Here is a 141,747-nt window from a genome sequence, read left to right as displayed (position 1 = left end):
AATATGTGTAAAGGTTGACAGCTTCAAATTAAAGCTCTCAAGAGGGTCAGGAGCAGCTTTTGCACGGCCTCACCTGAATGGCTCACTGCCCAACAAGAGAACAATAAAACAAACAACAGAAACAATGCCCCAAGCCACAAAAACAATCACAACTACTACACTTCAGGACCAGTAGAATTAAAAGTTTATAAGAGCTCCAATACTACAGTAACTAAACCACATTGCACCATCTGTATGTATGCATTGCATGCTTAGACTTCTAGGTTCTAATTATTTATTAATATTATTTTGGCCAACAGTTTTATTGTTTATGAGCTACTTACCATCTTTTACACAGGCAATCAGAAGATGAAGATAGTTTTGAGTTAATGTGACAAGGTCCCATGACTAGTGCAAAAGAGAAACAAATTCAAATTGGTACTACGAAAACATTGCAGTATAGCTATTGAACTAAATGCAGGAATAATAAAAATAATATCCCATTTTGATCAGTTTATATGCTGTAGTGAGAGTTGTAGCTATGTTACATTTCTTGCCATAGTTTTAGGGAACATGCAGGCAATGCAGTCACTTAAAGTTTGCGTATCTTGGCCCAAACTCAATTGACAGTTCAGGCAAAGTTTAAAAGTCTTTGCATTTTAAACTGTCACCTGCAACTATAAGCCTGAATCATGGATGTCTTTAAATAAGAATAATTATAAAAATAAATGAAACCTGACCTGATAATTGTTCCATTCTATTCCTTTGTGATTCAGTAATAAATCAGGAACACTGAATTTGGTGTCAACATAATCCTACAAAATGAAGAAAATGTTTTAAGAGGACGGGATGGTTCAATATAAATTAACTAATAAATGAATAAATGTAAATTACATTAGTTTACCTGTTGCCAGTTAAAATGTAAACCATCTGCATTGTACTCATTGTCTTTAAAATCTCTAAAAAATTCACAACCTAATGTATTTGAAAAAAAAATACTGGAATTAGGATAAATTTAGCAATCATAAATCTATATTGCACTACACATTTCAACTGACTTAATGGTTGAAATGCAGAATTCATTCTCCATAAAATGTGGATTTTTTGTCCTATAACCCGTTCTTATATATCAGTGTACCAGTGCACTGTCATCCCCCTTTCACATGAAGTGGAGGGGGACAGGGGGCAGGAGCCTGGGAGAACAGGGGGAAGGAGCCTGGGGGGACAGGGGGAAGGAGGGGTAGAGGAATTAGAATTCCCAAGGTGGTAGGAACCAGGAAAAAATTAGGAAAATTTATTGCAACATTGCACAACATTTTGTAATAGAAATGGCACAAAGAGGTCGGAACCACTAAGGAAGGGACAGAAACCTGGAGTACCCGGTAATTTAATGTACAGAAAGCAGGAAGTTCAGACCCCCCTGTCTACCCCTTGTTTACCATTCTGGAACTTGTAGGTACTAAGTATTATGTTGGACAGATTACAACAAATATCAGATACCTGGATAGGGAACAGAACACAGACAGAAGTCTGAGTAGCGCTGTATCTTGTCCACTTTCTCTGATGACGACACTCTAAGGATAGAAAGGATAATCCATTAAGTTGCAATCTCATTTATCTTTGTCATTGAATTACAGAGAGAATACTGATCACAAAATAATAAAGCCAGAGTGGCTTGCTTAAAACACTTTATCATCTAAAGGAGATATCTGAGAGCGGAATTGATTAAAAAATGTAATAGATGGTCATCCTGTAATTTTAAACGAACTCATAAAAGATACCAAAATCTTGTTTAATTTGTAGGTGTCCTCCCCCCCCCCTCAATAAGTGTCTTACAGGGAGTTTTCCCATGTGCACCTTTTCTTAGCTATTATAAATACTGTCACATTAATGATAACAATGTGAATACATTATGTACTACAGTTGTTATAGTGCATACCTCATCCCAAACTTGACTTTCTTTTTCTCCACCATCAAGTCACAAATATACTTGACTCTCAGTGTCTTGAGCAATCGGATGTCCTGCCCTCTGATGCGGTCAAACAAGTCATAGTCTCCACTACAAAATAGTAAATTATAATAACATTAAACTTTGCAAGGAAGAATCCCAAAGAAAGGCTATAATTTCATTTGATTCAACTCAACTACGTGTATGAGGAAAAGTGTAGGGCATTGCTTGACTGACTCTCTCCTTCAATCAAAGAACCGATGGCCCATCAGATAAATAAAAAAAATATAAATTTATATGTAATTGACCACTCCCCGAATGGGGCTTTTCAGGGCCAGTATAAATTAACTCAGTCTGAAACAAATATTGTAAATGAACGTAAAATGATTAAGAATCCCAACTAGCAGGAGGCAGACCAGTTGGCTATTTACAAGCGAAGCCGAGGAGTTGAATTCGGGGCTACCGAAAATAACACCAGCTAGTGGTCAGAATGGGACTTGAACCCGCGACCTCCGGATTTCAAGTCCGGCGCTCTAACCACTCAGCCACGCTGCCTCCCTGAGATAAAACTCTTTTCATGGTTAACTATTAACATCTAGAATAATATTCACCTTGAGTACAGAGGACCTGTACCATTCACACCATTAAGATCCTCAAGTGGGTCATCAGGGATACTTTCCCCACCTACAACAAACAGAAGATATAAGTAGCCTTTGCTGCCTTCAAAGTGTTATGATACTTTCTATAATGTTATCTAAAACTAGTCCACTCTTATAATTACCAGCAAAAAGGAAGTCATATCCAGATCGACCATAAATTTCCGCTCCTCCTGATAATGTAGCTGATCTACAGATATTCTAAACAATGAAATTAAATATAAAATTAATCATTAACTGTCTTTATACACCTGAGGGGAGAGAGGCCCTACAAGAATGCATCCTGTAGTCAAGAGTGTGTCTTGCTCATGAGCACAATGCAATGTCCCTGGCTAGAGCTCAAAACCAGACCACTTGGTCCAGAGTTCAGCGCACTAACCATTAGGCCATGTCCGCACCTCCTTGTGGAAGGGGTAAAGTTATTTTCTGGAACATTATAGCGGAGCTCCTCAGCGGCCCGAAGGGCCGCAGAGCGGAGCCCCATACCCATAGAAAATCTACAGAACTGGGAAAACCATGAACTTGAGTTTTCATGGTCATCATGGCTAGCGGCATGGCTTGCGGGCCCATACGTTGTACGTACGTACGTTGTGCAGTCTAAAAATAGATTAACCCAGGAGCCTGATTAACCCTAACCTCTTTGATACTGGGCATCCAAGTTATGGTCAATTAACAGTTGTCAATACAAGCTGTCCGCTCACCAGCATCACAAGACCAATCGGGTGCTTAACTCATTGAAGTCACGTATTTTTTAAAGTTGACCGCTGACGGGAAAATGGTTTTTCTATTTGAACGCAGGCTCAAGTCCTAATTTTTTTTTAAGGTCAAGGCAGGGCAAAGTAAATTACCTGTGAGCTCCGCTTTTAGGCTAAGCTAAATCTATTTAATAATAACCAGAAGTAAGACGTTAACTGGCTTACAGGATTGGTTTGGAAAACCTCACCTTTCCTTCAAAGAGAATGACTGGTACCACAAATCTTGATCTACATCGAGCAAATCTGGCCTTCACGAAAAGATCTTTAAGTTTCTTTGCATCATTTGCTTTTTGGCTGTAGATTAAAGAATGTTTACTATCAGTATTTTTTTCATTTTAACATATTTTCTAAAAATACCTACAACTTATTATAATTAAACAATTCTATTTAGGTTCACAATGGATTGTGTAATAATATTTTAAGACTGTGACTCAGTATAACAGATGAGATCTTAGAATATGTTGTGGATACACAGAAAATTTTAATTAATTAATAAAGCTGTAGGACTTCAGCCGGGCGCCACGTGGGAATATTAGAATTACCATCAATTTTAAAACAAAAAGAAATCATAGAGGCCTATAAAATTTTCCGGAAAAACCGTAAAATATTAAATTTTTTATGAACTTTCAATTTAAAATGAAGTTAATTAAAGACATTGAAGGCCGTAAATGTTGCACACAATATTTTAATAACCCGAAAATGTAAGAACTCTTTAGAAATTTACGGTATATAACTTTTCGTCCAATACAAGTACCTGCTATCGGTCTTTTCCGATTCATTGGCATTCAGTTTTGACTCTAAAATTACCAGTTTGAGAGGATAGTGGCCGCAAAGATCGCCATTGTTGTTGGTTATAGTCTGCAAGTAAACAAAACAAGTCAACGTGATGACCCTGAACAATACAAACACACAAAACGTTTACAAAGGCAAACGACGTGGAGAATTCTACAGCCCCGAACAATATCAACATGGGACGTGTGTATACACATCAACCAACCGTAAATTTATAATCCTTCGCGAATAACTGCAAACATTTCTTTTGAATTCCCTCTACCTGATAAGACACAAATAAGAAAAGACAAATAAATCACGAATTATCAGATCGAAAAATGAGTAAAAAAATATAAGCTTAATTTGCTGAAACAAATCCATTTCGTATACAACAAGAAGTCACCTTTGAATTCGTATCGCGCGTTCTAAACGGGTATTTCGAGAAATAATGCACTAATTCCAACAGCTCACTCCGCGATACCTCCTCATCAAAACTCATAAGTGCCCCCTCGTTCTAAAAGAAACTAATTAAACGCAAATGAAGCAACCAGCTTTCCACCCGGAACCATCTTTTCCGCTGTTTTCCGCTATGTGATAGTCGCGTGCTTGTTTACGTTTCCGCGGTAGTACGCATGCAACCTGGCGACAAACTGCTGGCTGTAAACCTCTGACCCAGGTCAAAGCGGTCAAAATAGGTTCACTTTGCGCAAATGTGGCAACTGTTTAGAGGTTGAGGGAGAAAGAAACGACCATTTTTTCGGGCTTAGTACAGAAAATGTTTAACTATTATGTTACTTTGTAAGTTTTACTCGACTAAGCTGAAAAGGTCGATAACTAAAAAAAGGGAGAGTGCTTTCGAAGCCAACAATTTTTTTTAGCATTGAGACAAGTTTCTCAGTACAGCCACAGCTCGTTTCTCTCATGAAAGATAGACAGCAGAACAGGCTGTTTTAATATGAGGACAGAGCACCAAGTGCAATGCACTGCTTAGTCGCACAATAAATCTCTTGCGACTCAGGGCCTCTTCACATTAGCCCGGTTTACGGGCTGTCTCCTTTACCAGGACGGATTTTGACGTCTGTTTATATGGAAAATTTTAGCCCGGTTGACGGGGATAAAATTCAAGAAACGAAACCAAAATGGCAACACATAAAGTTGCATCTTTCGCGACTACCGTAGCTTTATCGACCCTTGTAACTTGACTTATAAAGCAAATTCGCATATTTCATATAAGTGGAAATAGATACAAGGCAAAATTGTGCCATTTTGACCGCCCAGTGACAAAAGGGAAGCTATTTTCCGGCTGGTCCGCCTTCCCATATGAACACATCAAAAATTTTACAAAGAAAATAGGATATGAAGGGGCTCCCAAAATTGTGTAGTACGTATGTATATTTTTACAAATCATGCAGTATTTTGGCAAGCCAAAATACAAATGACGAGTAAAAATGTACGGATCAATTTAGGTTTCTGGGAAACTGCTCACCTACCCCTCCCCAAACCTAACATTAACCCTTACTTATCGCTTTGGGCAAAATGTTAGGTTTGGGGAGGGGTAGGTGAGCAGTTTCCCAGAAACCTAAATTGATCCAAATGTACAGCGATACTATATACTACACACTAAAATGTCTAATGAGATTTATTATCCTACGATTTCTTTCCCCCAAAACGCTAATTTGCTACGTTTTATAACCTTCCGCGCGGTCGGGAGGAATGAGACGAGTACAAATATTTAGTAAATAAACCCCTTCAGGCGGCTGGTATATTGGAGGATAATGCCCGAGGCTGAAAGATTGTCGAAAAATGAACAGTTGGCCGAGATGCGAAGCTTCGATGGCAACTGTGATATTTTGAGGACAATCTCTCAGCCATGGGCATTGTCCTCCAATATACCCACCACCTGAAGGGGTTTATTTATTTTATAACCCTCCGATTAATTTCTACAACGCGCTTTATCGCCAGTAAATGTATAGGAAAAACCCTACGTAATAAACCCGGCGTAACTGTGGTTGAAACAAATGTAAGTTAATTCAGGTTAACGTGATTTTTTAACTCTGTGATTTCATTAAAAGTTAGAATTGAATAAGGCGACTTCATTCGTTTGTTTTGTGCTTGCCTACAAAATCGGGGGACAGATATCAAATCGGACGGGGTATATTCAATGGCCCAATGTCATCTCAAATAAAGATCTCTTTGAACGGTGTAAAACTAAACCAATGGCTACCATCTTGATGAATTCGAAGAGACGCTGGAGGTGGATTGGCCACGTCGCTCGCCAGGAAACTTCCATTGCAAAAACCGCCCTGCACTGGACGCCAGAAGGGAAACGAAAGAGAGGTCGCCCAAAGATCACATGGCGACGGACGGTTGAGAAGGAAATAAAGGAGATGGGGAAGACCTGGGAGGGCATCAAGTTCATGGCAAGGGACCGCCAGATGTGGAGGGAGCACGTTGCTGCCCTACATGCCACTTTGGCGTAATGGGCATGAGTGAGTGATATTCGCTGATACCCGTCGTCCGATTTTGGGCTTTCCTTACTTTTAAGGGACTCGCGCTATATAGGGAAAACAACTGTCTAAATTCTCGCGCAAAATGGCGTAAGTTAATGGCGAATTTATTAAGAATGTAGTCACGTAAAATCAACGGTAAGGGAATTTACTTTTATTTTACAAATTTAGAACGAGTAGAAGAAGGACATTTTTTCAAAATTAACAAATTTAGAACGAGTAAAAGAAGGCAATATCTCGCACTCACAAATCAAGAGTCATCGTAGCGACCTCTGTACATACAAATTTCTTCGTTCGTTACAGAAATCGCGTCGTCTAAATTCGTCATTTACACCATTTTGCGCGAGCATTTAGAAGTCTTTTAGACAGTTGTTTTCCCTAGAAAGCCCGATTTTGTACCACGTGATGCCTTTTGTCCAATGAGCGCGCGCAAAAATTAATGGGTGGGTTATAACGTGAGATATTTGCAGGGCCGTAAGGGCAAGGGCAAGAAGTACGACACTTGCCTCGTCTTGATTTTAAAAAAAATTAAAAACAAAATATGTTTCATTGGGAAAATAATCCCCAGTTGAACAGGATTATTTCATTTCAAGAAACGCCTCACGAAAAATGTTCAAGAAAGAGTTTCAGAGCTTCTAGGAAACCAAATTTCTGGGGGGGGGGGGGGGCATGCCCTCAGAACCTCCAAGCAAGATCTTGACACGTCTATGCAAAAGGTCTGGTTACGGCCCGATTTGTTCTAGTTTCGCGCGTTACTTGTACTCTGCGAAGCAGAGTTGGAATATAATCATATTTACTGTTATTGGTCATAAACCTCAACGAAGAAACGAGACGGCGAAATAACCCGCCCAATAGAATATCTGCCACTTGTTTTGCTCATCACTTCTTTATACACCTAGTCCAGTACAGGTAAGTCTCAGTTCGGTGTACCAAATGCTATTTTCAGTTTTAACAGAGCCAAGGTCAAGAGATTCGGCGAAGAATGCAATACGACAGTACGTCAATTTAAAAGGGCTACGTCACGCAATTTTAGGCAATTTCAGTACTGACCATCAGGCCCCTGTTGCTCAAAGGGTGGATAACACTATCCGATGGATAGCGAAGTATGTTTTGTTAGCATTTATCCAGTGGATAGCGAGTTATCCGGTGGATAGTGTTATGAACAACTGGCCCCTGGTCATAGAATTAACTGAAATATCACAATAACGGCTTAAAACTGTAGAATAACGCAAAAGAAACACTGAAAGGCCAAAAAGGGACATGGATGTGCAAAATTCGAGAAGATTAAAACGGATTGCGTTCGGGTAAACTTGAAAAACGTCGGCCTGCCTTTTTTCAAGTTTATCTCAAGTTGTATGAAAATGTCGTTTACAATGCTCGAAAATCATCCTTGTTTGTTATGTGGCCGTGATTTTGCCAATTAAAGACTTCTGCTCTACCAATTTGAAGTTTACAGCTCTTAATTAACGAAAATAAATGGAATTAATTAAAATACCGTGACCTCGCCCCTTTAATGAATCAATGATTCCATTAGCGTCTGTTGGATATGAGATGACTATCACCAACTCGGCGCCTCGTTAATTAATTGTAACCTCATATCAACGCACCCTCACGGAACAATTGTTTATAAAATTGTTTACATTTGCAAACAAATAAATGAGACGGTATATATTTTTTTACACAAGCGAGTCTCATTTATTTACAAGACAGATGAAGAGACCGTCACGCTCACATTTTCTTACACTCCGTGCCAAGTCAAGAACCCTTAAACGCATTTACATGTAAAAGAAAATGCGTTGAATATGATGCTTCCAAGAGCGTATCTAATATAAAACAGTTTAGTGCATGAAAAAAATACAAATATATTACATATTTTTCAAGGTTCGCGTATCTGTTGCGGGCATAAATGCAGACATGCGCGAGACTGGATATCATTTTGTTACTAAACTAGGAATTAATACATCTCATTTAAAGTAAGGGGGAAGTGGTCTCTCGCTCCTCCTTCCTTGTTCTCAGGTCCCTCAGTTTAAGTCCACACTAGTGGCACTTGAAGAGTTTCAAAGTCTTGCTATCCAATCAAATATGTTGGTAACATTCACGTGCAATCCTAACGTTGCTACGTCAACCACTCCGACGAAAACTGCGAGCTTAGTCTTTCTCGGGAACTTGATGACTGAAAAAAAGAGAACATTTCTCTCCACTGTGACGTCATCCCTCGTTGTAGTTCAGCTGACAGGTCAGCGACAACCATGGGCTCAGAAAATTTTGACTTCATGTACGCAACCAGCAAGCAGGCAAGTTTAGAAACTGTTCAGTACCGGTACTCGAAATTGAAAATAAAAATCAGTCATGACTTTTGCTCTATGCGTCCAAATGTTGGCCCAATACTAATGTAATTGGACTCCATATTAGGGCAGTGTCACGTTCAAAGGAGGTTCCCTGGGGCCCAGGACTTCGCGTGCTATATCACACGAGTGGTGCTGGAGAAAATGTACATGTTAATTTATTAATTCTATTTCCACACAGGTTTGTTGCTGCGGCTTGTGGCTGTGCTGGCGGCAGTTGATGCTCGGCTCGCCGATGACACTCCTGACCGACTGGACATACGGGAACTTTGACGACCTGCAAAATAACAACATTATTAATAGAGAGCTTGTCGGAGACTGGGCCTGAGTTGTTTTGATTGACAGTTTGATATGTAATGAGACTAGTAATGTTCAATAGGCTTCTTTTGATATATTAAAATTCACTTGGTAGCGAGGCCTAAAGGACACAAACAAAGGAAATGAATAAACATGCTTGTAAAATTTCTTTTGTTTTGTCCTCCGGCCTCCTACATCAACGCAGACGCATTTCCGGCTGTCGCTTGTCTCCACCGAGACAAGCGTTCGCAGGCTACTCGCTACCAAGCCAAATTTTAATATATCGAAAGAAGCCTATTGCCATGTAATTTGCGCTTAGTGGTGTTTTGTTTTCTCGAATGAGAGCCGTGATGGAATTCAAAATGTGAGAGATTAAAATCCTTAAACGTCATTTATTCAATTTTGTTGCGGAAATTGGAGGCTTCCCGACAAGCTCAAGCACAGACGTTTTAAGAGCCACTGGCTTTTATAATTCTTTTTTTTTTTTTTTTGTCCGTGCTTTTCAGGGTTCCTTCGAGGAGGTGGAAATGCGCAGTAGCCTTCCACGGTTAACCGCCACACAAAAAGGCCAATAGGTCACTGCGCCGCCAAACATTTATTAAATTCTGTACAATGTAATACATTTTTTTAAAATATTTTTGTTGCGTTGTGCCAAAACTTACTGTCCTGACTCAGAAGTTCATCGTCGAGTTTTCCTTCAAGTTTCATCAGATCTGAATCCATGTCAAAGAGAGAACGTAACACAAACATCTGTTATCAACTAGAATAAGCAAACTGAACGTCACTACAGTCAGCTGAATTGAGTGAGCCCACGATTTACAGCAAAAGCGTTATAGCGTTGCTAAGCAATACAAAACCCCACTGACATAAGGACTTTGGGCGCGCATGCAAGCGTCTTTAGATACCTCATTCAAATACCTCATTCCCTGTTGTCCTTAACTAAAATTATTGATTATAAAAAATATATATATGATATAATACTGACTTCTCTCGGCCGCTAATGGCATCAGTTGCAAGTTTTTGATTCAAATATTCTTGACCTATTTTTCGCAGGCTTTCCACTGAAATTCACTAGATTTAATTTTATATCTTACAGTACAGTAATAAAGTCACTCAAACGTTTATGTAAATAGCCTTGACATTCTGTTTATCGATATTCAACGGTCAATAATTTGCCTATTTACAAACAGTTCTTGGCAAAGGATACCCTCTGGATAGAACCATTTCTGATCAGCGGCACCGGCAGGTGGAGGCCTGGGTCGATTTGCACTGTCTGCTTTCCCGGATGACTTTCGTGAGGGGGGAGGGGTGGGCCAGCAAGATTGTGGCACTTGGCCTGTAAGTAGACCTTCAGGGAACTTCTTGCACAGCACTTTGAGACCTGCAAAAAAGTTGTTTCTCAGAAAACTAGGCAAACAGACAGGCTTAAAAAGAGGTCTTCTTAGGACTTGCGCGCTTTCGCACGAGAAACGTTTTCGTATATATCGTATATATCTTGACGGAGAGTGTATTAAGTTTATGAGTTCGAGTTTGAGTTTGAGCATAGTTGAGCTGGAATTTCGCATTCGAGTTAGAGAATAAATAAAGAGTAAGAGTCAAAACGTTTTTATTTTTTTTAAAAAAGTTCTGTTTTAAGTTCAATGACGATAAATCTTAAATAGTGTTACTCTTACCTACATACGAAAGTTATCTCTAACTTAACAACCCTAACCCTAAAGAGGCTAACGGACTGCTAATGAGTTGACCAAAGTGTTAATTAGGCTAACCTGAAAGCTTTTGACGTTTAGTGTTTTTCAGGCTAGAAATAGTACCTTGACGTTTTAACTCCAACTCGATTTTTAACTCAAACTCACAATTTCCAACAAGAACCTCGTGAAATAGATAGACCCTTTGTTGGAGTACAAAATACTCATCTTACCTCCCGATAACATGAACACATTATCGACTTCTCTCTGCACAAATGTTGTTGCTGCGGCTGGCGCTAGTCTCTCGTCCTCATCGTAAAGAACAATTATCTTCCCTAGTTTATTTTTCTGTTGATTTGTTTTTTGAAAGTTAAGAAGTATACGCTAAAACTACAAAAGGTAAATAGATATACGGTAACATTTAAATCTACTACAGGCCCGCTAAACGAGTAGACATGTTTCCATATTAAATTGTTTCCTCGTTTTGCCATGGTTCCATGTCACGCGGAAGCAGGGAATGTTTCTGCGGTGTAGCAGAAGCAGATTTTGCTTGTTGGAGACAAAAATTGTCGCTGGAAACATTGCTTCCCAAAACATTGGGGAAATTAAACATGTGCGCTACGATTTCCGAAACCGTTTCCTCGTTTTGCAAGTCTTATACATCTACCTTATTCTTATTAATTTTCGCGAGTACTTTTTTCGCGATTTCAAAATAATCGCGAACATTAATACGCGCAAAAAAAAACCGAAATTTAAACACGCGAAAAATAATACCATATTTTGTATCAAAACAAAACAAATTTTAGTAAATGTTTGAAACGGCAACTATCCCTCCTTGTAAAATATCCCCTTCCTCTGATTTCCACTTTCTTCAGCTTGTAAATCGGCCAAAACCTTTTTAGTATACAGTCACCAAAGTTTCCGTTTGCAGGCTCCTTGTAGTTACATTGAACCAGACCTTTGTATATTTCCAGTAGTTCCTTAGTCTTTGACGACTGATCTAAAAAACACTGACAAAATAGCAAAATTTAATACACTTTTGCTCTAAGTTTTCTTGCAATCGCGAAAATTAATACTCGCGAAATTTGGCTCCCGAATTTTCGCGAAATTGAGTTCGCGCGAAAATTAGTAAGAATAAGGTAAATGTACTACATCAGGTTCAAATTTAAATCAACAAGATGTTTCCTCACGAGAGACAAAAAAAAATTATACATTTGGTCATGGATATGGGAAACGATTTTTCTATTGGAATCATTCTTTCTTTTCCTAAAGATTTCGAAGACTACAAGTATTTTTCAATCTTACTGACTTAATCTAGGAAAGTTTTTTCTTTACATACAGACAACGAAGTTGCCCAGTTCTGACATTTTCAGTTCATTATCTGCTATGTCCCTGTTACGTGTATACCTGGAATATAATAAACAAACAGTTCATCATTAAACAAAAGAAAATTCACGGGAATGAAGATGTAATATTTCCTGCTGACGGAAATTTAAGCGAATGGCACAAAGAAAACACTTTTGGTAATGACAAAAGAACAAACTTTGGAATAAAGCAAACAAAACATGATATAGATTATTAAAGTTACTTCAGAGAGGAACTTGAAATCTTGTGAAACATCGATTTAAACGACAAAATATAGAAAACTGTTGATAAGTTTTTCGATTTCTTCTAGGTTAGGACAGAAGGTTTTTTCAAAAAAAGTGTAAATTAGTGTTGTGGAAATTAAGGCACCACTATTTAAAAAGCATTAAAAAACGCCACATAAATTAACGCACATTTTGAAAATTCGCGTTAATTTCTCCAAAAGCTCATCAAGAAAGTACATGATGAGAACAATGTTATTGTTTCTTTCAAGAAACAAAGTAATTTTGGAGAAACGCCCTTTAAAGGCTTTTTGTCTGCTATTGCATACATCCAATTTTCACCAGGTCTGTTTGAAGTCCAGTGTGTTAAACCAGGGTAACAACTAACACGTACAAGATATAATCCATGGGGAGTGTATAACGTTGAAGGATACAAATGTAAGTATTTCCTTGGTAAAATAGTTGTATGACCTTGACAGCATTGCAGATGGATAACTTAGTGCTGTAAATAAAATGAAACAAAAAATTGGTCAGTCATGACTAATATGCTTACTATTGGCTGAAGCTCGGTTTGTTTTGAAACAGGAGATCAGATGCCAGAAATAAACTCTTGTTAACTCTTGACAGAAATGCTTAACAACTCAATTAACCCATTGACGCCTGAAGGTTTTACGCATGCACCCACCCCTAAATACCTGGCTATTTTACGGCATTGAACGCAAACGCACGAGTGGAAAAAATAAACCATATGCGCAGCAAATTCAGACAAACAATTAGTTTCTGAAGTAAACTTATATTTTAAACTAGACATGTTGAAATACCAATTTATGACTAAAAGAGATTCTCAGCCATATAAATTGATCCCAAACCAAATTACAAGACAGCGATAAATTTTTATTCACCTCCGCGCATCATTTTGGAGCTCGCAAAAACACATAGACTTTGTACAAATTCTTAAGAAAATCGTAAAGGGCAGGCGACACAGGCGCCAATGGGTTAAGGGGGGGGGGGAAGGGCAAAATAAACATGGAAGGGGGGAGGGGGGCAAAATGCATGGTACTTCAAACCTTATAACTTCCAACATCGGGGAAAGGGAGGGGTGGGATGCATAGGGGTGCATAATAATAATAATAAATAATAATAATAATAAACGAATATTTTTAACAGGATTAACCCATCAGTTCTTGAGAGTACTGTTATCTTAGGTCTTGTAAGATTTTAAAAATTTAAAAAGGTAAAAATAGTAAGTTTAAAAATGTTAAAACTACAATGGTCAAAAACATATAAAAGCTTATGCATAAAAATTACAAATAAAAATGTTCTTTAACTTTTTGTTTAAATAGAAGCCTAGAGTTCAGATTTCTCATGTCCGACGATAAACTGTTAAAAACGGAGGCTCCTAAAAACAAAAAAATACGACAGCCAAACTCTAGCATCATTTTCAGCAGTTCGATAGAGGAAAATCTGTTCCTAGTATTGACACTGTGATTAACTCTTTTAAAATAGTTCTTCAAAGGAGTACATGCATTTCCATAGATATATCAATGCATGTAAGAGTAAAGTACCTGAAGAATACTCACCCCCTATTATATGACATTGTTTGTATGCATCCTCCTCTCTGACGTCAAGCAAAAGGTAAGGTAGCGACTCGACTTCTGGAACCAATGACTGCTCTTCGTTGTAACTGGTGTCTCTACCATCTTTTTCATCCTTGTCTTGGATGTCAACCTCTCCAACACCATGTATTAGACTAAAGAACAATTAGAACCAGTATTTAAAATGCTCAGGGTAATGAGAAAAATATTTGGTGAATATTAAAATGGCAAAGGTAAAGTCTATTTTCAAGCCTAAGTGGCTAAGCAGCCTGGGACTTCCTACCATGGACAAAACCTGGAGGCCCCCCAGGGGGGGGGGAGGCCATCCCTTAAAGGGACACTGTCACGAGCCCCACTTCAAAAACTCAATAGCTTAAAGACGTATGGAAACCTATGAATCGTGGTCCAGTTTTTAAAAAAAAAAAAACAACATGCAAGTGTACTGAAGCTAAAAACAAGTGATATTATTGTGATGGCATCAAGAACTTTAGATCTCAACTTGAAAAGGTTAGGCTGACTTTTTTAAGTTCTGCCCTTGTGACCTGGAAAAACAGCTAAAAACTAATAACGGCTCCCCACCTCCTTCAACAACAATTTACTTTACATCTTCATCTTGATGTTCTAGGCACATTTTGTGTACAAGCGAGATTTTTTCGTCAATTTTAGTACCTTTTACTGAAAAGCAGAAAAATCCCAGTGACAGTGTCCCTTTAATGTCAAAAAAGGTAAAAGTTAAGTCATCCCTTTAGTTTAAGCACTTACCTGGAGCAAACCTTTACCCAGGGTGGGGGAAGTCCAGCAGTTAACTCTGGTTAGCATGAAGCAAATAGGGACTCAAAGGATTTTGCAAAGCAGCATTCTGTAAAGGAGGTGTTATAAGTGTGTGTGTTATGAACCATGGTGGCCTAATGGTTAGCACACTCGACCTCAGGTCCGGGGTCGAGCCTAAGCCACGGTCACTGCAACATGTTCTAAGGCAAGAAATCTAACTCTCATAGTGCCCTCTCCACCGCGGAGTATAAATGGGTGCAATGGACTAGCAACCCACCCAGGGAGAAGAAGAAGTACTCCTAATTCCTTGATGCTATGGAAACCAGGATAAGCTCTGGCCTGATTGACCACAGTGGGGCACTAGGCCCTAAGCTAAATTTACACTTGTTACCTCTCTAGTGTGGATCGTGCAGTACTTCTTGCTGTTGAATCTGGCCGTGCCTCGTCATCTTCAAGATTCAGGGCGGGAACTCCCTCACCCTCTGCAGAGGTGTCCTTGTCTTCAGCTGTGAGTGTTTCATCTGACATCACACTTTCACCTGTAACAAAGAGTAAATTACAGAACATCTTATGAGTGCTAATGCCTTATACAGCAAAACTGTCAAAGCACTCTCCTTTGCAGAGAAGACAAGCATCCTTTGAATCCTTTGTTTATTACGTCAATTGGTGTTTTATCACACGGGCCCACCTACTTTTCAGTTATCCTGGGTGCCCAACACAATACAAGTCAGACACCTAAACACCCTAGGAACTGGGCATATTAGAGATTGGAATGAAAGCCAACCGGTGAACTTCCAAGAAAGTATGAGGCAGTGCCCCCCTAAGTTCCAAGTCCTTTAACTTTTTATATACCAGTACCATTTTTTGACAGCAACCTTAATCATCGATTTACTTTATCAGTAAGGGTTTTTTAAAACACTGAAGAATAAGAATCAACAGTAAAATTGCGCAACGTTTCAACCGCTCTTCGGTCGTTATCAAGCTAAACTGAAGAGTGGTCAAAACGTCGCACAATTTTAACATTGATTCTTAACCTGAAAGATTTACTTTCCATGGGAAAATGGTACCCTTTTATCATACTTACAGTAGAAATACTCTTAATATGAGTCCTTTTCTAGACTTTTTACTATTGCTTATTAACTATTGCTATATTACAGCACTGAAACTGTTTACAAGCGTGTTTGGCTGTGGATGCATGGCTAGGATGGAATTGGATTGCAACTTGAAAAAGTTTGGCTAACGTTTTCAAGTTGTTTCCGCGCATTTTCAAGTAGGGGTGACTATTGGGGTGACACTATTGCGATTGTTATCGATAGTTGAAATTGCAATCGATGCATCGCTATCGGAGCACTCCCAATCGCGATGCATCAATAGTTCGATGTATCATTACACCCCTATTTTCAAGAAAATCAATATTTATGGCCAAAGTTTGACTTCAATCCGCAAATTAAGGTTATATCGTCCTTTAGATGTTCAAAGTTAATGGGTTTAGTTGCCTACCACTTATTTCAGATGTTCAGTTTAGACCAAAATTTTGTGAAATCCTGTGACATAGCTCCTTTAACAGAGTTAACCTCACATGAAAAAAACAACAAAATGGATTAAAGTACAAACCTCCAGCAGTTGATAAACTACTCCTTTCTTGCTCCAAACTAACAGCCTCAGCAACTTGAAGGATCTTTAAAAAAATGAAACACTCTTGCGTAACAAGGAAAAACTAAGGAATCAATAATCAGTTAGCATTTTTATAAATCCGATACAGTGGAATCTCAATTTCTCGTTCCTCTAAGGCAAAAAGACTGCGTTGGAGCCTAGTAGCCCATCAGGTTGGGGCTTATCCCCGTTTCCATGGCGTAGCATTGACTAGGGTATCTGTACTCCCCCTCCCCCTGGATGGGATGCTAGTCCATTGTAGGGTTACTCCCCAGCATTCAATTCCCAGTACCCATTTATACACCAAGGTGAAGAGAGGCTCTGTGAGAGTTAAGTGTCTTGCCACAAAACACAAAATGCAGAGCCAGGGCTGTACCTAGGGTTTTTTGTCTGCAAGCGCAAGTTTTCCTGGCAGGGGCAACTGCCCCCCCCCCCTGACCCCTCTGTCCCCCGCTAGGTACGGCCCTGACTGAGCCCCAGCCAGGGTTTGAACCCCAGACCATTTGATCCAGAGTCCAGTGAACTAACCATTAGGCCACTGCACCTTCCATTTTCAGCCACTTAGCTCAATTAGCCTTAGCTATTTCTAAGTGGCTGTGCTCTTTTTTTATTGTAAATTTTCCCTCTTGCTTGTATTTATTTATTGTTACTTTTCTGGGCACAAATAAAGATTGTTGTTGTTGTTGTTTGTGCCTCCAAGAAAAAGCAAATTGGTTCGTAAGATCAGGAGTTTAAGAAAACGGGAGTTATATTACAGTGTTCAAGTGAGGGAGACAAATCCAAGGGAAGCACTTTTGGTTTTTGTTGTCCAAAGGTTCAAAAACCAATTGTTTGAGAAATCAGGATTACATTGTACAGATACAGTAAAAAACTGAAATTGAACAGGTGACAGAAATTATAAAATTATCGCAAAAAATTACATACCAGTTGGACTAAAGTTGAAACCTTCATCCTCTTGAAGATCTCATCTTTTCTGTATTTGTAATCTGTACAAGTAAGGTATGAAAAAACAAATTACTTAATGTTGCAGTACCATATTGTAGATAACTGTAATATTTTATTATAGTAGCAAATCTTTCTCTTTTTATCAATATTGGCTAAGAGAATTTTATTTGGAGCTTTCAATAACCCACCCACCTTATCCACCTTCCAAAAAACCCAGCTGACCTCAAATTTGGAAAGGAACTAAGAAAACTCACTGACAATAAGCCCCTCTAAATATTTACCACTGGACTTAAAAATGCATTCACTTGTAACTTTTACCAACCATAATAAACATTTGAATTGCACGACTCGAGCACTTCACAGCATTAACAAGGAACCTTTTCCATTTGATATGCATGGAGATCATGGATTGATATAATACATGTAAGTCATGCATAGATCACTTAGGCCCGGTTCAGACGCCATACTTTTCATGAGCCGAACTCAAATCAAATTTAGACTGACCCAAATTGACAAAAGTACGCCTCTTGATTCAGACGCCATACTTTTTGGCCGTTCCAAGGCCGTTCCTAATACAGTTCCAATAATTGAGGTACACTGCTGGCAAAATACATTATAATAATTTATGAATTAGGATTGGCACACGAATTCTCGGCCAAGCCAGGCGGGAAGAACGGGTGAGCCGTTCCAAATTGAAATAGCCGTTCTAATTTGATTCAGACGCCGATCTTTTCATGTACTTAATTCAAGGAATTAGGTTCGGCTCATGAAAAGATCAGCGTCTGAACCGGGCCTTAGACTATTTTAATTAAATTTGGGAAACTAAAATGCTTGAGATTAATTTAACTGCAATTTATTTTTAGGACGCCTTGTGATTTGCTCGTCCCAGATGTACCTTTGAATGTTACGTTAAATCATTAATGAAACCACCTAGGGTACTAGGCAACACTGTATATTGTATATTTCATGTGGTCGTTAATCGGATTATAGAAACTTACTTTTCCGTACTTCTTCGATTTTCTGCATATATTTAGAAACGCTGGCTCCTATCAAAAGATTTAAATACAAAAATTGTGAAGTTAATATTTTTGAAAATGAGATTCTGAGAATCGAAAAAATTGACATTTCAATCTTGAATCCTTCACGTACCCGTGTCAACGGTTGCAGCGATATGTTCATACTTTGGATTTTTGTGGATTTTCTTTTCCAAAATCTGCAAAAAATAACAAGAAAAACCAGTCCTCTGCTAGTTTCACATACAAATCACAAACTGATTAAATCGGCTTTGCATTAGGAACAGTAAAATCAAGCTTACATTTGCAGGTTTTTTCACTGATCTACTTGTGGCAGACATTTTGTAGATTTCCGAGCGTCGCCAAGTACGCGGTTACTAAGTCGTTACAAGACGTAGCATGGGAGGGGTGGGTGGATCATATTTCTTGCATGCCTTCTGCTTCCAAGCTTCCAAAATGGCGATCTCCAATTTTCAAGTAGTTTGCGCCGTGGCTGTAGTTGCAATAGCGACTTTTATCAATCTACCAGCTCCGCGATTCTCTCAAAGACTAGAGGAATGGAGAATTATGGGCCAATATTTTAATTACAAGGGGAACGCTATATTTTATCAAGGTAAGCTTGTTGGCGCGAATATCTCATGTTTTGCATGTCTGTCAGTTGCAATGATTTTTTTCCAGATTTATTTCTCTACAAACTAACAGAACGTCTGAAGTATAAAACTATACACACTGTAGATTTAAAAAACTACTGTTCTTTGCATGTGTATGCAATATTAATTTTGCTTTCGCAATACTGCAAGGAAAGGTCTTTCAAAGACCTCTTTGACATCCCTGGAATAAAAGGGCTTTGTTGATCGTGACCTTTCATAGTGTTTGTCTACTGTACCGTTACTTTTAATACAATCACGAAATTGTTTGCAGATTTTAGAGGTTTCAAAGAAGATGAGGGCATTGTAGTTCTTTGCATCCATGGATTTCCTACAAGTAATTATGATTGGTCTAAGGTAATAATTTACCCTTGTTTCTTAATTAATATTTCTAAATCTTAGGGTAAAAGGGTTAGGCTTTGTGAATATAAAATTCATTAGGCTGGCCACACACTACCATTTGCCCAGCAATTTTTTTTATATTTTTTTCTACAACGATGAATCGGTCTCATCAATAAAGAGAAGGGCAATCTCTTCTATGGTTATTCCTGGTGCCATTTCAAACTAGCTTAGCACTTTTCTCACTGTCTGCGGTAAAATGTGCAGTGAGCTCATGGCCGAGCAAACGGGCACGGAAGCCTGTTAACTCAGCTAGATGCTCTAGTGTACTGTACCGTCAGCTTAAAGAGTTATGATACCCAGCTCTGCATAGCCTGCAAATGCAGGCGTATTCCAACAGCCGGAAATGTGTCTGCGTTCACAGGCTAAGCTCTTTATTGCAGTTATTTCTTTCTTTTATAATTTTAGGTCTGGGAACCACTGAAGAGAAGCTTTGGAAGGGTTATTGCAGCAGATATGCTTGGCTTAGGATTTAGTGATAAACCAGTGAGTAGTTCTAGGCCTATGTATTTCGTATAACAATATTGCATGTAGATTTGTATGGCTTAAGCTTATACAAGACAAGGAAAATAGAAAATCTGTGGCTGAAGCTATTTGATCATCAGGTATATAGTGGCCTGATTATGTCATCCCCAGTTCCTCTACACAAACCCAAGATAAAGAAAGGTGTGGAAAGAGGGAAGGAAAGGGGAGGGAGGGAGAGGGAAGGGAGGAGAGAGAGTGAAGGGGGAGATGTAGGGGAGAGGGTGATTGAGAGAAATGGCAAGAGGGAAGGTGGATCGGGAGTGGGAGAGAAAGGGTGAGGGAGGGGCAGGAAAGTGGAAGAGGGGAGGGGACAAGTGGGAAAGAGGAGATAAAGGAAAGAGGAAAATGGGAAGGTGTGGGGAGGGTGAGGAAAGAAGAAGTGGGGGATGGGAAGAGATAGGGAGGGGTTTGAAAGAGGAAGAGAGGGAGGAAGTGGGGAAGAAATGGGGAGGCTGGGGAGGGGAAGGCAGGGAGAGGGAGAGATGAAAGGGAGAAAATGGCAGTCCCCTCAATTCACGTCATGTGTTTATGATTACTGATTCATTGCCCATTTCTTTTATCAAGCGTGGAAGAGAATACACCGTGATGGAGCAAGCTTCGATACAGGAAGAATTTCTACGTTATCTTGGAATTCAGAAGGTTCACATTTTAGCACATGATCTGGGTGATACAGTTGCTCTTGAAATGTTAGCAAGGTAAGTTATCGGTAATGATTACATTGTAAAATAATTTCTTTTTGGTCGAGACACTGAATAGGCATGCAATGCATGCAGAGTGTTATGAAGCTGTGAATGAAGCTTTTTCATGTATTGCAAACCTGTGAGGCTACAATTGTTTACAAACGAGTTGAGTCACTCATGGTTAAAGATGTAATTTAAAAATTAGATTATATTATTTTTCAATTCCTTGTACCCTCCCCCTCCCTGTCTCTCCCTGATCAATGTTATCTAAATTTCAGGATTACAATTTTCAAATCTTTCAACAACATTTTTGAGAAAGAGGAGGGGGACTCAGAATGAAAATGATTGTTTGTTTTTCCAGCCAGGGCATGTTGTTAAAGAAAACTACAATTTCTGGAAGAGTATTTTTACTATTTTGCAAGTGGTTGCACTAAAAAATAAGTATTTTCAGTCAATCACTTCTTTATTTTTAGGACTGCGTCAGTCAGATTTTATAACTAGAATGATGACATTTTCACAGTGATTACAATTATATATAATTGAAATTTTTATCGACTTACAGATATGAAGAAAGAAAAAGTAAACAACAGGATCCAACAGAGTATACTAAAATAGAATCACTGTGCTTAACTAATGGAGGTAATCACTTATTAAACTATGGAAGGTTGATTCTGTAGAAACCATTAGCTAGTCTAAGATGTATGGCATATTATCAGAAGAATTTGTAAAGTGATAAATTATAATTATAATACTTCGCTTTTGCACATGGATCAATATAACGAGGTCAAGGGCCTGGAAAAATATGCTTGCTATACGGAGGTTTCATTTTATTAAGGTTCTTTTCCATTTATTTTGTCAATGGGGCGAAGAATATGATTCGTTACCCCAAGGGCAAATGTTATATATAGGCTCATTAAATCTAGGTTCCACTGAAGTATATTTTACTGCAATATAACTCCATCTTGATCTCAACAAATGCTTGTCCCATTCTATTACTGGGCGCTGAATCCAGAGCATAATGGGGTTTAGCCCTGCCTGGGGTGATTGCGTTTTTAGGCACAGTGCCTTTCTCTACCCAGGGGCCAATAAAAGGGTTAAAAAGGCTTACAAATTACTGGGGTATATACATTCACAATTGTTTTAAACTGTAAGCTTAATAAAGATGAATTTTTTACATTTATTTGTTAGTATTATAAAATATTTATTGTGAAGGCACAGTGGCAGTGTAGTAGCCCACTGGTCAGTTTTGAGTTCTAGATTGAGTATCCATGCCTATAGCTGGGTGCGGACATTGTGTCTTGGGTTCTTGAGCAAGACACTTCACTTTATCTCACAGTGCTTCCAAGTCACTTCATGCCGTTGAAACCTATCAGTGAGTGCTGGTACAAACAGGCATCTGACTTTTCTTTCAGTCCCAAACATTGTATTAATATTATTTCGTTTTTTAGAATTGCAGTGTTATTTTAGGATGGTGTAGATGTGAGCACTGATTTGCATTTTTATAATGTCATACCTTTTTATACTAATCAGTCTGTTTATTTTCTTCTTTACCACAGGTATTTTTCCAGAAACAAACTTCCCAAAAGCAATTCAAAAGGTCTGCATAACAGTGTTTGTATTTAATAAAAACGTTTGTCCCCTTATATAAAACATTGAATTCAGGGTTGTCGTTCAGCTTTGAAGAATCTGCATGGTTGTATAATGAGAATAATTGGGTTATAATTTCAAGATGGCCTTCACTGGGTTTTTTTCTTCTGGCCATTTTCACTTTTTGTGTTTCTGATCATCTTCACCGCAGTGGTTAGAGGTAGGGGGGGGGGGGGAGAGGATCTGAACTTCTCACTTCCTGTACCTTTCTCTCCTGGTTCCTGCCCCTCCTTTAGTGGTTCCGACCTCTTATATATTGCTATTTCTTTTGTAAAATATTATTATTACAAAATGCTGCAAAATGTATTAATTTTCTCCCCCTTCCTGCCACCTTGGGAATTCTCCCGGGGGGATACTCCCTATAATGACCTAGACGGGGAGGCTCTGCCCGAAAGGGGTACCTTTTTCTGGCTTCAGGTATATAAAAGGGTAGGGATTTCACGAGTTTAAGTATATGAAAGGGTATGGAAATCTGTCATTTGGCTATTTAAAAAGGCCTTTAATTAATAAAAATATTTCGAACAGACGCAATTTATGGCTGTATTATTTTAATTTATTAAGCGCTACATAAAAATGACAAGAAAACGTCCTATTTTAAGTCCACGCCATGTCTCTTAGGTATATGAAAGGGGTACCTTTTTTTCAGTTAAAGGTATACGAAAGGGGTACAATTTCTGTCAAAAATGGTATATAAAAGGGTAAGGGGTTAGAACTTGGAGCGGAGCCTCCCCGTAGAAAACTTTTTTGAGTACCCCCCCCCCCTGGGGGAATTCTGCTTCCTTCCCTCTCTTCTCCTACCTCCCATACCCCTCCCACCCCCTGTCCCCCTTCACACCAAAGTAGCTAGTTAAAACAGCCAGTAAAAGACTTTAAACAACACAAAGCCTGTGCGTTTTCCTTATAACTTAATACAGCAACTGTGGAACTACATTTTCTTTTCTTTTTTGATAAAAATTCTGAAAATTGCTTTCTTTATAACAGCTGGTATCTAATGCCTGGATTGGACCACTAGTTACAAGACTGACCAGTTATCCTGTCTTTGCCAGAAGGTAGACATCTGTAAAATCTTTTATCTTATCATATACACTGTAAGAGAATGGTTTTTATTGGAGACTGCTCCAGTAAACATAACTCAAGCCCACACACATTAGCATTGTCAGTCAGATGGCTACTTAAGGGATGAATTTTAATTGAGGTCTCCCATGTACAAACAGTTCAGTGGCAGATCCAGACCTTCAGGCATCGGGGGTAAGTGGGGGCTCAATCATCAGGACTCCAAGAATACAAGGGGGGCTTGCTCGAAAATAATTTTTCTCAGCCCTACAGGCCTTGGTTTGGCCTGAAAGTAAGGTGGGGACCGCCCCCCCCCCCCCTGGGTCCCTCCCCTTGATCCACCACTGCAGTTATGGGCTTAACTCCTGTTGAGAAAACTAAGAAAAAAAATTTCTGGGTATACTGAATAATTTAAGTACTGTGTCGAGGGTACGATTTTACCTACGATTCACATTCACGATTATCGCATGTGGCACACCAACTCACAGCACCATGACAACAGTATAATTGCACCCTGTAGATCAACCTACCACATCCTAACGACAGACGGGCACACGTTTAAATGGTCCAAAGTCATGTCTTAGGCCTGTCATAAGCTTATTGCATGCAAGAAGTTGTACCATGTAAATTGCCCCAAATATATCTTTTCTTTATAAACTTGCACTGCATGGTTTAGATCGAATCTTCAATTCCGACTTGAGAATGTATGGTCAGTGCGAGTAAAATATTATTAAATATACCATGCCTGAATATATAAGTGCGGAACATATAACAGGAAAACATATTTAGTGCCACTCTCAGAATTATTTACAAGTGGGGCATTAAAAAGTAAAAGAAAAATCCAGTTAAAAGTAAATACTCTATGTTGTCCATGGGTATATGTTAATCAAAGACAAAAAAATATAATAAAAATGTATTTACTAGTAATGTCTGGTGACAGTTCTTAAATTTGTTGTGACAACAAAATAATGACATTTATACCCGGCACGTTTTATGAGGTCCGAATAGGCGTAGAGATTTTCGTAGAGCTCTACGCTTCTACTTTTTAAACAGTTCTCACAGATAAGACAGTAGCTCTTGAAAATGCGTATAGCCGTAGATTAGTACAGGCGTTTTCATTCTAAACTTTTCGTTATCAATGCTTTACATTTTCTTTCTAAACTCTTCACTTTAAAGCTCTACGTTTTCATTCTAAACTCTACGGTTCTACAGCTCTACGTTTTCTTTCTAAACTCTACACTTCTACGGCTCTACGTTTTCATTCTAAACTCTACGCTTCTACGACTTAACGTTTTCATTCTAAACTCTACAGCCCAACAGCTCTACGTTTTCATTCTAAACTGTACACTTCTACGGCTCAACGTTTTTATTCTAAACTGTGCACTTCTACGGCTCTACGTTTTCATTCTAAACTCCACGCTTCTACGGCTCTACGTCTTCATTCTAAACTCTACGGCTCTACGGCTCTACGTTTTCCTTCTAAACTCTACGGCTCTACGTTTTCATTCTAAACTCTACGGCTCTACGGCTCTACGTTTCCATTCTAAACTCTACGCTTCTACGGCTCTACGGCTCTACGGCTCTACGGCTCTACGTTTTCATTCTAAACTCTACGGCTCTACGTTTTCATTCTAAACTCTACGGTTCTACGTTTTCTTTTTAAACTCTACGGTTCTACAGCCTAACGTTTTCATTCTAAACTCTACGGTTCTACACCTTAACGTTTTCATTCTAAACTCTACGGCTCTACGGCTCTACGTTTTCATTCTAAACTCTACGGTTCTACAGCCTAACGTTTTCATTCTAAACTCTACGGTTCTACACCTTAACGTTTTCATTCTAAACTCTACGGCTCTACGGCTCTACGTTTTCCTTCTAAACTCTACGGTTCTACGGCTCTACGTTTTCATTCTAAACTCTACGGCTCTACGTTTTCATTCTAAACTCTACGCTTCTACAGCTCTACGTTTTCATTCTAAACTCTACGGCTCTACGGCTCTACGGCTCTACGGCTCTACGGCTCTACGTTTTCATTCTAAACTCTACGGTTCTACGGTTCTACGTTTTCATTCAAAACACCACAGTTCTACGGCTCTACGTTTTCATTCTAAACTCTACGGCTCTACGGCTCTACGTTTCCATTCTAAACTCTACGCTTCTACGGCTCTACGGCTCTACGGCTCTACGGCTCTACGTTTTCATTCTAAACTCTACGGCTCTACGTTTTCATTCTAAACTCTACGGCTCTACGTTTTCTTTTTAAACTCTACGGTTCTACAGCCTAACGTTTTCATTCTAAACTCTACGGTTCTACACCTTAACGTTTTCATTCTAAACTCTACGGCTCTACGGCTCTACGTTTTCATTCTAAACTCTACGGTTCTACAGCCTAACGTTTTCATTCTAAACTCTACGGTTCTACACCTTAACGTTTTCATTCTAAACTCTACGGCTCTACGGCTCTACGTTTTCCTTCTAAACTCTACGGTTCTACGGCTCTACGTTTTCATTCTAAACTCTACGGCTCTACGTTTTCATTCTAAACTCTACGCTTCTACAGCTCTACGTTTTCATTCTAAACTCTACGGCTCTACGGCTCTACGGCTCTACGGCTCTACGGCTCTACGTTTTCATTCTAAACTCTACGCTTCTACACCCTAACGTTTTCATTTTAAACTCTATGGTTATACGGCTCTACGTTTTCATTCTAAACTCTACGGTTCTACGGTTCTACGTTTTCATTCAAAACACCACAGTTCTACGGCTCTACGTTTTTATTCTAAACTCTACGCTTCTACGGCTCTACATTTTCATTCTAAACTGTGCGCTTCTACGGTTCTACGTTTTTATTCTTAACTCGAGGCTTCTACCACTGCTCCATTTTCATTTTAAACTATGCGGTTTTGCAACTTTAAGTTTTCATTGTAAACGCCAGGCGTCTACAGCTCTATAATTGCAAACTTAACGGTACCTTTCCACAGGTCTTCTTTTTTTATTAAAAACTCTACGCTTCTACGGCCCTATGTTCTTATTCCGTACTATTCCAACCTGTATGCTTCTATGGGTCTACATTTTAATTCTTAACTAGAGCTACGCTTCTATAACTCTACGTTTACATTCTATTCTTCCTTGTGTAATACAAATGAAAATTAATTTTGCCCGTTCTCAAACCTTGTGTTTATTAACTGCGCTGCGCAGTTCTTGCTCTGCACAGGGTTTATTATTATTATTTTTCGTTTTGTCGGTTACCTGTCCCAAACCTCCACTCGGTCATGCTTAATGTCACGCGATGTTTAGAAGCTACAAATCAGTGACCAAATTGAGAAATTTTCTTTTTTTTTGTCTTTACAAAAAATGTTTAGTGTGAAATATACAATTTTGAACCGTTTGACTCGTGGAAAATACTAAATTTCCACGATTTTAAAGAGAAATATAATTCAGTGGGCAAAACTCTGTGAATAAATACCATTACGTTGGTGTAAAAGAATGTGCTGACGTGACAAGTTTCACTTTCGATCGGCTAGACCTTGAGTCACGTAATTTTTCAAAGCTATTATCAGCTACGGTTCAAATCTTTGCGAATCCTTTGGTCTTTACTTTAAATATTCGATCAGCGTGAAGTATTTTGAAGCGTTGAATCAAGGAAAATACTAAAATTTCATGCTTTAAAAGAAAAAACGCTTTAGCGGGCAAGAATTTACATTTATTTACATTACGTTTGTGTCCTGGAATGTGCTGGCGTTAGCAAATTTTTACTTTCACAAGGCACTGATCGGCAAGAATCACGCAATGCTCTGAAAGCTTTAAATCTGCTACAAATGGAAACTAAACAAATCTTTCAAACTTTTAACCTAGCATGTTACGTGTGAAATGTTCGATTTTTTAGCGTTATGTATTTTTGGAGCTGTGTCATCTAGAGGATTTCTGAAATCTGAAGGAAAACCACTGAGACAAACATGTCCTGACTTGCAAGATTTACGTCATTGGTAAATTAATTCTCCGGGGAATTCCCATTCAGCAAAAAGCTGCTCCAGTGTTCTTCTCAAATTTGATTTAATTATTTGCTTCAATATTCGGAGCGAGTTATTCAATCTTTAAACGGGAATTTAATACAACACTGGATGTTGATTTAAACGGTTTTTGGTTTCACGGATCAGGATCGTTGGAAGAAAATTTGGCCAGCATTAGCATATAGGAAAAACATTTAATTTCGAATGGAACTAGTCAACCATGAAATGTCACGCAAGGTGTTTTCTTACCATCTTGTTTGTCAGTCGCAACATTGTTCGACGCAGGTAAAGGGGATAACGGGGGGGGGGGGGGTGCATTTTTTTGTTCCCCCCAAATGGCTCCCCTAAAGTGCTCACGAGACCAGCGCAGTTGTAAGCTCTAAGAGCTCTTGTTGCCAAATAACTTCGTTTTATCGTCAATATAAAATGAAGTGCTGTAAAAGCGTACAGTTTAGAATTAAAACATAGACTTGTAGAACAGGGCTCAAAATAACGGCCGGTCAAAGGACAATGTCCGGCCAAAATGACGATTTGTCCGGACAAAATTTTGGTTCGGCGGTCATTTTGACTGGCGAACCAGGACGTAATTTATTCTTTTTACGGACCACTGTTGACATGAAGCCGTTGGTGTTTCCTTTCTTCCTACATGCCGAGCAAAGGCACAGTTATCTCACTTGTAGCATAGGCATATGTCCTTTTACTATTTAGTGTTCGGTAGTAAAGAACAGTAAAGTGCTTACAACCAAGATCGCCTCCACCCGTAAGTCGTTAATTAATGTAAAACTATGCAGAGTAATATAATATATAAATAGTTGCTAAAAATTTTAACGGTCATACTTTTGAAAATGTATGTAGCTTAGCATACGAAACGTCAAGTTTATAAAAATGCGATTTTTCATAATGTTTATCACCGCTGTTTGTGTTATATTTTTAATCAAGTTACGATGGCCTAAAACCAAGAGTCTATATGATAGAGTAATATAACATTACGGCTACTGAGCATTTTGTTTTATGTAGAGTAGAACGCAGAAGAAATGGAAATTCAAAAAGCGAACATAATAAAATGACACATTTAGCGATCAACACATTTAATTTTAAGTCTTATACTCTTTAACAACGAGTGTTTTAGCTTATGAGGCGAAACTTTTGGCAGAATAGGCTATTGCTTCAAAGTAAATACTCAATATTTTGACCGGTCAAAAACGAGACATGACCGAGCAAAAATTGATTTGGCCGGTCAACATGACTGGTCAGTATCCGAAAATTATTTTGAGCCCTGTAGAAGCGTACAATTTAGAATAAAAACGACTTGAACCGCAGAAGCATACCGTTTACAATAAAAAAGTAGACTCGTAGAAGCATATACTTAAGATTAATAAAGTAGAGCCTTAGAAGCGTACAATTAAAAAGTAAAACGTAGGACCGTAAAAGCGTACAGTTTAGAATGAGAACGTAGAGCTGTATAACGTTGTATAATAATATGCGTACCGTTTAGAAAACGTATAGCCGTAGAAGCGTATAGTTTTAAATGAACACGCAGGTTTTTTGAAGTGTCCTTTACGCTGTGTACTTTATACTCTACGCTTCTACAGCTCTACGCTTTCAAGAGTCGTAGACGCGTAGAGAATGAACACTGACGTACAGAAGTAGGCTTGTAGAAGTGTACTATACGCTATGTACTTAACTCTACCCTTCTACGGCTCTACGTTTTCAGTTCATTCTAAACTCTACGGTTCTACGGGTCTACGTTTTCATTCTAAACTCTATGCTTCTACGGCTCTACATTTTCATTCTAAACTCTACGCTTGTACGGCTCTACATTCTCATTTTAAAATCTATGCTTCAACGGCTCTACGTTTCATTTTTAACTCTCATTTTAAACTCGCATAATTTCCAGAGCTACCCACTTATGGATTAGGAATCATGGAATGTGTAGAAGCGTACAGCTCTACAGAAATTTCTACGCCTATTTGGACCTCATAAAACGGGCGCCACTTGATGACATTATGATTGAAGTTAACATTAATAATAATTTCTATTTTTCAGTCTTGCATCTGTGTTTGGTCCTCACACAAGACCACCGAGGGAAGAGTTACAAGACTTTTGGACCATTATGAGACACAAGGATGGTTATTTAGTCACACCTAGGTAAGTTGAAATTTTGTCTTACAACTCACTCACTCACTCATCCTCTTCGCTCCTCTAACTGGAGCATAAGGCCACAAAAATCGTTACTGATGTAGTTTCCGTAGCAATTATTTTTTTTTTATGGGAGAGGGTTGCTGGTCCTTTGCCCAACCTGATTTTCCAGATCAGGAAACTGTTTGGACTGCTTTTGTCAGGACTCTCACCCAAGACCTCTCTGACATGGTTAAACCTGCCAGGGGTATAAACCCCAGTCAGTACAGCCCTTGAAATCATTGAGCCACGCAAGCTTCTACACCCCGACAAGGTCCAGCCCAATTAAGGTAGAAGTTTGTCTTACAACAGTTTAATAATTCTACATGCACAGGGCCGTAACTAGCAGGAGGCAAGACTAGGCACTTGCCTCCTCTAGATTTTAACCCAAAATTAAAAACAAAATAGATGTATTTCTCAAGAAATACCTTCTAAAACAATGTTGAAGAAAGAGTTTCAGAGCTTCTAGATCTCAAAATTTTCTGGAGGGCATGTCCCAGAAACCCCTAGCAAGATCTTGCCTCGTCTATGGCAAAGGTCTGGTTACGGCCCTGAAAATATCGGATCCATACCTACCCCATGGAAGGTCACTAAGAATTCCAAGGGGGTGGGGAATCTCAAAAGCCATGTTTAAAGAAAAGTATGTGGCATAAACTAGAATTTCCAAACAGGTGGGTGGGATTCAAACCAAAAACCCTTCTGTGGGAGGGGTATTATTAATAGATATTTTCTGGAACAACACATTTTGAAACATTGTAAAACACAACAAACTGTACTGTACATGTAAGTGGTGCATTATCATTTCAATCGGTTGTTTTCAGCATTCTTCAGTACATGAATCAGCGGTATGAAAACAGAGGACGATGGGTCGGCATCATGCAAACAACTACAGTGCCAGGTAACAAGATAGTCATATGCATGTCACTGTCAATGGAGGCAGTGTGGCATAGTGGTCAAGGATGCTGTCAGACTTGTAATCTGAAGGTCCCCGGTTCAATTATCCTCCTCCCTGCCTCTTGATGGATTTGTGTTCGGTGGCCCCAAATTCAACTCCTCTGTGCTTTGTAAATAGCCAACTGGCCGGTCAGCCTCCTGCCAGTTGGGATTTTAACAAGTTTCTGTTCGATTTTCAATATTTGGTTAATTTTTTACAGTGTCCCCAATTAGCACAGCAGTGCTAAATAATAATTATTGACACTTAGGGCACTTTCTAGCACTTACACCGAAAGTTCTGTGTTGAATGTGAAATTGACCTTTTCCACTTGATTTTCCAACAAATCCATGGTGACAGTGTATAATATTTATGTATTGACTGATTTGACAGGACAAATCTGAATAACAACAGAATTCTGTTCTTGAATGTACCGGTGTGGCCAGCCAGTTCCGCCAAATGAAAAGCGCCCTTAAATAATTAAAATTTATTTATTTATTTTATTTACTTCTACTTATTTTAATGTTAGTTTTGAAAAAGTGGCATTGAATCAAAATAATATCCCCAGGGGGGGTACTCCGGGATCAAAGTGACGGGGATGATCGAATGGAGGCAAAACTCAGGACCCAAAAAAATCCCTAAGTCTCCCGACATTACCCAAAAAAATCCCTGGACCAAAAAAAACGCCCAAAAAAATCCCTAGTCAAATTACCCCTAAATTGCCAAGGCCGCGCCAAGGCACTTTAGTTTGATTTTAATACCCAAAAAAATCCCCTAAGTCACCCAAAAAAATACCTGCCAAATTCTCCTACCCAAAAAATCCCGGGATCGAAAATTTCGACCCCCAAAAATCCTTCGCACATCCCCGTCACTTGGATCCCGGAGTACCCCCCCTGGGATAATATCCCAGTCCCAGCTGATGACTCAGTCTTTCTTCTCTTCACCTTTCAATTTGACATTGTGCTGGTACTGTTAGAAGAAAACAGATCTTGATTCCTCTTTTCTCTCATTCCAGTGCATTTTATTTATGGGCCTGCAGATCCTATCAACCCTCCACAAACACTTGTCAAATACAGGTGAACTCTTATTTTGTTTTTTATTAAGAGATTGTTTCCAATTTCTTGGTGAGGTTACAATCAATTGAAGGAGGGAGCTGAGGCTGAAAGGGTGACCTTATTAGAGAGGGTGAATAGGTTTGCAGATCGATGGATTCGGCCTTAAAAAGTGCCCGGATAGCAGATTTTTTTTGTGATACATTGAGCGGATTTGTGGATTTTGAAAATACAGTGGATGGCGAATTAGCTCAGAAGAATTTTGGCCTGGATTCCGGTCTCTTCATGTGAGGAAGCTCTGATCATGGATACTTAGTGATTAGTTTGGATCACTATGGTCAGCCTTTGTCGGAAAATTTGTCAAAAAACAAGCAATAAAACGAAACTTCTTAAAAGAATTAGCATAGAAAACAGCATCTACCGTCCATTTATTATAATTGTTAACCTATACCACACAAAGTTTTCAAGTAATGCAGATTCAGATTTGAACAAAAATAGTGGTGGATGGGTGTATTTGGCTAAAAAAGAGCACACAGTGGTGGATTTGCGTACCCCTTTCCCCCCTCCCCCCTTCTTAATAGCTGGATGCATTATACCGGTAGTTTATTAGAGAATATTCTTCTGAGGAACAGTTGTTCAAGACAGGTCATGAAGTGCAAGAGGTTAAAAATTAAAATAAACTATAAAATTGTATTCTTCAGCAGTGTATCCAATGTTTTTTTGTTAATTATTATTTTATCAATAAATGAACAGACAGTCCCTCAGTTGGTCTAAAAACTGTTCTGTAAAACCAGATGGGAGCAAGACAGGAGTAAAATGAATTAAAATGGACCTAATTTATAAATTTTTCAATTTTATCAACAGGGAATTAGTTGTGAAAGGCACCTACACACAATTATCAGAAGACATTGGACATTACCCGCACTGGGAAGATCCAGAAGGATTCATTGCCGCCTATCAACACTTTCTCAGCACAATAATGCCAGAAAAGTAATTTAGTTAAGTATCAAAATAATATCAAGCAATTTAATAATTATTTTATACAGTCAAAGCTCTCTTAACGGACACTCTCGTAAGCAGACAGCTCTACTTACGGCCGCCTTGTTGAAACCCCGTTTTAACTCCCATACAAACTTTGTATTTTTACATTCTCGTATTATAAAGCAGACATTCCCGTAAGCGGCCGCAGACACTTTCAGAGATTAAGACTTTGACTTAATTTTCTTTGTTTTGGAGCTCCCGTTAGCGGACACCCCACAGAAAATGCTATTAAGAAACTCTGCATCTTGTGTTTATCAATCAACTTCACATCGCCATTCGTCACAATGATTTTAAAGTAATTACAGTACCACATTTTGGTGCTTGTTTTGTCGTCATCCACGTTTGTCTGGTTATTGTTAGCAGGGCAAGCTCCCTTAAGCCGCCATTTATCCCCTACACCTCAAGTGGCCGCTTACGAGAAACATTCTCGTAAGCGGCCAGCTCCAGTTACAGATATTTTTTTCGCATCCCGAAGGTGTCCGCTTACGAGAGCTTCGACTGTATAAGGATGTCTCAACCATCAGAGTAAGAAATTTGGAAAGTACCGATATATATTTTTAATCAAGGAAAAGTGTATTTTTTATGATGATTGTCTGGAAATATGTGACTTTTTGTATACCACACACAGCTGAAAAATTAATTGACATAATACAATTTAAGTCAGTGGTAGTATTAATGACTTTGCAAAAACAAAGTAAATAAATGGTTTAAAGAAGTTCACGGAAGTTAAAGTTATTGAGTGTGATGTCAAATATGGAACATTGTTTCTGCATGCTCCAGCACAGGAAATTTCACCACCCACTTAATTCTGGGCGTGGTAGCTTAACCAAGTGATCAATATTATGAACTTTACTGAACACTACAGACTTTTTTTACAGATCCCTCCCCAACCTTTATCGTACAAATATTGAAAATTACATGGCTTGAAGGAAGAACATGCTAAGTGACTTTTGGGGGTGAATTTTTTCCTTTCAAAAGTGCCTGTCTTTGAGCAAGTACATTCCACCCCCCTCCCCCCACAAAAAAAAATGAAGACTGCATGCAAAAAATTCAGACACTTTTGAATGGAAAAAATCACCCCAAAAAGTCACTCATCATCTTCTTGCACCTTGTGCGCACCGTATTTACTCGAATAAGCCCCGCCCTCGAATAAGCACCGCATTCTGGACAAAAAAGTTAATAAGCGCCGCCCCCAAATAAGCGCCGCAGTCCCGGCGATGCGTCGTTTATTCGAGGAATTTCGTTTAACTAAAAACAACACTACAAGTCCTACAAAGCCACTTTAATAGAAACTTGGACATTTCTTTCCATCGAAAGTGATTGTTCAGAATCGCTCTCCCATTAGTTTTTCTATCCAACATTCTTACAATATGTTGTTCTGCAAATGTTGTGAAGGCCGCATACTTTGCCAGGACAGCTAGCACTTCAGCAAGAGACGAATACTGACAATTAAAAGACGCTTTTTTCAGTTACTGTAAAAGATAAGATTCTTTGTCGTGTCCAAATTCTAAATAAGCACCGCCCTCAAATAAGTGTCGCCCTCAGATAAGCGCCCCATTTGAAGTGCGAAAAATTTAATAAGCGCCGCGGCACTTATTCGAGTAAATAAGGTATGCCAGATGTAAACAATTTAAAACAACACACAACAGGAAATTCAAACAATGGAGTTTATTCCATGGACAGGTTCGCTTTGAATTGCAACAATGATGAACAATATTATGAAGAATCTTCTAACATTTTTGTATGAATCTTTATCTCTATTGCCGAGTCAAATACTTTCTAACAAATCTAAAGATGTTACATTTGTGTAAATGTCAATAAATTCTAACATCTTGATCAACTTTAAACTGCATAACTTGCCAAGCAATTTGATAAGCTGCAACACAGACAACACCTTTAGAATTTACCGCTATACTTATGATTCAGATATTAAACTGAACAAAATAGAGTTCTACTGGAGTCGTAGCCCTACTTGCTTTACATTGTGGTTATGAACAAATGGATAACCTCTTTGCATAGATTTTAGTACAAAAATGTTCTGATTTGTAGTAGAAAAATTCTAGTGGTTCTCTGTACAGTTTTTAAACAGCTAAGACAGTAAAGATTCACTTGGTCCAAGTGTTAAGAAAAGAAAAATACACGCAATGTAGTACTCAGATAAAGAATTTGTAAACAGTTAACTTTAGTTCCATTGATAACAGTTTTAACATATTTTACATTTTAAGACTTTCAAAGAAGTTTTGTAACAATATGGTAATAACATTCAGCAAATAAATAATTAATTCATAGTATAGGAGGAGTTCTGCACTGGGCTCTTGTTAAGAATAAGGAGAAAAAGAAGTGTTTTGATGTCAATATCTTTGATTGTTAGGGGGGTTGAATGGTAAATGCGAGACTTTGCGAGACGACGAGACTGATATCTTTTCTGTAAGCCCGAGACCTTTTTAGCCTTGCAAAAGAAATCGAAACTCCGAGAAGGCGTCAAAGAAAAATTCGAGACGACGAGACCCCTGAAATTTGGCTAAAATTTTGCCATTCACCACCCCTATTGTTTATGTATGGTTTTGTTGCGTAAAGTTGAGCTGTAATTTACATCAATTAGCAAAAAATTCATGGCCTTGAACATAATTATTTTGATACAGATATTTTAGACATAGAAAACAGCACAAATATATATTAAATTTGAATCAGAAATGAATGGCGTTTTTATTTGCAACATACACAAAAAGCCGTTGCATTTTCTCGTTGGAATTTTATATTGTTTTTAAGCTAAAAAACAATAAAAATCCCAACGGGCAAATGTGACGACTATACGTGTATGTGGCAAATAAATCCACCGAAGTATTGCTTTAAGTTCTTTCAAATTTATAATAATAATAATATAAACTAAATATTAATTTTTGTCCATTCTTCAAAGTCATCAAATTAATTCCACCTATAAAATCAACTCTTTCAATTTTTCATGATCAAACACTCAAACAAGCGAAATGTATCTTGTCCAGAAGCTGGACATTATAAAATTTAACAGCCATGTTCTGAACTAAACACGACTATGGACAACCGTACCCTCACAACCTTAACGCAACATATGTACATTATCATAGAGCAACAACTAGTAATACGTGACTCGCAGGGCCTCGCGAAGCTCTGGGTTGGGGAGGGGGGGGGGGGGTGTTATAATTATAAATAAGGAGTGGATTATTTGAAGTTGAACATTAATTGAATTGTACATATTCAATTTTCCACAGTAGACAGGAAGATATATTTGTTAGAAATTTTATTTCAACGGGCACGGCCGCGACACCCTCGTTCCCAGGGTCTACTCCGCTTTAAAGATGGTGGCTTTTTCTGGTTCGTAAAGAGGTATGAAGCGTTGGGAAGCGCAGGCTATTTTCAAAATCATCGACAAATTATTGGATAGTCGCATTTTGGACATTTATTTGAGGGCATTAAAAAAAGAAGAACGAACGGCAGGAGGATTCGAAGCCTCCGCCCGCGCGCCCTTGATGGCGATGAAAGGTTTATAGCCTGAATAGGCGTTGAGGGAGTATTATGTGGAAATCAGTGTTATTTTAATCCGAAAAGAAAAACGATAAAAATGAAAGGCTCAGGATTCGAACCCACAAAAAAAATAAGGAAAAAAAAAAAAAAAAAAAAAAAAGCCTAGCCGGATTCGAACCCGCGCCCTCAGTCCCGAAGATCTGATTTCAAGTTCGACGCCTTACCATTAGGCCACCAGCACGCGGCGGCCGTGTGACGTCATTTCCGCCACACACCAAGCTCACAAATAAATAAATATATATATATATATATATGACCGTAAACTCCACACGAGATTTCATCCCGCCTGATCCCTTTGAGGGACAAAATTATACACCCCGCTACGCTCGGCCTTCGGCCTCGCTTCGCGAGGAATAATACAATTGTAAAATAATTCTATATCCCATTATCACAAATTGCGTTGTTCCAGAAAATATCCATACCCCTCCCACAGAAAGGTTTTTTGGTTTGAATACCCCTCTGGAAATTCCAGTTAAGCCCCATACTTTCCTTAAAAAATTTTGGCTTTTGAGACCCCCCATCGCCTTGGAATTTCCAATGACTTTATTAATTTCCATGGGGTGGGTATGGATATTTTTTGGAAATGCACATTGAGAAATTTATATTAGTTTGCTCTGCAAAAAAAAACTTTGTGGACATTTTAGAATCCACAGCTAAATGCATCTAGCCATTTCTATTCAGCAAAAGTCTAAAATCAGCTTCAAACTGATCTATCATTCAAAGTTAACTAATGCTTTCACGAATCTCTGCTATTCCTTTGGTTGTCTCCCTTTTGTCCATTATTTGGTCTGATTTAATTAGTGTTTATTTTTTTCCAATTCCAACCTAACACCTCAGGGAGTGGTATGAAACGTGTTTACTCCCTACACGAAGTCTACAAATTTGCGACACAGTATCAACTGTGCCCTTTTTGTAATTTACATCTACTTGTATATCTTCAAGCTTAAAGATGTCACGTTAACCAATCAAACCATTTCTAACCTAAACATCAAAATGGTATCCAACCCATTCATACAAAATTATTTAGTGCTTATGGTACATTCTAAAGCATCTTGGTTTGAGTGTGAATCTCTCTTTTCAGTCTAATCAGAGAGGATACTGCTTCAGGTGTCGTCAGCTTGTATCCAAATAGCGATGTTGTTGTTCCACTACAAAGGGCAAATTAAAAATAATGTTAAATTTACAATTTTGCATGTGTGGTGAGATTTGCTGAAGAGACATGTGTACTATAAAAGTGATAAACATCGCGATCCTTGCTTGGCCTTCAGGGCCACGGTCGCCACCTCCCCCGTCCTCTCCCTGGCTTGCCACACAGGGGCAGGTCAGTGGTCTCCCTGGGGTGAAGATGTTGGATCATTGATCATCACACACGTGTACTGTTAAATATAACATTTTCTCTAGAATTTTTGTTAACATTAATTTCCGTGGTGTCAATTAAGCGGAGCGTTAATTTCCGCGACCTTTTTTTCCATTATTTTGGCTCCAATTTCTCAATACAGTCCAGTTGTTCTAATATCCAAGGAAAAAGCAATATTTTATTAGGGTGAAAATCTACCGATATCACTAAAACTGTGAAGAATGCTCAAAGTGGTCAAATTCCTCCGCTTAACCCATACGTTTGGCTAGAGTATCACAAACATTATTTCTGTCTTGGATTATAAGCCTGGTGTTGAAATAAACTTGTTCTTGTTGTCTCAACAAGTGTTTTTCTTTGTGTACATTGCGTTAATTTCCTTTATTTTGAAATGTTACCCTCTCTTTTGCATTTATAATATTTCCTTTATTGGGAAGTAATTTTTTCTTTTATCCGCTTTAATTAAGCACATTAATTTCAAATACCTTTAGTTAATAAACACAAGCGTTAATTTTCTAAATAATAGTTACCTGACTGGTAATCATTGTCTAATGTTGGAACTTACCAGTTGACGTACTCATGCGCTGGGGACCACTGTCGGTTTGTACTTGGTCCACATTCTGAGAAAGACTTAATGTGCAAACTTTTCACTAAACTGTTTCTCCTTGATTGTCTTAGTGCATTTATATCTACAAATCAAACAAAGGTTTAAAAGTCATTTTCACATAATATACATGTAGCTTTCTGTTGATTATGGGGATTTTGTGTAACTTCAAAAGTTAAAAAACATTTCACAGGGTTCATACGGGTCATGGAAAACCTTGAAAGTCATAGAATTTTAAATTTTCATTTTCCAGGCCTGGAAAGTCATGGAATTTAAGTGTGGGTCATGGAAAGTCATGGAAAATGGTATTGATTGTACAAAATTAATTAGGTAGGTTATTTTTTCTGAGGAAAAGGGTAAAAAACGTACCTGTACCCCATATGAAAAATATTTTTTTATAAAATTTCCAAGAAAAATCTCAGTAAACAAATTAAGGCCATGAAAAGTCTTTGAAAAGGTCATGGAAAGTCATGGAATTTCAAAAGCTCAAAAAAGTATCGAACCCTGTTTCAGTGTCAACAGAAATTTTAAAATAATAGTCCAGGATCGTTATAAATATAACCACCTAGTGTACTAAAACTGTCAATGCGAGTGTTTCTGGCTATGGGTTGCTCTGGCTCTGATTGGGTAATAACATTATTTAGGGTCTACTATTTGCCCGTGGGTTCACGCTGACAAATATCTTCAACTTGAGCGGGAATGCTGACGTGATGCCACATGGCACAAGCAGTCAACGCAGGAAAAAGGAAGTGTAACAATTTTGCACAAGCTTTTTTCTACTTTTCTTCTTATTTTCTTCCAGTGAATTTGAGACTCAGAACTCCTTCAACATACATGAATTGTTTTTATAACCTCCTGCAGGCATTACACAAAAAACAAAGAAGGTAGCTGCATGATGTATCTATAGCTGATGTATCGGAATCCCACATGGCAATCATCAAAGCTTTTCTTTCATTTTCTTCCAATGAATTTGAAAGTTTAAAGCTGCATATCAACAAAGTCTCGTACATAGCAACCTCCTGCATGCATCCATAACACAACAGTGTACGCTGTGGCATTTACCATTAAATTTTGTGAACTAACCAGGTTTACGGTTGCATTCAGCATAGATCCTTGCACATCTCTGAGCCGCGGAGGACTTCTGCTCCTCTTCTAAACCTTCAATCACTGCTATTCTGTCAGCAACTTCAGTGGCTGAACAAGCGATGATGTTATCACCGTGAACCTGTCAATACATGTAAAAAAATGTTAAGCTCCAGTATCCACATACAAATTCTCCCAACTGATCCCCATACATTTTCTTTTAGCATTTTTGGGAGCACTTGTTAAAAGTTCAAAGCTATTTCCTTAGGTGACCATTTCATTAATTCTCATAACCTCTTCTCTTGATTTAGTATTGATATCCTGAGGAGAAATTTGACATTGGTCACTCTTTTCTTAAAGGGTCTTAAAGGGGCTTTGTCATGGATTTTACCAAATTTTTGCACAGCCAAACTATAGTATTGTGTCATAGAAACCATAAAAATAATGGTCCATTTTAAAATGAGAAAATTCCAAGTTGTAGTGAAGATGGCCAATTTCACTCCTTCCCTCCCTCACTTGCTTAATAATTCCTGATAGTCATTTTAATTAATTAAATAACTAATATCAACTGGAATTAATTAATCAATCGAAGGGGGCTAGGGGGTGGGTGCAACTGAGTGTGTCCACTGGGTAAAAGTGTGAGGTATGCCCATGTTACTTAATAGGGAGCTTAAGCAAACTGCGAGGACAACAGCGATGAGAATGTCACCAAACAAAAGTATGAGCAGTATAATAACTGCAGGTACATTTTGAACCTAGCAGTTCTCTGCAGAACAACAACATGAAATAACTAAATTCTGCGTATTTTGGACAACGTCAGCCACAACAGCTAATTTTTGTTTTTTTCTATTTGGGGTTGAATGCTCTCTCTGAACAATATTCAACGGGAGCTAGTTCTCAAAGACTATGGCACTGATTTTCGATTTCCACTTTCCGCCTTGTCCATTTGTGCGCACTACTTAATGGCATCTTGGCTGCGTGGCTGGGGACGATTCGCGGGCAGTCGTCCCCTCTCTCTTGACTCTCTTTCTTGAGTTCAAGGTAAGTCGGCCTCACAACAGTCTCGTCCTGTGACATAGTTCCTTTAAAAAATAAAATAAGCAGGAATAGGTCTGGAAAATTGCAAGATTCTTAAGTAAAATATAAAATTCATTTTTCACCAAACGTTGCCGTCATTGATGCTTAAGCTCTCTAATAATAATAACAAGTACCCGGTATTATAAGTAGAGAGCTTTTCTTACCACTACAGAGCTTTCAACAAAGTCATCCATCAACAACTGGCCCTCGAGTTTCAGCTTGTCGAATGGTGGATAAAATCCCTTCTTTTCCAACTCGGCCAGTACTTCTGCATATCTTGAGTCCCACCCATGCGCCTTTGCTAAAATCACCCTGGCGACATCCTTGGCGTTACGCAGACGACACTTGTTTCCATCACTGTCCAGTACAGCCACGCCCTTGTAGATGAAGTCTTGTGCATAGTTACAGTTCATGGCATCTTTTTGTCCTGTTTGGATGAGAAAAAATTCAATGGTTTTCTAAGGGTCAGTTCGAGCCTGGGAACAGGCTTCCTTAAGGAAAACTGGGATAGGGTAGGGATTTCAGTGTCTAGTCTAGGGTTGCAAATATTTCAGCTGAACATGGTCTGGTATAGGGTAAGGCTTTCAGATCCAAGTGGCACACCTGGTCCAGACAATCTGCGAGCCAGCGAGCCATGCAAGTCATTTTGGTTACCTTGTTGTTACTTATTTTTGTGGGAACTTAATTTCAAGAAAATGGAACAGGCATATTTTCGCGTGACTCAATTTTTGCGATTTGGCCAAAAACCATAATTTACATAAAAAAAAATACAATAAAAAATGATGAAAATAAATTTTCGCGAAAATAAGTAACAATAAGGTAGCCTAAATAACACGTTGGTTTTGCTAAAATAGCACTGCAGTTAGCCAACAGTAATAGCTTAGGTCACTTGTGGTTAGCCTCTATATTGGGATAAGGGATTTCTGGCTTGCATGCCTCACTGGCTCACACTGTGTCCTGACTCGGCACACCCCCACCCAAAAATAAAGAGTACCCCCTGTCCCCGTTTTTCCCCTTTCACATATACTGTATGTAGACTTCACATTATTATAGATGCTTCATTGCACATTCACATGTGGGAGGCGCGTGGCCTCGGTTGCTCCCCTCCGCCTCTGGGTTCGCCCTGGCCGGGTCCTGTGTTGTTCTGCCCCTTCTTCCTCTCTCCACCCGTGTTTGTCCGCTTGCTGGGGGGTTCCCTGCTGGACTGCTCCCATCCGGGGGGTGTTCTCCTGCTGCTTTGCTGGCCGGGATGCTCCGGCGCTGCGCCACTTGGCTCGCTCCTTTTCAAGCACATACCATTAGTAAGAATGGAAGGCCACTCTGCTTTCTTGGCTTGCAGTTCCTCCATCAATTTTGTTCTTCTCTCATTTCTCAAGAAGAGCTCTTGCGCTGAGCGATGTTCCATGTCGTACACGCCAGTCTCCATCGACAGCTGTCCGTGGCGAGTGTAATGAACAATGTCATGGTGAAAATTATCCTTGATTTTTCCCATCAACTGTGAGGCATTCTCTTCTAGAACGTGTGTGCACTTTGTTGCTGAGGGCAGCCTGGAGAGAGATCTACAGTTATAACAATTACTTTAGACCAATATCCACATACAAATTCTCCTGACTGAGCTTCATACATTTACTTATAGCATTGTTGGGAGAATTTTTTAAATGTTCAAAGCAACATCCCATTGGTGACCATTTTAATATTAATTCTCATAACCTCTTCTCTTGATTTAGTATTGATACTGTGAGGAGAAAATTGCTGTTGGTCACTACTGGGTCTTAAGGGGACTTTGTCTGGGTTTTACCAGATTTTCGCCGCCTTTTTTGTGTCGCTGCCCTATGTCACGGCTTGAGCACTATCGCTGCCGGCGCGGGTGCCGGTGGACAGATTGCATTTTTTTTGCCTGCTGATTCTCCGTTGTCCGTGTGGATATGTTTGGTGTTGCCTCCACTTTTTCGCGCATGGTCCCCTGACATAGTCCCTTAAAGGATTAAAGAAATAGAAAAATTAAAGCTTCATCTCAAGTTTTACTTGTAGAAGACTTGATAAATAAAAAGTTGGGTTTTAGCCAATCAGAGTGTGCTTACTCTAGGCTATATTCTAAACATTCCCAAATTAGGATTTGACAATCAGTATTTTACATGTAGTTTATTTTTCTGCTAAAAGCAAAGTCAGGATGATCTTATCAGTTAAATGAGCAATCCAGCTTTTTTTTTAAAAATGCTCACACGATCATCCATTCACAAGTTTGTCAATATTGTAGTAGCCTTTTTCAATGTCGAAAAAATTGCTTTAATTTTTTGAATGTGGTGGGTCCTCACAAGTGCGGGCGCGAGGCATGCAATCCATCTTTTGCCTTCACTCTGTTGCCTCACATGTCAAGTTAGCTAGGTACTGCAGTTGCCTTTTCCGAGTGGGTTCTGCCTCCTCGCACGCCCTGCCTCGCATTTTTAGTCTCAATGTGTCCAGTCTTTTTTTCTTAGTGGACCTTGATTTCATCTCAGTCCATATGAACACAAAATGGTCAATATTTCTACATACGGACCACTCACTTGGTCAATAACAACAGTACATACTGACCGGTAATCATAGCGTGCTCTACAGCCTTTGCATCGTGACGACCTTGCCTCAATCTCTGCCACAAGCAGCTTTTGTCGCGTCTCTTGCCTGTTCTTCCACCCAATAAGCCATTTAGCCGCATCCTCCGCTGACTGCTGTGGAGCATACTGGTAGCTTGCTGGCGTGCTAACATAAGGCATGCAACGTGCGTCAACAGTTTCTATATCACTGTATGAGCTATTCAAGCTTTCTAGCGCTCTTAAAACTTCCCTCTCCCTTTGAACTAAAGCACATTGCTTCTCGGCCTCTCTCATGTTCTTCTGCCGTTGTTTGTGGTTAAGTCTTTCTTGTAATGCTTCTCGGCTGCCATATTTCCTTCTTGCAATAGTCATAAGATCAGATACTAAGAATTCATAAGAGTCATTGTCTATAGTCCTGAGGTCTCTCTCTGTCAAACTGAATTGCTCCTACCAAAAAGAAAACAGGAAATTAATTCTCTTAATACATTAGATTGCCTTTAAAGTTTGCTTTTACCCAATTTAATGGCAGGGAAGGTCGCTAAGGGCCGGCTGCCAGCTAATTTCACCCGCTGAAAGAGGACTTAAATCTGGATAAAATTTCACATGAAAAAAAAGAATAAGGTATACTGGATCCCTGGATGGGATGCTAGTCCATCTATGGGTTACCCCCTAGCAGTAAATTTGCCGATAGGCACTATGAGAGTTAAGTGTCTTGCTCAAGAATGCAATGCAGTGCCGGCTGGCCAGGGCTCGAACCCTGAATGCTCAATCTGGAGTCCAGCGCACTAACCATTAGGCCACCACCCCTCCCACACCCCTTCGTAAGTCTTAAGTGGTTATTACCTTAAATTTTCTGCCTTTTTTCTTGCAAAATATTACTCACTGCTGCACAAGTTTATGGTATCTCTCCCGATTTACACTACCTTGGGAAATAAACCACTACCTACCCTCCCTGGCTCCTGCTAAACCCTGCAAATTCTCCACCCCGGGGGGGGGGGTCTCGTTTGTGACGGGGATGATCAGGTTTTTGGGTTCTTTTTTGATTCCGGGTTTTTGGGGTGGGGCGTTTTTTGGGGAGTTTTGGTTTCATCTCATTCTGGGTGCTGCCGTCTGTGTCCACATGTTTTGGTTGTGGGTTTGTCTGGTTTTGGTTTGTTGGGCCCTTGGTTTTTGGGTCTTGTTTGCCCCCTTCGTCTCCCGTCTTTGTCCCTCCCCCCTGGGTTCTCCACCCCCTCGACTCAAGGTTACCTTTCCCCCCTCTCCCCCCACTACAAATGGGTAGGAGTACAATGTAATACTAGGAGCATTCTGACAAATAAAGCTGGGAGCAGGGTCACCTGTAGCTATGATTTCACCAAGGGCTCTTACATACAGTATGTATGTTGTGGTGCAATTTTACCCTTCGTAAAATTTGGTATTTTCCAATGTTAAATATTCACTATCATATATTACCATACATGACCCAGAACAAAGGAAAATACCAGAATTGTACCAAGGGTAAAATTGAACCACAAACATACATGTATACACATCTTATGAGACTTCTGAATAATCAACCTTGAGAGATCTAATGCTCTACATACCTTAGCATGACATTTGCGTCTATAAAACAGAGGATGACAGCTATCGCAGAGTGTCACATCAAAATGAACATCCACTCGGTGGGAGCAGTTACGATAGCACACCACACACCTCCACTTTGAATACAACCAATTCCTCTTTGCCATAATCTCCCAGCGCTTCTCGCCTCTGCAAAGTTCAACTGCTTTATCGTATGAAAATGCTGATGCTTCACTTAAAGGATTTGCGACACTTAATACTGTGGGTTTGTGGACAAGTCCTAGCCTTGTACATAGCGGTTTCCACATGCGCTTAGCATAAGAGTCCAGAACTCGGCAAGTCGCTCCTAAGGATGATAACCCTGGTGCATCCAGGTATGAAAACAGAAGGTTTAACATCTCCGGAGGAAGGCTTCCAAAGTATGGTCCAATGCTTTCAATCCCACTGGCTCTGCGCTCCCTGAGGAAAAGTCTTGTGACATAACGTGGACTGCCACCTATAAAACTCCCATCGCAAGAATCCTCGGTCTTTCTTCTCTTTGTTCCTGGAGGCATTTTCTCTTCTCAGGATGAAGAAGAAGATCGTCCGGAACTACTAAGGAGGCAAGGGGGTAGGGGTTAAGCACTTTTAAGAGTTATTAGCAGAGATTTATATTTTACTATTGAAGTACTATATTACAATCTAAACAATTTCTCAAGCATTTGTATTAAAATATTTAATCCTCTGATAGGTAGCTGCCTAGAATTTTCTATCAAATTAATCACATAATTTGCATTAATTCCCTAATTTGCAAGCCAAGAATTAAAAAAAACGGTATCCAGAAATATTGCAGATATTGTTAACTTACAATAAAACTATATTCAAAATTTGGCTCTTTTTTTTCACGTTTTATTGAGTGATGGCCCTCTGAGGGATTAAGCAGTTCTAGTGACATTTGACCCAAGAAAATGTAAGTGTATGAACTAAAATCCCTTCCTAAGGGCATAATAGTGTCATTTGAGATCTCTATAAGCATGCGAGACTAATTGGCTGAGAGAAAAACTATATGAGCCATTCCACAAATGCCAGAGGCTACGCTAACTGCTTCACTAGACCGCAAACTATCAAATGCAGGGATAAAACATCAGAGAATTTAACATTATTTCGCCATGTTTGACATTTGTAGAGAGCTCTTGAGGCTGCAAAACGTACAAAATTATAAGATGAATAACTTGGTACATGTATTAATCCGGATAGTTCTGTTAAATCTTCTAAAAAGCGGGTATAGGGTGCAAGAGTCGCCCATCATTTGGAGTAAAACCTTGCAAAAATGTTTGTTTAAATTCAGAGAAAGCGATTCCTTATTGATATGTTAATGTGGTAAACTCCTACAGGCTTGGCCAATTTAGAAGCGATATTTTAAAATTCATGGTTTATTTTATTGTTTGAACCCTACAGAATAAAAATTTGTTTTGATCTCGGAGATATCCGATATGCACGAAACCTCGAAAAAGGCTTCAAAAGACATTTTGGGCTCGAATTACTTCTCGTGAAGAACGATGTAGTCTTTGCAGAAATACTACAGCTATTTCTCATCTTGAACTGAAGTAAAATGTTCATAAAAAGAATCAGAGTTCCACAATTTACCCAAAAGCCGCCTGCAAGACCTACACAATATTTTCCAACATCAAATTTCACAGCTAGCCTATTCCTTCCTCAATGCTCGCAGCTAAAGCTGCCCGAAATGTTATCCCTTCGGCGCTTTCCTAAATAGAGCTTACATCTACAAGTTGGGCAGCAAGATTTGTAGAAGCTCCGTGGCTGATTTTTACTGAATTTTCAATGCTTTGTATTTTACATGTAAGATTAAAAATTGATACCAAATTTGCAATGACATGTGGCATTTCAGAATTATGCATGAAGATCTAAGTTAGAACTTTTGCTCGGGTTTTACCCTTCAATTTTACAGCACTTTTTAATCAGATACTTGCCAGGCAGATTTTTTATGATCATGCTATCTAAACACACTACGAAAACGGATCGAGCAAAAACAAATGTGCAGTAATTCCTACAACAACTCGATTCTTCTCACCTCAACGCCTGAAAGATTTTCTTACAATAACAAAGAACGCTCGATGGATTTCTGTGAGCAAGAAGCAGTTCTGCGTAGCTTTTTTGTTGTATTTGGCGGTATTTTCCACTGTTGTAGTCTGTGAGCGAGGTTTTTCACCAAAATTTCCTCCAGAAAGGCTTAAAAATCGAGCAAACTGGTCCTTAATGTGCCAGCTTTGTTGAGAAAAGTTGTGAATATGCATTAGATCGCCCACAAAGAACTTAAACCATATCGAGGAATTATTTGAATTTTTCTTTGATTATCGAGTAGAATGGATTCTCGGTCGAGAAACTTGAAGCTTGGTTAATGACAGCATCGAAAATACCAATATAACAATCAGATAAGATGTTTTAAGAACAAGAAGCATCTTGCTAGAAATGCCAGAGATGAACTATAAAACGAAACGCTAAGAGGAAAACACACCGCCGTGTATTTATGATATTCCATGCGGTTTATTCACGCGATCAGATGCGAGCCAAAAAGAGAATATTTCAAGCTATATCTACTGAAAGCCTTTGCCTAAAAGATCGCTTTTTAGTTGCAATCATTTCCTTGGAGAAACGAGCTGCCCCCTAAGCTAACTACAAGCCGTATCTACGGGCTTGTGTTACCATTTTCGAAGTTAACAAATTCGATGCTGTTAGTACGCTAAAATCGAATGATTAGCGATTTAAAAACTTACCACTTCTTGTAGTCGATGTTAGAGGACGAAAAGCAGCCAAAACCTGCTTTGTTGCGGCAAGAAAATCGACGACAGAGCGCTGAGAGCTCGCAAACCCCTCTTAGCAGAAAAAATTCGCTGTCACTAAACTCTGACTTTCATCAACCGCGAATATTTAAATACCCCTTACGTCTCATGTGTCCTATTAACAAACAGCCAATCACAGAGCAGAAAATTCACATCTGGACCAATAAGAAGGTGCGAAATATATTTGAAACAGAGGTGCTAACATGTATGCTCACGTGCACGGAACAAAAGAAATCTCTCAAAGGGTCTGAATACAAAAGGATCTATGATCTCTCACAGTAAACCTGATTGTATTAGCATATTAGCATAACCAATTCGGGCATGTAAATCAATTCAAATACGCTGAAAGTAAATTCAGGTCTATTGTTGCGCTTATTAATTCCACACTGTCATTTTTTACGCTTGATGAATAAGGCGTATTGTTTCTTTTGATTCTTTTTTGCTTGTTTTGCTTTAGGGCCAATGACCGCCAATCGTTTGCGGTTTCGTTGCTTCGCCACAAAAATGAACAGACCTAAGAACCGATTAACAAACTGAATATTTACTTTCAAAATTAACATTTGCATGTGAAGCGACTTCACCGATTTTCTAATCGTAGCCGAAGCCAACATTTTGTCTCAGTCTAGTATGCTGCTAACTTTAGACAAGTACGAGGCCAGTTAGTTTTACTATGAGAGAGAAAATATCCAAGTACACGTAAATTAGCCTAAGGGCGCTTAGAGAAATAGAAGATTCTTACCGGTATTCATGTAAAGCTTCAGGATATAATCTTTTTGTTTCATATTCTATCACCTTTTCTGTGCTAAATCAGAATTTCAAATCTCGTCCGCTCTTTGTAAGATGTCCCGCCACAAAACAGCCTCCCCTTTCTTTAATGGCGTTTTGTCAACCGATCTCTCAAAAGTTTTAATTCTGCGGGTTTACTGTTTAATAGATTCTGATCTTCACTCTGTTTGCTCTCTAAATATTGTTTAACAATAATCTGCATCAAAGGCAAGTTTCCGAAACTTTTTGTTGAGTTAGTTTACATTTCCATGGCATTGTTAGTCAAACACGCTTGTTCTTAATAGCTTGTCTTCTTGTCGCCAATTTTGGTGACAACTATTCGTCAGTATTTTTAAGCAAAAAGAACGGTGATTTTGATCCGACCATGCATTAAATTTTCCTTAACTGACAAGTTTAAACAGCGGAAATGCTGTTGAATTGATGTTGTTTTTCTATGCTCAGCAAATGGTTTTCACATCGCCCTTAGGAAGCCGTTTAAAAACGCGGAAACTACATGTTTTTAAGTGGTTTCAATTGCGTAAGAATGCACAAAACCGAATGTTTGTTTACTTGAATCAACGCAAAAAAAAAAAAAACAATTGGATTATGATAACATTTTATTCCCTTACGTCGTATGAATGAATATAAATATGAATTGAAAATGACAAAAGGCACGTATAGTGCGAAGACGTTTACACTGAAGTTGTCCTTTTTTTTTCCAGTTCACTCAAAAAATACGAAGGTTTTTAAATCTATTGCTAATTTCAATTCACCCCCACAGACGGTATACTAGTAAAAACTTTGACAACGAATTAAATTTGCATGGAAACAAAATTGCTTCAAGCGTGCGATGTTTTATACTTCCTAATTTACCGCCCACGATAGATTTCCATATTAATGTATTAAAATTAATTGGCTTACAAACAAGAACTTTGATTTTCATTTGGAATGTTGTGAATTTTGCGCCTAGTAGTTTTTTTTCTGTTTAGTTGATCTATTTATTATTGTACTACAATCTTAAAATTTCGCCTAAAGAAAACGCCCGATTTTTTCAAAATCTTTCGTTTTCGCTCAAAACTTTCGATTTCTCTATTTTTGTCCACGTGGTCTAATCTATACTAATGTTTAAATGACGTAATGATTTCAAAATGCAGTAATTGACTATCTAATATATTCTAGTCAGGTTTCCTTTTTTATTTGTAACAGAATCTACGAATTTTTAGCAGGTATCTTCTTTTATAACTATTGTAATTTCCGTTCCAATTAAATGCGGGGACGTTACATTACAAAAACTCAAACAGAACAAAAGATGAAATCATTCCTAAAAAATGTCCTGCATGAATAATGGAATGTCTTTGATAGATGGAAATTTAACCACAAAAAGAACTTTACATTTTTCCTGGAAAGGATGCAGGCGTGAATTAGTATAGTGAAAGCTTTAACCGGGGAAATTTGCACCAAATTTTTGAGATTGAAATGAATTCCAATAGTTCTTATTTTCAGATAAGAATTACTGAATACCTAGCTCTTTTGAGTTTACACTTCTATCATGTAGATAATCTAAAGGTATTAAAAAGTCAAAACAACTTTAAGCTTATTTAGTAAGCTTCTAATTCAGATACGTGGTTTGAGTTTAGAAGTCTTGCAACCTGTGGGGCCTTGAACATGAAGCAAACATTTCAAATGAACAGAGAATCAATTTGTTGAAGAAACGAAAGTGCCTGGTATAAGGCCATCCCGTTGACTTCTTCATCAGTGCAAAGCAAACTTTTTCCGGTGCCGAAAGAACAAATTGGACTATTACATAAATGATTTGAACCCGACCTCGTTCTCCAGATTACAACGCCAGTCAGCCATTTTGACTCCAGATTTAATTCAAGCAAGGGCTTTTATAGATTCAATAGGCGATAAAAAAGGAGTTTTCCCTCAAGAAACCCGCCCGCTTTTTGGCCGGCTGAACCTCGTGTCGTTGAAGGCACTCCGCTGCGAAATTCACAATTACCAAGCTTATATACCCGGCTTCAAAAATGTCAAAATCGAAAATGAACATATTTAGTTGTGTGTTTAGAATTGAAAGTGCCCGGTATAAAGCCAACAATTGCTTTTTTTAGACAAAGCTGAGCTAAAGTTCAGAGAACTACATAAGCTTACAAGCACTTGAATTCGACCTCGAGCGGGCTCCAGATTACAAGGCAAGCACCTAAACCACTCAGCCATTCTGACTCCTAGGGCGGTTTGAAGCTACAGTGCTCACCTTTATCTCTGATCCAAGGCGATAAAAAAGGAAGTTTTACTTCTGAATAACCCTCACAAAGCTTGCCTTTCGCAGCCTGCTCGCTCTGTCGCCTTGCCGTGGCTGGTCCTCGTGTGTGAAAGACACTTCTCCACAAAACTCGCGGTCAGAACGGTGTCAAAGTTGTCAAAAATGACATGAATTTTATTTTCTGATTGGTTAGTTGTTGTTGCAAAGTTTTTCGCTTCAACTTTCCGGTGACAAAATGGCGCCGCATTGGTGCTGTGTTTATATCCGGGATTTGTTTTTACAATCGAAACTTGACATTTTGCACTTCAATCGCTTAAATCATAAAAATGACCCAAGCATTTTCCTTGTTATGTTTGGCAAACTACTTTTAGTGACTTGACTTTATAATTACTCAAGGTCAATCACTTTGAAATTGTCTAGCTTTCATTAATTCAGGTTGTCGAAAAGTCGCTCACAACAATATTCACAGTGAATCGCAGAACATCGAAGCATAGTGCAAATAAGAGCTTGTATGAATTTGAAATTTGATCGAAAAATATCGTTGTTTCCTTTGAAAAGCTACAGTAAAGATTTTAATCCTTAAAAGCCTTTTTGGTGACCTTTCTATAAAATTCCCTCTTCAAAGGCTTTCAAGAGGGTGAAAGGCTTACAAAGGCGCTTGAAGACAAAACTGGATAAATACTAGGTTTCCAAAACTCTCTTGCAGCTTTTCAAGGGAAAAGAAATCGGAGACAAATCAAATCTACGACGTTTTGCTAAATCATAAAATGTATCATACGTGATCGGAATTCAGTTTAAACAAGTACTATTGCATAACAAATTAATAAAAATAACAACTGTGTCATATTTCCGGAACCAAGAGAAGTGTCAAGTGTTTACTTTTGAAATGATGACGGTCTGAACAATGTAATGTGGCATACCGTAAAATTCCGGTTATAAGCCCCGGCTTTTACAACTTCGTAAGGGGTTTTGGATGGGATAAAAGGGAGGGCTCTTATCTGGGGGGGGGGGGGGGGTGGCTTACAAGAGGAATAAAAAAAAACGTTTCCAAACGAGCCTCGATCGACTAGTGTTTGTTGATCAACTGAATACGTTTTTATCCAGTTGAAAAGTCATAAAAAAAAAAAAAATTTAGCCTTGTTCAGTACTGTTATCCAGCAGAGAGGAGGCTAATATCCAGGGGGCTTATAGCCGGATGTATTTTTTTGTTTTAAAGTAGTTGTCCCTATAACCAGTGAGCTTATTAGAGGGGGGGGGGGGTAATATAATAATCGGAACTTTACGGTACGCGGGCAAGGGGCTAGGGGAAGTTCGTAGTCCGATATAAGTGACGGAAGAGGATTTTCTTGTCAGAAGTTTTAATTGAAATGAATCCCTAAAAGCATCCATACTTTTGTTTTGTTCATGTAGCTCACACTTATTTTTAGCCCTAAGGGTACCAAGCCCTGTGGACCTGTACTTCTTGTAGATATTAATTTCGCCATTTTCGTACTTAGACTCTATTTACGTATCTTTGGTTCCTTTTAAAGTTAATTTGCCTTCTAAAATTAGCTTAGTCCAAACTATTAAACAAGAAGCATGGTATCTGAAGGTGCTGTGAACACCAACTAACATGGAAATTTTAATAAATCGACTTCTTTAACGGGGGCAGCACTAAACAGTTTTTCGACTGAAAAACATGTGGCCCTCGGATTCCGGATTGAAAAAAAAAATTCGAAAAAAAAAAAACAAAGGAAAACAAATTGAAAATTTAGAAAAGTTGTTTTATGTGAAGGAAGGAAAATCGGTGAACCCGGAGAAAACCCTCGGAGCAAAAAGACGAGAGACAGACAACAAAGTCAACCCACATATGACGCCAGGTCTGGGTATCAAACCGGGGCCACATTGTTGGGAAGCGAGTGCTCTTACTACTGCGCCATCCCTGCTCCCCAGGTAAAATTTATTAACAGTCAGACTGATACCAAAATACGCTTTCGTCGTCCCCTTTGCCCCTTTCGCCTAGGCCTTTCTCGATTACATGCTAGCATTTTTTTCGGCATTTTTTGGGAAAACGAGCATTTTTTTCGTTTTTTCTTCAAAAAAGAAGTGCTAGCATTTTCTGTCACTTTTCATGACTGTGATCCAGATTTTTAACACTCAGAAGGATAAATAATTCTAAAGTTTCACAATTTTGATTACATAATTTGATTGTTTTCTGTTTGTTTCGACTGTTTGTGCGTTGTGTTACTTGTGTGTGTGTGTTTTTATTTTTATTTTTTTTAAATATATTTTTTATTATGAACAAAAAATTATTAAGTATCACCTGTTGTTGATATGAGCATATAATGTGAGAGTTTGTACGTTTTGTTTGAAATAAAACAAAGCATTTTTTGGAATTCAAGTGGCATTTTTTAAGGAAATCAATCATTATTTTAGCATTTTTGGGGCTTTATGCGAGAATTTCTAGTAGCATTAAATGCCAGTTTTACTAGCATAATCGAGAAAGGCCTACTTTCGCCCCACATAGAGCCCCCCACCACCACCCCGAGCCGTATGTAATTATGCTATTGAATTTATGTTTGGGTGTGTGCATTGTTCACTCCCAAACTATCCGGTAACGCCTACAAAAGCAAACAACATTACCAATAGACACTACTAGTACGCCATAATGACATTTTAATGTTGTTTGTTTATTTGATTTTTTTGTGGGCTGCGATTAGTTTCTTTTCCGTGATTTTGAGAGGATACTAGACGCTCGTATAATGTCACTGTGTGGTGTGACCGCGTACAGGGTACAGAGTCCAGAGTCACTGAAGTGTTTCTAATTACATCTCAGCAAAGAAAACATTAGCCTGCGTCGCAGACGAACAAAACCCCGGTTATATTCGTCTGCGAATTAGAGCACAAAAGCTTGTTCCGCCCCCCGCGTGTTACCAGTCTTTTGAACCGCGAGGGCCAAAATTTGGCTGGCCAACAGGGACAACTTTCTCAAATAAAAGCCTAGAATTGATGGCTCCGGGGAGAGGATAACCCTCCTACAAGGGACAACTCTTCTCCATATAAACAGGCCCTAAGGTTTTCACTTAATGGGTGTCGAAAGCAAATTTGCGCTTGCTTTCACGGCTTTGCATTGCTACGCTTAGTGATTGGTTAAAAATCTCGCGCTACTTTCTCAGCCAATCAAAGCTGAAAACAAAACCAATCGTCTCTCGCTTGCGCACGTTTTCCCGCGCTTCGTGCAGGCTACATGTATTTGCTTCGCGTTTTGATTGGTTTACTGGATTGTCTATGTCCTTTGTGATTGGCCAGAGTAATAACTTTGCTCTTGGTTTTACGATACTCAATTGAAAACGCTCTAAAAGGGATACTTCAACATGCACAACACAAATGTTTCACCACTGTTTTATTTTATTTATTTTTACCATTCGTCTTTCAATCTTAAGAGTGTGCAAGCTAAAATCAGTTCTTTTCTTCATTAAATAACCTTAAAAACGGACCCGAACTCTTCGAGCCCATAGAGGCTCTGGTTCAGGGACTCGCAATTTAGGTACCTTTTAACTTATCACTAAATGTGACTGAAAAACTTATATTTTCTCTCAAATTAAACTTCGTAGAGTTTCGTAGTAGAAGCAGGCACATTTCATTCGAATGGTTTAACTTTTTGATCTAATTAATTTTATGTAAGTAGTCCCCAGTCATCTCACGTTTTTTGAAAACCCACAGCATATAATTCAGCCCAAATAAAATTTATTTCTCTACGAAGTAATACTTCTAATCTATGTTTAAGTGAAGTTTAAATTGTCTTTCTTCAACTGTATTCTTCATCGCTTTTAGAACGGCATCTGTACAAAAAAAAAAAAAGAAACCAGTAAATCCCGATTACACGTTAGGTAAAAAATAGGTAATATACACAATTATAACCAAATTGGCTTCCAAAGTCGAATCTTAGAGGTCTCGCTTGAGCGGAAACATCCTCGCACCCCACACAGCGGTCAAACGCAGCGCGCGTGCGCAGTTCATGTGTAATTGCCGCCAAATTTTCCATACAAAGTCTTAAATTTTCCGTAAACTTTCGCTTTAAAGCCAAAAGTTAACGCCGTCCCTGGAAAGTAAAGGTTTATACGCCGCTTATGGATTGGAAATTTGATAATTCATCTCCACTGAGTGTCCCAGCTTGAACTGTTCTTTCACCGTATAGTACTATTTCTTTAACAATTTCTTGCAAAAGTTTGCCCACTTTCGAGTCAAAAGTTTGAGGCGGCAAAGACCGTATGTGACGTCAATTTTTGCGTTTGACCGCTGTGAACTCGTACCCAGGGTTTCATTTCCTTTGATCAGCGGTCGCTCGTAAGTTATTGAATGTAGTCCACCCCAGTTGTAAGCCTTCAGCAACACTGTTGCACAAAGTTGAACTCGAGTCTTCTTAGCGCAGCTTGAGACACGTGATAAAGCGAAACAACAATGCAGCAATTTTACACGACAAGTTCCCAAAAAATGCATGTAACCAAGATCACTCGAACTTTACTTGGTGTAAATCGTACGCACTGCAATGCTTTTTTTAAGATCCGCGCAATTTGAGAACTTATTAAAGATGATTTCCAGTCCGTACTGCGCAGACTCAGGGTTTGTTTTCATTTTTGTTTTGAATTCGTTGAAACGTTACACTTCGGTGATAGCGTACATGAAGTTTTTTAGTTCGCCATTACGGATCGTTTCGTTCGAGAATTCACGATGAGCTAAAACGTCCGTTTGAAATACCGTCGAGCTTCTTTTACTCGTTATTATTGTTTTGCAAGGATATCTGGCGTTAATAATGAAGAAAAAGGTAAGTTTTGTCCCGGAATTTTTATTTTTGCTAGTAAACATTCTTCTGTTTGTGAGGCTCACAAACATTGCAGGCGGAGATTGCGCAGTACGGGCTGGAAATCATCTTTAAAGACAGTTGCGCATTTTGGTTTTTCTTTTTCATTTACCGATACCGCCCAAGTTTTGACCGTTCTACATTAGGGAACATACTTGTAATTATCTACTAACCTTATATCTTCAGCACTGTAATTCTATGGTTCTCTCTCTCAGCAATGGCCACTTTACCATCGGGCATCAGAGCCAGGCCGTACGGGAACCAACACTCGTTCAATGCAGTGCCATATTTCCCATGCCCTCTGAGTAACTCGCCAGCCATGGTGTACACTTTGATCTTATGATTCCCGTAATCAGAACCGTACACCTCCCCTCTAGCAGAATCAAACAACATGTAGCGGAGATGGGTACCGCTAGGGCCAAACACGGATTGGAAATTCCCCTCAGCATCAAAAACTTGGATTCTTTTGAGCGTTGAATCCGAGACGTAGATTTTCCCGGCGTCATCACAGGCCACGTTGCTGATGGACTGGAACTCGCCTTCTCCCCTGCCAAGCTTTCCAAACTTGCAGACGGTCTTCCCTTCGGGGGAAAAGATTTGGATACACATACCCGCGATATCACCGGCAATGATTTTTCCGTCGGGGTCAACAGCAACGCTTGTGAAACGAGGAGTGATCTCCGGGGCTTTGACTTCTGGGGCGATCTGCAAAATCTGGTTTCCTTCGTAGTCGAAAATCTGTATCCTGCCCGCTCCACTTTCCCCTTCGTCCGCGACGAGAATGTTGCCATCTTTGGTGAGGCAGAAATCAGCCATGCCGTTGACTTTTCCCTCTCCTCGTTTTAGCAGGCATCTTAAAAATTTCCCTTTGCTGCTGAAGAGTTGAATCCGCTGAATAGTCACTATGCCACCCATTCCGATCGTGTGCTCCTCTAGCACAAGGAAGTGGCCCTCTTTGTCAATGGCCACTTTCTCAGGGTAGCTCAACTGCCCATCGGCCTGTCCATAGTCACCGAAGCACCAAATCTCCGGGGGATTATAATCGGTGACGGTGGGTAGTGCCTCGGCAGGGATCGGAAATTCCGGCCAATCGCCGAGCTCTTGACCCAGACTCAATACGTACTCCTTGGCTGCATCGTTAATGATCTTTACTTGAGCTAAAATGCTGGGGTTGTCTTTTGCTTCAAGCGCAGAATCCACTCCGCCCACACCGCGTAACTTCGTCAGTAAAAAGCGAAAGCAGTTAGCTACCACTTGTGGCTCATCGAAGTAGATGAAGGAAGCCTCGAGCAGCGCAATCTTGCATGCGGTCACTCTCTCCTCGGTTGAATTATCGCTGTCTTGCAGGACATGTTGCCCTGTCTGCTGCTTCAACCAAAACTTGACCTTATTGAAGGCGTCTTCGTCGGGATTCACATATTTCAGCGAGATTAACCGATCCCGGATATTCAAAGCTGCCGAACCGAGAAAACTTCGAAAAGCTTTCTCTTCGATGCTGCGAACCTCGCGCAGAATTTGCTCCTTTAACCATCTGTAAGTTGCGTCATTGTCTTCGACGATTTCCTTGACCTTTTCCCATTGTTCGGTGACGAACATATGAAAAGCGAGCTTAAACCAATCTTTTAGTGATCGCTCAGGCATATTTAGTGGCCGAATAACAAAATTAATAGGCGAAAATGAAAACAAAACTGCTGGACGCACGCCTATTTATAAACAGCTGACGAATCGAATGCGTTTCAGTTTTCTTGTCAGGTCGCTTTGAATAATTATGTAATAGAAAGTCAAATATTAAATGCTAATCGCTGGAGACAGCTGGTCACACTAAAAACGACAAATGAACAACCAGTTAAAATTCAGTTGAATATTAATAACAAGATAAACTTTTCTTTTTTCAATCATCATTGGTAATTTTTGTCGCCATGAAAAAACATCGGGCCTTTTTATTAACATTTTAATTTTTCAGAAAAATTGAAAACGTGACAATAATAAAATTTTATAATAGTGGATTTGGTTGACTAACCATCCGATTCTGTCACGCATTATCGTCATATAAACGTAGACTAAAACAGGTAACAAAAATCAGCTGGGGTTTTTCGTATGATTGTTTTTATATATTGGAGGAATAGAAGTTTGTCTTTGTACGGGGCTCTGTGAATCACTAACGCCCATAGCATTGGGTTTGGGCGAATCACACCTGTTACACGCGTGTTAAACACGCGCGTGGCCACAAGTATCCCAATCTCGACGGTTTTTTGGTGGACAGTAAAATTACATTGCGAGGGGGCGAGATGGAATTGACCGTCATCTAATTTCTCATTACATACATTTTGGTAAAGTCAGGTGTGTCCGTTATGAGAATAATGGAATTGTTCACACTAATATTCTCTCAGCTATTGTACAAAAATTGTATGAGGGGCCGTTTGGAAAATTTGTTTGTTGGTAAAGCGCTTGGGAAACGATAGGATGGGTGGGGGGGGGGGGGGGGGGAAGCAAGTTAACGTTTCTGAACCAAGTTTATGCGTAAAGCTCAGCAATGTTTTCATGTTCCAAAAGGTGTCCAAGAAACTTTCAGCAACTTGATTCCACAGTTCTTTGTCACTGAGTCCAGTCCAAACTATTACTCCTAAAGAACACCTTTCTACCATGGATCTCGGGCCTTCAGTGACACTTGCTTCTGAGCAGAGTCTAAAATAAGATTGTGTTGAATAAAAATAGATTTACTTAATATTTTATTACTTTCAGTGCACATCGTACGATTTTGCTTATAAACTCACACTATCACGAAAACAACAACAACAGAAAAACTAAAGGCTAAAGTCTTTAACACGTAATCTTTTCTTGACTGCTAAGCTTAAAGATATTTTATAAAAAAGACACAAGGAAGTCTCATAATAATACAAGAGGTTCATTCCATCAGTAAGGCCTGTGGGCTCCTGACTTATTCTATTTTTTTAATGATCTGAAATTTAGATTTAGTGACCTTCTCTGTTTTCAAAACTACTATGTCAAACTAGGGTTTGACATGGCAATTAATCACAAATTAGACCATGCGGTTGGAAGAAACTGCCGAATCAGTCAAGTGTCCTCATTTAGCTTAGGAGACCATTTCTGCCATTTTTGGTCAGGTAGTAGTTTTGACAAGACAATAATAAAATTATTGGTTGGTTTATTGGTGAATCCTTTTCAGTACCTTGAAGTTTCCCAAAGACCCCCTCCCCCTCCCCCCGGGGCTAGTCCCTATAGTGGACTGTTCGGGAAGGCCTCACCTGAGAAAACTTTAATTTAGGTATTTAACTGCAGACAGTACTGTTTCGGCCTTCTGGGCCTCATCAGTGCAGTGCTGATGCTAAAGGCGTTTAAAAAAAGAGATGTAGTATCCCTTTAGTAGGTATGTGAAAGGGGTACCACTTTCTATCGAAGGAACATGAAAAGGTTACCTTTTCTGTCGAAAATGGAATACGAAAGGGTAGTGGGTTAGAACACGGAACGGGGCATCCCCGTATAAAAAAACCTTCAAGTACCGCTTCATCCTCCCCCCCCCCCCCCCCCGCCCTTCAAGAAACACGCCCTTAGTAACCGCAGTAACCACTAACCTTGATATTCTTACTCTTCTCGTGAATAATGTGATACGTGTAATCTTTTCTGTATATTGGTAGACCCACATCGTTACTTAGCAACTGACAAGTCTTCAGCGATTGACCAATAGCGTGATGGTAATTGTATGCTTTACAGTCTTTTTGACGTATGCAATAGTCCCAGCACTGAAGTTCAGAGATAACCTTCAGCTCAAGTGTGACATCGCTTTCCAGGAACTGATCGAGTACTGATTTACGTCTTAGAATGGGAGCGTCACGGCAGCTACCTTAAAAAGAAGTCACAATAATGGTCATATCAATGTCATGTCGTGACAGTGTCACCCCATATCATGTTATGTTTTGTTGGATGTCCAGGGTAAAAGGGTCAAATTATAGCCTCCTATACAGATGCTATTTGGGATCGTAACGCAATCTTTTTGAACGCGTGACGATCGCAAAGGACGTTTACGTTGGAGGCTAGCTCAGTAGCGCGCATGCCTTTCCTTCTTTGACATATGACGTCACGTCATTCCTTGTCATGCCCTATCATATATTGTTACGTCACGTCAAGCCTTGTCACGCTATGCTGAAGTAAACCAACAGTCTTATTTTAAAGTTCATTACTTATAAAAACTTACTTCTGTTTAAAATTAGCCCCGAAACTTTGTCCCTTACTAAATTTACTAGTTCAAGTCTCCCAGCTTTTCACTATCCTGCGCGCAGGCTCACCTAGCTTGGAGCACGCGCGACTGGCGAACGAAGCGATACGGCGGGGAGGCGTGCCCCAAGGTGAGCCTGCTCGCAGGCTAGCTTTCACACACAGCGGACTAGTTCTGTTTTATTCTCCGAGTTCTTTAATTTGCTTTTGCTTTTGTTTCAAAATGACTTCTTCAAACGAAGAAGAGACTCAGTTGATTTGTTTGAAAACCAAAACAAACCAAAAAATGTTTAAGACGAACCTCATTTTGGTACAGAGACAACTGAAATGGCTTACTTGCCATTACGTCATTACGGTTACCTGAATCGGGTTGTTGTTTCTTGGTTCTGAAACATTTTGATAGGAGATTGCCAGCACTTTTGAAAACGCAGCACTCGTCACTGCGTTGTCTACATTGCTCTTCCGTGATACTTGAGCCGGATCCAAGGCAGGGTTTAGAGGCTACAACTGCAGCAAACGAGCATTCTAAAACAAGAAGTAGGGAAGTGCATTTTAAAATACAATGGCACAACCAATACTTAACGAAGCAACTCTTGCTGTTACTACAGGCCGATTAAGGTCAATTAACCTAGGAGGCCGAAGGACTAACGTTTAAAACTGTTCTAAACGCCCGCTTTCTAAATTCGCAACGGCAGTTAATTTATCTTTAGTATCAATTGCAACTTCAAGTTGACAATTAGAAGTTTAGTTTATCATTTGCCCGTCCGGGGGGAATTTCGAAGGGTTGCTTCAAGGCCTCTGGATTTTTAGATCCTTTTATATCCCTGGGTAGGGAAAATGTACATAGGAAGTCTTAAAACGCGTTTTCATTAGAAAGTAGTAAAATAAGTAAAACCAGAAAAACAAATAAAACAAGAAAAGCTGTTGCTTGTTGCTTACCAGTTGTCACGACGTATCTCAGAGTTAACATAAAGCACAACAAGCTAAATTCAGTTTGTGAATTGTAGACCAGAAATGACAGTTTCTTATCTGCAGATTTAACAGACACAGAAACAAAGTAAATAATCCGAAAAAGAACAGAAAGGGGTTAAAATTGATTCAGCTTCATTGAGTTTTCGTAATGTCATTGACGTCGTAGGTCATTTCGGATATAGAATCGGAGAGGATTTCATTGTCTGTCGGAGAGAATCGTAATGTCATCGAAGTCGTAAAATCGTCGGATACAATCGGAGAGAATTTTGGTGTCTCTCGGAGAAAATTGTAATGGTATCAAAGTCGTAAATCCTTTCGGATAAAATCGTAGTCTTTTGGAGAGAATCGTAATGTCATCGGAGTCGCAAATCTTTTCGGATTACTTCGTCAACAGTCGTGGGAAAATGACAGTTTACACCTGTAGCACTTTGTTGACAAACTAACTAAAGTCAAAACAACAAAATATAAATGCAAATTTAACGAAGATAATTTTTCCAATATTATCGCACATGTAAAGGAAACTGCAAAATACAAATTATTTTTATAATAACCAGGGCGTCCATTTGTTTTGCGTCTTTGCCGTGTACAAGATGGGGCTAACTTTGACAGTCTGGGTAAACTCCAGTTTGTGACCATTTAAAAGGAAGCTATTGAGCAATATTTGCCAACGATTCTCAAGTTTGTTTTGCACTATTTTGCGAAATAAAAGTTTGAAGTTTTCTTTCCATTTTAAACTAAAGAGATTTCTCTGTTTCAGAAAATTATTTGAAGAACAAGCTTTTTTAATCAGTTGGCGATACACGATAAAGAATCGTTTTAACTAGACTTTTATCTGCAGTATTATTTTTATAACGACAGCACAAAGTTTTCCCAAAAAATGCCGAAAAAAATGCTAGCATAATCGAGAAAGGCCTACTCACAGGTCTCCAAACGTTTCTTATCGTTCTAGTTTTAAAAAAAAATCTGTTCGTTTATCAAAGCAATTGCCTTTCGGTGATCGTTGCGTTAATTCTCTATTCCTTAAGCTTGCTTATGTATTGATATCACAAAGAGAAATCGAATTTTGGTCAATCGCAAGGTTGAAAAAATTAAGAACGAATTAAACGCAAATGACTTACCTAAACGCATTATAACCATAAAAACCAGGCTTGTCTTCAGCTAACGTTAAATTTTAAATTGATGTTTAGCTAGCTGATATTTTAGGCTTTAAAACGAAAAAAACTTGTCTTTATTTGGTGAATTTTGATTGGTTAAATGAACATTTAGTAAAATGCAATAATTTTTTGCAAACAGCTGATGAAATAGTTGTCTTGCAAAGTGTTTATCTTCGTGTCAATATCGAATTGAAAAAGGTGCCTGTATGCTATAGAAAACGATGAAAACAAATCAAAACAGCAACGACTACAAGAGGGTACAATTAGATGGGCAAACAATTATTTCAAAACACCACATATTCTTTTTGTAAAATTTAATATTTGCTCTTTTTGTTTAATAAAATTATTGCGCAAAATGACAAGTTCAGCCAGTAGCCACTGCTCGTATCTGAGACTGTGAAAAATTGACATGAAAAGAAATTAAAATAGAGTAGAAACGCTTTACTTTCAATCACTGTGCCTTCTAAATTAAATTAACCGTTGACTATAAATCGCGGAAGCTTCCAAACGTCGTTTAGCGTCAAGTTTGGAACCGCACTCGATTGCCGTTTTCGATGGCTTCATGTAAGGATGCTTCAATTGTCTTTGCGCAAGGGTAGTAAGTGTTACGGTAATGGCGAAGTTTCTACTGAGATTTTAAAGCATACAATCCTGGCTTAAGTACCCGACTGCTCTTTAAAAAGATTTACACGGCAAATTTAACAAGTATATCAAATTTGCCTCGAAACAGCAACCGCATGTCAACCTTTCCGAGAATCGAAAAAGTCGGAAAAGTGCCAACATATACATATAAAAAAATCAGCTGAAATTAACCCATTGACTTCTAAACCTCTTAAAAAGCGCGCTAGAGATCACGGTCTAGTAAAGTTGTACTACTTTTGACGTGTTCCCTTTTCACAAATACAGACTGCTTTGATACATTTGATGATGAAAATGGTTCTTGTACAGCGCCTTTACAAAGCTAAACACGCTTCATAATTAGAGTTACGGGACGAGATCGGACATCAGCATATCAGGCGCTTTTGGCAGCCGCTATCCGTCCATGTATATGATCTCGTCCCACCACCCATCCCATGGATGCATGTGAATAGGCCAGACCACAACACCGGGAACTCAGTGCCCTACTCTTTGCGATAAGGGTGTGTGTTTTCTAACGTCCCCTGCTGAACATATCACTTAAGATGTAGGAGACAGGGCCTACGGTTTATCGTCCTAATCCGAAAAGACCCTGAAAATTTGAAGCGTACAATCTTGGTATAAAGTATCGGGTTGCGCTTTAAAAAGATTTCCGTGAAAAGTTGAACAAATTCGCTTTGAAACAGTGTTAAGCAAAAGTACCCAAGATTGCTTTTTACGCCAGTTTTTGCTTGCTTCACATTGCTTTTGCTCCATTAATCGGATTTATATGGAAAGAAGCACAATTAAAAGGAAATTTTCCTTTTCAATTAAACCCGCATGCTACTTTCTGCGCTAAACGAATACGGAAAATACAACAATGAATTGGTAACTTTCGGCTTTCCCCAGCACCTTGTGTTAAATCTGCGAGCTCCACAGGGCCCGTCAAACTTTTACTTATTTCCAGCGGTTTTCAGTGAAATGCGAACTCTGATATTCAAAATCCAACTAACGATTGCGTTTTTCGCTGCCGTCAATCATAATTATGGCGACAGCCAACGAGCCATGAAAAACGGAAACAAACAAAATGGATCGAAATCAACCAATCACAACTGACAGACGTCACCTTTTGACCAAGTTGAAGTGAGCTCTTGTTTCCCGAGAGGTCCGCTAAGATGATTGACGGCAGCAAAAAGCGTAAACCGTTGATTGAGGATTGAATTTCAGAGTTCGCATTTCACTGAAAACCGCAATAAAAAAAAATAAAAACCATGTTACGAGTTTTAGCTTTTATTAATTTCAGTTGCATATACAATGAGCGCACAAATTTAAAACATTTTTATCCCTAGATTTTGCAAGCCTAAAGATTTAACTATTTCATATCTTATATATGTAGACCTCCATCACTGTCCAAAAAATTAAATGGTAGAAAGCCCAGAACTCGAGAGAGGACTGGATTGGACTAATCAGCTTGAAAATACTACTTTAATCTTTGAAATTTTTTTTAAATACTGAAACCTTTCGAAAAAAAAAAAAAAACAGTTTAGTTTGTAGACAGATCACACGAGTAAGCGACCTGATCACGAACACGTCTAAAACACTGGCTGCGGTCACATCTAGACTGCTAACTATAGTTAAGACGGCGTTAACTATAGTTAGCTATTTCGGTAATGTGACCGCTTCTCTCTTCACCCTAGCTATAGTTAGAAAATTTACGCCTCGCTGATCCAAAACAATACAAACTAACTATAGTTATACCCAAGCAGGATTCATGGGTTAGTCTTAAGTTTACAAACGAAAAACCAATCAGAATGCGACAATTCTTTTCGCACGTGCGAGAGGAACATAAATATGCAAAACAAAGCGTGAAGGGAAGGAAAAAAAGAAAAACAACATGCCAAGAAATTACATATCACCAATGTTAACAAAAATAAAGCTTGAATCCTTCGGCTTCTAGCATCCTTACTTCATTTTATTTTCTTCAACGCCTAGATGCCGTGCAAAAATGGAAAAAAATAGAGGAACGCCTAGACACAGATCAACAACAAGGGCTTTCATGAACTAATTTAAATTCGAAATTATTCAAAAGCTAATCAGAACTAACTATAGTTAGCTGCATTGGTGTGACGGCAAAGACGACCGAAAGCACTAACTATAGTTAGGTATGACGTCACGTAACTTGAGACTAACTATAGTTAAACTTTAGTTACGTCGTAGATGTGACCACAGCCACTGTTTAGGCTTACAAATATTAACCTAGTAATAGGAATTCAAAGCGGCACGGTAAGAGTTTGATGCTGACTTCGGTACTTGTAATGAAATTATATTAAAATTGACACAGGCAATCAACTAACCAAAATAATGAAATCTTTTTTGTAGTAAATAATAAAGATGGTAAATTTTAAGCTCGGTAATAAATAATGAAGATGAAGTATTCAACATGACACGAGCACATGTCGAATTCATCAAGTTTGTAGTAAATAATAAAGATGGTAAATTTTAAGCTCGGTAATAAATAATGAAGATGAAGTATTCAACATGACACGAGCATGGGACAAAGAAAAATTCTGAGTCCCCGACGGGAATCGAACCCATGGCCTCCCAGAATTCGACATTGCTGATCCTAGCAGTATGCAGGACGCGTGTCACTTATCAACCTAGTAAAATGGCCCAGCTCACAACGAGTCTCTCGTAGCTCAGTTGGTTAGAGCGCCCAACCGGTATCTGGGAGGCCATGGGTTCGATTCCCATCGGGGACTCAGAATTTTTCTTTGTCCCATGCTCGTGTCATGGGACAAAGAAAAATTATACCCCAAAGAAAAACTATACCCCTTTTTCTGATTTTTCTTTCTTTTTTCTTCTTTATTGAAAATATTTTTATCTTTTATCTTTTTAATTTCTGTATGGCGGAAGAGCCCCCAAGGGGGAGCTATGCAATTTAAAAAAAAAAATACTTCATCTTCATGAAATCTTTTCTTCTCTATTTTAAACTAAGTTTTATTTTCCAAAGTCAAATGTCACGTTATCCCCAATCAGCATAAACGGTGCCCACTCAGAAACCTTGATAACTTCGTTACCTCTCATCCAATTCTTTTCTCTCATAAACTTCATGGCCTTGTGAAGAGATTCACTGGCACTCTCCTCACAAACAAGGTGCTCGTAGAAACAACTCATGAACTGCTTTGTTGCACTGTCTTCTAGGGCCCACAGTGCCGCCAACACTGAGCGTGCTCCGGATCCTAAGAACGCGCGAGCGATTCCAACAACTCCCTCGGCCCTAATTTGTCCACGGCCACTGTGACAACAGCTTAGTACTGCCAGTTTAGCTCGCAGTTGAACTTGTGAAATGTCAGACATTTGCAAAAGGTAGTCGTCTTCTTGTGGAATCCCAGTAGTAGAGCTTAGAGGGGAAAGCGCAATTTCTCCTCTTTCAGCATTACCATGTGCAGCAAAATGTATCAGACTCACTGATCCTATCCTTTGAAGTACCGCCTGCTTCGTTGCGTGCTGTCCTAACAAAGGCTGAACGCCCAGAAGTCGTCCAATCATCTCTGCCTCCTTTCTTGCACCAGGCAATGGCACAAACTTTCTATTGAGACTTCCGCAGTAAATCACCTCACCAACATCAGGATCGCCCACTATCAGAGCACCAGTCTGACTGTGATAGTCCGCAGGACTGCCCTGAATGAGCTTGAGAGTCGTCAATGAAGGAATGATGCGGATCCTGAAAGTCTCTGATAAATACTTTCCATTTCTATCAAGTAAAGCAGCAAATGGAACACGGTACAAGTTGCGATCAGGAACAATGATGATTTCAGGCTCTTGGAGTAAGTCGGACACAGGATTGATAAGCATTTCGTGGAACAAAGTTAAACTCGGTTCGGGACCTTTTTCATCCTTTCCATGTCGCAAAGCTGCCAGCCTCTCTTCCTGAGAAGAATCAGATTCAGCCGGCTCAATGTCCTTTAGAGATCGATCTTCGCAAACCTCCTCGGGCAAAATACCAAAGCTGCGGAAACTTTTAGCCATGATAGCAAAAAATTCATCCAAATCTTCAGCTGGCTGTGCTAATCTTTTGTAGAGAGTGTTTTCATCCACTGTCATTTTTCGGAAAGAAATGACTCCGTTTGTCTTGAGAATCCAGAAAAACACTCTTTGAGCATGGTAAGAAATGTACAGACAAGTGCAGTTGCTTTCTTTCGTCATTACATTTTCAATGCCAATCCATGATTGCTGGTTAGCTGATTTGTTTGTTTCAGCAGAGTACTGAGTTGCCATCAAGTCTGCTAGGGCTCTAGCCCGCCCCAGCTCTACAACATAAAGGGCATTGTTGGGATTTCCAGTGTCACATAACAATCTACTGAGCACCTTGTATGGAAAAACATGAATGTCTGCAACGCATACCTTAATTTGATCATTGTCCGCATTAAGACCTTGCATTTCTTCGCATTTTTCAATACTTCGAGAAAAGTAGAGAAAAGCTTCCTGGAACTTTTTTTGCGATAACTTCGTCAGTGCAAGATTACAATAACACTGGAACTCAGTTTCACTGTTTCCAATCTCTTGTTCTAATGGAAGGGCCTTCCCAAGATATTGTTCGGCCATGTTATATTCACCGAGCGAGTGAGACACAATTCCTAGGTTTACGCAAGTTGATGCCTCTATTTCTCTGTCACCAATTTGAATTGCGACCGCAAGTGCTTGCTCTAGATATTCTCTAGCCTTGACATAGTCACCAAGAAATTGAAACACAGTTCCTAGGTTTACGAAAGCTGACGCTTCTCCTGCTCTGTTACCAATTTCCTTTGTGATCTCAAGTGCTTTCTCGACATATTCTTTACTCTTTCTATATTTTCTCGTATGTAAATACACAGCTCCCAGGTTTCCGTAATCTACTGCTTCTCCTGCTCTGTTTCCAATTTCCATTTTGATCGCAAGTGATTTCTCGTGATATTCTTTAGCCTTGACATAGTCACCGAGAGTTCGAAACACAGTTCCCAGGTTTCCATAATTTACTGCTTCTTCTGCTCTGTTACCAATTTCCATGTTGAACGCAAGTGCTTTCTCGTGATATTCTTTAGCCTTGACATAATCACCGAGAGATTTAAACACAGTTCCCAGGTTTCCGTAATTTGCTGCTTCTCCTGCTCTGTAACCTATTTCCATGTTGATCGCAAGTGATTTCTCGTAATATTCTTTAGCCTTGACATAGTCACCGAGAGATTTAAACACAGTTCCCAGGTTTCCGTAATTTGTTGCTTCTCCTGCTCTGTCACCAATTTCCATTTTGATCGCAAGTGATTTCTCGTAATATTCTTTAGCCTTGACAAGGTCACCGAGAGAATTAAACACAGTTCCCAGGTTTCCATAATTTGTTGCTTCTCCTGCTCTGTCACCAATTTCCATGTTGATCGCAAGTGCTTTCTCGTGATATTCTTTAGCCTTGACATAGTCACCGAGAGATTCAAACACAGTTCCCAGGTTTGTGTTACATGCTGCTCCTCCTGCTCTGTTACCAATTTCCATTGTGATCGCAAGTGCTTTCTCGTGATATTCTTTAGCCTTGACATAGTCACCGAGAGAATTAAACAAAGTTCCCAGGTTTCCGTAATTTGTTGCTTCTCCTGTTCTGTCACCAATTTCTATGGTGATTGCAAGTGCTTTCTCGTGATATTCTTTAGCCTTGACATATTCACCGAGAGAATTAAACAAAGTTCCCAGGCTTCCGTAATTTGCTGCTTCTCCTGCTCTGTTACCAATTTCCATTGTGATCGCAAGTGCTTTCTCGAGATATTCTTTAGCCTTGACATAGTCACCGAGAGATTCAAACACAGTTCCCAGGTTTCCGCAACATCCAGCTTCTCCTGCTCTGTCACCAATTTCCATCCTGATCGCAAGTGATTTCTCGAGATATTCTGTAGCCTTGACATAGTTACCGAGAGATCGAAACACATTTCCCAGGTTTCCGTAATTTACTGCTTTTCCTGCTGTCACCAATTTTCAAATAGATCGCAAGTGATTTCTCGTGATACTCTTTAGCCTTGACATAGTCACCGAGAGAATTAAACAAAGTTCCCAGGTTTCCGTAATTTGCTGCTTTTCCTGCTTTGTCACCAATTTTCAAATAGATCGCAAGTGATTTCTCGTGATATTCTTTAGCCTTGCAATAGTCGCCGAGAGATTGAAACACAGCTCCCAGATTTCCACATGCCATCGCTTCTCCGTTTTTGTTCCCAATTTCTTTCATGATAGTGATTGCTCTCTCATTAAGTTCTTTTGCATCAACATACTTACTTTGTCCCTGATATATCCGTGCCAGTATTATGCTGAGATATCCTTCACTGACTGTTTCACCACACTCGCAGTAAATGACGAGAAGTTTCCTTCCATATGTTATCGCATTTTTGTCATCGTGAATACGACAGAACGCTTTGAACATTGTTTTATAGATTCGTTTGCAAATCAATGTGCCAAATTGCTGTTTTACGCTCAGCACCTTGTTATTTAGCAAAACCAAGCTTTCCTTGCATAACTCGATAGCTTTCAGAACACGACCCGTGTTTAGCAGGAAAGTGGCGACAACTAAGGCTACAGCTATATCGACGGTTACTATGATTTCTTCTCTGCTGTCCATGACGACTTCTTCAATCTGTTGGTATTGTACCTGAAAAATAGATCCAGTAAGGTTGTTGAACATGATAATTTTGTAACATTATGTGAATGAGCGCAGAGGCTCGAAAAAGGCTAAGTTCCAAATCTGCGCATTATCTCTTTTCATCTTGTGCACAAAAAAGAAAGTGAAGACCAAGACGGACTATAAAGAGAGTTGCTATAAAACAATTGCTATAAAATTGCTATAAAACAGAGGAGGCGGAGCATTTTAGAACGTGGAGGGGGGGGGGGGGGGGTGCTGAGGCTGTCCCAAAAATGCTCGGCAGGTTTTCATAATTGGAGCAACTTTTTTCGTTTTTAGCAACTTTTTGTTTTCTGAGCAGTTTCTAGACCGAAGATTTCTGAAGATTCCCCGATTATTGTTCGAAGACCATACGAACGTTTTCGAACTTTTCCGAAGTTAAACGAAGATGTTTGAACTCATTCACGAGACGGAATATGTGGACAAACCAATTTTACGCTGCGTTCGCGATATTCTCGGCACCAAAACGTGGGGGGACAGAGCCCCCCAAATTTTCGTTTTGCCCCCCCCCCCCCTGCTTCCCCGCCTATGATTTGTAAAATATGTGTTTTACGAGCACACACTAGGGCACGTGGCGCTACAACCTGCCCCTGGGACATGTCCCCGCTACATTGTTCTGTGTATGTTGTATTTTGTCTGCTAATTGTCCCTGCTACATGTACCCGTGTGGGAACAGTACATGATATTGTCGTTGCTACATGTTGCTGAGACATATCCCTGCAAATTGCTCCTCGAGTACAGGCACCTTAATAACAAGAACTTAAATCTAGAAGCACTTGTTTATCTGTGAAGTACTAAGAAATTTAAAACTTCTGAATTCATTATAACTCGGGCGAACAAGTTGATTTTTTCTCTTTGTAGTCGCATTTCACAATCGCCCAATTCACAAAATGCTGAAAAGTACGAATAACATAAGGCTGTAAGAAACTTTTTATGACTAAATTGGAACCTCGTTAAAGACATAACGTCACAAAAGGGGCTACATCTGCAAAACATGGCCAATTTTTATAAAGTTTGTCGTTCGTGATCCATCTTGTAAGAATAAAACTTTCTCAGTCGAGACCATCCTTGTTTACTTTCGGTTCATTATTATGATGCTTTTCTGCCTTAGAATTAAAAATATATTTCTTTGAGGTTTTCTTCAACTTGAAAGTAATTTTTAGATCAGAAAAATGACGTAAAATACGGTTATATAGCTCCTTTTTGTCTTGTGACGTCATGACGTAGTCATGACGACACAAGATAATACTACAGGGGACAAGGTGCATTCCATGCGTATTTGCTTTCTGAGGCCGCGGAATTTTCCCGCCATGTCAATATTTTTCCCGCCATGTCAAAATTTTCTTTTTTTAGTAAATGCCGAAAAATGCGATCATCAGATTTAAACAAAACAGATGCAGACTTCTCAACCTCAAAGCACTGGAAATCTAGAGATTGAGGTAAAAAAAATCTGGAGATTTCAGTAAAAACCGGGAGATTGATCAACTGACGGACAAAAATAAATAAGAGTCCTTAAACCAGGCGCTAATCAAATGACTTGTTACTCTGTTTTTTCGTGAGATTTCTGTTTCTCGTCGTGAGATTGAAGTGAAAACTGTGAGTCTCAAGACAAAATCGTGAGACTTGAGAGATCTGCAGATGCTGTTTACACTGACAGTTGCGTTTATTTTTAAGCTTTTTGTTTGTTTTTCTTAGTGATAAAAGCAATCACACGAGATTCCCACCATTCTAGTCATATTAGTCAATCTGATAATAGCTACCGTTTCGTGAGAACAATGTGTTTTATGATTTTGGTACAGCAATAGGGGAAAAGCATGTCTTAAATCGAGGATTGCGCCTTACAGAACTGTAGGTATGTCGACCGACAATATGTCAGGAAAACCTTTTTTTGCCGTTTCCATTTTTGATAAGATCCTATTTATTAGATACTTATATAAGTACAAACATTATCCGCCTGACAGAAATAGCAACGATCAATTAGTATGAATCAAAATGGACGCTTAATTACCGTGATTGTGATCGGAATGGATACTATTAAGGCATCGATTTCAAAACTTTAAGCATGTAATCTTATACAATAATTAAAGATAGAAACTTCATGGACAGTTACTCAGAGTTTCACGCACGAAGCGATCATCAGACTGTGTCGTTAGATGTGGTGAAATACAATTTAAACTACGTTCATGGAGGACGGTTGGAACGATCCTGTCTCTGATTGGCCGTGTAGTACTTGTTTTCGTGCCTGCACTTGGTAACAAGCTCAGATCTTTTGTTCAAGAAGGTGAATCTGTCAGCTGATAGTATGCAGAGCTTCTCCGTCAGACACAAATTGCAGCGTGACGGGTTTCCCCTGTAAGCGCTTGCTCTCGTGACAATGGACCACTTGATCGAAAATTCGGTGTTGTTGTCTTTCAGGTCCCAAATCTTATATATATTTTTTAGTTGGATTTTAAGCCTTTCGCGTGAGAACCTTTTGTAGTTGGAATAAACCTTTGTTTTTATCTTTAGCTGTGAAATCGTGAAGTTCAGCGCAAGCATTCACGACAAAGGTTTCTGAATTGACAAGTGAATCAAGAGTTTCGTATATCGTGTTGTGAATGTCACAACTTTTATCGAGCGACAAAAGTAGCTTTAGTTTTAGTTTAAATTTTAGGGGTGAGGAGTCTAAATGTTTCTTTATGTTTAATTGTTAGATGCACGCTTTTTAATTTTCGATATCTTTACAAGCAACAAATAGACGTGAAAAGCAGTCTATTTTCAAATGAATTAAACTCTGAAAAGAGTCACAAGACACTAAGCCCAGAGGGCTTTTGATTGGAGTGAGTGACTATTCATTAAGCTTTAAGGCCAAACATTAAAGCGCAGTTAATGGAGCGAGACGCTCGTGGCCCCTGCGGGGTCGTTAATGTTTATTTTGATTGTGTAATGTAACGCAATGAAACTGTACGCTTTTCTTGTCTCGAAAGGACAATGATTACAATGGCCGTTTAGATATAAATGTTGCAACACTGTCTAGCACAATTATATCATGCATTTTGTATGGCTAGTCTTTTAAATATCTCCATTCATGTCTCATTTAAGCCTGCATGTGATCCTTGCTTTCTATGGTACACTATTTGCCATTGGCCTAAATCCAGACAACTGTCTGGCTTTAAAAGTTTATAGAATGAACTTTAGCATCATTCGCTAGTTGTACCGCTTGTGTTACTGTAACCTAGTTCGAAATTTGTAAATTGGTAATCGCAATGGCTCGTCCACGTGGCGCAAAACCAAATGGTCGTCGTCCTCGCCATGCTGAGAACGAGAACTTGGCTCAACTCACCTCCGAAGTACTTCGCCTTCATCTTCAGGCTTTGAACCTCCCTATTACAGGGAGCAAAGCGCAAATGGTCAAGCGTTTGAAAGCCGCTTAACAACCACAGCAAGCTCAGGTGGAGAATCCTGGCCGTGTTCGCAAACGGTCCAAACGCAAAGCTAACACTCGTGTGGTTCGTGAACGGCGTGACAAACAGCCGAATCCTACTAATCAACCAGACGAACGCGATCCTACAAGGGCTGGCGCCGTCGACGAGGTGGACGACGATTTTTCCTCAGTTAGCTCGGTGGAGGACAATGCAGATCCGCTGGATATCGACGACCCTTTGGCGGAGGTAACTTTGGAAGAAACTCAGCCTGTGCCTTTTACGGCATCGCAGTTGGCCACTATCCGCGAGACGGTGCAACGATCCATCGCAGAAGCGCTGCAACAATCGCCTCCCCAGCCGCTCCATGGCCTTGCCGTATCGCCATCACTTGCCACACCAGACTCGTACCCAGTCGTTACTCGTTTTTGGCTACGTTCGAAGAGGATGATGGGAAGGACGTAGAAAAAGTAACGACTGGCAGAAAACGAATCCAAGATGGCGGCCGATTTTCCCGCAAAAAAACAATGCACTTGAAGAAAGGCCATTTCAGCGCTGTTTTTTAGCTCGTAATCTTCCTTGTCCGCACGCTAATTGCTCCGAGAGTGTTTCCTGTTATTCTCGTGATGGAATCGACCACCATTATCGGGTTAGTCACAATTGCCATATAAACCAAGACGATATTCTAAACGCAGGAGTCCTTCTGAAAAATAATCACTCAGAAGAAACCCTAACATGTATAAAGAGTCTTTCAAATGAGTACAAGTCAAAGGTAGTTAAGTTTATTGCTATGGCCGAATGTAGTTACGAAAGGAACCTTGTTGAAACCAAGAGCGAAGGACACGAATTCCAGATTCAACACGATTCCACTAAAATATGATCATATAATTGCAAAATTATGCAGCTCAGCAACTCAAGCAGCTAAACTCTTTGGCACATACCTGTAACAAAAGGGTTATTACAAGCTTACGAAAAAGGTAGTAGGCCACAGATAATTATCGTTGACTCGTCAGAGTTGTGAAGTTCAAATAAATATATAGACCAATGTATGGTTCCACAAGTCTAGCAGTACTGTTGAAATTGTTGTGAAATCTTTTTACGCGCGAAGTTGGTATGTTTTGTTATTAAAAGATGTAGTTCTGTATACTGGTTTCTATGCTTTTGTTTGTATATACATATGCTATGAAAACAGGGTTTCAACTTGTGAAGATTTCAAGCTATCAGCACACAAATTCCACAATATAAAGGTCTTTCATAGGCTTATTTATATATATTTATCAAAACCACATAGCAGAACTGTAGGTGTGCACTACCAGGCCTACCTATTCAATTCTTGTTGGTGAAGATTACAGCACACTTGATGATTTTTTTTTCAAGAAGCTTGGGTTCAATTCCCAAACAAGTACATTATGGTTCTGTGCACCTATTTCTGCTCTTAATTATTATTACTAGAGCTCATAATTAAACTATATTGTGGAAACATGTGTTCTTGTAATCCATGTTCCATAATATTATAGCCAATCGATTTTTTATGAAGAGGATGAGTTTATTGTTTAGCAAGTATCTATTGTGAAGTTCTATAAATCTTCCACAATATTTATTATTTTTGTTTTTAGCTTCCATTGATAATGATAACATGCATGCTAACAAACAACAATTGTCTCTGAAATTTATTAGAGTTATTTTAATTCATTATGTCACATTAATTCAAGTTAATTCATTACAAGCAATTTCTGTAGAAAAATCAAATTCTGTATCTTGCAATATTATACATTATCATAGTAATTTCCCTTCCCCAAATGAACCCCACTCCACAGAATTGAAGTGTAAATATTTTAACCTAAATGTAGCTTAGTAGATTTTAATGTAAATAGTGTCCCCAATTAGTTTTTTAAAGCTAAATACCTTGACACTATAATAAAGTATCCATTCATTCATTTCATTCATTCACACCAACTATAGTAACTTTTTTACTTTGTCAACATGTTCTAATTCAGTAACAATTATACATGTACTGTAATGTGTACCACAAAAGCCTTTAGCGTGCGTGGGAATTGACAAAAAATGTGAGATTTGTCATCCATCTCACTATCCCTGAATCTATGAAGGATAACTTCCAGGAAGCAGGTTGAGATGGTATGCCCTCAACATGCATTCTATAGGTTTGAGGACAGATCAAAGATTCTAAACTCAATTTATAAGCAGAACAATAGACTTGGACCAAAAATGTCTTCAGAAGATGTTAGATAGTATTGTGAAATACTGCATGCTGAGCCATTGCCTTAGATCGTTTAAACTGTCATACTTTGATGAGGACAGTGACACATCACAACCATGTGGCAATTTGTGTGATAATTGCCAGAATCCAAATCAATTCAAACTTAATTAACTGTTGAACAAGCTGCATTTACCTTCAAAGGATGAAAATGTAAAAATAGATGTACTAAACAAAAAATTTCCAACGCAATATGGGCTGGGAAAGGCCAGGTTAAAATCTGAAGGGCCAGCCACACTATTTTTTCAATAACTGATTGTCAATGAATTTATGCAAGAGAACTTGATAGATCAGACAGAACACATCTGCATCATTTTGAACACTGACCGAAAAAGCATACCAAGTCAAAAATGGAATAGGCACAGTTGCTTCAAGTCTATAATAAATAAGGAAGAAAATACTAATATATACCTGTAAAATAGAGAGCAAACAATACACCTGTGAAATAATAAGCTAACAAGATATGCTAAAGTTTGCCGATTCTTTGTTTCCTGTTGTCTACTGTGTAGTAGTAATTAAGACTAACTATTTCTCAGGTATATTGTTTGTTCTCAGCCATAACATTAGGAAACTTGACAACAGGTATGAGATTGACATGATTCTCTCATGCGATTTGATTTTATTGTTCAAGCCATACAACACTGGTGATGCTGAGAACCTCTACTATAATATGCAAATTCACTACTAAAATGGTATCACTTTCTGTCATATTAAAAGTATCCAAAAAATGCAAAATTTTGTCTGTGATGACTGTCCATATAATAATAAAAACAGATAATTTGTGACAAATCTGCAATAGTGCATTTACCTTTGTCTAAATACCACTACTATCTAACTAACATTAATTGCATTGAATCGTTAACCAAAAAATTTTTCTAAGTTCTAGAAAGGACTTGTTGTGCAGAATTTCACAGAATTTAGGAGAATGGAATGAAGAATAAAAAACTTTCACAAGGTATCTACATAACATACAGGGAGAATTTTCAGCTCATTCTAAGACCTTTCACAAGACTTTTACAACTAATGAAAACATATGAAAACCATGCAGGCTTAATGCTTTGACAAATCATTTTGAAATTTTTGAAAGTATACGTACCTTAAGTCTTATATGCAAAGAAAATTTTGGTTCCAATATAAATAGCTATGACTAGTCGTAAAGAGCACAAAATAATTATTATGAGACAGTCTTAAATGGTCACATACAAAATGATGTACAATTACAAATTAGTAGGCTTGGTGTACTTGAAGCCATCGTATTGCGAGCTGTATATGCGTACTTGTAAGAGAGTTCTACTTGATTTTGAGTGTTCGTCAGGTCTATCATCGTCTGAAAATATCAATATAGGCTGGAATTTACACAATGATCGTACTAAAAACATAAACTATTTCAAAATAGATGTAAAAACATTCCCACTTACCCTCGTAATTCAGCTCGTGGAAAGATATATCCAAACTCTCGACCTCAGCTGAAGCTGCATCGATCCGCCATCTTGAATGGCAACAGACTTTGAAAATATTGTTATAATTCAACAAATACGAACTGTATAACGTCCAAACTTAATATTTAGTCTTGAATATACTACTCAAGAAGAAAGAAGTCTAAAAAGTTCCATAAATCGGCTGTATATTGATGCTTGCAAGAAATGTCGAATTTGTGCAAGAAAATTTTGGTTTTCTGCCAGTCGCTTCGCAAAATAAGTTCGTCCTTCCCTTGATGCCTTGCGCGCCGCTTAAAAAGAAAGAGAAGCGACTGGGTACGAGTCTGCTCCAACATCCAGTGGATAAAAGCACGAAGCCGACGGAGGACAAAATCTTGCGGGGTGAGTACCTCGATTTTACTGTTTTACTCCCCGACTCGCTAAACCAGTCCCAGGTCCCCGAGCTTCAGGTCAGATTTGATGACTCGGGTCCAGGCTCCTCCAACATGACTATGGTCCGTAAGCGGAAACCAGTGATCGACACCTTTCACAAGTGGTTAGACGCTTACACCACATACATGATAGTTCTTGTCACAGCCTACCCTCGCCGTTCACTGGAACTCTTAAAGTACCAACAGACTATTAGCTGTGCGGCTACCAAATTTAAAGGTCTGTCCTGGCTCACCTACGACAAACAATTTCGTAAACGAGCCGCACAAGACTTAACTATCAACTGGGGCCAGGTAGACCTTGAACTTTGGACATTGACATTTTCGGGCTTAGCTAAGCCACACTGTCCTATCTGCTCTAGCCCGCACCACAACCAGAGCGACTGCCCGAGTGCCGACCCTTCCCGCCAGCAGACAAACAGTGGACCAGTGTGCTTCCGATTTAACCGCGCCTCTAGGTGTACCACCAGCTCCTGCCAGTTCCCGCATGTCTGCCGTCGCTGCTATTCCAACAGCCACTCTATCCTCACCTGTCCAAGAAGCATCAGCAGGAAGGACCACAGCAGCCAGCGATACCAGGGCTCCAGCCATGGCGGAAGCAGCAAAAGATAAAGTACACCTCCTGGCCAAGCAGAAGACACCTAATGTATCCACCCCGATTAATGTTAATGTTTTAGAAAGGGAATTATCCCTACATCCTGACCGTAATTTTGTTACTAGTTTAATTAATGGTTTACGCTATGGCACACATGTCGGCTATACCGGTCCTGAAAAATCCCGGGTATCCCGTAATCTCATTTCCGCTAACCAGCACCCTGAGGTGGTTTCTTCAAATCTTTCTAAGGAGATTAACCTTGGGCGGGTAGCGGGCCCTTTCAACTCCCCACCCCTCCCTAACCTCCAATGTCACCCGGTGGGTGTGGTGCCTAAAAAACATTCCTCTGAATGGCGTACTACCTACCACCTTTCTTATCCCGAGGGCGACAGCATTAACGACCATATCCCCAAGGATCCCTACAGCCTCCAATATGTTCGGGTAGACGATGCTATTCGCATCCTTAAGTCCCTGGGCCCGGGTTCTTTCATGGCAAAAACCGATCTAAAATCAGCATTTCGCCTGATCCCTGTCCACCCCGATCATTGGCACCTGTTAGGCATTCATTGGCAGAGCCAATACTACATCGACTTATACCTCCCCTTTGGGCTTCGCAGTGCTCCGTTTCTCTTTATCCAATTGTCTGAGGGTCTGGAGTGGATTTTAAAACACAACTATGGTTTAAAAAACGTCATTCACATTTTAGATGACTTTTTTATTGCCGAGCCATCCCGGGTACAATGTTTGTCCAGCTTCGCTACCCTACTACGCCTTTTCATGTCGGTCCAAGCTCCCGCTGTCGCGTCCAAGACCCTGGGCCACTCCCAAGTTCTAGAATTCATGGGTATTGAGCTTGACAGCACTCTTATGGAGGCCCGTCTCCCCGAAGATAAGCTTCTCCGCGCCCGGGAATTGTTAAATTCTTTTGATAGTCGCCGCTCTGTGCGCTTGATTGAGCTCCAATCACTCATTGGAACCCTTCAATTCGCCTGCAAAGCGGTTGTCCCAGGGAGAACTTTCTTGCAACGTATAATAGACCTTACTAGGGGTGCACACAGCCGTTTTCATCATATTCGTCTAAACAAGAAATTCTTCAAGGACCTTATTATGTGGAAAGCCTTCCTTGCGGGATGGAATGGTCGCTCTTTTTTCTTAGACTCCACAGTCACCCCGTCCCCAGACATGAACTTATATACCGATGCTTCGGGTACTGTTGGCTTTGGGGGATATTTCAATGGGAAATGGTTCCAAGGAAAGTGGCTCCCCCATATGCAACTTAACAAAGACCGGGGCATAAGCATCGAGTGGCAGGAACTTTTCCCGATAGTCGTGGCATGCGCGATATGGTTCCCAAATTTTTCCGGGAAGCGGATTCAGTTCTGGTGCGACAACGAATCAGTCGTTGCCATTTTGAACTCGGGTCGCTCCAAAGCCCCCCGGGTCATGGACCTTCTTCGGTTCCTTGTCCTTATATCTATGAAGCATAACTTCTATGTCAGGGCCCGGCATGTCCCAGGGGTCTTCAATGAGATTGCTGATGCTCTCTCACGTTTTCAGGTTTCTCGTTTCCGGGCAGCAGCTCCAACAGCCGAGCACACCCCCTGCACCATCCCGCCTTCGCTCATGACCCTCTAAAAGACGAAGTCATGTTGTATGCGAACTGGGGCCTGGCATGGACTACTAACCGTACGTACGCCTCTGGGGAAAGACACTTTCTTCAATTTTGTCTCATGAACAGATTAGTCTCTAGTGAGGGGGACATTCTTCTAGCATCTGAGGGCACCCTTAGGGACGGACCATTAGAAAAGTGATAGGGGGGGTGGGGAAAAAACCAAAAAAAAATTCATGCAAGGCGAAATGCCAAGAAAAAAAATTCGTGCAAAGGGGAAGGCAAAGAAAAAAATTCATGCAGAAGGAAAGATCGATTTTTCGACGAAATATATCAGGGAAAATGCTGAAAATAGCATTTCCGAGCCTAGAAATTTCAAAATTTTCTGGGGGAGCATGCCCCCAGACCCCCCTACAGACAAGCGTTTCCAGCGTTCAACTTCTAGTTTCTTTAAAGCAAATTACATTCAGCCTGGCTCCCCGACAAGCAAAACATTTCATCCCATACGCCGATGGTTATAGAAAATTCACTTTCAAGTCTTGCGTTCTGTTTTATATTGTATTAAAACTTTGACACCATCATTTGTAAGGCATTCGGTATAAATTGCCGTTAAATAACAAGTGCATAGGGTGAAGAAAACAATCATTACATCATGGTATAAAATAACGGTACATGGCATTTGAGTTAGGCCATTCTTAATATTTTTTTAAAAAATATAAAGATCAAAGATGGCCCTTAAGGGACTCGTCAATAAGTGTGTGTGTGTGTGTGTGTGGGGGGGGGGGAATAGAAAGGGGGGTGGGTCATGTTGTTTTGGTCTTTAACATAGGAGGTTAGTCATTTTAGTGACTTTAAACTGTTATAGTTACAAGAAAATCCCCAGTGGTTTTCATCAACGTGAGCAGTTTTAGATGTATTTCTAGCGATTTCAGAAGGCCCAAATATAAAAATTTCCCAGGGGAGCATGCCCCGGCCCCCCTAGATGGTTTGTGATCATAGCATCGCTTTGGGTGGGCTCTCTCAAGCTGCCACTTTTCCAATTGCTCCGACCCACCCCCCAGTACTTTAATATTGACCAGTCTCTAAAGGATTAAATCAATGAATAACTACATTTTAGAAATTTAGGAAACATTTAGGAAATGATCAACAAAGCAACCTCTGTCAAAATCATGGTATAAAACATCAATACATGCCATCCGGTCTCAAAAACTATTTATCTAAAAAAGACATTTGTCTAAAAAAAATTCGAGCAAAGGGTTACACCCGCAAAAAAAATTCCTGCACAAGCAATGGACGTAAAAAAAAAATTCGTGCAAGTCGAAAATCCCCCACCCCCCCCATCACTTTTCTAATGGTCTGTCCCTTATATATTTTTCCTCTTATCTGGCGAGAAAAGTTAAACACACCACCATAAGGCTTTATTTGGCGGCGGTACGGAATCTTCACATTTCCTGCGGGTATGGCGACCCCCTCCAGGGGAAATTATTATTAAAAAAGTTCTTAGGGGTATCCTTCGCTTCTAGGGCCGCTCCCGTATCCTCCGCCAGCCGGTTACCCCAGGGGTTTTACTCGCTATACGTCCCATTTTGCGTTCTTGGTTAGGGGAACGGGATTTTTCTATGATATGGGCAGCTTTTACACTTGCATTCTTTTGTTTCCTTCGTTGTAGCGAGTTTACCTGTCAAGGGGACTGTGTGTCATTCTCCCCCTCTCTGGCCAGCCCGCAGCGGATGTCTATTCTTCTTAAGTCATCCAAGACCGACAATTTTCGGGAAGGTCACCGGCTTTTACTTGCATGCTCACCATCACCGTTGTGCGCGGTGTCCGCCATGCGTTCCTATTTTCTATCTGCGCGCCCTCAGGGTCCACTATTCTCATCCATAATTATGACGCGGAATTCACAAGTGCGTGGATTACATAACCCTGTTTGTTTATAGATAGTTGTATTATGTAATGCCTAATCAGCATGTGCACAATCGCGGTATTTAAAGATCTCTTTGCTTAGTTTTGGGACATTTCGAAAGAGATACGCAAGCCGGGAAGTCCGGACGAATTTTCTTATACTCTCTCCGTACGTCGCCGAAGCCCAAGCAAGTTAATGGCTGTACCTACCCTGCCGCTGCTGTTAAACTACAGGACCTACGCTGTATTTCAGCTTATATCCAGTCTCTGCCGCTTTTCCAGTTCCACAGCTTTCCGGAGAAGCGGGACAACGTATACAACAATTACTCGGTATTTTAAAACATTTATGTGCTTTCTTTTTCGTTTGCTATCTCGTTTGTTTATCGCGTAGAGTGCTTTATATCTAGTTCTGTTTATGGCAATTTATTAGCAGACGCCGTTTACTATGGCTGTAGTAGCTTAATTACGTTCGCTCGTGTGTCGAGCAGAGATTGGCAGACGCCGTGTGTTGGCTGTAGTAGCTTACGTTCGCTCGTGTGTCGAGCAGAAATTGGCAGATGCCGTGTGTCGGCTGTAATAGCTAAAACGTTCCGTCGCTCGTGTGTCGAGCAAAGATTGGCAGACGCCGTGTGTCGGCTGTAATAGCTAAAACGTTCCGTCGCTCGTGTGTCGAGCAAAGATTGGCAGACGCCGTGTGTCGGCTGTAATAGCTAAAACGTTCCGTCGCTCGTGTGTCGAGCAGAGATTGGCAGACGCCGTGTGTCGGCTGTAATAGCTAAAACGTTCCGTCGCTCGTGTGTCGAGCAAAGATTGGCAGACGCCGTGTGTCGGCTGTTATAGCTAAAACGTTCGCTCATATGTCGAGCAGAAATTGGCAGATGCCGTGTGTCGGTTGTAGCTAAAACGTTCGCTCGTGTGTCGACTAGAAATTGGAACATGCCGTGTGTCGGCTATAGCTATGTTCGCTCCTTTGTTGAGCACAATTTGTTTCACGACGTGTTACGGTTTTGGTCTCAAGTGTGCTCATGTGTCGAGCTAAGTTGGCAAGAGCCATGCGTCGTCTTTGTTTAAAGTTTGAATTGGGTATCGAGGGTATTTGGCAACAGTCATGTGTCGGCCCTTTTAAGTGTTGGTGTGTTAGGTGCTTAGTTATGGTTTATCGGTCTGGAATTGATAAGCTTTCATGTCAAGAAATATACAGAAGTTGCCATGTGTGGACTTTTGTTTAAGAGCTTACTGCTGTTTGATTGTTAATGAGCTTAGGTTAAAGTGTTAACAAGTTGGGTTAACGTAAGGTTTGTTACCTAACACATCCCAGTGCGAAACTTTAAATAGAAAACTTCGTAGGAACTGTGACATTAACTAATCTTATATGGAGAAGCTATTACCACGGGTTCTTTTAAACTACGTAAACATTTCAGTTGCAACTTACAACAGCTAGTTTCATGTATATATCTCTTAAAAAAAAAGGTAAAGCAACTTTATTTATACACGGTTCGTGTTTAAAGCTAGAAGCTTGTGGGGCCGTGTATATGAAACAAATATAATATATTAAATAAACATAACATGGTTAAAAATCCCAAAAATCTCTCTTGACTAAAAACCAAATTGCGCTATTTTGTTAAACTGGTAAACTTTATAAACGGCATACAATACAAAGCAAGTTTTACTTACCACGCCAACGTCAGTTGAAATAAATGACTGATAAACACCAACACGTATTCCTCGCCCTGTATATAGAGTGAACGTTACCGTCAAGTTTATTCTATACTCTTAACTTTGGAAAGTAAAATACCGGATATCGGTGAAACGTAAAGTCAGGCGAACTTCGGAAAATTAGAAAACGAAATTTTGTAGTTAGATTTCATTTTCCAAAACAATGCCAAAAAGGTTTTGTGAATCATTTTTTAACCTGCGTCACAGTATGTATCATTGTGTCGAGATGGGAAAATACAATTTTCCTTCCTTCTTCTTCACTAAAGGCGTTTGTTAATGGTTAAGAAACTACTCAGTGTCGAGTATTTTAAACACAGTTTGCACTCGCTGGGTAGTATAAAATCAAGTTCAACAAAACGTTGCCTCTCTGAAGGAGAAAATAAGCGGAAGATGATACAGTGGAACCCCGATATAACGATCCTCGATATAACGATATTCCCGATATAACGATGGATATTCCATGTCCCGGAAAAAGTTACAGTAAAATGTATGGGACTGAACCCCGATATAACGATCTTCGATATAACGATGAGAATTTATCGGACCGAGCATAAAATCCTCCTGATATTACGATATTATCAGTATACAGTCACAATTTATTTGCAAAACATCGAATTTAATGCAATAACGTTACAGTTATTGAGTGATCTTTAACGTTTCTGACAACAGCTTTGTGTGATGATATACGAAAATGACACTGTGTTCTTAGCCTCTTTATCAAAATTATTGTCTTTTTCCTCCTTTAATATGAAGTAAAAAGTACTTGTTAGGTTTACCCCGATATAACGATATTTTCGGTTATTTCACGGCCATATCGTTATATCGGGAGTTTCGAAATAACGATTCCTCGACATAACGATAAAATTTTACTGCTCCCTTGGCATATCGTTACATCGGGGTTTCAGTGTATATACTTGGGTTGTATAACCAGAAAAAAATGAGAGCGAAATTGGCACTATTTGTCATGAGAATTGTTTTTGGCAAACCGCAGTGTCAAACAAGCGTGAAAGAATTTCAAAGATTGCTAGAGTATTTTCAGAAATCTCAAGTCCCGTTTTCGATTTTGCAGCGATTTATGTGGCGATTTTATGCACCATTCCAAATCGCGCGTGTAAACTAGTGGCGATTTCGTGGCGGCTTTTTGGCGAATAGACCATTTGCATTATGACGTAAAAGCGCAAAGACTTCTGGTAGTTGTAGTTAGGTTCGCGGGAAAACACCATTTCTGGCCTATGATTGGCTAAGGGCAGCCAAGCGTGAAGGTGGACATCCAGGACTTTTAATTTGATCTGAAGTTTGAGCTGCTAAGTTTACGCTCTTGTCGCTTCGAAATTTGTTTATACATTTATTTTTTCTGTTACCTGTCAAAAATATTGAAAACAGGATGATAGCTTTGGAATGAAAATTGACTGAGTTCTGTGTTTTAACCAAGACAGACAAATGTTGTTCGTGTTCAAGTAAGTTTAATATGTACGTTGTGTGGCGGAGTTGACTTGGTAGAAATTCATTCATCGCGGCCGACAACTTCTCTTCGTAAATAATTTTAGCCTAATATCACACTGGAAACAGATTGCTTGAAAGGACGAGTCGAGGATATAACTAAATTTGTGTGGAATTAAGTGAAAGCAAGGCAAGCCATTGACTTTGTTCTTAATCTATTTTCAGACGTTCAACAAACGATCGCTTCCATTGATCGCAGGTGAATTAATTCTTCACTGAAAAGCTTAGAAAATTTACCATATATCATGATTGCTCGGCGGGACGGTCAGTTTAATTTATTTTTACAGTGAGACAGAGAAACGAGTCAAATAATTTTCCTCGTTAAATCGAGCTTCATCGATGAATCATGAAGGGTCAATCATAAAGGATTTTCAAGCTGATCAATCAAAACTTCCCTGTGCAGGTGAATACAGATTATTTGTTTTTATCTTAAAATTGTATTTTTTCGTCAAATTAAAACTGTAATTGCAATATTCTTTAACAAAGAAGTTTTTTGTTTTTGTACTGGAAATGTCAACTCGTCGAGTAGCAGTTGTGGTTTTAATCCGAGCGAGCAAATATAATTTTATTTCCATAATCTTGTTGATGAACGATTACTTGTGCGACTCGAAAGGTGAGCCTCAAAGATTTTTACGAGTGTAGACATCATGTACTGTGCTCCCCCATGTTTAGAAAGGGTAAAATATTGCGTCTTCGTATATTATTTGAAAATACCTGGCAAGCAAAAGTTTTAGGAATTTAATTAAATAACCGCGCGACTGAGACTTGGAGGAAACACTCGTTGAAACTTCACTACAAAACGCAACCCAGCAAATACACAATTTCTTGCATAACTTTTTTTTCATTTTAATGGACTTGGTTATATTCTTCGGTGAGAGTAATTTTCTTCACCTCCATCACGATTTTCTTGGGCAAGCGGGCTTGATGACGATTCAAAATTTCCCGCAAACCTAACTACAACTACCAGAAGTCTTTGCGCTTTTACGTCATAATGCAAATGGTCTATTGGTTGCGAGTTATTTTAGGGACTTTTTTGCAGCGATTAGCGCAGAGCGCATGCGATGTTTACACTAAACACGACAGCGTTTCCAGTTGAAACTTTGTTGAAATAAAACCGTAACATGAAAATAGCCCGTAGAGGCGACTCAAATAGCCGCAGTGATTTTCTTGGTCTGCCGTTTGTAGTCAGTCTAATATCTCAGCCGAACGGCGTATTAAATATTCCCGTTCCAACTACGACCAAATTTCAATGTTTCCTTTGGAGCTCAATGACTTTTTAGAAGTCGCGATAGATGAGCTGCAAGCATTACCACTTGCCATGATTGCGGCGACAAAACACCCTTGGGGGTACGCCAAAGCAGGTTTTTGTTACTCTCCAACTGAAATTTGCTGTCAAATCGCGTCTAAATTCAAACATGTTTGAAACTGACAGCGACGATTTTGTGGCAACAAATCGCCACGAAAACGCCCACAAATGGTGGCTAGTTTACAGGAGCAATTTGGAATCGCGCATAAAATCGTCGCTTATATCGGTACAAAAATCGAGTGTGTAAAAAGTGTGAGGCGATCGCGGGGTAAAGCAATTTCAGTAAATTTTAAAGTTCATTACTGTTTGGGAGGCGGAGCAGGGAGACGGGAGGGTTATGCCCCCACCCCCCCTCCCCCCCCCGCAAAAAAAAAAAAACGGAATCCCCCTCTGTACTGCCACGAAACAAAGGGAAAGCCGAGTAGATTACAACTGGAATATTAAATACCTTTTAAATCCAAAGTTTTTGGGAGATTTAAAAATGAATAAATGCTGAAATTACATTTTCAGGTTCGAAAACGTTTTTTGTATTTACAAAAATACAACTATTGCTTAAAATTGTCCTATTAAAAATTTCAATTTCGTAGGAAAATGACCTCATTTATGGTCCGCGTGTTTCCCGACATTCTTAGAAAACGGATTGTCACCTGACGTTATGTTGGGAAAAGGCGTTAATCTGCCTATTTATAGGGAAATCTTTGTTTACAATATATCTGCCGAATTGCGACGATTTTTTATGTGGCTATTTTATGCACGATTCAAAATCGCGCGTGTAAACTAGCGGCGATTTCGTGGCGGCTTTTTGGCGATTTGGTTGCGATTTTAGGATCTTTTTGCAGCAGTTAGCGCAGAGCGCATGCGATGTTTACACCAAACACGACAGCAACGTGTTTCCAATTGTTGCAAATAAAACCGTAACATGAAAATAGACGTAGAAACAACTTGAATAGCCGCAGTGATTTTCTTGTCTTGCCGCTTGTAGTCAGTCGAACATGCCTTAAAAGATAGTCTGTCTCAGCCCAACGGCGTATTAAATATCCCCCTTCCAACAACGACCAAGTTTTCATGTTTCCTTTGGAGTTCACTTTTTTGAAGTCGCAACAAACATAACATCCGCCATGATTGCGGCGACAAATCACCCTTTTGGGGGTACGTTTACTCTTCAACTGGAAAATCGCTGGCAAATCACTTGCAAATTGAAGCATGTTTGAAACAGCAGCGATTCTGTGGAAAAAATCGCCACGGAATCGCCACAAAATAGTTGGTAGTTTACATCGAAATCGCGCATAAAATCTCGCACACAATCGCTGCTCATATTGCCACAAAATTGAGTGTGTAAAAAGCCCGGGGGGACTCCTTTATGAAACGGACGGGGATGCTTGTCGGAAATTTTAAAAAGGACCCCTAAAAGAGACCAAAAAACTAAGAATCTAATTGTATATTTCTTTGTGTGTTACCCTAAACGAGACCATTATGGCTAAAAATATTTGGCGTTTTGCCCGGAACACCCTAAGCGGGACCAAAAATCCAAAATTTACACCCCTAAGCGAGACGACGAGCATCCCCGTCACTTTCATATGCGAGTTCCCCCCCCCGGGGGATAAAAAGGGCCTTTCGAGGTAAAGTGATTTTAGTAAATTTTAAAGTTCATTACTGCATAGGCGGCGGAGCAGGGTGACAGAAGGACTGTAGCTCCCCTCCCCCAAACAAAAATTTTGGGGGCTCCCCCATACTTTTTAAGTCTTCCATTTTTTGGAAGATATAAAATGAATTAATGCTGAAATTACATTTTTTTTTTTCGGTTCAAAAACGTTTGTTTTTTTTTTTACAAAAATTCAACTAAAATCGAGCTCAAAATTGTCCTTTTTGAAATTTCAGTTTCGTAGGAAAATGAATGAGCTTATCTATGGTCGGCGTGTTTCCGGACATTGCAAGAAAACAGATTGTCACGTGACATCATGTTGGGAACAAGTGTTATTCTGTCCATTTATAGGAATATGGGGGAATCTGTGTTTACAATATTTGCCTCATTAGCAGAAGCATTTCAGTTTCTGAGCGAACTACAAAAATATTAATTCTGAGTATTTAAAGAACATGGCACGATTAACTTTAAAAAACAATTGAGCCCAATATATATCCATTCTTAGGAAATCGAAATCGTCTTTTATTCTTCCAAATGTTCTAAGAGAACAATTCGCGGTTGGTTGGTTGGTTGGTGTCGTTCTTAAAATTAATATTACATAAATCTAACGAAAAACCAAGTTTACGAATGGATTTAACATGCTACATTTAGTAAGAATGCGAAGTTTCGAAGAGTTCTGATTCAACCTCGAAGAAATTACAGAAATTTGAATTTCTAAATTTTTTACAAAGAAATGTATACACTGCCCGCAAGCAATATATTCTTTTGTAAAAATTGCAATTTTTTTAAAATTCTACATTTCAACGAGTTTTAATCAGATCTCTACACAACTTCGAGCTTTTGTTGAATTCGACATGGCGAATCATTTTATGCATCCAAATTTTCACATAATTTAAATGTGTAATTTTAAGCGCGATTTGTGCTTTTAGATGGCACTTTTCATTCTTTCGCTCTGTTTTGGACTAGGTCGACTGGCACTTGAAAAGCACAAGCAATATCGATTTCTGGCGTCAAATCTGACTTCACACTACAATCACGATTTCCGTATTTTCTACATGAATTGTGGGAGATGTAAAAGAATGCGTGACAAGGCATCTGTTTTGTAACGCAAGCTAGACGCTCACAAAACTGAAAAGACTTTTACCATTTCAAATAGCAAACAAAATACATGCAGGATTGTTTCACAGATGTTTAATATCTTTAATATAAACTTCTCTGACAAATTCTTTACAATAAATAGTACAAATTTTATTATCTCATATTTCAAATAACAGATGTTTTTTTTAATTTTGTACCATGTTGTTGGTTCACTTAGTTCAACAATATTACATCAAAATAATTATACAGTCATTTCTCTTAATCTTGATTGCACTACAAAAAAGAGAGTACAAAGATTTACATTAATGATTATCTTTTCAACTTCAAATACTTTGCGACTTCACATAATTTTGTGTGACCTAATTTATTCACGGTCCCTAATTTAACAAACAGACTTGTTTTTCTGGATATTTTTTTTCCAAATATGAAAAGACCAGCTATCATATCTTAAGGAAAAATTTCATATTCACAAATGCATTGACTGTCCCACGACAACAATTACTTTAATTTTCATCACTATGAAATAGTATGTTATCAATATTTTACTTTTCATTTCTTTGGGACTATGCATATTGAGTGACTTGATATTATTCTCAATTGCTGAAAATACACTTAATTTGTTTCCAGGAACTTAAAAACAATTTGACTTGTAGCAAAAAAAATAATGCAAAATTACCTTCTTTGCTTTTCTTTGTACTTTTTTGGGAGATAGAGTATGGGTGAGGGTATTTTTTTTAAATAGAAAAAATTGACTTGAAGAAGGCAATTATGCAACAAATGCAAATCTAAAAAACAAGTGTAATTAAACACAAGTGTACATCAAAATTTACACTTGTGTTTAATTACACTTGTTTTTTTTGGTTATTTTAAGTTTTGTGTTTTTTTGTGTTTTTGTATTTTTTGTTTTTATACTTTGCTTTTCCATTTTGTTTCTTTATATATACAAAATAACAAAATATACAAGACCAGCTTATGCAATTTAAGTAAAATCAAACAAGTGTTAATCAGAGTGTAAAACAATTAGAAAAATAAATTAGAAAACAACTTTCTTTTCAAACCAGATTTTTAATCACATTACCTGGTGTTTTCTATCCCTGCACCATGATTCCTAACAATTAAAGCAATTCTAAACCAATCAGTTCTTCCATATACGAGAAATGGATAAGATGTGAAAACCCCTTACTCAAACTGTAAACCCTAACCCAAGCACTTTGAAATCCCTACCCCCAACCGCATCCCTAAGCAATCCAGTACCTCAATCCTAACACCAACTCCTAAGCTTTATTCTACTCTAACCTAACTGTACCCCCACCCCTAGCCCCAGACAACCTCTTTTCACACCCTGCAAACCCTTACACTACTAAGTGGGGAGGGGAAGGTAATTATTTGGGAAGGAAGGTTTAGTACAAGGGAGAAAGAACAATGAGTAGGGGACCCTTGCCTTTACTCCTTGCCTAACACCCTAGGGGGTTAGGACAAGGGGTTAATAACAAGGGATGGGAAAGGGAGAAATACCTATAGATGAGGGGCAAGGGATAGGGAAAGGGACAAAGAACAACCAGTAGAGGACCCGGTACAGTAAGGTGTAGAGAAGAGTAAATATTAGGAGTTAGTGCTGGGATATAGGTATAGGATAGCCTAGAGTTGTGGTTCAGGTAAGGGACTCCAAGGAGCTTGGGTTAGGATTTACAATGTAGTAAGGAATTTTCTTATCTCACCCCTGTCTCATACAAGAAAGAACTGATTAGCCTTAAATTGCTTAAGCTGCAAGAGAAAAATGATGAAAAGATAGAAAAACTTTAAAGCAGGTAATATATTCCAAAATGATGGTTCGTAAACATTTTGAGGCTTGAAATAGGCTGATGAAAAGTAAGAAAACCATTTGAAGACTGAAAATAAACAATTGCACTAAACAAATTCCACAAGAGGACTAGAGCTAGATGTAATCAGAAAAGCTTAAATTTTGATCTAAAGAAATAAAACTTAGAGGAGATAAAATTGTTGCCTTGCATAAAGCTGGTCTTGTTAATTTCAACTATATGAGCTTTGAAAAAATCTCCAAAGGAAGGAAAGGAAATAAAGGAAAGGAAATAAAATAAAAACTACAGTAAAATATTTACTGGCTTCCATGTAAAACAACAAAAAGAATATTGACCTTTTGGCCTGCACTTTGCAGCCTTTGACAGATAAAAATTGAATGCAAAAAAAATATTTATATATACAAAAAGACCAGATAAAAATAATAAGAGGAACAAATGTAAATTAAAAAATGGAAATAAAATGTTGATTATAGTATAGACGCCAGAAGTAGTAAACGGTAAATGAAGTTAAGTGTGTAAAGAAAAAAATAAATATTTCAATATTGCATAGTTAGAAACGAGTATAGTATCTTTGTCATTGTAAAGTGACGAGAAACACCTTTACACCAAGATATAGCAAAATTGACAGGGTTCTGAAAACAAAAAGAAAGTGTTTCTATTACAGATAGACAATATAAATGGTTTTCTTTTATAACAAAAAAAATGTACTTTTTAGTGCTACTATGATGAAACTTGCATCATTCTTTTCTTTGATAGCCAGTTTAACATATTGATCAACAAATACTCTTTATGAGAAAAAAATGTCGTACACTGTCTCCCATTATCTGTTTTCTTTTCAGAGATAATGATGATGATAATGATGACAATGATGACGACAATGATGAGGACAAAACTAACAAGTACCTTATTGTTACTTATTTTCGCGGGACTTAATTTTTGCGATTTTCAATATATCCCGAAATTAAAGACCCGCGAAAATTAATTCTAAACAATTTCAATTGTATTTTTATGCTAATTACGTATTTTTGGCCGAATCGTGAAAATTTAGTCCCGCAAAATATTCCTGTTCCATTTTCGCGAAATTAAGTGCCCGCGAAAATAAGTAACAAAAAGGTAGATTTTCCTGCTGGACAAGTGACTTTTCATGCTTACTTGCCCAACGGGAAGCGCCCTGGCAAACCATTTTCATGAATGTTTAATATGTTTGAGAACCTGGGCAAGGGGGTATAGATAATCAATGATAAATGGAAAAATAAATTTCCTTGTGCTGCGTGGCACTTGTAAAAGTACAAAAATATATAATAAAATTCTCACTAAATGAGTATAAATTAGTGGCTTAAAAAAGTTAAAAGTTCCAGACGTTTCGGGCTTAGCCCTTCATCAGTGGAAAGTCAGGATTTCAGTTAAAAACGCTCGCTTGCACCATGAAAACAAATTTGAGTTCAAAGGTGCGCGCGCGATAAGAGCGTGCGACACCCTAAAGATAGCGAAACTCTGAATTCAGACCATGTGGCTGACTGGTGCCCAGCTGGAAAATAAGGCGCATTTCCTGGCGTTTGCGGAGTTTATTTCCGCCACAGGGCATGACGCCTCGGACTTGTGCGTCTTGCAGGGCGTGTCCGCTTGCATTAAAATGCTCTGCGACAGGAGAGGGTATAGAGTCTGGGAACGAAAATTTAAGAGTTACTTGCCCCATGGGCAGGCTGTATTATTCAAGTTTTTTCCGAGCCCTGATCATAATATTATATTGATTTGTAATGGTGAAATAGTCAAGCCTTATTTAAAAATTTAAAACCTCAAACCTTGTTCCAAGTTTATTATATCAGTCAAAAATAAATATTATAGTCTGCATGACTGTAAACTTAGATAAGGGCAAAATTATTTCATATTTGAAACAATTTCCACTGTATATATACAGCCATTACATCAAAGTTGTCTAAAATAAGCACATACCTTTGCTTCGATTTCATCTTTTAACTTGAGGAAAAAAAACACACAATATTAGCTTAAAGCATGGAAAAAGTCTAGGTTAACCTTTTCTTCTATTTTGCTGTTTTAAGAACTCATCGTGTAAACATTGATGCTAAGTTAAATCGCAAAGATATGCCAGACATGAATAAAATTAATAAAAGGATCTGAGGAAATTTATAACACGTACTTACTGATAACAAGAATCTTTCTCCCAAGCAAACGATTGTACCTCATATTTTCTCAATTAAACTCCGGCCCCATATAAACGCCAATCAAAATTCAATAATTTTTAAATTTACGCCGAGGGCATTTGTTTTAGGTCCTGGCGTTTATTTTAGGTCAAGCTAACAACAAAATATATTCTTTTGAATGGCACTGTTATATGCAGTATGCTGCTCTGGAAAATTCAATATTCCTGAGTGTCTTCATGACTTCAGACTGACGCATTTCCTTTCTTCTGTTAGTGCTTATAGTCATTAAAATCTTGAGGATCCCTCCAGCGGTTGTTAATAAGTTTGAGGAGGTTGTTTATAAAAATGAACAGCAAGTTGGAGACATTATGGTTTATGAATTTAAAACTTTGTACCCATAACCTTTACTTGCATGCGTTTATTGTTCATATACCGTTTATGATCTGTTTGTCACAAATCTTGATTGCCACATAAACGTGTTCAATCCATAATAATGTACCTTTGGGTATTAGTCACCTTTAGATACCCCAGGGGGGTACTCTGGGATCAAAGTGACGGGGATGATCGAATGGAGGCAAAACTCAGGACCCAAAAAAACCCTAAGTCTTCCGACATTACCCAAAAAAATCCCTAGTCAAATTGGCAAGACCGCGCTAAGGCACCTTAGTTTGATTTTAATACCCCAAAAAATCCCCTATTTAAATCAAGTCACCCAAAAAAATACCTGCCAAATTCTCCTACCCAAAAAAATCCCGAAATCGAAAATTTCGACCCCAAAAAAATCCTTTGCACATCCCCGTCACTTGGACCCCGGAGTACCCCCCTGGGTAGATACCCAGGCAGGGCTGTCATTAAGGGCCATCCCTGTTACGGCTGAGCTCACTCAGTGTCATGGGTGAAAATGTTGATTCGTGTTACGTTACACTTGCACACAGAAAGAAATGCTACGGGTGATAACTTCAATGTTACAGCTGCTTAAAAACTTACTGACAGCCCTGCCCAGGGACAGTTTTTCAAGGCAGAATGAAGAGAAAAATCGTCCCCTTTAGTTTTCGAGAGCGGTACAAGTAACAATAAATCAATCTGAAAAATTGATTGAGAATTGCAGTCAGGGCTTTATAAATACCGGACCCCGATTAAACACCGGCTTCAAATAAACCCTGGGTCTATAGGTCTACCAAAAAATTGAAACCAAGTTTGAAAGTCTTTTTACCTTGCCATTTTGCTGTTGAACAGCACTCAGTTCTTTAACCATCTCTTGTAATCTTTCCTGTTCATTTACAGCTGCTGCCACTGCAGCACGACTCTCAGTCTGAAAAGAATGCAATCAAACAATTAACTCATCAAGTTAATCAAGCTCATCAAAACCTAAGAATAGTCGGGGAGGAGGGGATGGGAGGAGAAGAGTCTTGATCGGCTTGTAAATGACGGGGATGATCGAATGGAGGCAAACCTCAGGACCCAAAAAAATCCCTAAGTCCTCCCAAATTATCCAAAATAATCCCGGGACCAAAAATAACCCCCAAAAATATCCCTTGTCAAAATTACCCCTAAATTGCCAGGAGGGGCAATAATATACCGGTAACACAAAGAAAACCATAAAAAATTGAACGCTCATGTTTGTTTGTTCATCATACCATAAATAGGCCAAGGCCGCGCCAAGGCAGTTTAGTTCGTTTTAATACCCCAAAAAATCCCCTCTAATTTAAATCAAGTCACCCAAAAAATACTTGGCAATTATTTTCCAACGTAAAAAAATCCTGGAATCGAAAATTTCAAACCCAAAAAAATCCTTCCATCATCCCTGTAATTTACAAGCCGGAGTACCTCCCTGCACTTCTGTCAGTCTTTCAAGAGAATGTTGCCAGGTGGTCCACAGGGGTTGTCCATGGGCATGGGTCCATTTTTAATGGAATACCTCCTGATTTACACTTTTATGTTCTGCATGAAGAAATGGACAATAATAAATGGTGGATGGCCACCAATTCAAACGAAAATTGAAGTCGTGTTTGAGTCGTGTATTGTAAATGAATAATTTTTTAGGAGTTTATCGAAATGGGTAAAACCAAAACTGTCTGTAGTGATACCAGAAAAAAAACTTTAATCACAAAGACATTATAACACGCATGTGTCAATGCAGGCTTTCCTTTTGCTCCCTGCAGGGAGCAAAAGCAAAGCCTAAAAAGAAACATCAGACATGAGTGCTATTTTCATTCTTCTGATTGCTCAGTGTCCATGGCTGCGAAAAATTATTACTGGGACAGTCGACTGGCCTTTGGAATCCAAAGGCTTTTATTATGCTTCTTTTTGTCTCTTTCCATCACAAATAAACAGCTAAGACTGCCACGGACACAAAGGTGAGCAGACAAGCGAGATTTACAAGCCAGTAATGCTCTCCTGTGCTTAAACTTTGCAGGAGGTCCAGGGGTGTTCACAGCTCAAAATGCACCTCTGGAATATAGTACTGTCACGTAATAAATCATGCAAAAGATGATTTCAAGATAATCCCGATACAAAAAGACATTTTGGATTTTTTTCTGCTAAAAGCCGAGACTACTGAGTGTATATATGACCTGCAAACCTGTTCAGTAACCTTAAGCTCTACTGCCTTGAAGGAAAGTTACCCAGCCTAATTGATTTCAAATCAAATCAATAACAATAATTATTTAATATTTAATAATTATTATTAAATAATAAACAATAGTACTTCTATTACCTTCGGATCAACAATTTCTCTTTTTAAGTCGTCTACTTTACTGTAAAAACAGAAGAGACAAACTGGTGAGGGGTGACAAAATAAAAACACAAATTTGAAGCAGAGAGCATATGGGGTACACATAAACATCGTTTGTACAATTGCCTTATAAAGGGTAAACTTATGCTTTAAAACAAGTATCACAAATCAAACCCTGAGCATCCATGTTAGCAACCCTCCAAGTTAAGACCATTTTAGTCGCCATGGCGACTAAATTGGAGCCGAAGTTGACAGGAAAATTGAGGAAAAAAACTGAAGGTGTAAGCTTAATTTAGCGACTAAAATTTTTCACTGGCAACTAAAGTTGAGCAGTCCGAGACCAAATGGCCCCAGGGGGGGGGGGGGATCAAACAAATTTTATACTCCGCCCTAAATTCTAACCCCTTATAGTCAGTTGGCTTAACGACCTGATCGTGACAAGAGTGATAAAAGCATGAAATTTGGCACACAATTTGCTTACCCCCTACCAAATAATATTAGAAGGGGTGCCCAAGTCAATCTACTCACGATTCCGTTTTAAGGGGATATTTCGGTTTTGACTGATATCAAGGTTGGGCATCCTGTGGTCCTATTTTTAAAACAGATATTTTGCCATTGTTGAAACAAATTTTTGCAATTTTGTCTTGTTTCCGTTACTTCTCTATAAACTTTGTTATTTTGGAAAAGATTGCATGTAAAATAGTGTCAACAAAACCAATTTACAGTTACTAGTACCTAGTCTTCGCTTGGCTGATAGCACAGGACCAAACAAAACTTTAACAAAGAAGCAAAACAAATGCGTGTAAGTTGACCGCATCTTTTCGTACATTAAATCTGATAGTATATCGGGTATGCTCATTTTTAGTGTAGTGTTTGAACTACACTCATGCTGTAGTTTGTTTGTGGGGTGAAAAGTGCTACGGAGATAACGCTAGCTGTAAACAATTGCGCACTGAAGTGGAACAAGCATTCCACTCATTTCAAAAGATCGGCTTTCAAATAACCTGCGTTGTTGCAGCCGGACGTGTCACTAAATCCTCGATTTACGGCGCAGGCTACTTTCAAAAGATCGTATGTAATTATTAATATGCAAGATTTAAATCCTCGCGTTTCCAGGTACGAACTGCAAGAATTTCTTGTCTTTTGCCGGAAAAGAAACAGCAAAAACATGTCAAAAAGCGAGTTGGCAAGTAAAGTTTCTTTGATTTGTCAAACATAAAAGTGAATGTTTCCAAATTAATATTTAAAGCAACATGACCGGCCGCGACCTTTTCCGGACATCAACAATCCGTCACGCAAATTGTACATCCCCCAAGTATTTCCTTCCATGAATAAAACTTTCGTTGAGAGAGTGCCATGTAAAATCTTCGCAGTGCAAGAAACAATACTTTCACTGCTGATTCCATCTGTTGAAAAAAGAAAACGTTTACCGTGGTTTTCTGTTTTTTAACGTGGAAATTGTGGCTTCACTGTGAACTAACTAACGGTTATATAGGTTTGGCTTCGTCAGTTGGAAGAGTTTAATGGCCGAAAATTTCCAAGTCCACTTTATACTGGTTTGTCAACTATTGTTATTCAACTGCAGAGAAATAAGCAGTCAAATGGTTGGAGGAGGGAAATAAGCGAAAATTTCGCATATTGTGATTATAACGAAAATTAAACTGAAATCACTACATTGCGAAAAAAACCACGATTTAAATTGTCATCAACAGTAATGCAATGCGATAAGCCAGTAAAATTAACTTATCGTCGTGTCCAAGGGAGGACAATGTTGTGTTGCATTTATTTATGGTCAAAAGGTAACTGCTTCGGCTTAATACAGGTGTCAATCTTAGTTGCTACATGTATTTCAAACACTACACTCTCCGATTGGAGCACTCGTTAATGCTAAGACCCTTACAAATGCCCCTTGCTCTTAGAATGCCTCTCTGGGTTGTCACATTTGCACAATTGCGTGCACTGCAACTTTTCTTTTGCACATTTGCAGTGTGAGCAGCGTCCTTTACAGAGATACATTTGATAAGCTCTCTGCAAACATTAGAGACTTTTGGGATTGTCATTCAAAGTGGCTGCCACTGGTTGTCCTCTTCTTTTGCCCATGAAAACTCTGCAGGAGAAGGAACGTCCTGCAATGCGTTCCGATCTCGTCCAAATTCCTGCCTGATACACTGTCCTCTGAGCATGCTGCATGAGTGCATGTTTAGAGAGTACCGTAATGATTCGATTTAGCGCCTGGGGCGCTTATTTACTTTTTGCATTTCAAGGGAGGGCGCTTATTTAATTTTTTGAGAAACGATCAAATGTTCAAAACAGAACTTTAATAAATATTAAAATAACTAACAATAACAGAAACTGTAACAGCAAAGAATTGTTGAAAGTTCATGCACTTTTAAAATAATTGTTTATTTTAGCAGTAAATATATACATGTAAGGTACGGTGAATGTTCACGTGTCATTATACGACGTCGATGACTTCAGTAGGGGCAGTTATTCACAATAGGGGAAAATATTAGAATAGGGGCGCTTATAAGAATGGGGGTGCTTATTAGAATGGGGGCGCTTACAGGAATAGGAGTGCTTATTGACAAAAACACATTCTAAGGGGGCGCTTATTCTGAAGGGGGCGCTTATTCGGAAGGGGGCGCTTGTTGGAAGGAGAGCGCTAAATCGAATTATTACGGTAAGCTCAAGTTCTTTTTCTGCTTTTAGGTGTTTTCTTCTCTCTTATCAATTTGTAAACTAATCAAATTAAAATAAAACTCCATACTTTCTTTTTACCGATAACCTAGCGTTAATGCTTTGTTATGCCTGTGTCAGATGAATGGTTTCCAGGTCTCTTTTTCGCTTTGAAAACGGCATCAGTCGTGTGTCGTTCACAGAATCGTTATTTTGATTTTCCTAAGCGAAGGAATAGTTCCAACGCTGTGGCATGCCATTTATGATATTAAAACCAAAAAGTTTCGGAACTCTATAGGTTTTAATATTTCGGCTTTTACTGTTCATGTAAGTAACGGATATGAAAACTGCAGAAACAACAATTCGAATGAACTGCCGAGTGAACAGCCAAACATGTACATAAGCACCTGAAAGGTCTGAACAAACAGACCGAGCAGACGAAAGTCGAAAGTGCAGAAAACCATCCATAAGACTGACTGACTAGAGAGTTTACAGACTAGTTGGTAAAGAAAGTCCTAATAGTTATGTTTGTGTAAGTAACAGACTCAATGACTGGCTATAGTGGTTTACTTAGTAGTGATCTGTTGTCTTTATTTAAATTTATCGCTTAGATAAATTACTATTTTAATTTAATTAAGGAATTTATAATAGTGAGCTCACTAATAAGTTTTCTTGGATCGGAGTAGATTGTCATGAAAGCTCAGAAAGTCTGTCATTCTCGTCAGGGGCACAGTGACAGACCCTTTAGAGAGATAATTAATTCGTGAACTGTAAAGCTAGAAAACAGGATAAGCGCGCGCGGGAATACGTTACATTGATCTCTTTTTCCGTATTGTAACGTACCGTTAACTAAAAGCCAAATCAGGGTAAATCTCTTAGTAATGAAGTCGATTCACACCCACTGGCTTGTTGGTTTGCTCCGCCACCTCAGAAACAAACCCAAGATCATACGAAAAGTTATTAAATTGGCAAGAATTTTGGAGAAGTTTACCAAGAAATTAAACTAGAAGCAGAAGATCCTTTCCAAGATCTTACCGCAGTTATTTAAGCAACCTTTAGCTCAATTTTTTTAAATTTTTTCTTTGTTATGGAGCAAACTCTAGTGGGGAGACACTTCTCGAGAACGTAAAGGCTTGAGGGTGCAGTTACAACCTTTTTCACAGATGTTGTTTAAGTGTAGTTCCTGTTTTGTATGTGTAAATTTAATTAGATGAACTACGTTTTAGCAAAGTGTCCGAAAATTTTGTCGGAAAATTGTCCGAAATAAGACAAAAAGTGTCCGAAATTTTTTGCAAGTAATTATAGTAGTCGAGAGAAGCATTTCTATACATTCGCCAAATGATTTATCTCAAAACAGGATTAAAACGATTCTTGTGGATAAAAAAATACTTTATTTTTATGCTCTGCACATAATTTTAACATATTTTCAAAGAAGATAAAACATTTTTGTCGGATACTTACAAAGACAGCGAAACAGCAAAAAAACACCATCTTCAATGGACGAGCGAAGCCTGGGCGCCAGTCATATTGCCGGTTTTGACTAAATATCCCCTTAAAAGGGAATCGTGAGCAGATTTACTTGGGCACCCCTTCTAATATTATTTGGTAGGGTGTAAGCAAGTTGTATGCCAAATTTCACGCTTTTATCACTCTTGTCACGATCAAGCCTTTATTTTGCGTTAAGCCACCCGACTATTACCCTTTCATATACCATTCTGACAGAAATTGAACCCCTTTCGTAAACCTTTTACTGAAGAAAGGTATCCCTGTTGTATACCTAAATGACCTGGCATAGACTTAGAACATGGCGTTCTCTGGTCAATTTCATGAAGCACTTCATAAATTGTTAAAAAAATACAGCCATAAATTGCAACTGTTCAAAATATTTTAATTAAAGGCCCTTTCGATACCCTTTCATATACCTAAACTTGTGAAATCCCTACTCTGTTTTATACCTTAAACCTAAAAAAGGTACCCATTTTGGGCGGAGCTACCCGTATAGGCCATTAAAGGAAGTAGCCCCCCCCCCCTCCCAGGAAATGGCCACAAATAAAAAAAATAAACTCAATGGGTTAGAATGTTAACTAAGCCTCGTTACCACTGCAGTTGGCCTGAGGGTGGACACGCATAAAAAAGGAGGGGTGGTGAATGGTCCTTCAAAAAATGCGTGTCTCGCAAAATTTTAGCCAAATTTCAGGGGTCTCGTCGTCTCGAATTTTTCTTTGACGCCTTCTCGGAGTCTCGATTTCCTTTGCGAGGCTAAAAACGTCTCGGGCTCACAGAAAAGGTATCAGTCCCGCCGTCTCGCAAAGTCTCGCATTTACCATTCGACACCCCTAAAAGGGGAGGGTCATGCCTGTTGTCTTGCTTTGGGGTGTAAATTTTGGGTTTTTGAAAGGCGTTTCAGTCAAAACTCCAATATTTTTAGCCATGATGGTCTTGTTGTGGGCTGCATGTATGGGAAGAAGTACATATATTCAGATATAAATTCTACTCTTATTTTTTGGTACTTTTAAGGGGTCAAGAAAGGTTTGAGCCACACTCAGATTTGTCTTTTTAATTTCAGGGGTTCTTTTCAAAATTTCCAACAAGCATCCCTGCTCCTTTAATATAGGAGTCCATCCCCTATGAGGCAGTTGACTCAGGAATGCTATAATTTATTACACAAAATTTTCATAAAAATCAAGAATCAATGAATAGATTCAGTATTTGGACCATTACTATTACATACCGCTCAAGGCGAAGTTATTTTTCGGTAATCACGATCTGAATGGCAATAAAAATTACTAACGTAAATTTATATAGCAAAAATTTCGGCTTATTCAAATGTACGTTTAAATTACTAAGTAAACATACATGTGTATTCTGCATTTTGAGTATCGTTGAACAGATTCTCCGGTCTCTCAGCCCGTTTGCCATAAGACCAGGGGTCCAAGGATGGATTTATCCTTCACTTTTTGGATGGGAAAGTGAAAGTTTTCAGGAAAAATTTTTGGGAAAATTTATTACCCTTTTATTGATTTTTTGGGCTAGTGAAAATGACTTTTGAGCTAAATCATTGAGGTTGATTGTGTGAAATGCAACATCGCATAATATCAGAAGGCCTTTTTTAAGTCGTTAAGAGTTTAAGAAAAAATGCAATGTTGAAAAATTTTTTGTACAAATTAACGCTCTCCAAACTTCTATGTCAACAATATGTGACAGTTTTCAGGTAAAATTGATAAGGAAATTAATCATGCTACAGGGATTTTTAAGACTAGTGAAAATGGCTTTTGAGCTGGATCATCCTGACATCAGCTTGTACAAAAGGCAAACTGGAAAACTGAATTTCTTTGCACCCTGTGTAGCTGAGTACAACCATGAGTAACATGCGGCGCTGTTTTCATTTCTGACTACTATATTTTCTCGATTAAACGTCCCCGGCGTTTATTTCAAACTTGGCCCGATAGGGCCAGCGTTTATTTGATTCCAGGAGTTTTTTCAGGTCCTATGTTTCTAAGAAATGATTTTTATTGATTTTCATTATTTTTGACAGCTATATAATTAGACATTATTTTTAAAACATATTAAACCTTTAATGATTGTTTAAGGGGTTTATTTTCAAATACAGCTTGGAGACCTGGCGTTTATTCGGGGCCCGGCGTTTAATCGAGAAAATACGGTCCTAGTAATTAATAATTACTGGGCAGGCAAATATTAATAAAGTAATTAATTAAATTTCAATGAAATTTAATATCAATTAATAAATTAAATGTGTTTATGACAGATTAGAATATACCTACCTTCACGCTGCTTTTACTTGATGTTCTGCGCAGTCTAACAAGACACAAATCAGTGATTGAGGGGTGATAAATATGAATTTCATAATTAGAACTTATTTTTAGGTGATAGCGTACCCAATTAGTCCGCCTCTGTTTTGACATGCAACAAGATTTTGACACTTGAATAAAGCTCATGACGATGATGTCCAATAAAATTGTAAAACATTTTTGGAGCACAGAAAAATGCAGTGTAACATTATTCTTTGTACAAGAATCTCAAAAGGTTGATTAATCTCACTAATTAAGCATGTCTGACATTTGCAGACTGCAGACTTAAGGCCGATCTACACGGTGCGATTTTGTTGCATGCGACATGCTTGCGACGAGCTTGCGACAGGCCCACGACATGAATTGTCTTGTGTAAATCAAACCTACAACTCATTTACGACTGTCGTAGGTGTGTCGTAAGCTTGTTGCATGCGACTAAATCATACCATGTAAATCGGCATTGTACGAGAATTGTAAGCACCCAAATGGCACGCCAGATGTATCCCTTGTTTTCATTTGGTTAATAATAGTACGGTAATCTATAAGTGTTTAAGAAAAATTGCAATGTTGGAAGATTTTTGCACAAACACTCTCCAAACTTCCACATGCAAAATAACTTGATTGTGCACGAGAACCTTATTTTTAAATATTATATGTATTCCATAGAGTTTTGCCATTAAATCCAAACACTTAAAAACCTATCCTTCCATTAGGGCATTTTATTCTCAACTCTCTAACTACTCAGTACCAGTAAAGGGTGTGCAGTGGTTAGTGCACTGTCTACAGATCACGCAGTCTGCGTTCATGCCTTGGTTGGGGGACTGTGAACCCTGTGCACAACTACAATGTAATAAAGGAGCATCTAATTGAAGTTATAGCCATTCAACATGGTTGATATCAAAGAAAGATACCTGGATGTGTCTCTAGTTCTGCAAGTCTTCTTTTCAGCCTTGGCTCCGGCTAGCTCATCACGAGCTTTCCAATTTTTTTCTCTCAACTCCTAGTTTCACATAAAAAAGCAAGTAAAAGAAGATTAATAGCCGATTCCCTCTATAGCGCGTGCCTGCAGAGAATCACGGTAGTTGTATTCATCAAACCATGCGCGAGACTTATCAACGATGCACGTTGCTGAGTCTCGCGCAAGATTTGATGAATACAACTACCGTGATTCCCTGCAGGCGCGCGCTATAGAGGGAATCGGGTATTCAGTTAATTCTCAAGTTTATTTATTTTAGAAGATTTGATTCTTTTTAGAGCCTACTAAGTTACAGTCAAGTCTCTCTCTTGAATGACACCTCTTTAAGATGGACACCTCTTTAAGACAGACACCTGGTGTTGGTCTGGTAGTAATGAAAACAAAGACCCCGAAAACAAAGACCGCAGTAGATTTTTTAGGCAAATGGACTCTACGGACTCTGCGAAAAAATACGGACTTTGCGAAAAAATAGGGACTGCTCGTAGTCTATTCCATGATATATTCAAACAACAATGCCCAGGATAAATCTTCTACTCTGTTTATACTTACTTCATACAACAAAGTCGATATCTCGAAGAGATCTTTGATTTTTAACTGGGATTTGGGATTTCTGTCTCGCATATTATCCTAACTCATTTCATATCTCTGTGCAACCATATATTACCCTCTATATTATAATAATTATTTTATTTATTAAATAAATGCTGATGTACAAATACTTACATTGATTTTGCTTTTCTGTTGCTGGATTGTCTTTTCCAGGCCCTTGTTGGTTTCTTTGAGCTGTGAATTTTGCTTCTTCAATTCCTCAATGGAAAGCCTGAAATTTCCCATTATAATAACCAGTTAAATCTTTTACCTTCAACGTTTTTTGTAAAATCTGATCCACAAAAAATTCCATTTTGTAAGACCGTGGTAGAATTAAAGGAAATTGCCTGTACTTACACATCATTGGCCTTCTGGGCGTCCGATTCCTGGATAACAAAATGAGAAGAAGAAAACTTTTAGTAACTCATTTAGAATTCTAATTTCATTGAAAAATTTTTGTACAAATTAACGCTCTCCAAACTTCTATGTCAACAATATGTGACAGTTTTCAGGTAAAATTGTTAAGGAAATTAATCATGCTACAGGGATTTTTTAGACTAGTGAAAACGGCTTTTGAGCTGGATCATCCTGACATCAGCTTGTACGAAAGGCAAACTGGAAAACTGAATTTCTTTGCACCCTGTGTAGCTGAGTACAACCATGAGTAACATGCGGCGCTGTTTTCATTTCTGACTACTATATTTTCTCGATTAAACGTCCCCGGCGTTTATTTCAAACTTGGCCCGATAGGGCCAGCGTTTATTTGATTCCAGGAGTTTTTTCAGGCCCTATGTTTCTAAGAAATGATTTTTATTGATTTTCATTATTTTTGACAGCTATATAATTAGACATTATTTTTAAAACATATTAAACCTTTAATGATTGTTTAAGGGGTTTATTTTCAAATACAGCTTGGAGACCTGGCGTTTATTCGGGGCCCGGCGTTTAACCAAGAAAATACGGTCCTAGTTATTTATAATTACTGGGCAAGCAAATATTATTAAAATAATTAATTAAATTTCAATGAAATTTAATATCAATTAATAAATTAAATGTGTTTATGACAGATTAGAATATACCTACCTTCACGCTGCTTTTACTTGATGTTCTGCGCAGTCTAAAGAGACACAAATCAGTGATTGAGGGGTGACAAATATGAATTTCATAAGAACTTATTTTTAGGTGATAGCGTACCCAATTAGTCCGCCTCTGTCTTGACATGCAACAAGATTTTAACACTTGAATAAAGCTCATGACGATGACAATAAAATTGTAAAACATTTTTGGAGCACAGAAAAATGCAGTGTAACATTATTCTTTGTACAAGAATCTCAAAAGGTTGATTAATCTCACTAATTAAGCATGTCTGACATTTGCAGACTGCAGACTTAAGGCCGATCTACACGGTGCGATTTTGTTGCATGCGACATGCTTGCGACGAGCTTGCGACGAGCTTGCGACAGGCCCAGGACACAAATTGTTTTGTGTAAATCAAACCTACAACTCATTTACGACTGTCGTAGGCGTGTTTTAAGCTTGTTGTATGCAACTAAATTGTACCATGTAAATCAGCATTGTAAGAGAATTGTAAGCACCCCAATGGCAGGCCAGATGTATCTCTTGTTTTGATTTGGTTAATAATACAGTCGAATTAAGCTCTCTTAACGGACACTCTCGTAAGCGGACAGCTCTATTTACGGCCGCCTTGTTTGAAACCCCGTTGTAACTCCCATACAAACTCTGTATTTTTACATTCTCGTAAGCGGACATTCCTGTAAGCGGCCGCGGACACTTTCAGAGATTACGACTTAGACTTTTTTTTGTTTTTAAGCTCCCGTAAGCGGACACCCCAAAGAAAATTCTGTTAACAACCTCTGTAAATTGTTTTTATCAGTCAACTTCACGTCGCCATTCGTGACAATAATTTTACAGTAATCACAAGACCACATATTAGTGCTTGTTTTGTCGTCATCCACGTCCGTCCGGTTATTGTTAGCTGGGCAAGCTCTCGTAAGCGGCCATATATCCCCTACACCTCTAGTGGCCGCTTACGAGAATGGTTCTCGTAAGCGGCCAGCTCCAGTTACGGACACTTTTTTCGCGTTCCGAGGGTGTCCGCTTACGAGAGCTTCAACTGTAGTACGGTAATCTATAAGTGTTTAAGAACTCAGAGACCCAAAGGGTAGTGCAGAATGCAATATGGCCAGTCAAAAATAATTTCGATTGAAAATAAGTAGAATGAGTTCAGTTTTCAGTTTGAAGCACTGTTTTATGAAAACGCCGGGTAAAATGTTTTCCGTCCACATTAAGGGACGGACCATTATTTTCTTGGAGGGGGGGGGGGGATGAAAAGTTTTCCTCTGCAAACTTTTTTCTTTTAGTTTATGCACCTCTGCAAACATTTTTTTCGAAATTCTTACTATTTTTTGTTATACATATCGTTTTTGCAAACAATTTATTTTGTCTTTCCAGGCCCTGCAAACAATTTTTTTAAATATTTTTCATCCCCCCCCCCCCCCCCTCCACAAAAATAATGGTCCGTCCTTAACCCGGGTAAATTTGAAAACGATACGCTTCATTGGTCAGCGTTTTTGAAAAGCTCCGTTTTCGAAGACCAAAAACGCCGTTTCAGTGTGGACGGTTGGCTTAACCGGGAAAAAAATGATGCGTTTTCAAATTTACCCGGGTCAGTGTGGACAGGGCCTTATATGCCGATTTTTTTCCCTATTTTTTACCCTTTTTTGCGTTTCCCTCGCCCCACTAACTGCCCCTGGGTCTTCGAGGATTGCTCTCGCCACGGTCTGGTGAACACGTCTCATGTTCACTCAAGCATGAAGCCGAGAAGCACGTAGTGTGAAGATTTCTTTCAAGAAATGTCGAGCACGAAAGCATGTTCAAACACTAAATAGTTTTTCGCTTCCACACGAAGCCCCTCTCTGGCAGAGGTTATACAAAATAATACGGAGGTTAGTTTAACCGATGGAGAAGAAATCAAAGGAAAGAAAGTGACGGATGTAACATGACACTTTTGTTTTTCTCTCAGATCGCTGTGATGCTTTTTTTTTAAAAAAATTCTAATTAAATTAACGCCTCCGATTCTACAAGCATTCTATCGCAATTGAAAGGCACACCACGTTAGGCTTTAATACAAAATTTCTAGACACGTCCCAGTTATTTTAATTTTCTTTCGCTTGAATTTCGGTTTGATATTGAAACAGCAAACGAGATACTTTTGTTTTTGTCAAAAACATGTAACATGATTCTTTTGTTTTTGTCGAAAATACATGTAACGTGATCATAAGGTAATGTGATTTATTTTCTGCAAACAGTGCAACATCGATTTTATCACGGATGTTACTGATAAATTCAAGTAATAGTTTTTCTCAATTGTGCTAGATGCTAGATCACCTTTTCTAAGAAAACAGCGTTGCCATATCAAGAATTATTTCACATGCACTACTGTAACGCCAATTATTTTGTGGTTTTATTTTGCCGCCACGGAGTCTACAGGAATACGTCCACAGGAAGAAACACGTGATGTTCGTGACACATATTAATCTGCACATGCGTTTAGCACAAAGCGTTTTGTGTCAGAAAGAATAGTACCACAAGGGGAGCATAGTGCTTCCTGAAACAAATATATACCTTTCAGTTCTTCAATTGTAAGTAACGTAAGTATATTCTTCCCGTTTTACCAAGGCCAAGCACACGGTCAGGTGCTCTCCATCCCCTCCCCTTCACAGAAATAATTAATTAATTGATATTAATTAATTAATTGCTGATTAAAAGTTTACACCATAGTGCTTTAGCACCTGAGGGGTTTATCACACGACTGCCCACCAAACCATCACAAAAGTGCATTCTGCACTAAAAATTGCAATGTTGGAAGATTTTTGCACAAACACTCTCCAAACTTCCACATGCAAAATAACTTGATTGTGCACGAGAACCTTATTTTTAAATATTATATGTATTCAACAGAGTTTTGCCATTAAATCCAAACACCTAAAAACCTATCCTTCCATTAGGGCATTTTATTCTCAACTCTCTAACTACTCAGTACCAATAAAGGGTGTGCAGTGGTTAGTGCACTGTCTACAGATCACGCAGTCTGCGTTCATGCCTTGGTTGGGGGACTGTGAACCCTGTGCACCACTACAATATAATAAAGGAGCATCTAATTGAAGTTATAGCCATTCAACATGGTTGATATCAAAGAAAGATACCTGGATGTGTCTCTAGTTCTGCAAGTCTTCTTTTCAGCCTTGGCTCCGGCTAGCTCATCACGAGCTTTCCAATTTTTTTCTCTTAACTCCTAGTTTCACATAAAAAAGCAAGTAAAAGAAGATTAACAGCCGATTCCCTCTATATCGCGCGCCTGCAGGGAATCACGGTAGTTGTATTCATCAAACCATGCGCGAGACTTATCAACGATGCACGTTGCTGAGTCTCGCGCAAGATTTGATGAATACAACTACCGTGATTCCCTGCAGGCATGCGCTATAGAGGGAATCGGGTATTCAAGACAGTTAATTCTCAAGTTTATTTATTTTAGAAGATTTGATTCTTTTTAGAGCCTACTAAGTTACAGTCAAGTCTCTCTCTTGAATGACACCTCTTTAAGATGGACACCTCTTTAAGACAGACACCTGGTGTTGGTCTAGCTGGTAGTAACGAAAACAAAGACCCCGAAAAAACGAAGACCGCAGTAGATTTTTTAGGCAAATGGCGGTGCTCTACGGACTCTGCGAAAAAATACGGACTTTGCGAAAAAATACGGACTGCTCGAGTCTATTCCATGATATGTTCGAACAACAATGCCCAGGATAAATCTTCTACTCTGTTTATACCGGTACTTACTTCATGCAACAAAGTCGATATCTTGAAGAGATCTTTGATTTTTAACTGGGATTTGGGATTTCTGTCTCGCATATTATCCTAACTCATTTCATATCTCTGTGCAACCATATATTACCCTCTATATTATAATAATTATTTTATTTATTAAATAAATGCTGATGTACAAATACTTACATTGATTTTGCTTTTCTGTTGCTGGATTGTCTTTTCCAGGCCCTTGTTGGTTTCTTTGAGCTGTGAATTTTGCTTCTTCAATTCCTCAATGGAAAGCCTGAAATTTCCCATTATAATAACCAGTTAAATCTTTTACCTTCAACGTTTTTTGTAAAATCTGATCCACAAAAAATTCCATTTTGTAAGACCGTGGTAGAATTAAAGGAAATTGCCTGTACTTACACATCATTGGCCTTCTGGGCGTCCGATTCCTGGATAACAAAATGAGAAAAAGAAAACTTTTAGTAACTCATTTGGAATTCTAATTTCATTGAAAGATTTTTGTACAAATTAACGCTCTCCAAACTTCTATGTCAACAATATGTGACAGTTTTCAGGTAAAATTGTTAAGGAAATTAATCATGCTACAGGGATTTTTTAGACTAGTGAAAACGGCTTTTGAGCTGGATCATCCTGACATCAGCTTGTACGAAAGGCAAACTGGAAAACTGAATTTCTTTGCACCCTGTGTAGCTGAGTACAACCATGAGTAACATGCGGCGCTGTTTTCATTTCTGACTACTATATTTTCTTGATTAAACGTCCCCGGCGTTTATTTCAAACTTGGCCCGATAGGGCCAGCGTTTATTTGATTCCAGGAGTTTTTTCAGGCCCTATGTTTCTAAGAAATGATTTTTATTGATTTTCATTATTTTTGACAGCTATATAATTAGACATTATTTTTAAAACATATTAAACCTTTAATGATTGTTTAAGGGGTTTATTTTCAAATACAGCTCGGAGACCTGGCGTTTATTCGGGGCCCGGCGTTTAACCAAGAAAATACGGTCCTAGTTATTTATAATTACTGGGCAAGCAAATATTATTAAAATAATTAATTAAATTTCAATGAAATTTAATATCAATTAATAAATTAAATGTGTTTATGACAGATTAGAATATACCTACCTTCACGCTGCTTTTACTTGATGTTCTGCGCAGTCTAACGAGACACAAATCAGTGATTGAGGGGTGATAAATATGAATTTCATAAGAACTTATTTTTAGGTGATAGCGTACCCAATTAGTCCGCCTCTGTCTTGACATGCAACAAGATTTTGACACTTGAATAAAGCTCATGACGATGACAATAAAATTGTAAAACATTTTTGGAGCACAGAAAAATGCAGCGTAACATTATTCTTTGTACAAGAATCTCAAAAGGTTGATTAATCTCACTAATTAAGCATGTCTGACATTTGCAGACTGCAGACTTAAGGCCGATCTACACGGTGCGATTTTGTCGCATGCGACATGCTTGCGACCAGCTTGCGACAGGCCCACGCCATGAATTGTCTTGTGTAAATCAAACCTACAACTCATTTACGACTGTCGTAGGCGTGTCGTAAGCTTGTTGCATGCGACTAAATCATACCATCTAAATCGGCATTGTACGAGAATTGTAAGCACCCAAATGGCACGCCAGATGTATCCCTTGTTTTGATTTGGTTAATAATAGTACGGTAATCTATAAGTGTTTAAGAAAAATTGCAATGTTGGAAGATTTTTGCACAAACACTCTCCAAACTTCCACATCCAAAATAACTTGATTGTGCACGAGAACCTTATTATTAAATATTATATGTATTCCATAGAGTTTTGCCATTAAATCCAAACACCTAAAAACCTATCCTTCCATTAGGGCATTTTATTCTCAACTCTCTAACTACTCAGTACCAATAAAGGGTGTGCAGTGGTTAGTGCACTGTCTACAGATCATGCAGTCTGCGTTCATGCCCTGGTTGGGGGACTGTGAACCCTGTGCACAACTACAATATAATAACGGAGCATCTAATTGAAGTTATAGCCATTCAATATGGTTGATATCAAAGAAAGATACCTGGATGTGTCTCTAGTTCTGCAAGTCTTCTTTTCGGCCTTGGCTCCGGCTAGCTCATCACGAGCTTTCCAATTTTTTTCTCTTAACTCCTAGTTTCACATAAAAAAGCAAGTAAAAGAAGATTAATAGCCGATTCCCTCTATAGCGCGCGCCTGCAGGGAATCACAGTAGTTGTATTCATCAAACCATGCGCGAGACTTAGCAACGATGCACGTTGCTGAGTCTCGCGCAAGATTTGATGAATACAACTACCGTGATTCCCTGCAGGCGCGCGCTATAGAGGGAATCGGGTATTCAGTTAATTCTCAAGTTTATTTATTTTAGAAGATTTGATTCTTTTCAAGTCTCTCTCTTGAATGACACCTCTTTAAGATGGACACCTCTTTAAGACAGACACCTGGTGTTGGTCTGGTAGTAACAAAAACGAAGACCCCGAAAACGAAGACCGCAGTAAATTTTTTAGGCAAATGGCGGTGCTCTACGGAATCTGCGAAAAAATAGGGACTGCTCGTAGTCTATTCCATGATATGTTCGAACAACAATGCCCAGGATAAATCTTCTACTCTGTTTATACTTACTTCATGCAACAAAGTCGATATCTCGAAGAGATCTTTGATTTTTAACTGGGATTTGGGATTTCTGTCTCGCATATTATCCTAACTCATTTCATATCTCTGTGCAACCATGTATTACCCTCTATATTATAATAATTAATTTTATTTATTAAATAAATGCTGATGTACTTACATTGATTTTGCTTTTCTGTTGCTGGATTGTCTTTTCCAGGCCCTTGTTGGTTTCTTTGAGCTGTGAAATTTGCTTCTTCAATTCCTCAATGGAAAGCCTGAAATTTCCCATTATAATAACCAGTTAAATCTTTTACCTTCAACGTTTTGTAAAATCTGATCCACAAAAAAATCCATTTTGTGAGACCGTGGTAGAATTAATTATATAAAGGAAATTGCCAGTACTTACACATCATTGGCCTTCTGGGCGTCCGATTCCTGAATAACAGAATGAGAAAACTTTTAGTAAATCATTTAGAATTCTAATTTCAAACTCACCTTTACTGCCGACACAATTTAAAAACCTTATAAACACTCGTAAAACACTTCACATTCTCGCTGATGCGTTTTACACTTATTGCAAAGTCTAGCTATTTCAGACGAATTCATGTTAACTCAGCCTGCTTAGCTGACAAAATAATAAGCTGTATCAACACTAGGATCTAATAAATTTGTTCGTTTGTTTGTGTCCAAAACTCAGACGATTTTTAAACATCAACTTCAGTCCGCCATGTTGGATTTTATGCTCTGAAAGTCCTGGGGTCAAGTATGAAAGATGTATGAAAACCGATCCAGTCTTCTCTCGAAACCATAAAAGTTACAAAAACTCTTTGAATGGAAGGCGATTTTTTTTAAGGTGATTCACGTTAAATACCTTAATTTTTGGATCATCTTTGTTCTTTTTTGGCTTTGAGTCACCTGTAATCAAAGAGAGAACAACACATTCTTATTTCAGGTTCTCACGCGACACGCGTTATTTCGCGTTGCTATGCGGACACGTGTTGCTAAGGCTCGGTGCGCGGTCGGTCCGCGCGAAAAATAAAATCGTGTTCTGCGAGAACTGCTCCGGAATGTGTCAGCAGCCTTGTAGAATAAGGTCCCGGTTAAAGATGATAAAAATTCCCTTTTGTTGTTATTACAGTTAAAATAATGTTTTTCATGATTTCTTTAGCTGCAATTGTTTTGAGCTTTTTTCTGCTTTGCAAGCGTTCAGCGCGCAAATCTCCCTCCTGAAAATAGATCTTTACAGAATTATTGTGATCAGTTTGGATATCTCATATTGCACAAAATATTTCTTACTAACCTTTATTTTGACTTTCCATTATTCAGGAACGCATATAAAGTTTCTATCCTCTTTCTATCTTGATTCAGTTGTCAACGAACTCGGCTCACTGATTTTCCAGCAGGAAGCTTTCCACTGTCAGATTTTTTCTTTTATGACGTAAAACACGTCACATGGAATTATTTGCGCGCGTTCCTTATTAGCTTCAACGCAGAGTGCATACCGTATTTACTCGAATAAGCGCCGCCCCCGAATAAGCGCTGGTTGTTCTATTCTGTGCGGCATACACTCTGCTGAAGAGACCCAATCAGGTCGAAACAGCTGTCCAGAGTTTGCATTTTTGACTTTCAGTTTGGACTCTTTCATGTCGTTGTCCCGTTAAGGTTTTGTCATTTCTACGTAGTGTCAGCCTTGCAGTTCTTGTCTCAAATAAGCGCCGCATTTGGGACAAAAAAGTTAATAAGCGCCGCCCCCGAATAAGCGCCGCAGTCCCGGCGATGCGTCGTTTATTCGAGGAATTTCGTTTAACTAAAAACAACACTACAAGTCCTACAAAGCAACTCTAATACAAACTTGGACATTTCTTTCCATCGAAAGTGATTGTTCAGAAGCGCTCTCCCATTAGTTTTTTATACAACACTCTTACAATACGTAGTTCTGTAAATGTTATGAAGGCCGCGGACTTTGACAGGACAGCTAGCACCACTTCTCTCTTTAGCAAGAGACGAATACTGACAAACAAAAGACATTATTTTCAATTTCTGTAAAAGATTAGATTCTTTGTGGCGTCCAAATATTAAATAAGCGCCGCCCTCGAATAAGCGCCGCACTTGAGGCACGAAACTTGAATAAGCACCGCGGCGCTTTTTCGAGTAAATACGGTATGTATTTTTTTTTAGAGAATTTCTCTCCTAAAATTCTTTCTTTTTTTATTGTATAGTTCCTAAACTGAACAAGTTCGGGAAATCGCTGCGACTATAGGATTTTGATTTAAGTAGTTTTTTTTTCGAACGCTCTTCTCTGTTGATTTCATTTAAGACATTAAAGTGTTGGAAAACCCGTAGAGATGAAATAAAATAACCGCTTCGCGGTAGTTTATCAGTCAAGTTTAATGACAAAGTGCCTTCGGCCGATCTTATCCAATGCACAAGAGATTGCGCACAGAAAGAAGCGCTCTCTGTCACCTGTAAAATTCACCTTCTCATACAGTGGGATCAATGTCATTCGACCAATCATAATTTTTTTCCGCGAACCGCGTCAATCACGCGGAAAAAAATACAGACAAATGTATGGAAAAATTGAAAACGTAACTGAACTCCTTCTAGCCCAGCTACATCTTTTAACCACGGCAAATAAAAATGTTTTTTAACTTTACAATTAATAATAATAATAATTCATGAGTTGTCCAGAATTCAATTACTGTAAAAGATATTTGCCGTCAATTGATACTACTAACTATGTTTTAAAAAATGGTAAACCCATACATCAGCAATTTATCCATGTTTTTTTTTTTTTTTTTTTTTTAAATCGCCCCGCGGGCGATTTTTATACGGCATTTCCTCGCAGGAAGTTTGAGCCCGATGGTTTAACGTTTGCGGATACCACCAATGTCACTTATGCGTGGTCCTATCATTAGCGTATGTTACGTATTTCCCATAATTCCTCTTGGCTTCCTTTTAACGTGGAAATCGAGCGAGGTGTTCAACCTCGTAAAAAGGACAGAGTAAATTTACCGATTTGTGACGTTCTTACCAGAAAAAGACAAAATGTTCTCTAGATTTTCAGAAACAGCAAAGAACAGCCCGTTCGCCGCCCCGTACAGTGTAGCGAAATGTTCATCAGAGTCAACCCCAGCGCCCCGGCGATCAAGAATCATGGCGGCGCCGAATACCGATGGTAGGTTCTTAAACCGGCTTTTTGGATTCACGATCTTAACTTTGCTGTACGTTTTAAGAAAAGTTTTTCCTTCATGTGATATAATTGTGATTGTTAGCTTGCCTGATGTGGTTTTGAAAGAGCAAATCTGTATCGGCTTGTTTGAAACACGATCGTTCAAAATGTGCACATGGTTTTAAAGATATAAGCTTCGGTGCACCATGTGAATAGAAGGATCGGAGAGTAATATTTTGATATCACGGTCTGCTTTTAACACTGAGGTTTTAATCTCGCTGCTTTCTGCACTAATCGAGAAGGGAATCAAGTTCACACCGTTAAAATGTCTTCGGACAAAAGCGATGTGCCGCTAAGCTTGAAGTTTGAGTATGATAATATGGGGAAATTATAGTTTTACGAATAGTAAAATTACGCAATGGCGAAAAAAATTACGTCTCTACAAGTACTCGATTGACGTAGTTGACGTATTAACGTTCATTTGCTTGTAATGGGATATTTTAGGAGCTGAACTTTGTCTTTGCAAGTAGTTCCCGCCATAAAACGGACAATCTTTTATACTCTGTTCAGTTTATTGAGTTACGGATTAATTTAATTGTTATACGTACGAAAATCGATGCAATTTTCTTTGTCAAATTTCCTTTATTTCTTCTATGAGTGCTGCAATATGGCAATATCTGCTTCATAGTTGATAACTTTGTAGTAAGTTTAATACCAGTCTGATTGGCAGCAAATAATTATATTTTATTGTTGCTTATATTGTCTACTTGCCACCTTTTCCTACATCAAATTCATGAGGTTGTGGTTTCCTCAATCTCCACATTACTAAGATTTCCAAAGATGTTCTGACTTTTTAAGAACACTGCTGTAGATGTGCGAAGTTGTTCCGACAACTCCTGAGCATACATGTCCATTAACATTTACATTTTGGCTGGACAATGGGAAAATTAATGAAGCCCAAAAGCTGGCCTTTCTGCTCAAGCATTAGTGAGGCCTTCCAAGGGGTAAAAGCGACAAGCGACATGACCCTGAAAACTGGCGACATGGAACATTTTAAAAGCGACAAGCGACATCATTACAGCACTGAAATGCGACAGCGACACGAAGCGACAGCAAAACAATGGGGTAAAAAAACAACAGCGACATTTACCGCTGTTAGCTAGGCAACATGGGTTCTCAGAAACATGCGACATTGCGACACGGCTACCCCCTTGGAAGGCCTTATTAGTTGCGTTAAGTGGAAAGACACCGCAGATCAAAGGGCAAAGTTAAACAAAAGGTCAACATCAGCAGCCAATACATGTTGTTATTTTATTATGAGGTCTTCAGTTAGTACGACAGGCCTAGTGAGTAATTTAAATGCCCAGCTGGCTGGCAAAACACAGGCAGTAACGCAGCAAAAAGAACCATAAGAAGACCTCTTTTCAACTCTCATTAGCTTGGTACCATGTTGGGAAAATATCATCTCTGGTCTTTGAGTTACTGGCCTCCCTTTACTTGGGTGCATAACAGAAAGACCTAGGGTGCCCGGCCTGACCAATCGATGAAAATCGATGATTGGAAATCAATCAATCGATGATGGTTAGTTAATTGATGTCGATTGGCATCGGCCAATCGCTGACCAATCGATAGTCACAAATACTACTTCGTTGCGAAGAAAGATCACTGTGGTATTTGTTCCTTCACCCTTCCTTCTTCCTTTAAGAGATAAAAGGAATCTACCTAGACCAAGCCACTTATCTCCAAGCTATATTCCTGTTGCTGTTTATTACGTCATATTCAGGGCTCAAAATAACGGCCGGTCAACGGACAATGTCCGGCCAAAATGACGATTTGTCCGGACAAAATTTTGGTTCGGCGGTCATTTTGACCGGTCACGCACACGGCTTTCAAATAAATAACACACACAAAAAAATTATTTGCAGTATTTCTTGAAATTTTACAGTAAAATCATAAAATATCATAGCAGCTTGCAGTCACAAATTTGTAGAATACAGATGAGACGGTCACACTCTGCGAATTTGTTAGCGGTTTGCTTGAATAAAACAGGAAACATCCACTCCTGTAAATACGCTAAACAGACAACAATGAACACGGCATCAATCAACGTCTGCTATAAACACGCGTATGCATACGCAATATTATTACAGTTTCGATTGTCGGGAGGGCCGAGAAAAATAGCACTCGTAAGTGGATTTAAAAAACTATATACACCTTTAGAAAGTATGAGTTCGTAGCGTGTTTTTCACCAGCAAGATCATAAGAAAACAATAAAATCATTAAACGCTTTGAATGTTAAGTCAGCGATGTTTCTTTAAATTGTGCCTATTTCGCAACTGAACATGTGCCCATGTGTGCTGACAATTTGACCACCTATGACGTGGTGCTACTTAATTATCGAAGAGAGTTCTGGTAAACGTTTGCTCGTACTGTACAAAATAAAAAAAAAATAATGGTCTCCGCGTCCGGCGTCTACAGATTGAAACGATAACTCTCGATATCTTTTCTTCTAAGCCATGGCATTCAAGTGTTTCACGCCAATTCTATCCGTCTTCTTGTGTAAGGCTACTTCTGCGGATATCTATGATTAAAAGTACTTTGCCGTAAGTATATTTCAGCAGCTCAATCAGGCACCGCATAGAACAGGCTTCTCTGTTGTAGGCGACGTTGAAAACTTGGAGAGATCCATGATTTTTGAAATGCGAAGTGACGTAGGCTTTCTCGCTAATCTCTTGGCAGTCTTGAAGAAAGAGAACTTTTAAACGAGGGCATCTTTTAGGAAGCTCGATGAACAACGAGTCTGAGCAAAGGCAAAGTTATCTCACTTGTAGCATGGGCATATGTCCTATTACTATTTAGTGTTCGGTAATAAAGACCAGTAAAGTGCTTACAACCAAGATCGCCTCGACCCATAAGTCGTTAACTAATGTAAAACTATGCAGAGTAACATAACATTACGGCTACTGAGCATTTTATTTTATGTAGAGTAGAACGCAGAAGAAATGGAAATTCAAAAAGCGAACATAATAAAATGACACTTTTAGTGATCAAAACATTAAAGCCTAAGCCTTATACTCTTTAACAACGAGTGTTTTAGCTTATGGGTCAAAATTTTTGGCAGAATAGGCTATTGTTTCAAAGTAAATACTCAATATTTTGACCAGTCAGAAACGAGACATGACCGAGCAAAAATTGATTTGGCCGGTCAACATGACCGGTCAGTATCCAAAAATTATTTTGAGCCCTGATATTGTACCTTCGCATAACAGAACTTTTGCTGTTGTATTTCTTTTTTCCTAATAACGTTTTTGTTAGCTTTGCTATTTAGTGTTACCCTCATTTTAAATAAAGTCTTTATTATTATTATTATAACAGACATAACAGTTCATCAGGAAAAATGAATAAATGAAGTGTTGAGCGCTTTTAAGAGCCACTAAGTCGATATAATAACACCCAAATTGAATCAAACCAAATTAAAAACGATCGATGAAAATCGATGATGTTAAAAGTCACAAAATTTTCCGTCATCAATAAATTGGTCATCCATTTCCAATATCAATCGATTAATTGGCATCGATTATTATATCATAGATACTGAGATTTTCTCACAAAAAAACGATTGCGTACAAATGATACGTAAAATGCATTAGCCAATAGGAAAGGCGAACGATGAAAACACACTAGTGAAAAAACGTCGTTCGTCCAATCACAAGCGCGAACGACGAAAAACAACTTGTGAACAACACCGTATCGCCATTTTGATACTCGTCGTAAACACCGGCGACATGGCGTAGACACGTTCAAGGTTTGTTTGTGTCTTTAACGGCTCCACTGAGTCGTTTATATTGCAGAACAGGAAAACCAAAACACTAAAAAGAAAACCAAACAAGACGGCCTTGTTGTCACAACGTTTTTTCAAACAAAAAGAGAAACACGAAGCGAGATAACCGAAATTCCTCCTGCCGAGTTGAATAAACCTTTGAGTAAATTCGCACAAAGGAAGGACAAGAATATGGGCCGTCTTCACTCCGAGGGATTGTAGCGAGTTTTGATTCAGATGATGACTAAGACACTGCAGGTTTGTCCTTGGTTTTGGCAGACTGTTTTCTTGATTTAATTTGGTAAAAGTTCGCTCGAGTTCGCGTTGGGTTATTCAGCGTTTAGCGCTGTTTTGTTCTGTTAAAACATTGAACTGGGACTTGCAAGTTTTGTACAAGTCTCAGTCAGGTTTTCTATCAAAAGTTGTTTCTGTAAAAGTTGTGAGAGTATAAAACTGACATCTCATTTCTTGTGCTACTTCATTAAAGATGTGATTTTGAAAGACAAACATGTTTTAGCTATTTTAGTTTCTGGCAGATGAATGGGTTTCCTAAACACGCACAGAACTGATAAAAAGTCGAGCGATTTAATTTGCTTTTCAAAAACCTCAGTATCTATAAAATAAACAAATTACACCATGGAAAATGCTTTGTACGATTTTTATTCACTCGTAGAGTTGTATCTGAAAACTCACTCGTTTGCTACGCTCACTTGTTCGTTTTCTGATACTACTCAACTCGTGAATAAAAATCGTACGCGCGCATTTTCCATGGAGTAATCTCTATTTATCAATTGACATCTATTATCATTGATTACCGGTTTCATTGATTGGTCAGGCCGGGAGGGTGCTATTCCCTGAGTAGAACCCTCCAAGTAAATATTACTTGGTGAAAAGAACAGGCTATACCAGTACTTCTGTCGCTAAAATCAACTTGTTAGTCATGTGAAGGGACATCCGACCTCTTACATGACTTAGGCTGTGATAGTCTTGGCTCATGCAATTTTTTTTTTATATTGAACTTGTTTTTTTGTAGACCACAGTTGTGAGTTTGGCAGTGCAACATATTACGCTTATTGTGGATTTGGTGGAATCCTCAGCTGTGGCATCACTCACACGGCTGTCGTCCCCCTCGATCTCGTCAAATGCAGAATTCAGGTAAAATTCTTGTTACATGTAACTTCTATTTGTACATGTATAATGAACAAATAGAAGAAGGATTAAAAGCGTGAGCTTAATTGTTTTGTTTGTTTTAAACAAAATATGGTTAGTGGCTGTGGGAGTGAGGGGGCAAATTGAAATAGCTGTTTTTAATTGTTTCAGAGGCCTAGCTTTTCATGTAGTTAATTTAAGGTATTAGGTTCAGCTCATGAAAAGTTCGGTGTCTGAACCGGGCCTAAGATTCCTTACAGAAAAGCCTTAGTACTGGCCATGGCACCCTGTAAAAATTATTATTCTAAGAGCACAGCTACATGCATGTACATGTAGTGGTAATATCAGTTTTTATATACATTATATACATGTAAACTATACACAGTATCAAGAGAAAATAAGGGGACCCCCTTATTTCTCTTGAGGGCATATAAATTTTGAACCAAAACCAAATTTGACAACAACTAAAATGTGCAAATGATATATTTCTTTCTACCTTGTCCTTGAGTGTATAAAACTAAACATTGTTTTCAACGTTTCAGGTCGACCCAGCTAAGTATGGAAACATTTTAAGGGGTTTCAAAGTAACAGTACGGGAAGATGGTCTACGAGGACTTTCCAAGGGTTGGGCGCCAACTGCAATTGGTTATTCCATGCAAGGCCTGTGCAAGTTTGGCTTCTACGAAGTCTTTAAGATCCTTTACAGTAATATGCTTGGTGAGGTAAGTATCCATAACTTGAATGAATTTATTCAAACATGCTGATTTTTTTATGTTTCACTGAATTTGATGGTCATTTCCGATGTCAAAGTTTGGCTTAAATCTATGACACAGTTCCTTTAAGATAACAAAAAAAAAACAACAATTTGCTCTGTAATTCTTATGGCTGTAAATCCAGAAATTATTCAAATACGGCTTATTCATGATAATGTCATTTGCTCAAAATTCACTTCTAAGCCTCTTTACGCAAATTATTCTCTTGACCTTTTGTCACTTTTATACAGTTTTCATGTGGGTATTCTTTTCATATTTGCCGCATTGGGAATTCGTTCATGATCAAATTTACAAGTCTGCTGGTGAAACTAGCCAGTTTGATGAAAACATTCATAAGGGCTATTTTAATTTAATGTGCATACATGTAAATTTGTTTTATTTTGTCACTGTTTTATTATCCCTGCTGCACATGCAGTTAAACTCTCAAAAACAGCAACTGGCCTTTAAAAGAATTACATGTAACACTTGTTTTCCAGGAAAACACCTACCTTTTCCGAACCTCCCTGTACCTAGCCGCATCAGCTAGCGCAGAGTTCTTTGCCGACATTGCCCTGGCTCCCATGGAAGCTGTCAAGGTCCGTATCCAGACGCAGCCTGGCTGGGCCAACACACTGCGAGAGGGAGCTCCCAAGCTGTGGGCAGAGGAAGGCGTCAGAGGGTAGGTTGACTTGGGGACGAGACTGGAAGGCAGGGTTGGAAACTAAAATTTCGGAGCACTTGCCATATGGGCGAGTGACCTTTGAATTGCACTCGCCCCGGTCAGTTTTCACTCGCCCAGTCTCCTTTAGTAAAAAAAAGCCCCCCTCCCCCAACAAATTATAAAATGTTCACCGTGCGTGTCACCATGGTGGTCGATCGCGATACAGACTGCAACCTATTTCTTAAATGAAAAATATCCTAAAATAGATCTTAACTCCAAAATAAAAACACAAACACTTACTTCAAATGCATTTTTTATTGATACCTATTCCCAAATTCCTGTAGTTTGTAATTAAAGTGTTGAAATTGTACAGTAAAAGCAGCGGGAAATGGCCGTCTTGCAGCGTTTGAGGCTCGGTGGATGAGTCAACGGTATTTATGACCAGAGGTATTACTTTGTACAACTACGTCCATCATGTAACAATCACCAAGCAGAAGCCATTTTTGACTGTTTACGAACGTGAACCAGCTTAGTTGTCATTGTTGGAGATTTCAAAATGTCGGTAGGCTATCGGCTTGTGAACAGTGTAGATTATTTTAAAGTGGAAGGTAAAAAGTTACGGTTATTTTGAATAATATATTCTGTATATGAAAATCGTACTCGCCAAACCGGGCGAGTGTTCTGTGATTTGTACTCGCCCAACAGTTTTCACACTCGCCTGGGCGAGCGGGCGAGTGCTAATTTCCAACCCTGGGAAGGTAAGGGAAAATTTAGGGATTTGTAATTTTGAGTCTCTCTGGAGACCACTATTACATGTATATTTGAAGTTTTTGTATTTGTTCGGTCATGGAAATTTTCTTTTTATCAGGGAAAAGTCAGGGAATTTTAAAACTGGTGTCTGTGGCAACCATGTTGCTCCACAAATAGTCAGTGCAGGGTGTCAACATCTATATTGAATTCATTAACAATAGATTGTCAAGTATCCAAGAAATCCCTTCCAAGTATGACCCCAGACATTTTTAAAAATGCAAAACCTCTGCCAATAATGACCCTCCTACCAGGAATTTCAAATGTTTTGATTTTAGGTGTGCCACTGGGAGAGTAGGCAGCTGTGACAACTCTAAGCTTGTTTGTGGCAAGCTCATTGTTATGACCAGAGTAACTGGCAACATATAATCAAGTAGCCGGGGGAACTCCAGTGGTCGCCAGCTTGTTTTGAAAACCCTGCCCTCCCTCAGGGGATTATTTTTGGAAAGAGTAATGCATTATTACGTAAGCTTGCACAAGTCACAGTTTAGTTTTCAGTGAATTTGACTCAGTGTTGCAGACAAATGTAGGGGAAGCTTAAAAACATGACTGCAGTTTTACCATGCTAACTTCATGGTGAGTGTATGAATTTCTAGTAAAGAGACTTTTTTGTTCATTGCCAGGTTCTACAAGGGCCTTCCTCCTTTGTGGATGAGGCAAATCCCATACACCATGATGAAGTTTGCCTGCTTTGAGCGAACTGTTGAGTTCCTCTACAAACATGTTGTACCCAAACCAAGGTGAGTTTATGGTTTCTTTATCAGAGTACAAACTTAAGACATAAACACAGAGGTTTGCAGGGTGTTCATTAGGCATCGGAGATCGGAGAATTCTCCTTCTACTACGTAGAATTCTCCGGCTAAATTTCAAAGGCCTCTACCTATTTTCTTATTAAGATGCAGAACCTTTAAAAATCATTATCCGGTTACTTTACACTATTGTCCTGATATTACAATTCTTAATGAAAACCCTGGGTTTGAGTAATTTCGAGTCCTCCCAAACTTGCTGTTCTGTAGGGGTGTAACGATACATCGAAATATCGATGCATCGCGATTGGGAGTGCTCCGATAGCGATGCATCGATCCCAAGTTCAATTTTCGATAACAATCGCGATTGTTTCATTAACTATCGATAGTTACGATAGTTTTTTAAATGGTGTCCTGTAGTACTTTTCCTTGATTTAAAAATGCCTCTCTTGTTCTCTGCCGTCGTTTCTCGGCTTTCTGTTCGTTGTTTCAGAATCTGTACTGTATAACAAGCCATAAAAGCAAACTTCACGGACGTCGCTCGTCTCCAGGGCCTTATCTGCATTCAAAATGGTGGCTCGAATATTAACTCCACCCCCCTCTTAGAGAAAGAAATGATTACAACGCTATAAACTCACTAATTACAATACTATCGCAATAGTATCGCAATAGTGTCACTACTATCGCAATACTATTGCAATAGCAATTCGACTATCTCAATACTATCGCAATAGGCAAAATGACCCCAATAGTCACCACTGCTGTTCTGTTTATGTCAGCCTAAGGGTACAGTTCAGTAAGTGCATGCACTTTATGTATTAATTTTTCACAACAATTCTGAGAATGAACACTGACAATGAATGTATTTTTCTTCACAGGAGTGAATGCTCCAAACCTGAACAACTTGTTGTTACATTCGCTGCTGGTTATATTGGTACGTACTGTAATTAAAAAATTAAAAAAAAAAATTAAATTATTAGGGTAATCCAAGCATTGTTAAATTATATCATTGAATATGTCAGTTCTTCATGACAACTGCCATTAACTCCTTATAAGTGTTTGGTACAAATACATGATGTATGCTTGTCTGCGAATAGTCTCTCCTTTGCTCTTAAGTCTGTGGGACTTACCTTATTGTTACTTATTTTCGCGGGTACTTAATTTCGCGAAAATGGAACAGGAATATTTCGCGAGACTTAATTTTCGCGATTTGGCCAAAAATACGTAATTAGCATAAAAAATACAATAGAAATTGTTTAGAATTAATTTTTGCGGGTCTTTAATTTCGCGATTTTTTTCGCGATTTTTTCGCGGAAATTAAGTCCTGCGAAAATAAGTAACAATAAGGTGCTCAAAAGCAAGCGAGCAGGATAGACATCTACAAGCCACCAGTTTTCTGGCACCCACTCTGCTTGTCACTTGCATTTTGGTGGATCATGCTTACTTGCTTTCATGTTCGTCCCCATTACAAATGTGAAGCAAAAGAGAGACTGCTCACACTATGTTGGCCAAATGGTTAGCATAGTCGGCTTCAAATTGAGTGGTCCAGGTTGAGGGTCATCTTGTTTAAGGCTTGGAAAAATAAAACATACACAGGGCTCGAGACTAACTTTTTTGCTAACTAGCCAAGTGGCTAGTGACAGCTTTGATTTCACTAGCCAAACCTTATTTTCTACTAGCCACAATTTTTAAGCACAGTTCTTCTTTTAAGGGGGGGGGGGGGGAGGTGAAAACAATGTCCGATAATGTTTAAACCTTTAACCGTAAAATGTTCCTTAAATCTTCACGTTTTTTTTTTCCTTAAAAAATTGGGCATTGTTTATTCACTATAAAAATTGTACATGTACATGCATTTTTGTCAACTAGAATTTTGTTCAAAGGTTCACATCACATGTCAACAGTTTACTTGTTAGTTATATTCTCTGAGAGACGATTTTAATAAATGCGGTTTCTTGCCACTAATGCCTGATTTTTTCACTAGCCATTTTGGCTAGTGAAAGGCCAAAACCTACTAGCCAAAACTGCATTTTTACTAGCCTTTGGCTAGTTGGCTCTTGTTAGTCTCGAGCCCTGATACAGACAAACAGCTTCAAATTATTCGTGCCTGAGATAGTTGCATGTTTGTCGTAGTTAACATTTTTAATGATTTAGTTGGCAGATGACTTGCCTGCGTCTTTGCCCTACAGGCAAGTGGTCATAAAAGTTGCTGAGATAGCCTAGACATCCTCCTCAATGCTCTGCGCGGCATTTTCTAGATGCAGTTTTAGTTATTGCATTCTAGTGAAAATGACTTGTAACAGAAAACTTGATCAGAGAGCATGTTCTGGATTTATTTTGCCTACTGGTAGTTTAAAAACAGAATTTTTATTTTTGGGGGTATTCATTGTAAAGTGCTGTCTCAAAACTAATGCGAAAAATGCTGAATTTGCAGTCAAGGATAGGCATAACAAAATTTTAACTGGTCTGTCTCTGGCACTGACTGAACATTGATTTTTTTTTTTGTGAACGTTGTATATTATGTTCAGTACTTCAGTCAGTGTCCGACCAGTTTAAATTTTGTCTCAAAAGTGTTCTAATGTAATTTTCTGCAGACTGTCTCATTTATTGATTTATTAGTTTATTTATTCATTTATTTCTATTTATTTATTTATTTGTTTTCTTCAGCCGGTGTTTTCTGTGCTATTGTTTCTCATCCTGCTGATACTGTGGTGTCGAAGCTCAATAACGATGTTGGCAGCACACCCATCCAAGCTGCACGTGAACTGGGAATGAAAGGTTAGTATAGCAGGCTGCGGAGGGTGTGCGAGTTTTCTTTAGCCAATCACAGAGCAGAGTAAAGCAAAACCAAAACTAATCAGGGCTTTCGACAATCGTCTGAAAACTGTGCTAATTATGAACTTATCTGTGTTATTACAGGTCTGTGGAAGGGACTCGGTCCCCGTATCATCATGATTGGTACTTTGACAGCCCTGCAGTGGTTCATCTACGATTCAGTCAAGGTCTTCTTCCGTCTTCCCCGTCCCCCACCCCCAGAGGAACCCGAGAGCCTCAAGGCGAAACGCCTTTTGAAGCAAGCTCAACAAGCCGCCTGAAATTGAATCGGTTCTCTGCGCTTTACTAGACCCGTGTGGATAATACAGCTCCAAAAATGACATACATGTATTTATAATAAGGAAAATGAACGATCACTGGATAAAAATGCTGTGTGCATGTAGCACATAATCGATCTGCGACAAGTTGAATAATATCTGTGATGCGTGATGTTTGCGTAGTGAAATTAAATAGCTGTACTCTTGTTTTTATGGTCAACTGGATTTGACAATAAAGCTACTTTTACAACTTAGACTCCATCTCTGTTAGATCTCACCGATCGAACCTGTCTCGCGGGGCTCAAACGATTTCCCTCTATTTTGACTTGCAGCATTACCATTACAGAGATCGCATTTTTAAAGCGACTTACCATAGTACTAAGCTGCCACTAGGAGCAAGCTGAAACTAAATGTAAATGACTTGATGTCACAATCCTTATAAACCCGCTGCCAGTGACTTGATAGCGTTTGCACCGGGATGGTAAACGTAAACCGCGCGCTTCACCCCCCACACTAGCCTGTTCCAGGAGTTCGGTGAGTTGGGGTGCAGCGTGAAAATCGGGATAAGCGCGAAGAACGGCGAGGGGGAAAATGGCCCTCCTCCACACCTCTTCCCTTATTTTTCGCTCGCTGTATTTCTCGCTGCTCCCCAACTATCCGATACATTTAACAATTATTCGCCGGAGTGGAGGTGAATAGTGGTGGATATTTACTCGCCGCTTCGCGGCGAGGTAAATATCCACCACGTTCACGCCAGAAAATGGTAATTATACTACAATAGACGGTAAGCTCGAGGCTTCTATCGGCTGATAGGTGAAGGGCGAAGCCCGCAGTTCCAATCTCGTACAACGCATGACACGTCTGTTTTCTATTTTATGCAATTCCCGCAATCATAAAAATATCCTGGAAGTACACTGACATCTTCGTCAATCTCCAATCTCCTCTTTTCCATAATTATCGGCATTTTATTGGTGGTCAGTGCCAGCTGCAACCAAGATCTAAGGGGGGTGGGGGGGGGGGGGTGGTTGGGGGAAGAGAGGTGGCCGTCATTCCTTGAATACATAGCAACGGCAGTAATGATGCACACTTGTTTCTTATTAATGGCAGGATTATAAAAAGGACATGCGCTGTATTACATAGGCAAAGTATCACATGATCAAATCTCTTGCAACTTTCCACTGTCGGTAGCGTCATGACAAAACCATTTTATTCCTTACTTTTTCACAGAGGTGTCGGTTTCAGATTTCACTAATCGATGGCTGTGCAGTAGCAACATACAACTTTTTCTATAACCTCTCCATTCTAAAGTGTGGGTCGCGCGGTAGACCATTGCTGGGACGCAGTGGTTAGCGCGCTTAAGGTCATTGCCCCGAAATAGAACTGAACATAGATTTTCAACCAAACTTTGCCTACTTGTCTGACTTGTTGATTACATCAAGGGGAATAAAATTTTGAAATAGAAAAGTGGGGGTACGGCATATTCGTTTAAGAGTAGGAAGACCTAGTATATATCACATAATTCCTTAATAATTCCCTTGCGAGCACTGGCGAAGTACACATTTCCAGTAATAATTTATTTTTCAAACATAGGAATTGATTTGTTTTTATTTTACAGAAAGAACTTGATCACCTACACCCAAAATATGAGAAAAAATTGATAGGTCACCATACTCGTTTATGACAAAGGACAATTTATTTTTCTCGCGAACTAAGACGAATAGAAAAAAGCCGCCATTTTGTTTATGTGCTCGCGCCTATTACGCATAAAAATCTGCGCAGTAAGGATGCGCAATGCAAGACAGGGCAATGACTTTAATTGCCCCCTGAAAGCCACTTGACTCGAAGCAGGGCCGCAGCTAACAAGAGGCATGACGAGGAACTTGCCTCGTCTAGATATTTACCTAGAATTAAAAACAAAATATGTTTTGTTGGGAAAATAATCCCCAGTTGAACGAGATTGATTTTTCTCAAGAAATACTTCATGAAAAATGTCTCTGAAGAGTTTCAGAGCTTCTAGATCTCAAAATTTTCCAGAGGGCGTGTCCCAGAACCTACTAACAAGATCGTTTGCCTCGTCTATTGCAAAGGTCTGGTTACGGCCCTGCACAAAGGCAAGCTTAATTTAATTTGATTCTCATTTTAAGTATGTCATGAAGTACAACATTACCTTACAAGTAATTAAGTAGGGAAAAGAATGGTGAAGATTGAAGATACTTAATAAAAACCACTAGGCTTGAATAGGCTTGGGTTTCCTCACTAGAAAAACAGGACGAATAATAAGGTAACGTTTTAACAAGAAAACCACCTTTTATGGCTTTCAGAGAATTAGTAATTGCAGATAAGTTTGCTTCTGAAGGTTGCAGACGCTACATACAAAGAACCAGCAATCTCAAACGTGAGAGAATTGAAAAACTTTGGAACTTGACAAAAACAGAACGGATGTCTCAGTTATGTATGTTCTACAAAGTGGTAGTCGAAAGAAATTCGCCTCCTGACTTTTCCTTGAAGCTCGAACATAAATTCTCCATCTGAGCGCGAAGGTGCGAATAGCTAAGTATTTGGCTTGGTGGTATTTGGGAGGCGCGGTGGCCTAATGGTTTGCGCGCTTGACTCCGATTTGAACGGCTCGGGTTCGAGCCCTGGCCAGGGCGCTGCGTTGTGTTCTTGAGCAAGACACTTTACTCTCATGATCACATTGCCTCTCTCCACCCAGGTGTATAAATGGGTTCCGGTGAATTTACTACTGGGGGGGTAACCCTGCGATGGACTAGCATTCTATCCAGGGGGGAGTAGCAATACTCCTAGCATGCTACGGAAACCGGGATAAACTTCGGCTGTATGGGCCACTTGGCTCGGACGCAGGCTTTACCTTACCTTATTTGGTGGTAAACATTTAGAGAAGTATTCCCTCAGAACTGACCAGTTTCGTTATTCTCATCATATATCTGCTTGACAATGCATTGTCATTTAAAGAGAATTCAAAAGTTCATCGCTCTTCCCAGTTTGACATCAGCATTTTCTTCAGCTGTCAATACAGGTCAGTCAATCAAAAGTCGCACTGGTGCTAGACTACAATCTTTGACAAAAGTAGTTGACACATTGACTTCGCTCTGCGGTTTTTATGACAAATTTACCACTAGTTTATAAATTTCATGAATCTCTGCTAAAATACCCCCTCCCCCCATCCAATGTTGTAAAATGGTAGCAAAGGACTCTTAGAAACAAACTTCAACATTGATTGGGGGGAGGGGGTTGGAAAGGTGGGGCAAAAGGATGAAATTGGTCCATATAACAATAAAAAGGGCGTAAATTGACATGTGTCAACACTTCTTGTCAATGATTGTAGTTCACACTACCGGACCTATCCCCCTCCTCCCTCCCCGTCGCAGGGTTCCCCTCCCTCTCCTCCCTCTCCAGCAGTCTTAGGTTTCTCTAACAGTCGGCCAGTACCCATTTACATCCCTGGTCGGAGAAAGGCACTGTCAGAGCTGATAGGTATTTTGTCCAAGAACGTAACGAAATGACTCCATTGAAAAAACTGAAGCTGAAAACGCAAATTTTTGCAGGTGAAACTACCTTTTTACTTGACCAAATGTGGTTTTAATAAAATATGACAATATTCAAGTCAATAAGCCTCCACACGAAAGTAACATTTATGCACGATACGATTTTAACCCATGTTTAAATAAACCATTTTAAACGTGGTGTGAACACGGTATTAGATTCAAAATATTATTAGGAAAAGCTATCTTTTGGTACTTCTTTTCCAGTTTCCATACTTTTAAACTTTGGTTGTTGTATGTCTTGTATGGGAGGCGCGGTGGCCTAATGTTTAGCGCGCTGGACTTCGGATCGAGCAGTCTGGGTTTGAGTCCTGGCCGGGGTCACTGTGTTGTGTTCTTGGGCAAGACACTTTACTCTCATAGGCCTCTCTCCACACAGATGGGTATAAATGGGAACCGGCGAAATACTGCTGGGGTAACCCTGCGATGGACTAGCATCCCATCCAGGGGGGAGTAGAAATATTCATAGTCGCTTACTGCTAGACAAACTAGGATAAGCTCGGGCGGTATATGGGCCACTTGGCTCGACGCAGACTTAACCTTACCTTGCCTTACGCTTTGTGGTTGTAAAAGATCGCATCGGCACATTCCTAAATAAAAAACAAACTTGTTTCTAAATCGGTACTCAAAGTACACTTAACTATCCCAAACATGTCTCAAATCTTACAAGCATCATTACCAAAATTTATAATAAAGGCAACATTTTTCATTTGTCTAAATAACACAAGTCATTCATATCTGTGTCGATTCTAAATTGCTTGTTATTTTCTGACAAATTACAAGTAGCAAACTTTCGATTCTAAACAGCCGCAATTAGGAACGATTAATGGAAGTATTTCACCATTATTAGAAATCTTCGTTCTGGCTTTGCACTCGACTAAATTATTTATGAGACACAAACTAGAAGGGCTACTTTCTTATTAAATACCTTGCCAAAATGCCCGATAACTAATAAACCTAAAAAGAATCTACCCTAAACATTAGTTCAGTTTTAACATGAATCTTCAAGACTCGATTGCGCAAACACATCATACCAAAAGAGGTAAATGTAGTATAATTTTGAACACAATGTTTTTTTTTCTTAAAGGAGATCTTTACGGAATCTTTATAGCTCTAGCTAAAATTATAACAGTACAAGCACGAATATCTTCTACAATTTTGACTGAAAGACTCGGAATGTTTTCTGCTATTCTGCATGAAAATTTAAGAGCGAGGGCTATAACGAAACATTTTACTGCAAGAATTAGTTACACAAAGTTGTTGAGCGGCGCGCAATCGGTGGGGAAACGAATTTTAATTTAAACACGCCGTAGACAAAATCATCCCATCAAACTTTTAAATAGTGAAAATATTTTAGCTTACTTATGAGGCCAACATCGCAAATTTGTAATTCTAAATAACTGGATGGTTGGTTTTACAGTGAGCGACGCGCCTTACCGTGGCCACCCAACAAACTTTTTTACAAGTGCCATCTTTTAATTCTATATTTTCACTCGATTTGTTGATAAATACGATGTAACAAATATCCATTTGATCGTTTTCAGCTTTGCAGGGCCGTGTTCGTCAAACAAATAATAATATTACGAGAGCAAATTGTAAAAAGATTGTTTGGTGGCCACGGTAAGGCGCGTCGCACTGTAAGTAAACTGGCAAAGTCAAAGCATTTTGTTCACTCAGTTCATAGCACCACCTTGTTTTATGTTGACTATATAAAGATCATATATGTTTCGGCATGTATATAATTGTCCTTCGTTTTATGTTGACTATATGTCGAAATATGGTTCGGTAGAGGCGGCTCGGAGCGGCACGTAGAGCAAACAGTTTCGTATAGAAAAGGCATTCTGTTTTAAAAACTAGTTCCAAAGACCTTTCTTTATTTTATTAAACCCCACATTGCCTCCCATTTCCCAGTAATTAAACAGCTTTCGAGGTTTTATAGCCATAGGGACTGAATGGGCTTGGCGGATTTTAAGAAGAAAGCTTGGAGTAAGTTTTGTCGCTCCGCTAAAAGATTTTATTCAATTGACATTGCCCGTTAAAAAAGATTTTCACCATTGCATCATCAGGATCCGTAACTGTAGAATTTAAATCAAAAGCAAAGTTTAGCACGCTATAAAGGAAGTTTACTTCGACGCTTACAATGTCTTCTTGCGAATTTAACCGAGAACAGTTTCATGAAATGAAAGAATTTAATTTTTTCAAACAACTTGCAACGGATCTTAAAGTTCGCTTCAAATTAAATTGTTTTGTTCAAAGTGAAGCAAATGATATCTGCTCAAGTGTAGAGAAGTTCTTATGAGTACTTTAGAAAGTAAGAAGAAAAAAAAAGAATTTTTTAATGGCTGTTTTTCCATGGGCATTTTTCATCGCTGTTCCCGGTATAAAGCTAGTTTGTAAAAAAACATCAGGTTCCTCAATAGCAGATGGTCTCATCGAACTAAAGAAACTTGTAGTCCTTTCTCTGCGCTCAATGCTGAAGACTGAAATACATAAAAGGCTTGAGAAAGAAATTAAACTCCGTTTTACACAGAAACAGAGAAATTGAGGTCGTTTTCGTCGAAAAGATTTCGCTGCCGGCGAAGCTCGGTTTGCGAGCTGTAGCGACCTCGGCTAGAAACAGTCTACTTTGAACAGGGTCTTCCATCAAAGATTTTAAAGAATTGCTTAAAGCAGGATATATAGTATTAGTACGCAAATACATTTATGAATAAACAACTTTTCAATAACGGAACACGTTTTTCGTGAAAACATTTTTACCAAGCAAATCTGCAGGATGCATTGCGAACACAAAGCTGTGGATGTCATATTATGCAGCAACCTTACAAACTCAAAAGGAAAAACAAATGTTTTTACTTTTCAATTCAGCGGCTTTTCCATGTCCAAGGAAAACAGCTTGCGAGCAAATAACATTCCTGTTGATCAATAGGAGCTTTCGTTTGATTGAAAGGTACTGTTTCTTTCATTCAAGCAACAAAACATGTTTGTAATCTTGCCAAGAAAATGTCAAGTGTGTTTTTAAGGTGAAGTAGTTTCTAAAAGATTTTCCATTGCGCTCGAGAAACCCTCGTTTTTCAAGCAAAAAAAGAACTTAAAAGGCCTTTTAAGAGAGTGTGAAGACTTATCTTAGCAAAAACAAAAGAGGGAATTAAAGAACACCCTTGTTTGAGGCAAAACAATCGAGAAAGTAAGTCCTTTCTCGAGACGAAAGAGAATTCTTTAGCAAGGTTCAAAACCCGGAACAGAATAACTCTACACCTGCGAAGTCAAGCAATTTAGAGTAAAATAACATTTTGCAACCGGTTTGATAAAACAAAAAGTAGAATCCTAAATACAGTATGGATTTCAAAATGGTTTGATTCGCCTTCTTTATTTGCGAAATTCGAGGACAATACAGTTTTTTTTTCTGCACGAGGCCTGAACGCCCTCTATTCTTTCGTTCCATGTGTTACGCGCGCTCAATGGATTCGCAAACCCTTGATAATTATTTGAGTACGATTCATTTTTCAATTACTTTCCTCCTGTTCAAAGTGTGATATTAATGCTTTCCTCCAGTGGAATTTGCCGGAGTGAAACATCAGCTAATACTATATATTTTTTCACTCGATAGTTCGGTACTCTTTAAACTAAAAAATAGGTAATGATTCGCCTAAAATTCAAACTTGTTCAATCGCTATTCGTAACTGAAAATTGGTTCAAAAAGTTCTTTATCTCAAGATAAGTAAAAAAATACTTGGTAGGCGGACATTAGTTCTCGTTTAGCACCTATTTTTACGGAATGAGCCAAACATGAGTATTTTCTTACAGTTTCAAGCAAAAATACCGGATAATTTCATACCCCATTCTACAAAACAGGAGACATCGCCAAATATTCTCAAGTTCTTTCACAAGACTTAAAAACGATTACATAAATTGCATTAGTTTACGTTTTGAAAGCCTTTTCTACAATATGCTCTACAGGCAAGCAGTACATGTAGTCAAATTCACTCTCGCTCAACAACTCCCTTTAAGAGAGAAATACACTTTCTAACCTTTTGTAATAGGGTTATTAAATAGCAATTCATCGGCTTTTAAATATCCTTTATAAAAAAGTACTTCCTACTGCCTCTTGCCTACTTTATGTCAAATAATTCAACTGAGCCGTACAATATTTCAAAGTGTTGAAAATCTTCCATATTTTTAAGGGGCTTTAAGCTTTTAAAAGTGAATGCGTTTTGTATTAGTAAAGATCTTTTCTAAGCCAAAGACCATGTAGTGCTTTAGAAAATGTAATTTTTTAACTAAGGAACAATCCCTTATTATCTTTTGTTTAGCGAGACAAATGCTCTTGTGTTTTATTTTCACACCTTCTTTTTTCAAGCGTACAAGAGAAAGTAGAGTTCAAAGAAATGTTTGCTGGGAACTCTTTACAATTTCTTACTGAGTAACATAAGACAACTCATTCAGTTTTACCTTACCACCAAATTTCAATTTCAAAAAAAATTCTTAACTTTATATTAACTTAACATAACCTAACAAATGTTGTATAGAAAATTTCACATCAGAGGAAAATTTTATTTAGTTTTAGTTTAAGAGCACGCTTTAATGATGAAATCGTGTTGTGAAAATTATTCATGTTTAAGTCCCGAAATTTCTAGAACTATGTCGATTTACCGCATAAAAGGCCTTGTGGTCAGAGATACATAATTTATAATTACTCAAAGTAAATTAAAAGTTCTTGGTTCTAATCGGTGTTTTTCCCAAAATCTTACAAACTAGGGACGAAATTTCTGCAGACTTTTGTTAGGAAAAATGTGTATGTTTTTTGTGTATACTTTAGGTAGTTCTTGTTTTTGGCTCAATGTTTAACTATCACACCACTTGAGTCAAATGTCTCCCCGCACGCGCCCAAGAACAAATTTAATAAATACATAATAGGACAAATTAAAATGCTTTTTTCTTGCGCTGACCGCAGAACCAATATTCTTAGAAGTATGAATCAAAATGTTGTACATATTGTGATTTTTACAATCGCACTCGGAACCCCTTCTCTTGTGTATAGAAGGTAAGTTTGCGGTAGGCGAACTTTAGATTTCGCAAATCAACTTTCTTCAGAAAAATTCTAGCTAAAACTCTTTCCTTATTTTGGCGTTTTAATGAATCTTTCGACGAGATAAGTGTTCCGGCAATGTACCCTTTATTCAAAGCTCACAGGTTTTCAAGACTGAAAATGTTTTTAACACCTGAGCGATTTCAATTTTTGCTTCTGTTCAGAGCAAACTGACTCAGGTTAAATCATAAACAATCTCATGTTTATAGTTAGCTGTTGCTATACACTCTTAAATTTCCTTCTAAAGTGCGGTCTCTTTCTAAAGTGTTCATTTCTATACACTAGATGTGGCTTTTTAAAAACGAAAGGAGATGATAATTGATAACGAACTGGCTCCCAATTTAGACAAGAAAAGATTCTTCAAAGCAAGAGGAGTAGATAGACTTTGGCGAAACATAAAAAAAGCAAGCCACACAAGAATGAAAAAGCCGCCCATGTGTCCTTCAGTTCTTTCAATATTCAAAAGCGATATTTTACACAGTGTAGTTATTTCACAGGGAAGGCCGCCGTAGATTTGCAAAGATAACATCAAAATCGAAATAAAAGATAAAACGATACGAAGTCGTTGAAGAGCACGCGACACTGCAAAACACTTTCTCCAGCGATAAACTGTTTCGTTGAACAAACCAAATTGACTCTAAGCCTCGCTAATCCCTGTGTGTTAGTACTTGAAATGTTTTCATCCTGAGTCTTGAATTATACCCGTTTTCGTGACAAATAGAGACTGAAATTTGAAGCGCCGAGCCCAACATTTTCGCCTCATGTTGCACACATTCACAAAGAACCACCGCCCATTAATATGCAAGGTTGCCGAGAGAATGTCGTGTTTGGGTAAACATAAAAGTATCTTATTTTATAGGGCTAAACTGCACACCTTACAGAAGAAAAATAAAAAAACGACCGAATAAAAAAAAAACCTTACCGATGCATGGCTGAAATTTACGTAGCTCTTTTATCACTAGTTGCAAAAGCAAGGGTGACTTAAATGTTTTGTATTTTAAACTTTTTAGTTTTACTTTTCTTGCAGGAAATTAAGATGACTTTGCAGTTTAGCGAGGGCAATTACATGCTGTGTAATGCACATGTTACATGTAAATAACAAGCTTTAGGTCAAATGAACCGAAGCATGAACTTAAACTCAAGCATTTGTACAAGAAAAAATTAAAGAACTATGTCTTACGACTGAGTGTGCTGTGTCTCAAAAACTTACGGTATACTGAAAACCAGCCTGCCTTAAAAGTCATGCTTGTTATGAGATTATAAAGGATAAAATTAACTTGAATTTAGTTTAGTAAATTGGAAAAGAAGCCCCTTAAATTCCCCCAGGAATGGCTTTTTACAAACATAACTTTACTCAAGAAATCTTTGCGAACATTCTGATCTTGCCAAACCCGGGGGCGAAACACCTTCCAAGTCATAATCGGGGCTAATTGACATTGATAAATTAAATCTCTAGATTTGAAATTAAGTAGAACTCGACCATTCTGAATAGCTACTTGAAACAATTTACAACATCCAAAATTCGGTTCATCTGCTTTAACTGCGCACGTGCCAAACACAATGAACACACGCGGCGGGCTAAAAACGGCTTGGCAAGGGCTAGCAATTAAGCTGACTTGATAAGATAAGCTAATTAGGTCCCTAAAATTAAGAGAGCCGAGACACTGCTGCGAATATTAATTTTTAAAATGTTAGTATCGAACGAACTCTGTGCCGGATTTTCTGGAAATTTGCAGAAGTACATTATTTGATTAAGGGGGCTGTGTCTGTACTATACTGTTTTCGCGTCGCTCGCTGTGGACAGAACATACTGTATATGCGTACATGTATGCTTGTACTTTATTAAACAAATTCACTTCTTGCGGAAGACCGGCGTGGTCTCCTTTATTTTTACTTTTTGAAGTGTTTACACGCGCCATTGTGTGCCGCAATCTAATCGCTCTATTAGTCTACACGTACAGAAATTAATCTATGTCAATATTTACCCTGAAAAGTGTTTTGATTCTGTCGACTCATTGAAAACATGTAGTTCGGCTCGACCAAAAACAATTCAGGTGATTCTCTCTTTATACTTGAAAGGTGTTAGTTGGCGGGCTTTGTTTGATCGCCAGAAACAGCGCTTTGCCTTTGAATTCACGTTCTAGTCAATGCGAGGAATTTCATACCTCGTTACGAAATTCGCGAAAGAAGGGTTGATATTTTTATTTAAATGTTATCTCTTAATTTAGGCGCACTTCGCGGTGATTTGCCGTAAATAATCGATCATAATGAGATTAATTTTGCTTGTTATAACATACACACATCAGCTGCCCCAAAATGCCTTTGTTTGCGTTTTCTAAATCGAAATTTTTTCTTCCAGAACAGAACGAATTCATGGATAATTCACAACAGACGTAATCGCACTAAGTATAAAATCCTTCCTGTAGCTCTCGTAAACCAATCACAGAATTCCACAACTCTTAAAGTGATGTTAACCTTGCAGTTAATAAAAAACGTATTTGCACGCTCGCGCCCAGCAGTGCCTCATTAAAATTGCATTGCTTTCCCGCAATTACGAAAATATCGAGTTCTGTTTCCTTTGATCAGGTATCAACTAAAATGAGACGGACACGCGACCATCTGAAAACTACGCTTTGTTCCAATGTGCAAATCTGACTGAAATGTTTAATTAGCTATTGGGAATTCAATGGGGTTCCTAAAATTCACCTGCCAATCAACCTTAAAGACCATCTTGTTTCGAACGCATGCCACGCGACTTTGCCACGCGCCGCATTCAGCGTATATCTGCGACCTCTTAACCCCGCCAGGTGGCTGTAGCTATTCTAAATAATTGAACTAACTTGTTTTTTTATTTCTTCCAAATACGCACTTCCATAACAGATTTTAATTGGATGAAATGAATTTGCCGTGTGCCACATTCGATCTTCATTTCAAAGGCAAAGGCGCCGTTTTATTAAATATCTTGCTAAAGAGGGGTTAAGCTTGCCTCCAATTAGCCCTGTTCACTCCTCTAAACTCGAACAATAAACAGCGGTTGATTTTTTTTCTGTACAGCTTCTTTGTTTAAAACCAAAATGTTTTTCTTTAAGGGCTTTTTTCATTATTTTTTTACCTCCATCGCCTCGCATCTAGCATCCACGTGGGCAAGCCTTATAGGACAAACAAAAATTGTCCGACAATGCTGCAATTTAACTCTAAACTCCCGGCTTTGTTTATGGCGATTTGTTTGAATGCAATTTAAATTAGACAAAGACTTTGCAACAGTGTGGAAATCGTGCCAAGAAAAACCAAGTCCGTAAAACTCGACCCAAAACGTGTGATGTAATTGTTTAGTTGTTATAAAGTGATTCCGGATAAATTGAGACCAAAAACGCTTTCAGAGATTAAACCCCTACCGCATGAAAATAAAGGCAAAATTCAAAGCCATTTAACGTGATAGTAACCTACAGAGAAATTGTTTGGTGGTAAACTAAGCATTTTTAATTTTAAACGCGTGTAAAGCTCTATATAGCACAGTGGGTCACTTCTGATCGCCGTAAGTTAGGCGCCATGTTTAACATTCACAGAAAGTGATCTATCACGGACCAGTGAATTTTGAATGGATTTTTGAGAGAATCCCGTTTTAGGCCTTTGTGTGGTGAACTAAAGCGGTTGTAAGTAAAAAGGACGTAAAAGAACGCTTTCTTGTTCTTCACTGCTATATTTGATGTGTGATGAAGCACCATTGAAATCTTCAAGCAAGCGTGGTATTTATTATCAGCTCATTGTTTTTTGGACAATTTCATTTACATAACAAAGCCAAGAAATCTTGACACACGAGGCCACGTTTTGTGTTTCCATACACGCGGATTTATATGGCAACTTGTCAGAAATATAATGACGAGGGATAACCTATTTACCTCAACAACTTTATAAGAGTTCGCTCGCACAAATAGAACAAAAAAATCTTTAGCTCAACTAGCTAATGCAATTAAAACTTTGAAAATGATTAAAATCGTATTTAACAGCATTCGATGGGTTTCCCGCGTCGCAGAATCTGCGATTGGTTCGCTGCATCAAGTATCGACCACTTTATAAACTTCAAAGATTTTTGCATTGATAATGAATTGCGTAAAACTTTCTACAGCAAGCGAGTTTTAAATGACACCTGGTCACTCGAAAAGAAAGCAATTGAGCTTCTGTATATTACAATACTGTATTATAGAGTAACTAATGATAACTTCTTTCCAATAGGAACGCGTCGTATATTTCTTGTTCTGTTGTGAAATAGATAATACTCAATTAGTATTTTATTTTTCGGCCTTTCAAGCAACGATAAAATATTTATGTCGAGTTGTGCTGGATATCGCAATTATAAAACTATTTTCAGACAAGTCGGCGACCTGAAAACATTAGCGCGGATTGGGCTGTAATTTTTTTTTTATTTCCAACGCGAACTCCTTGCCTGTGAAGGCAAACTGTGTAGTTTAATATGCTTAGATTTAAAAACAGATATATCACAATGTTGCTTACACTTTTAAAATCTTTGTATCTCTCTTCTTGCTTAGTTGCTTAGAGATATTATATAAACTTGGTTCTGTCGGTATGTTAATGTGCCCAAAACAAACATCTGCTTCTAGGGGACGGGAATAAATTTCAGGATTCGTCCTCTCAAATTAGCCAGCTTCTTTTCGCCTTGTTTTCTTATTGTCCTATGGATTTCTTTAGAAATCTATTCCCGGGAACTGACGGCAGTTGTTTTGCAGTCTTAAAACAATCGATCGAAAAGAGAATGTTACAACGTAAACACGAAATCTTCATAAGAATATACGAACCTAAAGGTGTTGTACCATTAAAGAAGATTAAACATTCTTTCTGTAAAACTTGATAAAATATTCATGCAGCTGTTCTAAAGAGACGTTTTTATGCTTCAGTGAAGTCCCCTGAGGCTGTAGGCTTTTTTACTATCAGTGTAAATAATACTAAACGCGGCGCTTGTTAGTTGCACGAATGTTTTAAATGCAACCGGAAGTGCGTCTTGGCGTTTTTTATTAGACGCACTATAACAGCTCAGTTTTTAGAAGCGAAGTACGGTAATTCCGTATTTTATAAAGTACAACTACTGGACGTGAAAATTAGAGTTCGCAATTAGGTGATAATGAGCTCGTAGGGGCGGAGGCAGTTTTCTTCAATTGTTCAAACTCGTTATTAAGGGTGCTCTCGGGCCGCGTTTTGATTGGCTGCGTCGAGACCTCCCTCGAGAGAATATCTCTTGTCCGTCCAATGACAGAACGGCTGCACGCTCGCGGTTGGACAGCTTGCCTTGTGTTTTTGTTTGTATTTGCCTCTTTTCAGCTGACATAATGCGCATAAAAGAAAAAAGAGCACACGAACGCTTTAAAATGCGGCACGCGCCCAACAAATTAGCCACAGTCGATACAGTGACACTACTCAAAGGCCTCGTGCGCTATTAACATTCGCGTGCGGCAAGTACAGCAAGTCTTACAAACGTTCCAAACCTTCTTTACGCTCGTGACGAGAGAAACTCTTTGCTGGAGTTCGTTTAGAAGCTTTCACAGCCCTGACAGCGCGATTAACCGAATCTAATATAACTGTATTCAAGGTCAACCGAATATGCCTCGATCTTTTCTTGTTAAGCTGAAAAAGAGTAGTCCAAGCGCGCTCTTCTGGGAAGAAGGTAAGTTTAATTTCTGCAAGAATCATTTCAAACGTAGCATTTGACAATTTGAAAGATCGCTTTTTCCCTGCTTCTGAGGAGATTTTTTGGCAAAACCAAACCTCGAAACGTTTGAGTTTCTCTGATTCAAAACTGCCACAGCTCATTAAATATTCATCAGCAGGCAAATAGAGACAGCAAAATCTAAAACTGCTCTTTCGCTCTCTCGTTTTCCAGCAGGTTCTGACGTACCCACAGCTCCGCCTAACGTCTGGGAGCCAATCCGAGTGGAGATCGAACCGGCTCAGATATTTCAACCCATCAAGTTGGATCTCGCTACTCTCGACCCAGAAATTTTAACTGGAAAAGGACAGCTGAAGCCTAAGGCACGCTTTTTCAGTCCATTTACGTTTAATTCTCTTCAGTTAAACTCTGACCATCGCGACATTGGAATTGGCAAGCCTCTCTACGCCAAAGAAGTACCCTGCTCCTATGACTCAAGAAACACAAGCCCGCTAAGCCTCGATGGCGCTCTCGTGCCTTCACCGACGCGCAGCGATGACGGATACCCGAGCGCGGGAATCTTTATTCCCGGAAGTGGCTTTTTGGGACTGGAAAACAGCAAACCGTCTTCACTGCCCACGGTGAGCTCCGAAAACAATTCCGTTGGCCGAAAGCGACGTAACGGGGTGCCCAAGACATTCACCTGCGAAGTTTGCGGCAAAGTTTTCAACGCGCATTACAATCTGACCCGGCACATGCCAGTGCATACGGGTGCCCGTCCCTTTAAGTGCAAGATTTGCGGAAAGGGCTTCAGACAAGCAAGCACGCTATGCCGACACAAGATCATCCACACCAAGGAAAAACCACACAAATGTAACATTTGCGGAAAGGCTTTTAACAGGTCTTCCACGTTAAACACTCACATCCGGATACACGCCGGGTACAAGCCGTTCGTCTGCGACATATGCGGCAAAGGATTTCATCAGAAAGGCAACTACAAAAATCACAGACTCACACACACCGGCGAGAAACCGTTCAAGTGCCACATTTGCGGCAAGGCTTTCCATCAAGTGTACAATCTGACATTTCACATGCACACTCATAATGACAAGAAACCATTTACATGCAAGGAATGCGGTAAGGGCTTCTGCCGGAATTTTGACCTCAAAAAGCATATCCGTAAATTGCACGAGAACAAAGAGCAACGTGACAGAATTGAACAATGAACCACGCGTATTGACTGTCGATCACGTCGTGAGAGTAAAAAGAGCGAGCACTTTAGCTCCTATGTAATTTATTGGCTTACATTATGTACAGAACCTTAGAGATTTCTACTACAAAGACTATAGCATAGGAACTATTAATAAAGAGAGATTACAATTCAAGACAGTTAAGGCTTATGTGAATATAAACGATGTTTTAGTATAACGGATAGACACGTGGGCAAACAAAAGAGCTTGTAAACTATGAGTAATAATATGTACATTAGAGAACAAAGGCGAACGGCTAGCTGTGAATATAAAAATATGGTCAAATATCGATTTATATAAGATTTACCACTGTTGAATGCATCAACTCTATTCTGTGTAAATATCAAAATAGATTCAATGACAACATAATCAATAAAAACATTCAGATTTATTGCACGTAATTGAGTTCAGACTATTCTAGCAGAAGTTAGTCAATTTGCGTGCGTGAATAGTTTAGGCGCGCGCGTCACAGTTTGATGCGAATTTTAATTAAAAAATCAATGCAGCAAAGTTATTTTTCAGTGCTATTGGTAAATTTCTTTTTGCAAAACGCTCTGTTTCGGTGTAAATTGATAGATTCAAAAAGGATTTACAACATTTTTTTATCATCGGGAAATAAAACGTTTATTAAATACTTCATGCTTCCGTGCGCGACAAAAGATTTTTGAGTTTTAGTTTAGCGGAGAAATACTAAACAACGCATTTTTTGAGAGCTTATAGAAATGAGCGCCACGCTTCAATAAAACAAATCTGCTTTGACTGTTTCTTGTTAAAACTTCCCCGTCCTATATTAAACACTTTAATTATTTTCTTTAACGGAAGTTTCCCGACGTTATCCTGAAATTGAATTCGTCAGTTCCTAAATAACAGCTTTATTCAAAACCGCTCGAAAGGGTCTCGAAACACGACCAAAAAAATCCAACTTGAAACAAATCAGTGAAAGAAACAGTGTAAAATTTGCTCTATGTTGAAATACTGTGGAGAGGGGAAATATCTTGCAGTCTGACTCCTTATATTTCGCAATCAGTGTTTTAGTGCCTGAATGATGACATTTAATAAGGCCCTTATTTTCTAGTCTCCCGTTTATTTGCTTAATAAGCGACGGGCTCTGTTATACAACACATTTGGTGTTCTCTTGTGCGGTAAAATAAAAACGAGAAATTTTTTGTACTTTCCACTTAAACACCTGCTTTTAAGAAGAATAACAGGGATCGAGTCGAGGTGGTGAAGGGGAGGAGGGGGAAGGGGTAGAAATGGTGTGGGGGAGAGGTAGTGGGGGAATAGAAGGGAGGTGGGGTGGGTAGGTAGGAAAGTGGATGGGAGGAGTGGGTCGGGGTGAGGGTACCAGAGGACTCTGTCGTTAAATGTTTACCCATAACAAACACATGTATCAGGAGGCTCTCAATGGGGTGGTGGCTTTCACGGTTAACGGTTAAAATTTTGGCTTTTTTACGGCTAACGCCTCTATCAGTGTATGTCCTGTGATCTGAAAAGTATTATATCCCGATGTTGACAAACTGATCCCTCTAAACGGAGAATGGATTTATTTTTTCTTTTGACATTGATTTTACATGTAAAGCGCAAAAACTTTGGGAAAATTGCCATATCCGACATCGTTTAATTTAGAGGTGACCTATTAATTATATTCTGGAAATTCTAACATCTTTTCATTCATGGCGCTTTATTCAAAGCTTCTGTCAGTATCCAAAATAGCAAGAAATTATCTCCTCGGTTTCGTCAGAACTCTAAATCCTCTGTATGCTTGCGCACAGTCAAGTTTCCCTGACGTTTCCCGCGTCAAGTGGTCTTCAGTATTTGCGCGTTTGCTATTGATCTAATCCACCTTACGAAGTTTCGGCGGCTTCCTTGTTACTAGCTTAGTAACAAAACGCCAAGAGACATTTTGTTTCGCACGGTCACTCAATTTTCTTGCCCCGCTAGCTGAGATGTCTTAGATTAGCTTCACCTGAAAATTTCTAGA

At 38.9% G+C, this 141,747-nt stretch overlaps 10 protein-coding genes, 3 long non-coding RNA genes and 1 pseudogene across 20 annotated transcripts in view; 6 read left to right on the top strand and 8 right to left on the bottom strand.

The window, feature by feature from the left end:
- LOC144629023 (phosphatidylinositol-3,5-bisphosphate 3-phosphatase MTMR14-like) overlaps nt 1-4,725 on the bottom strand; it is a 13,453-nt gene extending 8,728 nt beyond the window's left edge. For both annotated transcript variants that reach the window (XM_078487175.1, XM_078487176.1), the window contains exons 1-11: nt 4,513-4,725; nt 4,336-4,392; nt 4,093-4,196; nt 3,527-3,632; nt 2,709-2,784; nt 2,539-2,611; nt 1,919-2,038; nt 1,480-1,553; nt 884-954; nt 720-794; nt 324-387 (exon numbers count right to left, since the gene is read on the bottom strand). In XM_078487175.1, the coding sequence (XP_078343301.1) occupies nt 324-387; nt 720-794; nt 884-954; nt 1,480-1,553; nt 1,919-2,038; nt 2,539-2,611; nt 2,709-2,784; nt 3,527-3,632; nt 4,093-4,196; nt 4,336-4,392; nt 4,513-4,608 (916 nt within the window). In that variant the 5' untranslated portion in view covers nt 4,609-4,725. The remainder of the gene's footprint in view (nt 1-323; nt 388-719; nt 795-883; nt 955-1,479; nt 1,554-1,918; nt 2,039-2,538; nt 2,612-2,708; nt 2,785-3,526; nt 3,633-4,092; nt 4,197-4,335; nt 4,393-4,512) is intronic.
- Nucleotides 4,726-8,287: 3,562 nt separating this feature from the next.
- On the bottom strand, nt 8,288-18,882 carry LOC144629085 (centrosomal protein of 41 kDa B-like). The gene is made up of 12 exons (XM_078487271.1): nt 18,809-18,882; nt 18,643-18,706; nt 18,492-18,539; nt 17,473-17,534; nt 16,510-16,573; nt 15,287-15,434; nt 14,110-14,279; nt 12,964-13,031; nt 11,177-11,291; nt 10,466-10,639; nt 9,921-9,971; nt 8,288-9,238 (listed from the first exon to the last, which is right to left on the bottom strand). The coding sequence occupies exons 1-12, from the start codon at nt 18,845-18,847 to the stop codon at nt 9,129-9,131; spliced, it is 1,113 nt and encodes a 370-aa protein (XP_078343397.1). The 5' UTR covers nt 18,848-18,882; the 3' UTR covers nt 8,288-9,128.
- A 34-nt stretch (nt 18,883-18,916) lies between these two features.
- On the top strand, nt 18,917-33,384 carry LOC144629096 (mesoderm-specific transcript protein-like). Its single transcript, XM_078487281.1, has 11 exons — nt 18,917-19,119; nt 19,428-19,510; nt 19,961-20,038; nt 20,642-20,772; nt 21,320-21,396; nt 22,314-22,354; nt 23,386-23,453; nt 29,514-29,615; nt 30,467-30,543; nt 31,592-31,652; nt 32,493-33,384. Exons 1-11 carry the CDS (start codon nt 18,963-18,965, stop codon nt 32,620-32,622), a joined length of 1,005 nt encoding a protein of 334 aa, XP_078343407.1. The 5' UTR covers nt 18,917-18,962; the 3' UTR covers nt 32,623-33,384.
- Nucleotides 33,385-37,105: 3,721 nt separating this feature from the next.
- Nucleotides 37,106-50,458, bottom strand: LOC144629019 (uncharacterized). Of its 5 annotated transcripts, none has more exons than XM_078487166.1 (8): nt 50,341-50,458; nt 44,505-45,075; nt 42,923-43,368; nt 41,645-41,907; nt 40,513-40,775; nt 39,272-39,413; nt 38,150-38,273; nt 37,106-37,378 (listed from the first exon to the last, which is right to left on the bottom strand). In XM_078487166.1, exons 2-8 carry the CDS (start codon nt 45,033-45,035, stop codon nt 37,273-37,275), a joined length of 1,875 nt encoding a protein of 624 aa, XP_078343292.1. In that variant the 5' UTR covers nt 45,036-45,075; nt 50,341-50,458; the 3' UTR covers nt 37,106-37,272. The 5 variants fall into 5 exon arrangements, with proteins under 5 accessions (XP_078343292.1, XP_078343294.1, XP_078343291.1 ...); XM_078487168.1 differs by having other exon boundaries at nt 44,505-45,072; nt 50,341-50,446; XM_078487165.1 differs by lacking the exon at nt 50,341-50,458 and adding an exon at nt 47,256-47,388.
- LOC144629275 (uncharacterized) lies at nt 37,332-37,931 on the top strand. Its single transcript, XR_013566344.1, has 2 exons — nt 37,332-37,464; nt 37,632-37,931. It is a non-coding gene; the product is annotated as an uncharacterized LOC144629275 (long non-coding RNA).
- A 3,258-nt stretch (nt 50,459-53,716) lies between the features above and the next one.
- On the bottom strand, nt 53,717-57,614 carry LOC144627964 (uncharacterized). The gene is made up of 2 exons (XM_078485992.1): nt 55,363-57,614; nt 53,717-54,170 (listed from the first exon to the last, which is right to left on the bottom strand). Exon 1 carries the CDS (start codon nt 56,828-56,830, stop codon nt 55,364-55,366), a length of 1,467 nt encoding a protein of 488 aa, XP_078342118.1. The 5' UTR covers nt 56,831-57,614; the 3' UTR covers nt 53,717-54,170; nt 55,363.
- Nucleotides 57,615-57,664: 50 nt separating this feature from the next.
- On the bottom strand, nt 57,665-61,590 carry LOC144628853 (uncharacterized). Of its 2 annotated transcripts, XM_078486958.1 has the most exons (6): nt 61,513-61,590; nt 60,362-60,451; nt 59,783-59,947; nt 58,783-59,051; nt 57,822-57,874; nt 57,665-57,787 (listed from the first exon to the last, which is right to left on the bottom strand). In XM_078486958.1, the coding sequence occupies exons 1-5, from the start codon at nt 61,529-61,531 to the stop codon at nt 57,848-57,850; spliced, it is 570 nt and encodes a 189-aa protein (XP_078343084.1). In that variant the 5' UTR covers nt 61,532-61,590; the 3' UTR covers nt 57,665-57,787; nt 57,822-57,847. The 2 variants fall into 2 exon arrangements, with proteins under 2 accessions (XP_078343084.1, XP_078343083.1); XM_078486957.1 differs by having other exon boundaries at nt 57,665-57,874.
- A 6,505-nt stretch (nt 61,591-68,095) lies between these two features.
- LOC144628748 (uncharacterized) lies at nt 68,096-82,462 on the bottom strand. The gene is made up of 2 exons (XM_078486869.1): nt 82,177-82,462; nt 68,096-68,827 (listed from the first exon to the last, which is right to left on the bottom strand). The coding sequence occupies exon 2, from the start codon at nt 68,795-68,797 to the stop codon at nt 68,096-68,098; it is 702 nt and encodes a 233-aa protein (XP_078342995.1). The 5' UTR covers nt 68,798-68,827; nt 82,177-82,462.
- On the bottom strand, nt 75,119-76,293 carry LOC144628108 (uncharacterized). The gene is made up of 2 exons (XR_013566205.1): nt 75,952-76,293; nt 75,119-75,860 (listed from the first exon to the last, which is right to left on the bottom strand). It is a non-coding gene; the product is annotated as an uncharacterized LOC144628108 (long non-coding RNA).
- On the top strand, nt 77,836-82,917 carry LOC144628747 (uncharacterized; annotated as a pseudogene).
- Nucleotides 82,918-88,445: 5,528 nt separating this feature from the next.
- LOC144629161 (uncharacterized) lies at nt 88,446-111,497 on the bottom strand. Of its 2 annotated transcripts, XM_078487366.1 has the most exons (19): nt 111,316-111,495; nt 110,887-110,930; nt 110,422-110,450; nt 110,194-110,290; nt 109,447-109,535; nt 108,516-108,549; nt 107,790-107,818; nt 107,568-107,664; nt 106,760-106,848; nt 103,617-103,650; nt 102,891-102,919; nt 102,669-102,765; nt 101,881-101,969; nt 100,943-100,976; nt 99,892-99,926; nt 94,467-94,506; nt 92,964-93,062; nt 91,542-91,565; nt 88,446-90,220 (listed from the first exon to the last, which is right to left on the bottom strand). In XM_078487366.1, the coding sequence occupies exons 1-15, from the start codon at nt 111,332-111,334 to the stop codon at nt 99,906-99,908; spliced, it is 831 nt and encodes a 276-aa protein (XP_078343492.1). In that variant the 5' UTR covers nt 111,335-111,495; the 3' UTR covers nt 88,446-90,220; nt 91,542-91,565; nt 92,964-93,062; nt 94,467-94,506; nt 99,892-99,905. The 2 variants fall into 2 exon arrangements, with proteins under 2 accessions (XP_078343492.1, XP_078343493.1); XM_078487367.1 differs by lacking the exons at nt 88,446-90,220; nt 91,542-91,565; nt 92,964-93,062; nt 94,467-94,506 and having other exon boundaries at nt 101,881-101,966; nt 102,665-102,765; nt 111,316-111,497.
- A 1,460-nt stretch (nt 111,498-112,957) lies between these two features.
- LOC144629094 (solute carrier family 25 member 3-like) lies at nt 112,958-124,462 on the top strand. Its single transcript, XM_078487279.1, has 8 exons — nt 112,958-113,190; nt 118,038-118,159; nt 118,696-118,875; nt 119,403-119,584; nt 120,997-121,113; nt 121,998-122,053; nt 123,784-123,894; nt 124,036-124,462. Exons 1-8 carry the CDS (start codon nt 113,061-113,063, stop codon nt 124,209-124,211), a joined length of 1,074 nt encoding a protein of 357 aa, XP_078343405.1. The 5' UTR covers nt 112,958-113,060; the 3' UTR covers nt 124,212-124,462.
- A 4,256-nt stretch (nt 124,463-128,718) lies between these two features.
- Nucleotides 128,719-134,040, top strand: LOC144628142 (uncharacterized). Its single transcript, XR_013566211.1, has 2 exons — nt 128,719-128,813; nt 133,143-134,040. It is a non-coding gene; the product is annotated as an uncharacterized LOC144628142 (long non-coding RNA).
- Nucleotides 134,041-138,225: 4,185 nt separating this feature from the next.
- On the top strand, nt 138,226-140,167 carry LOC144628139 (uncharacterized). The gene is made up of 2 exons (XM_078486198.1): nt 138,226-138,534; nt 138,751-140,167. The coding sequence occupies exons 1-2, from the start codon at nt 138,471-138,473 to the stop codon at nt 139,740-139,742; spliced, it is 1,056 nt and encodes a 351-aa protein (XP_078342324.1). The 5' UTR covers nt 138,226-138,470; the 3' UTR covers nt 139,743-140,167.
- The last annotated feature ends 1,580 nt before the right edge of the window (nt 140,168-141,747 follow it).

Source organism: Oculina patagonica, chromosome 10 (assembly GCF_052425735.1).
Source record: "Oculina patagonica isolate OP01 chromosome 10, crgOcupat, whole genome shotgun sequence".
Taxonomy (NCBI): domain Eukaryota; kingdom Metazoa; phylum Cnidaria; class Anthozoa; order Scleractinia; family Oculinidae; genus Oculina; species Oculina patagonica.
The sequence above is the reverse complement of the archived record's forward strand: the minus strand, read 5'-3'. Positions and strand labels throughout refer to the sequence as shown.

Excerpts from the sequence above, each read along its gene's own strand:
- LOC144629096 (XM_078487281.1), top strand. The coding sequence starts at position 18,963 with ATGGCGATCTCCAATTTTCAAGTAGTTTGCGCCGTGGCTGTAGTTGCA. Across the intron at positions 19,511-19,960 it reads GTAATTATGATTGGTCTAAG|GTCTGGGAACCACTGAAGAG; the intron begins GTAATAATTTAC and ends TTATAATTTTAG. Across the intron at positions 23,454-29,513 it reads TATCCTGTCTTTGCCAGAAG|TCTTGCATCTGTGTTTGGTC; the intron begins GTAGACATCTGT and ends TCTATTTTTCAG.
- LOC144629161 (XM_078487366.1), bottom strand. Across the intron at positions 109,536-110,193 it reads AACAGAAAAGCAAAATCAAT|GAGTTAAGAGAAAAAAATTG; the intron begins GTAAGTACATCA and ends ATGTGAAACTAG. Across the intron at positions 107,819-108,515 it reads CAAGTAAAAGCAGCGTGAAG|GAATCGGACGCCCAGAAGGC; the intron begins GTAGGTATATTC and ends TTTGTTATCCAG.
- LOC144628139 (XM_078486198.1), top strand. The coding sequence starts at position 138,471 with ATGCCTCGATCTTTTCTTGTTAAGCTGAAAAAGAGTAGTCCAAGCGCG. Across the intron at positions 138,535-138,750 it reads CGCGCTCTTCTGGGAAGAAG|CAGGTTCTGACGTACCCACA; the intron begins GTAAGTTTAATT and ends CTCGTTTTCCAG.
- LOC144629019 (XM_078487166.1), bottom strand. The coding sequence starts at position 45,035 with ATGCCTCCAGGAACAAAGAGAAGAAAGACCGAGGATTCTTGCGATGGG. Across the intron at positions 40,776-41,644 it reads GCCTTCCATTCTTACTAATG|GACAAAAAGATGCCATGAAC; the intron begins GTATGTGCTTGA and ends TCATCCAAACAG. Across the intron at positions 38,274-39,271 it reads TGAATGCAACCGTAAACCTG|ATATAAATGCACTAAGACAA; the intron begins GTTAGTTCACAA and ends TTTGATTTGTAG.
- LOC144629085 (XM_078487271.1), bottom strand. The coding sequence starts at position 18,847 with ATGTCTGCCACAAGTAGATCAGTGAAAAAACCTGCAAAT. Across the intron at positions 10,640-11,176 it reads TGTGTTCATGTTATCGGGAG|GTCTCAAAGTGCTGTGCAAG; the intron begins GTAAGATGAGTA and ends ACTTTTTTGCAG. Across the intron at positions 9,239-9,920 it reads TGAACTTCTGAGTCAGGACA|GTCGTCAAAGTTCCCGTATG; the intron begins GTAAGTTTTGGC and ends GTTATTTTGCAG.
- LOC144628853 (XM_078486957.1), bottom strand. Across the intron at positions 59,948-60,361 it reads GAGATACGTCGTGACAACTG|AATGCTCGTTTGCTGCAGTT; the intron begins GTAAGCAACAAG and ends TTCTTGTTTTAG. Across the intron at positions 57,875-58,782 it reads AGAAGAGTAAGAATATCAAG|ACTCTGCTCAGAAGCAAGTG; the intron begins GTTAGTGGTTAC and ends ATCTTATTTTAG.
- LOC144629094 (XM_078487279.1), top strand. The coding sequence starts at position 113,061 with ATGTTCTCTAGATTTTCAGAAACAGCAAAGAACAGCCCGTTCGCCGCC. Across the intron at positions 118,876-119,402 it reads ACAGTAATATGCTTGGTGAG|GAAAACACCTACCTTTTCCG; the intron begins GTAAGTATCCAT and ends CTTGTTTTCCAG. Across the intron at positions 122,054-123,783 it reads ATTCGCTGCTGGTTATATTG|CCGGTGTTTTCTGTGCTATT; the intron begins GTACGTACTGTA and ends TGTTTTCTTCAG.
- LOC144627964 (XM_078485992.1), bottom strand. The coding sequence starts at position 56,830 with ATGCCTGAGCGATCACTAAAAGATTGGTTTAAGCTCGCTTTTCATATG.
- LOC144628748 (XM_078486869.1), bottom strand. The coding sequence starts at position 68,797 with ATGGACAGCAGAGAAGAAATCATAGTAACCGTCGATATAGCTGTAGCC.